Genomic DNA, 144,179 nt, shown 5'->3' with positions numbered 1-144,179 from the left:
AATGGAAATCAGGCAGTCCCTACCCTGGCAAACCAGTCCCTAGATTTTACACAGAACCTAATGTTTCCTTTCAATTGCCAGGACAACGTAAAGTATTAAGTTCGTTCCTTTTTCGAGTGCAATGCCCCATGAGTGTTTGTTTCATATAGGATGCCACCTACCCCTCAGATCCCCCCCTGACTCTTTCTTCCCTTACCTCCTTCTTGAAATTCCCAGCACCTCTTATTCCTTCCATGCTAATTTTTTAATAAATGTGAATGACATGAATTGAATTTGGAAAATATGCGGATCATTAGAAGTCACTGGGATTGCTACACAGCACACCTGGGAATTAATGGTTTTGAGCAGGGGTCAGGCCAAATCCGGTCCACCTGCTGTTTTTCTTTGTCTCATAAGCAAAGAATGTGTTTACACTTTTAAATGATTTTTTAAAATCAGAAGACTGACATTGCCTAATATGTGAGAATTATGTAAAATTCAAACATCAGTGTACATGACTACGGTTTATCGGAACACAGTCCTGTTCATGTATTTGCGGAGCGTCTAGGGCTTCTTTTCTGCAACAAGAGAGCTGAGAAGTTGCAACAGAGACCCCACGGCCTACAAAGCCTGAAATATTTACTGTCTTGCCCTTTACAGAACAGGTTTGCCAGTCACTCGTTTAGAGTTTCACCTTTATTTAACCCTCTGAGCTTTATATCTCTCAAAAACAAGGGAGTTAAGAACCTGTAGGATTCACGGAATTTAAAGTCGCAACTTGCTTCAGCCGCAGGGCTCTCTGGGGAAAAGCTGAGCTCTGCCTGCAGAAAGGTATTGTGACTAAGGAGATACAGGTCGTTGAGAGACATATTTTACCATCTGCAGATGGCTGGGAGTCAGCTAGAGAGGGGTAATAGGTATACTCTGAGGTCAGAATGTGCTTGCTCTGAAAATTTGAAGACACGATGGGTAGGAACATGTGTATCTCCTTATGGGATATGCATTTCCCTGAAAAAGTTGCACTTAAAAGAGTTACGCTTAAAATCTTTTGTTTTTCTTTTTTTTTTAGTAAATTGAATAATGTCCACACAGGAGAGAATCTATGTATTTAAATTCCCTTTTGTTCATATTATATACGGCATTATTTATCTCGGGTCACATAATAAATTATCGCAAACGTAGCAACTTAAAACAACGTGTATTTATGATGTCACTGTTTCCGCGATGGGAGTTCATGCATAGCTTAGCTGGATCCTCTGCTTCAGGCTCGCACAAGGCTGCCATCCAAGTGTTGGCTGAGGCTGTAGTGTAAACAAAAGGTTCAACTGGGGAAGGATCCACTTCCACGCACACATGGCTGCTGCAGAATTAGATTATTTGTGGCCTGTTGGACTTGGAGCCTCCGTTTCTTTTTTTTCCCCTGTCATCTTTAACTCTTTATTTAATTTAATTTTATTTTTTTATTGGAGTATAGTTGATTTACCATGTTGTGTTAGTTTCCGGTGTACAGAAAAGTGATTCAGTTATTTATCTATATAATGTATATATACCTCCTGTTTCAGATTCTTTGCCCTTATAGGTTATTAGAAAATATTGAGTAGAGTTCCCTGTGCTCTACAGCAGGTCCTTGTTGGTTGTCTATTTTATATAGAGTCCTGTGTGTCTGTTAATCCCAGCCTCCTGAATTGGAGCCTCAGTTTCTCACAGGCTATTGACCAGAGGCTGCAATCCCTTCCATGTCATGTGGGCCTTTCTGTAGAGCAGTTTACAACACAGCACTTTGCTTTATCAAAGCCAGCCACGGGGAGCATCTTCCAGCAAGACAGCTTATTATCTCATGAAACGTAATTATGGAAGTCATAACCCATCACCTTTTCCATGTTCTGCTAATTAGAAGCAGTCAAAGTTTTCACTCACATTCAAGGGGAGAGGAGGAGCCTGAGGGTGCAAGTACCAGGAAAGGGGATAATTGGGGGACGATCTTGCAAACTAGACACAACATAAAAGTATCCTTTTTTATTTCTGTGGATTAACCAGGGATGTCCTCAATGATGAGTACACAAATGTGGGACTTGTAAAGAAAGTCCAAAGAGAACTATTCATTTTTATTTTATTTATTTTCTTAAGATTTTTTTTTTTGGTGTGGACCATTTTTAAAGCCTTTATTGAAACTGGTTCAGTATTGCTTCCGTTTTATGTTTTGGTTTTTTAGTCCTGAGGCAAGTGGGATCTCAGTTCCCCGACCAGGGATCGAACCTGCACCCCCTGCACTGGAAGGTGAAGTCTCAACCACTGGACCACCAGGGAAGTCCCGAGAACTATTCATTTTTTGTTCTCCTTTGTTTGATTAAAATCTTTTTTTAATTTTTAATAATTAAAAATAAATACTTTTTTTTATAGTTTTAACTTTTCCCTGGCTGACTAATTCTGTTCTTTCATTCTCTCATTACCCCATCGTGCATCCTTCTATCCCAGCTTTCATGCTCACTGGCCAACACCAGCTGGTACATCTTGTTCCCTCACTAGAGCCTGAATTCCTTGAGGTCGGAGACTTCAGTTGGATTGTTGCAAACCTGCCTGACACAAAATAGACCCTCAATAAATATCTGCTGAGTGTGTAAATGAATGAACAAATAAAAGACTTTTCTGCTCACCTTTCCCCCTTTGATCCAACGCTTACTATAACACAGTAAGATGTAAAGATAATTTACTTTTATATTGCTTTTATAAATTCTTCATACAAACTCATATACATTTTCCCCCAAATAGTGCATCCTTAAAACCTAGAGCTTACAGAGGTTGCTCAGGGCCAGAATTTAAAACCAGTGTTTTCGATTTAAATTCCTCATTTTTTTCCCCTAGAGCTGCAACGTGATGTTTGACCTTGTCTTTGAAATGTTGACCAACTGACCTTGATTCCTAGGACCTTGATTCTAAGACATGTGCTCCCCTCTAAAGTGTGGTATAAAGGAGGGGGGGAACCAAGGGCATCTGGTCAAAAAGCTCTTTGATGGAGGTGGGAAGGATAGACGCACTTGTGTTTTATTATGATTAGGATCCAGAATGTTCTGAAATGTACTAAAAATAAATGTCTTTTTGCAGCCCCTTTGCTGGGGAAGGCTGATTTTTGAAAGAACTTGGGAGAGAATGTTTGGGTGAACTTGTATACCGTACCATAAATATTTTTGCTAAAATTATAGAATTGTCTGTTTCCTTTCAAATTGCATCAGGACCCAGGCAAGAGCGATGAGTTTTTAATGTGGAAATTTCATGTGCACGTTTCGGCTTCTTCCTTTTCTTCTTCAGCTTTGCCAAGTCTCACTTTATGTTTAGTAAAGATTGATTTATTGGTGCTTTTTTGGCCTACCTGCTGTGTTATGCAATTCCTCACTAAATTCAGAGACACGACCATCAGTTTGCAAACTTGTTTAGTTGCAGCCAAAAAGAGGTTTGTTTATCAGAATTCAAGCTGATTTATTTGCTGTGCTGAATGATTTTTGCATTGCCTAAAGCCCGATCCTTCTCTTTTCCTCCATTTCTTCTTTGAAATTAAAAAAATATATGTATATTAATGAGACACAGTGTGACTTATTCTGTTCCTCAGGGAATCGGAAAAGAGCTCTCTGATCTGCTGCTGTTTGGAAACTGGAAAATGATAGAAATTGTTACTTGGAATGGCCTGAGAGAGGAAGCCCTGGAAGCTGGATTTTTTTTCCCCAATAAGATGTCAGTAACTAGGCAGAAAAGGGGAACCCAACAGAACGATCTGTGAAAGTAAATACGCTCCTCTTCGGTAACTGTAAATAGCAGAGGAAGGTGTCGAGAGGCACTGATGCTTTTAAGTGGAAGGCGCTGTGACCAGGGTCACTGTGCCTGGCCTCTGCATTGGGGTTCACCCTCTGCGGACAGACTTCAGATGTGGTTTCAATCCCATTGAGTGTAATTGACATGAATGCTTGCTGGGTCAACGTCCCAATAATTTCTCCAGCAACTGCCTCTCTCTGGACGTTGCCAAGAATAGAATCCAGTTCAGCGCAGAGCGAGTTTGCTCCAAATTCTCATCAAACATAATTTCCACTTGTTTTCAAACTGATACATTTTGAAAGGAGCATCTCCTGTTCACTCTGGTTTCCTGAGATGACTGTTCAGCTGCACATGTCTTTGCTTTGCGTCAGCACAACTTGAGCTGTATTTATAATCCAGCGTATTAGCTCATGTTCAATAGCACATGTTGAGTGAGTGAGTCAGGAACCTCCTAATGTTGGTGGAAAAGGAATTTAAAGCTATTAACCCATGAACATTGGGTAAGGCGCCATTAGGGGTGGCTGTTATGGGCTGAATTGTGTCCCCCACCCCGCAAGTCCATATGCTGAAGTCCTACCCCTCAGTGCCTCTGAATGTGACTGTATTTGGTTGTAGGATCTTTAAAGACGTAATTAAAGTTCAATATGATCATTGCGGGGTGGGGCGGGTGGTATTCCAATGTGACTGGTGTCCTTATAAGAAGAAGGGATTAGGACATAGAAACCACAGACCAAGGGATCTGCAAGCCAAGAAGACAAACCTCAGAAGAAACCAACCCTGCTGATGCCTTGATCTCAGACCTCTAGCCTCCGGAATTGTGAGGAAGTGAATTTCTATTCTTTAAACCACCCAGTCTAGTGATTTGTTGTGGCAATACTAGCAAACTAACACGAGGCGTCAGCCTTCTAGCGAGGGTGCCCTTTTCAGGCAAAACGACTCTTTCTGGAATTCAAGTTAGACGCCATGTAGATGTGGCTTCATTTCTCCTGTTGCATGATTTATTTGTGCAAGTGACTTGTCATGTTAACCCACAGGCTTTCCCTTGACTTTCTGTTGTTTATCCTGGCGTTGGGCCTATATACTGACTTCTCCATGGGTGTAAGGAAGCATTTCACAGAAGATCTAGGGGACAACTTTCTTTGAAGAGATTATATTGATGAAAATAAGAATAATTGGGGTGTAAAACAACCATTGTTTTGGTACCTACGTGGATAGAGTTAAATCACATTACCTAAGAGCCCTTTAAAGATGGCTACTCGAGGGGCTTCCCTTCCCTGGTGGTGCAGTGATTAAGAATCCGCCTGCCAGTGCAGGGGACACGGGTTCCAGCTCTGGTCCAGGAAGATCCCACATGCTGCGGAGCCACTAAGCCCGTGCGCCACAACTACTGTGCCTGCGCTCTAGAGCCCGTGAGCCACAGCTACTGAAGCCCACGCGCCTAGAGCCGGTGCTCGGCAATAAGAGAAGCCACCGCGATGAGAAGTCCGCGCACGGCAACGAAGAGTAGCCCCTGCTCGCCGCATCTAGAGAAAGCTCGCCCGCAGCGACAAAGACCCATCGCAGCCAAAAATAAATAAATAAATAAAAATTTTAAAGATGGCTACTTGATATAGTAGAAACAGCATTAAACCAGAAGTAGATAGTGAAATTCCTTAAAGACTTTGAAGTGCTAGACAAGTGCAGTCTGATCTTTAGAATAACCTTGGGATGTAAGTGGGGCGCTGTAGTATCATTGCCATTTTTCAGATCAGGAGGCAAAGACTCAAAGAATTTAAGAGAGTTGTAAATTAAGTCTTCAAGCCTCAAACTCAGGTCTTCAGATTTGAAAGTCTATCCATTTTCTATCCCTCCACACTGACCCTGTAGATTTCTACATTCAATGAGGAAATGAAAAAAGGAATGTAGCATATGTCTTTTACATAGAAAATGGTCAGCAGTGTTAGATGAAACTGATGTTGTTACTGTAGGAAAAACCTCAAAAAGAAGCAAGATACGTGTGAAGGATTGATCAGTTTTAGTTCATATATTACTTAATGAGCGATCTTAATCAAATATGTCTTTTGTTAGACACTCTTGATAAAAATCATCGAAAATGCATTAGTCTATTTTATTAAAATGTACAATATGATATGCATAATTTGTATTTTATTATATTTATTAGTTATGATATAATTTCATTTTTAAATTTTCAGAGTAGGATAGACCATCATGGAAAAGTATGAGATGGTTTTATGAAGCTATTCTGACTTAGAGTTCTTCCTGAAATAAGCCATTTTGATTTAAGAAAATCAGCAAATACCCTGCAGGTACTTTGTAGTCAGTGAGATTTGGGGAGATTAAATTTTACGTTAACAGGAATATACTGAGAACTTATTTTGTGCCCGGCCCTATGTAGGCAACAGAAACCGTATAACGAAAGTAATACTTGAGGAAGTAGAATGTGGAGCAAGGAGAATATGTATGGGAGGAAGAGATAAGGAGAATTCATTACGAGGCCTTGTGTAACACGGGTTTGATAATATGATCATAATTAACATTTTATTGACGACGTAATTTTTTTTATGGACAGCACAGAGTTGAGTCACATTTAAAACTCGTTCTGACAATTTCTGTCTTTAATTGGTGTATTTAGATATTTATATTCAATGCAATTGTTGATATCCTCAGAATTAGGTCTACCATTTAAATTTTCGCTTGTTTGTTTTTTCCCTGTTTCCTTATCTCCTCTTGTTTGCTTTTTCTTATCTTCTATTAGCTTATTTGAACCATCCCCTTGTTTTGTATTCCTTTTTAATGCAGCTATTGAGATTTTGATTATGCCTTTTTGTAGAGTTATTTTAGTAATTATTCTTGGGAATTACAATATACATACTTAACTTTTGTCAGTCTACTTATAATCAAAATATTGCCACTTCACATTGAAAATAGAAACTTTACTCTTCTCTTTACTAAGTTCTTTTTATCCTCCACCCTTTGTGCTACAGTTGTCATATATTAACCCTCCCTATACTTGAAAAACCCCATCAGGTAGTGTTACAATTTTGCTTTCAACTGGTTTAAAGAATTCAAGAAGATAAAACGTGTTCATTATTTCTACCTAAATATTTGCTATTTCCTTTGCTCTTCCTTGGTTCTCCATGTTTCAAATTTCTGTCTGGTATCATTTCCCTTCTGTCTAAAAAATTTAATTTAGCAATTATTTTATTTCAGATCTGTTGGCAAAAAAATCTGTTCGTTAACCTTCACCTGAGAATGTCTTTGTTTTGCCTTCACTATTGAAGAATATTTTTACTAAATATGGATTCCTGGTTGACAATTATTTTCTTTCAGCATTTAAAAAATGTGATGCTATTTCTTTTTGATCTTTATGGTATCTGATGAGAAATCTGCAAGAATGTAATCATTATTCCCTATTGACAATGCATTGTTTCGCTCTAGATTCTTTCGGTATTTTGTTTTAGCCTTTAGTTTTCAGCAGCTGGATTATGATGGCTCTGGGTATAAGTTTCTTTAAATTTATTCTTTCGGAGAGTCACTCAGTTTCTTGAAGCCGCAAACATTCTTTTGCCAAATTGGGGAGTTTTCAGCTATTATATCTTCAAATAATATGTTGATAAGAAAAAAAACTATATACCGTAGACGTATTAGAAGTAGAATTCTCATTTGGCTTAAAAGAACCCCAGATTTCATTCTAAATCTATAACAACCTAGTTACAAAGTAGCACCGTGTTCTGGAGAGTCTGAAGATTTAGGAGTCAGATACCTCATTTAGTTGTATGTCCTTGGTCATGTTATTTCATTTCTCTGGGATTTATCTTACTCATTTGTAAATCCAGGGTGTTGGATTCGAACAGAATTCCCTAGTCTTTGGCTAATGGATTCCGAGTGGACTTATGTGTGGATTTCTATCAGTGAACTGCTGATATTACTGGGTATGTGAGTGTCTGTGACTATCAGTGGTTGATAACCACTAAAATGACTAAGCACCTTAACATCCATTACTATGTGAGTCTATCTAAGATGAAAAATAGATTATTTCACAAAGTCATCCAAAAACAAGAATCAGGGCAGAATATTATTGACAAAACTGCACCTAAGGAATAAGATTGTAGGAAAAGAACAAGCCAAGAGGGATGCAAAAAGGAAAAATATCCTGTGAAGGTTGTAAAATATCTTCTTCTGAGAATTCGTTTTGGTTTATTTAAGATGGTTTTGCAGAAAGATCCTGCAAAGCATGGTTTAGTTTGTAAGTGACTCAGCCACAGACAAGAGAATATTTCCACAGATACCTAATTTTTCTTTTTTTTGCTAATGAGTGAAGAGTAAGTAAAACTGTTGAAATGATCACATCTGCTAAATATTCTAGGTGCAAGCACAGAAAATAAGAGTGAATGTAATTGTGGGAGTTGTCAAGCAATCCACAGGAAGAGGACAACTAGATCAATGGCCCAAGAAGAGGGGGAGGGGGTTGGGGAAGGAATGGAGTGGGAGTTTGGAATTAGCAGATGCAAACTATTACACATAGGATGGATAAAGAACAAGGTCCTACTATGTAGCACAGGGAACTGTATAGTCTATATCCTGAGATAAGCCATAATGGAAAAGAATATGAAAAAGGATGTACATATGTGTATAACTGAGTCACTTTGCTGTACAGCAGAAATTAACACAACATTGTAATTCAACTATATGTCAATAAAATTAAAATACATGGGGTCAGAGATGTAGGCAGGAACTGGGTCAGGTAGGACTTTGTAAATTCAAGATTTTATTCCAATTCTCACTGGGGAACATCTGGACTATTTGAAGGCAAAAATTGAAATGATAAGATGTTGAAAAGCTCATGCTGACACTGTCGGAATACAAGTGGATTATATTTCTATTTCTATTCAATTTTCATTAATTGAGTACCTACTTTATGTCAGACATTGTGTTAGGGGCTTGCAATACAAAGATGAAGTAACAGTCTCAGAACCGAAGGGGCAAAGCAGATATATGATCACATAACTACAATTTAGGATGATAAGGACTTTTTAAAGCATGTAAATAATTATCCCCCCAAATAAATCCCTTCTTCAGTGATTTACGTGCGTGTCACCCATGTCCCTAACATGAGAATCTCCTTTACTTTAACAAATACTCCACGCCAGAACCTTGGTTGGGATTTGGTCGGGGTTGGGGGGGGGAGATTAAAAAAAAGGAAAAATGAAGGTCTCACATTCATTCACTCTTTTTTCTTCCCTCTGAAGTGTAAGCATGGAAGTTTAAGAATTCATTACTCTTTTCTGGAATAGTTGCATCAATAGTAGCAAGAGAAGCAGAAGTAGTAATAGTGACCGTAATAACATGGATCTCTTGTTCATTTGTATTGTACTGTGTAGTCCGTACAATGTTTTAGACGTATCTTTTATTTGTTACCCTTCTTGTTCTCAATACCTCGTGGTGGAATAATAAAAACTGACATTTTACCTTCTCTATTTCACTGCTGAAAAAACAAACAGTAAAAGGAGTTATGTCAGGGACTTTCAACCTTTTTAAATGACAACCCAAGGTAAGAATTGTCTTTTGCTTTTAACATGGTAAGCGCATTTATACCTACATATTGTATAGTACATCCAAAATAAAATTGCATGACACAAGACTTAACCTTATTATATACAAAGCACTCTCCTATTCTGTATGTATTCTATATTAACAATATTCTATTCCATTTTTTTAAATGCTGATCACAACCAAGTAAATTGATGGGTTGCACCCTACAGTTTGAAAAACGTTTAAGTGTTTGCTCAAAATCACACAGCTGATAAACTGAGGGTTTGGTGTTTAAACTCTGGTCTCTGCGCTCAGTTTAATGTTCTTTCCACATAACTAACATCTCTGGTCCTTCTTTTTGTCCGTTTCAATCCAACCCACTAACTTAATCTTCCGTAAGAGTCTTCAGTAAGAGAACTGGGTTTTGAAGTGGAATGGACCCCGTATTCTTCCCTGGTGTCCATACATCCCCAGCAGGTGTGTGAATGAGGTTCCTGGTGTCAGTGACCCTCCCTCATGAATTTCATGCCTTCTCTCAAATCTCCCTCATACCTACCCTATGCTTTATGTAAAACATGCTTTTGCCATTCCCCGAAGACACCAAACATGTCCTGACCTTGGACACATTATTTGTAATGTTCCTATTGCTGGAAATATCCCATCATCACAAACCATCAATCACCCTTAGACTAGTAATTATCTACCTCTTAGTCCTCTCTGTGAAGTGGAAATTACTTAGGTTTGAAGTTAGAATTAACATGAGTTTCAGAACATGAAATTACACTGGGACAATGGTATCAGGTAAGTGTGACTACCTAAACAAAGTAATTAAATGAGTTTTAGTTGATCAGAGTTGAAAAAAAAAAAAGAGGTAGTTTTCTCTTTAAATGCCTGGTTGTTCCAGAATGTGAAAAATAATAGTGAGTCGGGCATCCCTGGTGGCACAGTGGTTGAGAGTCCGCCTGCCGATGCAGGGGACGCGGGTTCGTGCCCTGGTCTGGGAGGATCCCACATGCTGCGGAGCGGCTGGGCCCGTGAGCCGTGACCGCTGGGCCTGCGCGTCCGGAGCCTGTGCTCCGCAACGGGAGAGGCCACAGCGGTGAGAGGCCCGCGTACTGCAAAAAAAAATAATAAAAAATAATAATAATAGTGAGAGACGAAGCATGAATGGATATGGGAAGTTGTAAAAGGTTTGCAGAAAAGGGATTTTTCTTTGCTTTGGTTTATAATACCTTCAAATACATGAGCCTGAAAAGAAGTAATAAAATGTGTTAAAATTTTGCCAAAATTGTCTCAAGTTAATTGGTTTATTTAAAAGGAAAAAAAAAAACTGGTGAATCATTTACTGCCAAGTATTATATTAAAGCAAAATTCGAACTGACTCAGTTAAGATGATAAATTATTCTTAGAGCTCTTACAAGGGGTTGTAATAAGTTTCTTTAAAATTGTCTGTGTAATCTGTCCAGGTAGCAAAGTTTCCATATCTTATCATATAATTGTCTGTGGTTTGTGTTCACTTTATCATACCTTTGATTATAAAAGAAAGAAAAAAGAAAAACCTTACTTGTGATAAAGTTCCTTACAATCATGTTTCCTCACTATGTTAATTTTAAAATAGTTTAATATCACTTTATTTGGATTAAATAGGTACCCAATGATTGTTTCTCAGGCATCCATCAGCCTATTGTAATCAAGTGTCAAAACCTTCTGTGTTACCACATTTAATTTTGTCTTCCCAAGATCAAGCCTTAAAATTGGGGGATAAAATCAGGACACACTAAAACTAAAGGATTTCTTAGAGGGCCCCTGGCAACTCACAGCGATCGATTCTTTCATCGTATAAAAAGAGAGATGCTAGAAGTAATTTTGATGGTTTCATATGTGCCATTAATTAGCTCAACTTTATTATAAAATCTGCATGGGAAAAACTGTCGGATCAGAAAGAATGTTCAGTCTTTTCTAGATTAAGTCAGTGTAGGTAAAATGTGATTATTATGGGTTTTTTTTTTCAGATATTGTACACTTTACGGAAAGCCCTAGAGATTTTGCAATGCTTTCTCTGTTCATAATATATTCTTATCCTCAAGGGAAATAGTGATTTCTCTCTATGAAATGGTTTGTACGAAATTCCAATAGAATTTTACTCCCACCCTTATAGTTTTGGTTACTATAATAAATTAACCACAGACTGTCATTCTTATTATCCAACGAGTCTCCATTTTCCTGTGACACTTACCTACAAAGCAAGCTATTGCAAGCTGATGGTGTTTCTACGACAAGCTACAGGCTGGAACTTGCGTCTTTAACACAGAAGAGTCTCCGAGTCCTGTGAAAAGATTATGTGAACTTTTGATCCGTCCAAGAACAGGCTCTGGGTACAGGATTCTAAGCTAACATTGCTTAGACAATTTCAGACTGCTTGAGCGAGCTGAGTCGGGGTTTCCAGGACTCTTTTGAGCCCAGAGGCAGACATACTTCATGAAAGCAGACCACTCACCCTCAACACCCAGCAGAACGTGAATATATTACATAGAACATAATGAACTACTACTATGGTTACTTGTTTTAACAAAATAACGCTAGCACTGTTTTGTTACTGTTCGGGGATACAGGAAGAGCTCTCTCCTCCGACTAAGTATCAATTTAGTAGGCTATGCACTTGAAAACTAAAATGAAACATTTTAAAGTGGTGTTAACATCTTCCTGTCTCTCAGAATTCAGAAACAATTACTTCTCCTGAGCAGGATAAGACTCTGTCCCCCTTTGTGCCAGGACGCAATTAGACAAATGAATTCTGCAGGACGCAATTAGACAAATGAATTCTGCAACCAAGATCTGCACGGGAGTGTCATGTTTGAGAATGACTCTCATTTAATCGGGAATGACAAGCCCAGTAGTAAGGAATAAGGATTGAATTTATGCGTGGAACCAATGCCTATAACATTCTTCCAAAGAACTTGAACCTGGGCTTGGCTCACAGGTAGTATTGGAGCCACTTCCTGGAAGATCAGGGACTTTACAAGAATTTGTAAACTTCAAGAAGAGAGAAATTCACCCAAATTCATAAATACTGTGAGTGAAATCTGGTGGAGGCTATGCCTTGGACTTGGCTTTCTAGCCTCAGGGCAGAAAAGTAAATGAGAGAGGCTTTTTTAAAGTCCAGTTGAGATTCTTTGTGACATTTCCAAACAGAAGTCAATTCTTTCGCAATACTGTTTACTCAGTGCTATAAGGTTCTAGTTTTTCCAGAGTAAATTCAAGGAGGATTATATGATTAGTGTACACTGTTGCCACAGGTCAAATGTCACAAGACCAACCTTTCTTGATCAGAAGAACAGGCTTTGAAAATTGTTTATGATCACAGGAGCTAAGTGGGCAATGGCGGGATGATAGGAAAATAATCCCAATAATCGAAAATAATCCAAAACTTCAAAATAGGGAGAAGAGATTACTGGCAGTTCTTTGAGCAAAGAGCTGGCCTTAAATTTCTGCTGTCTTCCTATTTTACAGTTTTACAAGGGGCAGAGGGGTAGATTTTTGTCCAGCAAAGATGGAAATGGTTTCTGACCAGTGAAACAGTAACACCAAAGGTATATTGCCCTGTGTAGTATTAGCCAATTTTGTATCTGATTCAGCAATTTTAATTTTCTTTTCTTAAATTTTATATATGTCTATATAGGCACAGGCACATGTGTGTCTGTGCTTTAAATTGGTCATAACATCCTGTTTATGTTATCCATTAGTTAATCATGAATAAATTCATTAATAATGAGTTGATGTTAAGTAAAATCTTTGATATGTGTTTGTATTTGGCCCTTGTTTGGTGAATGAGGAATGATTGCCTATCTACAGGATTAGCTCACTTTTTTTATACATGAGCTTGACTTTTTGTTGCCTATAGAATAAAAGCTTTATGACATTGATGAGGGGGTGAAGATAGTGTCGATTACTAATCACAGGAAACAAGTGCATACTAATTCAAATTCAATACAAATTGAAGATTTTTGTTTGTTTGTTTTTTAAAGAGAGTGGGTGTGTTGATTGACACGTTGGTTGACCAGGTTGAAAGAGCTAGTGAAGATCTGAAGACAAGAGTGAGAGAAGAAAATTGTTGTAGACATGTATAGAAGTAAGATAGGGTAAAAAGCTTTGGGATAAGATTTGAATGGGAGACTGAAATTGCATGGAAAAGGTATGCAGGAAAACTGATGTATAATATGCAAAAGGAATCATGAAGGGTGGTAATACTGAGAAAATGAAATTGCGGCAATCGGTTTGATGGTAGATTTTCTCCTGTAGCCCAAATACCACTCAAGTTGAAAAACAATAAAATGAAGTGTTGTTTCTTTGCACTGATAAACTGGAAAATTTTATAGGACCTCATGGGGCCAGAGGTCACACTGAATTTAAAGATCAGATGTAGTGAGAATGAGAGAATGCAAAGTTGAAGAGCTAGGAACTGAAATGTTAGTGTTGGATACCTTAGTATGGCAAATCTCGAGGTCATGCACAGGAGTGAGAAAGTTGCTGAAAGAGTAAAGTTAAAATTCTAAGTTATAAGGAAATGCAAAACAGCCATGTTGGATATGACATTTACATTGACATAGACATCATCTACTAAAGTTGGGTGGTGATTATAAGTCATCAGTGATATAAAAGCGAGTGACTTTATTAGTAAAGAAATTGATAAATATTCATAAGGGGTGGAGAGAAGTACAGATGAATAATTCAACCTATAAAAGAAAAGAGGGTTTTTTGTTTTGCTTTTGTTTGTTTGTTTCCAAAAATATGTAAGAATAGATTGAGAGTTGCAGAATAAGAGAAAACTTACCCTAACTTTGGTCCATGTCTGTCACATGTTGCATGAATGTTTAAAAACCAAGCACTGGATGGGACCCAATAAAAACCGGGGTTCACAAGAGACACCCAGGATTTAATTAGATTTGAAAAGAGCGTGGAGCAGCTTGTGAAGGAGTAGATATTATGAAGTAGTTTCTTTATAATGAAACAAGGGCTTTAGAGTTTAGGTGGTCCTACAAATTACATGGTTTAAATCTTTCTCTTCACTTGCCAGCCAGTGACAATTATTCTACCCCTGAGCCTTGTTTATCTATTCAAGAAAAAAAGGGATGATAATAACCTTCACTCCATGTTAAATGCTTAGCCAGTTCTTGACATGTAATTAGTCCTTCGGAATTGTTAGGTGGTATTTATATTCTGCAGAAGAGATCGGTAGTGGGCCAAGTAACCAGTGAGAAATGCAGAGCCAAGTTGGGGAAAGAACATAAAAGGGAATTGGTGGATGAAGTGTTCTGCATTGTGGGATGGAGGGATACTTTAAGAAACAGATAACATGGGCCAGAATTGAGCAATGCCAGGGAGAATGTGGTCAAGTGGGAGGTTGGAAGAAATATTTTGGAGACAGAAGCAATAGGACCCAGTAAATAGTTGCAGGTAGTTATGGGAGAGAGAGGGGATGAAGGAAGATATCCAGGCTGTGAGCCTCTGTGATTAGAATGGTGATTCCATTGACAAAAGTAAGAAATTTAAGAAGTTCAATCTGGGAAAGGGGTACGGAGATCCAGGGATTCCTTTTGTTTTAAATAGAGTGAGCTGGTGGATGTGGAGAACAAACGTATGGTTACCAGGGGGGAAGGGTGGGGGAGGGATAAATTGGGAGATTGGGATTGACATATACACACTACTACACATAAAACAGATAACTATGGGCTTCCCTGGTGGCGCAGTGGTTGAGAGTCCGCCTGCCGATGCGGTTCGTGTCCCGGTCCAGAGGACTCCACATGCCGGGAGCGGCTGGGCCCGTGAGCCATGGCCACTGAGCCTGCGCGTCCGGAGCCTGTGCTCCGCAGTGGGAGAGGCCACAACGGTGAGGGGCTGCGTACCGCAAAAAAAATATATTCCTGGTCCTGAACTAGACCTGCTGGTTTGGATGCTCTGGTGAAAAGCCCCTGAAATGTTATTTTTAACAAGCAGCCTAGGTGATTCTGAAGTGAACCAACCACCTGTCTAGGAAAATAATGGAAGTCATTAACTGGAGTAAATTGTCAAGACAGAGGGAGGGAGAAAGTAGGGGTGGGGATGGGGGTTAAGGGTCAAGATAAAGAACTTGGAGAAAACCTTCATTTATGCAATGAAAGGAGAAAAATATGCTAAAGACAATGTAAAAAAATATAAAAGAAAGCAATAAGGAAAGTGGAAGACAAAACACGAGAACATTTCAAGCACTTGTGGGTGGTCCACAGTGCCAAATATTTTACAGCAGTGCTTCTTAAACTTTAATGCACAAACGAATCACAAGAATTATCTTGTTAAACTATAGATTCTAATGCAGTAGGTCTGAAAGGAGACCAGAGCTTCTGCACTTCTATCAGGCACCCAGGTGGTGCTGATGCCAAAGACACACAGACCACACTTTAAGTAGCAGGACTTTAGAGAAATTGATACAGCTTAATAAAGAATGAGCCATTGGATTCTTTAACTAGGATGTCAATGGTGACTTTTAACAGAGAGGTTTTTAAGATGGTAAAGAAGAAAGCCAGCTGGCATGGATTTAAGGAGTGTGTGGGTAATAATGAAACAGAGGCATTTATTTTGGACTACATTTGAAAATTGAGGCTACAGAGAAGAGAAGCAAAAAGCAGACAAGGATAGCAGGGTTCTGAACTGGAAAATTATTTAATTTAAAGAACACGGTGGGCTGAGATAAAGTAGGACTTGCTGATAAAAAGTAAATAAAATATATGGGCTTCCCTGGTGGCACAGTGGTTGAGAGTCCGCCTGCCGATGCAGGGGACACGGGTTCGTGCCCCGGTCCGGGAAGATCCCGCATGCCGCGGAGCGGCTGGGCCCGTGAGCCATGGCCGCTGAACCTGCGCGTCCGGAGCCTTTGCTCCGCAACGGGAGAGGCCACAGTAGTGAGAGGCCCGCATACCGAAAAAAAAAAAAAAGTAAATAAAATATATTATACACTTACCATCTACTGCTTAGGAAGATATAGATCCAATATTACTTTCCTTAACGAACTAAAAAGTCAATCGATAGCACTGCCCCCGTATTAGGAAGACCTTAAAATATTTAACTATCTGTATCTTATTCCCATCTTACATATCATTGTTTTCCAGTATTTTATTTCCACACTGCTTTCTTTACTTATTAAATTAGTTGCTACTGTTTTTGTTGTTTTATGTGAACACTTGTCTAGATTTACCCACATGTTTACCCATATTATTTCTCACCATGCCTTCTTTTTTTTTTTCCTCAAGCAAAGAAAGCATAACAATACCAAATTTATTTCACACAGAATCATTGCAACATTCAGCATGCCTTCTTGATAATTAAATTCTTACCATGCGGGTGCAGTAAGTGTTGTTCTTCCTGAGTGGTCTTGCTACTCAAAATGTAATTGGATCAACAGCATGGGTGTCACTTGGGAGCTTAGTAGAAATGGAGACCCTCAGGACCCAGATGTAATGAAGCAGAATCTCTACAAGGTCCCTAGGTGACTTACAGGCACATTAAAGCTTGAGAAGTTCTAAATGGGACCTGCAATGCTACATTTCTGGCACCTTCCAGGTAATGCTCACGCTGCTGTTTCTGGTCCAAGACATACACTTTGCAGCAAAGTTTGAGGTTCATTTAGTATCATTTACTGGTAATAATCATAGGTTTTGATGTTTGAAAACGTCTTTATTTTTGCTCATCTTGGAGTTATTGTTGAGGATGACATGAAATTTGACATCGAGATTTATTTTTTCTTTCATTTGAGAGATAATCCTCTGTTTTCTCATTTTAATTGTTTCTTTTGGAGAAATTTTCTACTCGTATCATTTTCCTTCCTCTATAGGTAACCTGTTTTTTTCTCTCTCGATGTTTTAAAAATGTTCTCTTTGTCTTTCTGTAGTTTCTTTACTAATGATTTAATTGTAAAATTCTTTTTTCTTTGAAATACTGCTTCGAGTCTACTGTGATTCCAGAATCTAAGGGTTTGAGTCTTTAAAAATGTTAGAGTGTTCTTAGCTATTTTCTCTGTGAATGTTACCTACCCCACGTTTTCCCTATTCATTCCTCTGGAATGTTTTTAAAAACATTTGGTGGACCTTCTCCATTTTTCTTAACCTCTCTTTTTTATTTTATAGATTTTTGCTTGTCTGTATTGCATTCTGTATAATTTCTTGAGCTCTACCATCCAATTCATTAATTCTCTCTACAGCTGTGCTTTCTTTATCTTCTGTTTAACATCTACATTGAGTTTCATTCCAATGACTATATGACCGTATTTTCCACTGATATATCTCTTCCTAGTTTTCTTTCAATACCATAATATTTTGTTTCATATGTTTGGCTCCATCGTTTCTCTACTAAATCAATCCAAATGCATTATGGTTGCATCCAAAAATTCCTCTATCAAATATTTCTGGAAGTCTACTATGTTCTTTGTGCAGGATATTGCTTATGGTGGCTTGTTTCTCGAGTAGTACTTCTCAGACTTCAACACATACTTGAATCATCTGTGCCTCTTGTAAAATTACATGTTTCAATTCACTCAGTCTAGGGCAAGGCTTGAGGTTCTTCATTCCTAACAAGCTCCCAGGGATTCTGATGCTGTTCGGCCCCATGCCAGTCTCTGAGTAGCAAGTCCTAGGGTATTTTATTATTTTCCATTATTCACTTATGTTTGAGGGGGATTTATGTGGAGGAATTTTAGGTGAACTGGATTGAAAATCCCTCTGGAAATTGTTTTAATTTCTGTCGGGAACAGTAAGCTGGGACTATTTCATGTGTATGCATGTGTGCATGCTGAGTTCTTTCACTTGTGCTTTTCAGGATCTTTCAAGTGGTGTGACTTCGTATGCCAAATGTGCTTTAGGGCTAGATTGTTATGAGCTCTCAGAGGAGAGTTTTTCTCCCTCCCTTCCCCTCTAATCCAGAGCCAGAATAAGAAAGCCAACATTCTGTGTCATATCTCTTTGCTGGTGGGTGGACATTTTCTATTTTACTCCATCATTAAAGGTGTAATCCTTCAAAAATCTTGATTTTATGTGATGGTGTCAGGTCCAACTTCCCACCTAGTATGAGCCAAAGACTTTCTCTTCTCTTCCAGCTTATTCATTAAACTCAAGTCCTCACGACAGCCAAGCGGTAAGTGACAGCTCACTCTATGGTTCCAGCCTTCTCTTCATTTTTTAACCTCTTGGCGTGTTTCTTATATTTTATCTGGTATTTCTAGATGTTTCACATTGGAGTATATTTCAAGTTATCTAGTATACAGTGTTATTGGAGTATAAATCTGCTAAACATTTAGGAGGATTTCTAAACAAGATGGTTAGAGGGTTGTTTTTTTTTAATACCTAAAGTTAATAGTTAAAATCCTAAGAATCTGGAAGGTCTGAATTCTAAAAGACTTCCAAACAGGTGGAATTTTACTTTATTGAGAATTTTGTCAATTAACTCCACCATTATTACCCTGAATTTTTCCCTTTTTTACCATATGTGTTGGTGTCGTATAGACACAGCCTGAATCATCATGAGGGTTAGAAATGGGGTTTGAATCTATAAAAAGCTTAAAAAAATAAGATGTGATGCCATGGAGACCGATGGTTTTTTTTCTCTCTCTCCTGGGGAAAGATTCAGAACCAAAGTTTTAAGCACATGTAATTTCAGATGACTAAACCCAAGTACAGGTATGTCAACTGGGGGCATTTGCAAATGTGTCTGGCTCTGATAACTAAGACACTGTTGAAGAGATTATTCCACCAGTGCTTTATTCCCGTTTCTTGACAACGAACTGGCTAAGAACGTAGTAATGTAGACACTTTATCTCTCAGATTCTTTAATTCTTTACCTGGTTCTATAAAAAATAAAATAAAACACAATCTAAGCAGCCAAGTGCCCCTCCCCCCCCGAACTTGAACTATTTGGGGCAATCATGAGTGTATAATATGCTGATATCCAAGGACCATAGAAAAGAGAGAAGTGTGGACCCAAGTGGCTTAGAGTCTCGGGAGAATAAAAAGGCTCCAGAACTCCATCCCTCAGGTTGCTTCCAGAATATCTAGTGTTGTGCTCCAAAGAGGCTTTAGAACCCAAGGATGATTCAAGCAATCCTGGGTAAGAAAACAGCATAGAGAAGTATAGGAAGCTACTCTCTAGTAGGGAAAAATAATGGGAGGAGAGCCAAACTATGAGTGATAATCTTAACTGTAGCAAGCAGTAATATAGAGTCAAGGAATTGTGTATTCCAGGGATGAGCAGGTGGGAAACGAGATAATATAGAGAAGTCGTCCAATATGCAGGCTCTGGAGACAGTGGAACTAGCGTCAAATTCCACCTTTACCACTTACTAATGTAGGATCTTGCACCATTTATTTAACTTTGCTAAGCCTCAGTTTCCTCATCTATAAAAGCAAAGTACCAAACCTCACAAGGTTGTTGAAACCATCACGTTGAACCATAACGTAAAGTGCTTAGCATAGTAGCTGGCATCTGCTGTGTGCCCCCAAATAGTCAAGATGATGAAGATGATGATAATGGTGGTGGTGTTAGATTTAGCTAATAGGGTCTGGACCAGAAGGCTGAGGATCCAATAAAGCCTGTTCGTTTGATTGTTCATTCATCCACTTAATGATGCATCAGACATTCTGTACACACCAGATATCATTCTAGGTATCTGGAATTCCAGGCTGGAATGTTAAGCAGGGAACAAAGACTAATGCACAGACTGACCAAAGCTAAGAACATACTACAGGGCTTCCCTGGTGGCGCAGTGGTTGAGAGTCCGCCTGCCAATGCAGGGGACACGGGTTCGTGCCCCGGTCCGGGAGGATCCCACGTGCCGCAGAGTGGCTGGGCCCGTGAGCCATGGCCGCTGAGCCTGCGCGTCTGGAGCCTGTGCTCCGCAACGGGAGAGGCCACAACAGTGAGAGGCCCGTGTACCGCAAAAAAAGAAAAAAAAAAGAACATACTACAAATGAGAGGTTCCATAAACAACCACAGCTCATCACTGGCATAACCTACGTAATCCAACAACAATAAGACCACTTCTGGATGATACCGGGTGTTAAGACTGAATCCACTGATGTGTCTCCTCACCTGTCACTGCTCACTTGGCTGGTTATGAAGACAAAGCTGGCAGTGATGGTAGCCATATATGGCAATAAGAAGTATTACTGAAATGTGATAGACTATAGTTAATTCTGAATCACTCACTCTTCTGCCAGGAGCTTGACTCTTCCTAAGGGTTATTCTGGTTCAATAGAAGGTGCTCCAAAATGCCTTGGAGTCTGATGCTTATGTCTGAGTGTTGACTTGGCCACACCCTAGTTGTAGAAACCTTAGCATATGAATTCTCCTTTCTCATCTTCAGTTTCTTTTTTTTTAATGAAGTATAATTGGTTTATAATGTTTTGTTAGTTTCTGGTGTAGAGCGAAGTGACTCAGATACCTATATCATCTATATAGATATTCTTTCTCAGATTCTTTTCCATTATAGCTTATTACAAGATATTGAAAATAGTTCCCTGTGCTAAACAGTAGGACCTCATGGTTTATCTGTTTTATATATAGTAGTTTTTATGTGCTAATCATAAACTCCTAATTTATTCCTCCCCTGCCTTTCCCCTTTGGTAACCATGTTATGATGGTAACATTGTTTCCTATGTCTGTGAGTCTGTTTCTGCTTTGTAAATAAGTTCATTTAAATCATTTTTTAGATTCCACATACAAGTGATATCATATGATATTTGTCTTTCTCTGTCTGACTTACTTCACTTAGTTTCATAATCTCTAGGTCCATCCATGTTGCTGCAAATGGCATGATTTCATTCTTTTTTATGGCTGAGTAGTATTCCATGGTAGAAATATACCACATCTTCATTATCCATTCATCTGTCAATGGACATTTAGGTTGCTTCCATGTCTTGGCTATTGTAAATAGTGCTGCTGCTATGAACATTGGGGTACATACATTTTTTCAACTTAGAGTTTTCTCCAGATGTATGCCCAGAAGTGGGATTGCAGGATCATATGGTAGCTCTGTTTTTAGTTTTTTAAGGAACCTCCAAGCTGTTCTCCACAGTGGCTACACCAATTTACATCCTCACCAACAGTGTAGGAGGGTTTCCTTTTCTCCATACCCTCTCCAGCACTTATTATCTGTAGAAATTTTTTTTTTTTTTGTGGTACACGGGCCTCTCACTGCTGTGGCCTCTCCTGTTGCGGAGCACAGGCTCTGGACGTGCAGGCTCAGTGGCCATGGCCCATGGGCCCAGCCGCTCCGCAGCATGTGGGATCTTCCCGGACCGGGGCATGAACCCGTGTCCTCTGCATCGGCAGGCGGACTCTCAACCACTGCGCCACCAGGGAAGCCCTAGACTTTTTGATGATGGCCATTCTGACTGGTGTGACGTGATACCTCATTGTAGTTTTGATTTGCATTTCTCTAATAAGTAGTGATGTTGAGCATCTTTTCATGTACCTATTGGACATCTGGATGTCTTCTTTGGAGAAATGTCTATTTAGGTCTTCTGCTCATTTTTTGATTGGGTCATTTCCTCATCATATTCAGGATTGTAAAATTAACTAGCTAATGGGAAAGTACACCGTATAGTAGATAACAGTCGATGTGCTGAGCATTTCCAGAGCCTCTCTCTGCCATGTTTTGCCCAAACAATATGGACACACTGCATCAAAGGTCTCCCTTGCTTCTGAGGTTGGTTGAATTTGACTAACAGGAAGCACTGGGTGGCTGGGAGGAGAGTGATATCAGAGTATTTATCTCCTCCTACACCCCACATGACCTGTATTCATTTAACAAAGTTCATAACTACCATCAGAGGTCCTCTCGCCATATTTTGCTCTCTAACTACTGGTAGTTGCTACCTCCCCACATCCCTAAGGTAGCAGTCAGTAAGTCAGTTGGCTCATCTTATTTTCTGGTTTTTCCAGTTTTGGGTTTGTTTCTTTTTTAACTCATTCCAATTGTATCCAGAACACAAAGAGTTCCTTGCTGAGCAATGTGGTTTGACCACGAGGCCATCGCAGCCATGCACTAAGTGCTCGCCTGCATTGGTTCATCCATTTTTCGAGGCAAGGTAACTTCTGAGAATGGGAAACATTGGGGTTTTAAAATGTATTATCTGTTGTTGAATGTATTTCAGGAAAACACTCTGTGGCCACCGAAGGTTCAACATATTGGACCTAGAATTGAAGATTGCCTTTTCTGCACTAGTGGAAAACTAAAAGCATAAGGTGAAAAGATTAACCAGTTTCCTATGATGACAAGTTTTCATTTTTCAAGATCTGCTTTATGGAGTATTTCTTCCAAACATCGAATTCAAAACTCTTTGCCACCCAAAAAAAAAAAAATTTTTTTTCTGATATTTTTGTCAAAGATTCCAAGCCCTTAGCCTTTGTCTTTGCACTATTCCACAAATACACATTTTCATATCTTTTATTTAATTTGGTTTGGTTTGCAATATCATGGTTGCATGGCAAAGTGATTTGTAATTTCGGAGTCTTGAGTTTTAACATTGTTATTCCTACCAATGAACCCTCTATCCTGGGGGATATCATTTACCTTCTCTGTCTTTTAACATATTCATAAATAAAATGGGAATAGCGCTCTCTTCCTTTTTCAAAGAATTACTATCAGATAACCTAAGCTATCTTGTCGGTAAGTATTTTAAATAGAATAACTGCACAGTTTTCAAATAGTCTTGAATAAGCCTATGATGTTGAAATAAAATCCAATTAGATACACAGGTCACTTACAATAGGGATTATTGAGATTAGCATAATATCAGGAGAAAATAATGAGAAACACACATGTTCAGGTACATTAACGCCCATGGTTTTTTAAAAAATTTTTTTTTTTTTTTTTTTTTTTTTGGCTGCATTGGGTCTTCGTTGCTGCGGGCGGGCTTTCTCTAGTTACGGCGAGGGGGGTAGTGCACAGCCTTCTCATTGTAGTGCACAGCCTTCTCATTTATTGTAGTGCACAGCCTTCTCATTGCCATGGCTTCTCTTGTTGAGGAGCACAGGCTCTAGGCACAAGGGCTTCAGTAGTCATGGCACACGAACTCAGTAGTTGTGGCTTGCGGGCTCTAGAGCGCAGGCTCAGTAGTTGTGGCATGTGGGCTCAGTAGTTGTGGCTCGTGGGCTGTAGAGCACAGGCTCAGTAGTTGTAGCGCATGGGCTTAGTTGCTCCGGGGCATGTGGGATCTTCCCAGACCAGGGCTCGAACCCGTGTCCCCTGACTTGGCAGGCGGCTTCTTAACCACTGAGCCACCAGGGAAGCCCCAACGCCCGTGTTTTAATGATAGATATTTATGTGAGGCTACAAAACTGGACTAATGGATCCAAGTTCATACTGGTTTTCACCATCAAGAGTATGATTTCATGCAACAAGAGGAACACCATGTCCAAGGGGTTGGAAAAATACGTCTTTGTGTCAAAGTCCTAGATAACACATCAAAAATCTTAAGGACATTGTTCCTCTATTTGGAAATCCTTCCTGTCAAGTGATGCTGTCAGGCCACTTTCGCATGCTCAGCTGAGTCGGTGGTTTCACAGTGATCCGTGGCCCAGGCAGACAGCACATGAAATGTCTCCCATTCAGTGAGGGCTCCCAAGTCCTCTATAAAAATCTCTTGGTTTCTCAGCTCATGATCTTCTATTAAGAGATGAGAGTCATGCTATAGGCAAGATAGAATTTTGAACTGATAGTCACATGAGATGGTACATACAAAGGCCTTCACATCACACCTGGGACAAAGTTATTGTGATAATAATAATAATTAATTTTCTCATGTAAGTGCATCCTTTTCATAAAATATTGGGAAATAAAACTCATGGAAAGTATCATTTTTAATAGGACTAATATGATCCTCCCACTAGTATAATCCCTGTAATTATCCTTTAAAATCACTTAGATCAACCATGACTGTTTATGGTTTATTCCTCCGCAAAGAAGGAACACACCTTTAATACTGTTGTACTCTTATCTTTACACATTTTAAAACTCACATATTCAGCTTAGCTTCTCCAATGATAAACACAAGTCAGAAACACAAAGAGAATAAGTAGACAAAACACAGGAAGACGAAAACAAAAAAAGTCTGAAGAATAGGTAGACCTGGACCTAATGGGAGAAGATAAAATGAAACCAGATGGAGATTTTATACCTTTATTTTTGTTTCACTTAGTGGAGCAGACAGATAATCAAAAACATTTCCTCACTGTTACTTTTCTAATCTCCTCTGTCACCTTCCACCAAAATATTAGGCCAGACAGAGGCTCTCTGTGTTCCTCATCTTCTGTCATCTTCTGCTTTAGAGAAACGTATGTTTTTATGAACAAGCTCTGACATGATCACTGAAAGAAGCTGAGTAAATATTTTTAAGATAAGCCTGGAGATCTTACTGTCTCTAAATCATCAACGGACAAAAAGAGAGAGAGAGACAGGGAGAGGCAGTTTCCTATTCAAACATGCTGCTTAAGAGCTAATGGGAGTATTATTATGATTGATGGGCCAGAGTCTTTGTCTTCAGGAACACTTAATGGGGTAGGAACCGACCAATATTTACATTGGAGGTGAAGCCACGTTTTACTTCATCTGGGGTCAAATATTACCGAATGTGAAATACATTCTTCACACTGACACTGCCTTCCTTTCAGCCCAAACTGGGTGTCTGAGAATCCCCCCAAATCTCCATTTGTAATACTCCCAAGCTTCAAAGTTCAGTGACTAAGGAGAAGGATGGGGCTGCTTCAATTCTAGGGTGGGTGACTAATAAACTATAGGTGAGAAAAGCGTATAGTTCAAGTGCTGAAAAACTATAAATGCTGTACATGGGAGCAAGTACACAAGGCCTATTAAAGTAAAATGGTCTCCACATAGATCAAAACAGTGGGTCAAAGATGAAGACTTAGAGAAATAATAGCATAATAATTGCAATGCGGTTCTGTCATTAATGATTATGGCTGGAAAAAAAAAAAAGGATGTTATGTATACAACCCTTCCAGCTGATAAACGGAAGACGATTTTCGTATCCTAGTTGATATTCCAACATTGAGCACAGAGAAATTTCAGATCAGTGCATTCTTTTTCTTTCTGGTTTGTGACACTTGCATTTAAGTGAAGAGAACCAGGCAAATGTTTGAGATTAAACAGAAGGAGCATTCTAATGAGAGCTTTGGAAGGCTTCTCGAGGCCAAATCCATGCTTTCCGTTTGATAACCAATTGCCTTAAGTAAAAGAGAATGGAGGCCAGCTCGGGACCAATGATGCTATCAGGTTCACTCCAGGATTGAAGATTGGCACCAAAGTCTTGCCTGTGTTCCTCCCTGCTTCAAATTCCTCCACTCCCATTTGTCTTTAAATCTACTCCAATCAGGGTTTTGCCTTCACCACTCTGTCAAAACTGCTTTCATCATAATCATCACTGACCTGCTTCATAAACCACAGCCAATTATTCATCTGATAAAGTTAACCATTCCCTTCTCCTGTGCTTCCAGAACATTATATCCACCTAGATTTCCTCCTGTCTTCCTGGGATTTTCCAGTGTCTTTGCTTGTTCTTCTCATCTCCCCCGCCTCTAGATATAGGTGTGCTCAAGGGTCCCTTTGGGGGACTTCTTTTCCTTTCAGTCTACACTCACTCTCTCAGAAAAACTGACAATGCAGAAATTTATATCTCAGCCAAGATTTCTCCCCAGAAATCTAGACTCATACTTCCAGCTGCTTAAATGAAGTCTACTCTGGCACAGAGAGTAGAAATCTCAAACCAAGTCTGTCCCTTGTTGAACTTCCGATCTGCTGTCCAAAATCTTTCCTCCCTCAAATAATGACAAACTCCCCTGACTTTATTCTGCAGTGTCTAACCAGCTATGCAATCTACCCAGTGGTTTTTCATTCCAATATATTTTGCACTTCTAAAATTTCTGTTTCTTTTTTTATATAATTTCCATTTTGCTGGTGAAAGTCTAATTTTTTTCCTTTATTGTTTTCATATTTACTTTTAAATCCTTTAGCATGTTTATAATTGTTCTTTTAAAGCCTTTGTTTTCTAATTCCGTTATCTAATTTCTGAACGTATTTACATTTATTGGTTTTTCTCTTGGTCAGGGCCACATTGCCCTGCTTCTTTGCAGGTCTCCTTATTTTTATTATGATGTCTTCCTTGCTGTGACTTTCTTACTGTTTATTCTGTCTGATGCTTATCGAACTTCTTGGATTCATTTATATTTTTCAGCAAATTTGGAAAGAAGTTTACCACGAATGTATACTGGACATATAGATACTAAGTTCTTGAGTATTTGGATTTTGTTTCCTCGTTATTGAGTTTTGTTCTGGAAGGAGTTAATTTACTTTCATATCATTTTGATAATTTTAAGGTGTGTCTTTGGGCTTGCCTGGGAGTGTGTCTTGCTATGCCCTTCTAATGTGTGGACTCAAATCTACTGAATGTCCATGATGTTCAACAAAACCTCTTGACTCCAGTTGGTAGGAAACTAAAGGTTTCACAGCCCTGTTCAAGCTCTAATCATTGCTTACCTCAGCTCCACAGAAAGTTTTCCTTGCTCAGTAGTTGTTCTTAGCCCGGGCTCCTGGAGCATCAGCTCACACGTGTACAACTTAGGATTCTTCAAATACTCAACAGGATCCTAGGCAGATTTCAGGAGCTCCTTCCTGGCACAATTCTTTCCCACTACTTCTCTGCCCTACAAATTCCCGCTGGGCATCAGTAGCCCTGCACTCCATCTCTCTCTGCAACTTAGCCAGACCCCTGTTTTCTGATGGAGCATCTCCTTCCTGCACTGCGGTGCAGAAAAATGTCTCTAGACCGAAAGCTGGAGCACCCAAGGCTCTCACCTCATCCACCTCCTTCTCTCAGGCATCACAGAACTGCACCACATGACCCAACATCTAGAAACAGCCATTTCGTATATTTTGCTAGGTTTTATGGTTGTTTCTAGTGGGAGGATTAATGCAGTGCAGTCACTCCATCATGGCCAGAAGCTGGACTCTCTCCTTTGTTTTTTCATTCTCAGTTTCTGTTGTCAGTTTTCGAATTCCACCTTCTTCTTAAAAGTTCTTCAGGGTGTTACCTTTGGCCTTCTCATTTGATTCGTTCTCTAGGATGACCTCATCTGCTCTGTGGCTTCAATTATGAATATGCTAAGGACACCTTACATCTACATCTTCTTGCCAGGTTTCTCTTTCCTATGATTCTGAATATGATAGTCAATTGTCTATTGGACCTTACCAATCAGTATCTTCAAGTCAATGTCCAAAACTGAATTCGTCATCTCTCTCCACAATGGCCTTTCTTCCTGTTTTCCTTATTGCAATGATCAGAGTTACACCATCCACTGGACATGCAAACCAGAAATCGGGTTTATCCCAGCCTCCTACTTCTTTCTGAGTCCTCACACCTAGTCAGTTAACAAGCCCCACGCATTCTACTTCTTGAATATTTCTCAAAACCACATCCTTGTTTCCTTAAAAAATTAAAAATAGAACTACCATATGACCCAGCAATCTCACTCCTGGGCATATACCCAGAGAAAGCCATAATTCGAAAACATACATGCACCCCAATGTTCACTGCAGCACTATTTACAATAGCCAAGACATGAAAGCAACTTAGATGTCCATCAACAGAGGAATGGATAAAGAAGATGGGGTACATATATGCGAAGGAATATTACTCAGCCATAAAAAAGAACAAAATAATGCCATTTGCAGCAACATGGATGGACCTAGAAATTGTCATACTGAGTGAAGTAAGTCAGACACAGAAAGACAAATGTCGTATATCACTTATATGTGGAATCTAAAAAGAAGGGTACAAATGAATTTATTTACAAAACAGAAGTAGAGTCACAGATGTAGAAAACAAACTTATGGTTACCAGGGGATAAGTGGGAGGAGGGATAAATTGGGAGATTGGGATTGACATATACACACTACACTATATAAAATAGATAAGTAATAAGGACCTACGGTATAGCACAGGGAACTCTTCTCAATACTCTGTAATGGCTTGTATGGGAAAAGAATCTAAAAAAAAGTGGATATATGTATATGTATAATGGAATCACTTTGCTGTATACCTGAAACTAACACAACATTGGAAATCAACTCTACTCCAATAAAAATTCAAAACCCCCCCACCATCTTTCTCTCTATCCTCAGTACACTATGCAGATACTCCTAATTTCTCCCATACATCACTGCAGAATTCTCCTAAGAACTCTTATAGAGCATTTACTATATGCCAGGCACTATATTACTGTATAGGTAAGTACTATTATTATTACAGATGAAAAAAAAAAACTGGATCAAAGAGAGAATTTCTTCAAGGGTTGCACTGTTATTACTCGGAAGAGCTAGAATTTAGATCTAGGATTTAGATTCTATCCTCCAGAATCTTTGGTCTTAACCACGAGTCTATACTGCTTCTCAAACCGACTTTTTTACCTCTGTATCACAAATCTATAAGAAACTGACACTGACTTTTATTAAGTGTGGATTTGATCATTCCTGTCCTCTACTTAAAATCTTTCAGTATATTTTCATCTTCAAGGTAAAATCTAAACAGTAAATTCTCTGTGTACGCTATTCATCCAAGAACAAGAAAGTCCTCCCTTCCTATCCATTTTTCTTTGATATAGTTAAGCTCTTTTCATTATAAAATCACTGCTTACGTGTCCACTTTTGGGGAAATATTTCTTCACACCTTTTCTCTTACCCGTGTCTAGGTTTCAAACTCAGGCTTCGTGTTCCCTTAAGAGGTAAGTTTATTGATATCTTACTATTTATCTCACTATTTCAATCATCTGCTAGATCCTGAGCTGTCTCTTCTGCATTCTGTTCCCAATGTTAGCACATTGGGAACAGTATTTGACACATTCTAAGTGTCCATTAAATACTTGAATGAATGACTGAATGAATACAAAAATGTGTAAACCCAGGTGCATTCATCCTAACTCAAACCTCTACGAAGCCTTGATGTTACCACTAATTGAAGTGCTAGAAACAGTGAATAGAGATTCCTTTCCATGAGAACAATGAATCACCCTCAGATGAATTGCTTTTAGATTTCAAAATGCCAGCCTCTTGACCTTCGGGGTATTTGAATGGCATTATATCATTAATTCTTCACAGAGAAGCATTTGTAGTGACAGAATACTTAAGAGTAAACAATTAGGTCTTCTAGTAGCAAATCATCTTTAAAACTGAAGGAGGAGATGACAAATGGTCATGGTGATTTCTCCTCATATACAGAAAGGTTTGGGAAGCAACCACCAAAGTATTTCTAGTAACAGGTACATTGTCCATCTATATCTGTCTAAAAAATGCTAAAACCCTGGTGTACAGTTCTAAGTCATGGTCTGAAATCCAGCCTTAGATAAAATTTAAATCTGTATGGTTTACACAACTTACTATTTCCCCCGCCCCTACTTTTTCCTGGTTCTTTACCACTTTGACCCTGGAAGTATAGTATTTCCGTTCTGTGTCCATATCCACGTCATCTAGAAAAGCTCAGGAATTCATCTGGCCAAAGAATTTGTAAATTTAAAGTTTGTAATTTTTAAAAAAAAAGTGTTTCTCTAGGAGATGAAATAGGATTCAGGTCTGTAACTTCTATTTAGACATAATGTTCCTACAAGGGAAATTCAGCCAGTGGGGAACAAAAACATAAATTGTCCTCTGCTTACTTCTCCTCACACATTACTTTGTTTGTTTTGAACATGAGAGAATAAATATATGCGCTAGGAAATTGCCCTGATGAATCCTTTTTTTTTCCACAGTGATATCCATTCCCAACAATTTCTTACCGTTTATAACAATTTGTTATTGATACTAATCTTGGGATCTCCAGGCTGTGACACCAACTGTCTAGGGAAGGTAATTGGATTTGGTTTCTGAAATCCTGTAGTTCAGTGCGACGTATTGACAAAGCTGGTTTCTCCTGAAGATCGTGGTGATCTCTGCTCTATCTCCACTCACTAGTCATAAAGGAGTCTTTGCTAACATCTTGTCTCATGTCCTCTTCTATGCATTGGCTTTTGCTCTTGCCCATGGTTTTTGGACGTGTTGAAATATAAAATCAGAGAGAGCAAAGATCAACACTCACGAGAGAGGCTTCAAACAATTATTTCTGTGAAAAAAAAAAGAAAAAATGTTGGGCTGGTAGCAAATCGAGACAAATGGCTCTAAGTTCAATCAGCATCCGACACAGCATCCGTCTCTTTCTTTCTTTTTTTTTAGTTTATTTATTTATTTCTGGCAGCATTGGGTCTACATTGCTGCGCGCGGGCTTTCTCTAGCTGCAGTGAGCGGGGGCTCCTCTTCATTGGGGTGTGCGGGCTTCTCATTGCAGTGGCTTCTCTTGTTGTGGAGCACGGGCTCTAGGCACACGGGCTCAGTAGTTGTGGCACATGGGCTTAGTTGCTCCGCGGCATGTGGGATCTTCCAGGACCCGGGCTCGAACCCGTGTCCCCCGCATTGGCAGGCGGATTCTTAACCACTGCGCCACCAGGGAAGCCCAGCATCCATCTCTTTCTACATTTCTTAATGAAAGTCAAGTGGGAGATACAAAGTCATATTGCCGTGATTTCTCGTATAAGCTCGATTGAATCCAACCTTCCTGATAAGTCGTATCTTCTCTCTGTCTCTGGTGCTCACTCTGTCTGCTGTACACGCGCGCACACATGCACACACACACTAGGCACTGTCTCCTTCTCTTTCCTGCCACGGTATGCAGAGTTTCAGTGTTCGGCAGTGTGCTGGACGTTTGTACATTTCCCGCCTCTCTTAAGCATGTGTGTGATAATGAGATGATCACAGATATGAAACTTTAAACAATCATCACAAACCTTGTCCAGCCCTGTAGAACCAAGAGTGACCCTTTACTATCCCTCTGTGTTATGGTTCCATAAACACAACTTGTATTGATGGTAAAGATGTTATCGCTGCCTTTGGAGTAAAAATATGTTATGGCCTTTTGGGTTTATAGAGAGAACCTAAGGAGTCAATACAAGCGTGTGAAAATATGCTCTTGTTTCGGACACTGGCTAGGTAGTTATTCCACAAGATGAGTAGGTATGTCTCCTGTGATAGTTTGAGTATACTGATTACCTCAGAGAATATACTTACTAGCTTTAATAAAGAGACAGTGGTTATAGCAAAGGAATTTCACCCTTTATTGCCCTACTAAAGGGCTTCTCCTGGCACAGTGGAAGCTGGCTTCATCCGTAGCAAATTGCTCAGGACTGTCTCTTATCTGTTCCAAAGAGAAAGAATTGGCTCTCACCTACTTCCCTTTTTTTTTTCAGTGCATTCACATTTTATTTTCAGAGCTACTGTGAGCTATTCGGAGCTACTTTTGGTCAGCAATTCTAAAACCAAACAAATGCAAATTCCATAATTTATATGTACAATATTATAATGAATGGTGTGTGTGTATTTGTCAAATGCGGGAGTTTTTGCGCAGGATCAGATATGCCCCACGTATATATATATACACGTTTGGGGCTGAAATTCAGAAGACAAGAGTTCTAGTGGTGGCCCTGTTACTTTATTTGTGTGACTCTGAGAAAATTCCTTAAATTTCATTTAATGTGATGTCTTTTCTGTAAAGTGAAGGGGTTGGACTCCTACTTCCCTTCCAGTTCCCAAGTTCTTTCATACACAGCCCTTCAGAGTTTGTCAAAAGTTGTGATATGTTTATGGCACAGGTAAGGCCTGTATCATATAATCTAAACATAGACTGTCTTAAGTCAGACTCAGTTTTGTTGTATTAAATCCTTAAAAGCCAAGTTTATCGAGATTCACCTTCCTCTTTCTATTTGAACCCGTAATTATAGGATTCTAATGCTGTGGAGTCAACTTACTCCCAGCCCTCATTTTGGTCACAAGGTGTAACGTAATCCTCTCAAACTGTGGAGCACTAAAAATCACACGAAGCCTGAAAAATGCCAAAACAAACATGTTTTTAACAGATTCAGGGAAAGCAGAAAGAAAGTGGTGTTTTCCCCAGGAAACCGTCCGCACTCTCCGAAGCCAGTTACAGCAGCTTTGTTCGGGCCTGGCCTTCTGATGATCAAATGGAACCACTTGGCTCGAAGGAGAATTCTGAAGTCGCTGGAGAAGAGGCTGGGAGGAAGTTCTCCTTGCTGAGGTGGAGGCTACAGCAGTGCCGAGATTTCAATCATTTTCCCCTTCAGTCTCTTAAGGGATGTTTCCTAGTCCACGGGGCTGATTTATAGTCTGTTGTTTTAACAACCACACCTCTCCTCCCAAGGGTCAAGTGCCTGGTTGGAAGAGAACACCGACACAATTTATTTTATTCCGTGGTTCACTCCTGAGTCAAGCTGGTGAATGAGCTAGAAGTGGTTCGGTGCCTAAAGGTCCGTGAGTGTTTATATGTGGGATGTTATTCACACAGTGGACAGACTTCAGCCAGAAGGTCATTTTGCCTATGTTTGTGTGGGTATAGAGCATGTCACTTTCGTCTAGATATTTGCAGTACAGAAGTTTTAAAGAATTTATTTGGAAAATTATGGTGTAAGAAGACACACTTGAAAAGAAGTCTAAAGATAAAATATAATCATTAAAAATAGTCAACAGTGAACCCCTAGTTCTGCACGTGCCTTATTATTTTTTTTTTTTAAATAAATTTATTTATTTATTTTTGGCTGTGTTGGGTCTTCGTTGCTGCGCACAGGCTTTCTCTAGTTGCGGCGAGTGGGGGCTACTCTTTGTTGCGGTGCGAGGGCTTCTCACTGTGGTGGCTTCTCTTGTTGCAGGGCACGGGCTCTAGGCGGGCTTCGGTAGTTGTGGTTTGCAGGCTCTAGAGCGCAGGCTCAGTAGTTGTGGCACGCGGGTTTAGTTGCTCCACGGCATGTGGGATCTTCCCGGACCAGGGCTCGAACCCGTGTCCCCTGCACTGGCAGGTGGATTCTTAACCACTGCGCCACCAGGGAAGTCCCTGCACGTGCCTTATTTATTCCATGGGTAATTCAGAGCACATTTATAAATGCTCCTTTGCCTTCTGTCAGTTTCCCCGGTCACGGGAGGCCACTTCTCCCTTGTCTGCCTTTCCCACCCAGCCGCCCCTATCCCAATATACAGCTGGTACATGCTTAGTGAATGAAATTCATTTTAACATTAACATAAGTTGGAAGGGAAATCGAGTATCCAAAAATGTATGCTTTGCAGGCATAAACAACTTTTGAATTGTCTTCTGTTCGTCATTTTCTCCATCAATGCTCCTCTCCACTTATACAGGTAAATAAAAATCAGTGTAGATAAGGGTGTGTGTCTGTGCCAGTGTGCGCGTGAAGATGGATTACGCTGTTCAGGAGTTCAGTACTGGAAAAGTACACATTTAATACTAAGCATTTAAAACCATATATGAAGAAAGGACAGGGGAAATCACTCCTCCAAGGGAATTTTTCCTCTTTTCCCAACTGTTCCACATAAAAGGTGCCCCAGGGCTTCCCTGGTGGCGCAGTGGTTGAGAGTCCACCTGCAGATGCAGGGGACACCGGTTTGTGCCCCGGTCCGGGAAGATCCCACATGCCGCGGAGCGGCTGGGCCCGTGAGCCATGGCCGCTGAGCCTGCGTGTCCGGAGCCTGTGCTCCGCAACGGGAGAGGCCACAACAGTGAGAGGCCCGCGTACCACACACAAAAAAAAAAAGGTGCCCCAAAGATACTGTTGAATAAATGATTGAATGGGTGAATGATTATCCAAATGAATGATTGAATGAATGAATTCTGTAGCAGCTGATGACTATGTACCATCCAGAGTATGCCTACCTACAAGACTTTTGCTACAGAAACTAATACCCAGAAGTGAGATCCGTGAGACAAGTTTGTAGGCAACTTGATTTGTTCTTGCTGCTTAGGATATGGAAACGAAGCAAAGGAAACCAACCTATTTCTTATAATTAATTTTTATTGGAGTATAGTTGCTTTCCAATATTGCGTTAGTTTCTACTACACAGCAAAGTGAATCAGCTATACGTATACATATATCCCCTCTGTTCTGGAAGGAAACAAACCTATTAAGTTTCCTCCCATTAACTGAAGGGAGGAAGGTGATGAATTGTGAAGCTTTCTTCGAACACATGCAAAAATCTGATAGAAGTGGGAAATTGAAGAACACAGACTTACGCTAAAGACAATATACTTATTTCAATAGAGTTAAGTAACACGGCAAATCTAATTAAAACCCCAGCGCATGGAGCCTTAGGTTAAGAGACAAAGGTGAGTGTGCACACCAGACTCACCCGGAGTTTGTGTTTCCTCTGATTCTTCCATATCCCTATCAAGGCATCACTCAGCCCTGAGTTGAGCAACTGAACCACCTGAGAGCCTGCAGTGTCTAATCTTATAATTCGAGAACACTGATGGTGAAATTCTCAGAAAATATGTATTGACACTCTGATTGAGACATGATTTTGAGCTCAGCTGCCTGTGGTTCTGCTTTTGTTTTGTTTCGTTTTGTTTTCTTCTGCCTACTCCTCCGCAGTGTCAGCTATATAAATCAATACGCGTTGTACTTGCCAAATGGGAAGTTATCAAGAAAGAAGCTGGCCTTCCCGTTTGTTGCAGATTGCCCCATTCAGGATCAGCTAGCCCAGGCAGGATTTGTCCTGACTGGCTTGCAGAATTACCAGTATCCCTTTCCCGCCTGCATCCCTTAGTATTTCCACTACCAGGAAGGAAATAACCACACTCTTTGCAAAAGATTAAGATGCTCATTTTACTATGTAAAATATGTCTCAATGTCACAATCATTGTTGAAATAGAAGTATAAAATGAGAAGAATCATTTCCTCTTTGTTTCATGAGTTGAACTTTTGATGTTCTTGGCCAAGGAGGGGGAAGGGTTTGCAGAAAAAGAAAACGCCTTTCAAGGTAGGATATATATATATATATATATATATATATATATATATATATATATATATATATATATATATACACACACACACACAATTGATATTACTCAGCCATAAAAAAGAATGAAATAATGCCATTTGCCATTTGAGGCAACATGGATGGACCTAGAGATTATCATACTAAGTGAAGTAAACCAGACAGAGAAAGACAAATATATGATATCGCTTATATGTGGAATCTAAAAAAGAAATGATACAAATGAACTCATATACAAAAGAGAAATAGACCCACAGGCATAGAAAACAAACTTATGGTCACCAAAGGGGAAAGGGGGGCAGGGATAAATTAGGAGTTTGGGATTAACATATACACGCTGCTATATCTAAAATAGATAACCAACAAGGACCCACTGCATAGCACAGGGAACCATAGTCAATATTGTGTCATAGCCTATAATGGAAAAGAATCTGAAAAAGAATATATATATATAGGTATATAGTTTTATATACCTATATATATATATAAAACTGAGTCACTTTGCTGTACACCCAAAACTAACACAACATGGTAAATCAACTATACTTCCATAACAAAATACAAAGGATATAAAAAACAAAACATAAAATAAGCAAAAAGAAGAAAACTGCTTTTAGTAGAGGTTACTGGAGGCAGGCTTGTTTTACTTCAATTCTGTTTATTTTACTTTTCTCTCTTTTCGATTCTGGGAAGGAAATAAGCAATTGTTGTCTTAAAGATTAAATGTCATGATGTTTTAATGCCATTGGTTTCTGATAAATAACTTGTTGCTGAGGACGGAGGTTGCTGGAAGACTCTCCCAGAATCAATTCCATATAAGCCCAGAACTGGTTGAGCAGAGCCCCAGCCTTGATGTGGGTTGGATCATTTTTTTGTCTGAGGCTAAACTGCCTTCTTAGTTCCTTAAAAAAAAAAAGTACTGATTTAAGGAGACTGATGCTGTGTCATCACTCCTCAAGTGCTTAAAATAAATAGTTAAAATTCAGGCAGTGTGGTGAGGGGTACCTGTGCTGACATTGTATAAAAGAAGAAGCTGGATATAGCTTGTGTATTTGTATGAAAATGAGACCAAGGGGGCTCCAAAACTGAACCCAACTGAATTGCCCATAGCCCTGTTTGGATAACTAAATAATAGATGATTTCTGTTATTGCTTTTGTCACATACTTTATATTCCTAATACGTAGAGTATGTTTTGGAAGCTCCCTTTGGATGCAGGCAATAAAGAGCTCTTTATCTTGTTGCTGATTTTCAGATGCTACAATTTCAGGGAGAGGAAGAATGGTATGTCCAGGCATGGTGTATACGATGTATAAGACAGTATGGAAGATGAACTTCAGAATCACTCAAGGGAAATGAGCCTATTTTTCCACATTGATCCATGTATAATCACAGCTGACCTCCTCAAGTAATGCCATGATCAAGTGCTAATTTTGTAGTGAAATATGATGCCACCAACCTCAATGGCAGAATGGCCACAAAAAATAAACTAATCCCTGATTAAAGACTAACGTTAGGAGACAAATTCTTACCATCCAGCCTGGTCTAACTTTACCCAGTGGGGCTTTTGTAGAGGGATATAGGTGATTAAACTTTAAGCAGTTTGGAACTTTATACGAAAATAAGCAAAGACTGAGTGAAAGCATGTTAATGGCTCAAAATAAATTTTCTTCACATTTGAAAAAAACAAAGCACTATCTATAAACCTGTCTTAAGTGGCAGAGTTTTATGTGAGGAGGTGAATAATATAATTCCAGATCTTACATATTTATTCCCTGGCTTAAAAACATATGCATAAAAATCATTCATTATAATAAGCATATTAATTAAATATATATTAAATAATTAAATAATTATAGTTGCTTGATCAGATAGTCAGAAGAACAGACTGTTTCCTTTTCTTCCTGGAAAATTATGTGCCTTTATTCTTTGTGATTTTAAGAAATTGGAAAAAAAGTGTCAGATTCAATGTGAAACAGGTAGATGTACTCCAGTTGCATTGGGATTAGTTATCATTGGCTGCTACTGGTTTAAAAAATCCAGCCTTCAAAACCACTAGCAAGAGAGCAGCTCGTGTAATCTAATATAGATTTAGGGAAAAGTAGGAAACCAGTGGGTTTCAGAAATACAGGAGTCTAATGATTTTACCAAGGCTGAGCTTAAATTATATAAGATTGTCATCAGAGTCAATGCTAACAGAAATTCGAAAACCACTAGTTTAGTCCCATGAAATTTTTCTATGGTTGATTAAATGAGACCCAATTAGCAATTGAGGTTGTGTGTCATAGTTACAAATATATCTTGACTTGGCTTTATATATTGTATTGAATACTTGAGTTCTTGCTACGTTGTTCAGGTACATGAGTTCAGAAACGGCCAGAAGAGAGAGAGACAGAGAGAGGGAGAAAGAAACACACAATAGCCCCGCACACCGAGAATATTCACAGAGGGCATGTGATAACCAATGCTGGCTTAGGAAAGTGTTGATAAATGTGTGCCCTGTTTGGTGAACCACAGAAGAGAACAAACAATAACACTGTGTTACGTAAACTACAGTGACTTCAACAAGCAAGTCTGGACAATTCAGGGACAGGGTCCTCAGATTTGGGTCTTATTGAATAACTGTGATTGGCACTCAAGGATTCAGCGGGAATACTGCTACACGTTGTTGTGTGATACAAATGAACTTGTTTACAAAACAGAAACAGACTCACAGATGCAGAAAATAAACTAACAGTTATCAAAGGGGAAGGAGCGGGGGAGGGATAAAGTAGGAGTTTGGGATTAACATATACACACTATTATATATAAAATAGATAAGCAACAAGGACCTACTGTATAGCACAGGGCACTACAGTCAATCTCTTGTGATAACCTATAATGGAAAAGGATCTGAAAAAGAATATATGTGTGTGTGTGTGTGTGTGTGTGTGTGTGTGTGTGTGTGTGTATAGAATTGAATCACTTTGTTGTACATCTGAAACTAATGCAATATTGTAAATCAACTATACTTCAATTAAAAAAAAGAGTTACTGTGGATTGAATGAGATGCGTAAAGCTCTGAGCACTGTGCACTCAACGTGTAGCTATTATGATTCTTGCTCCCAAGATTCCTGGGATGGAATGTGGCTTGTTTAAAAAAAAAGAAGTGAGAGGAAAGGTCTAGTCCTGGGGAATGGAAAAAAATGAAATTTTAGTTCCTTATGACTCACTGACCACCAGGGAGCCATTTACAACTTATCTGTATGTTAGCAATGAGAAGTATGTCTGTCCTCTCCCCCCAGCAAATGGCTGTTAGGATAAGCTGATGCAAAAGGAAAAACTCTGTCCCTCTGGGTAGAGAGTTTTTACTCTATTTAAGATAAATCTGAGTAAGCACATCTGTTTAACAGTCTACTTTACCGTTTAAATGGCAGCTGTAAACATAAACACGTAGCCCCACATAAAAGCATTTACGTGTGGGCATTACCCTCATCATTTTTAACGTCATTCATATAATGTGTTAGGGGTTATCAGTACTGTCATTTACTGGCCAACCCAGGGGAAATCTGACTGACTTAGCTTAAGTTTATTTGGTGTTGTTATTCATCCTTCATTTATTTATTTACTTTTTGACTCTGCTTGGTTAAAAAATGTGAGTGATTACAACCAAGAAAAGTCCATGAGTTTGCGGGAATAGGTAAGCATTGGAATTATTTGCAAAGTGAGTACTGAGGGGACCAGCTGATTTAAAAAGGAGAGGCAGGCTTTTGAGCTGTCTCAAGGCCTGCATTTGCATAACAAGGCCTGCATTTGCATAACAAGGCCTGAGTTTTACACTCCTCTGGGTTTTTGTGGAAAGGGGGTACTGAAGTAATTTCTTATCCTTCACTCCCTTTCCCACCCCTGACTCTAAGCACTGTAAAATGACGCATGCGTTGTACAGATGATCGTGTCTTCCTGAGATTCCTGTTCTGAAGACAAGTGCCTCAGTCAAAGGCCTTTAGGGGAAATAGAAAGACTGAGATCAACAATGCAATTTTCTGTGAAACTTGAATATTCTTTGTGAATTGACGTCTTTTCAGGCCCAAAGCATTTCTATATCATCCATATAATTTTATTAGGAAAAAGAAGAGCTGGAGAAGATTTTCTCAGGAAATATCAAGACATCAGTATGAACGGAAAGAGTCTAAAGCAGAACGTATTCATGTAAGGATGTGGTGCATCACACCTACAGAGCATCTCCCCAGATACGATGAAACTCTTATTTGGGATGAAGATGAGTCCGCGCTGGTTTGGCAGTGGCCTCTATGCAGGAATCCATGCTAAATTCAATAAATCCTTCACAAAGTAATTACAGAAGACCCAGGCGATTTGATTTGCTGTTATCAATTTGGAACTTTGATCTCTATTTTTATGAAATGCTGTTCAATAACGTATTACCACAGTCATCCTTTCTACTCAAGCTGAGGGTTAAATATCTTCTAAAGGATATTTTAAAGGCAAGTAGAAAATCTATGATGGGAAATTACAAAGGTAGACACCTCTGTCATAGGAACTCGTGAACGGCACTGCCCTTAGATTTGGGTGAGATCAGCCAGCCCCTGTGCCAAGGTCCTACTTTAGAAGATGCCATTCTGTCCCTGGTCTGTATGTATCCCTCTCCATGGAGCAAGGAGTAAGGAAGAGGATAGGCTCCCTAGTAACTATGCTTCCCTTCTAGACTATATTCCGAGTATCCAGAACCATGGAATTTCCTACCCAAGACAGGCTTGGCCTGCTTCCAGACCAGTCCTCATGAGGTCATCCCCCAGACGTATAATCCTAGGTCCAAGGAGCAGAAGATGTTGGGGAGTGTGGAAGGATCTTAGACCTCCTAGGTGGGTATCTGCATACACACCCGGAAGCCCCTCCATGGCTCAGGTCAGAAGCAGGAGTAGTTAGAGATGGGGGTACAGGCTTTGGACCAGGTCCTGGGGACTGGTGTTTTCTCACTCTCAAATGCCAGTGAGAAACTCCAAAGATTCTGAAAATTCTAAATTCAAACTCAGCTCTCCAAGTCATAAAGCAGCTGTATTGGTCAAGAGAGTAGAATACAAAATGTCTTATTGAATGGTTTTTTAGCGCAGTTTATGATTTAAATAGTTAGACATATGGTACATGGCTCTTGATTTTAACTCTTACCCTGGATCCCACAAATGTTAGGAAACTGCCTTCTTCTTATCTGTATTTGTCTTTGATCCAAGGGAGTTGCTGGTGCATTCAGAGGGGTGCTAGACCAACCTGAAGGCTTAGAGGGGCTGGAATCGGCCAAATGCCCACATTTCACGAACACTAGTGGTCCCTATCTATATCTCCCAAATAAAATACAAGAGAAAGGATAGCTTGGCTTCTAGGTACTGGGGCAGCCATATTGTCTAGTCCTGTGTCTCCAATTCGGTGTCTATAGATAATAAGAATATCTATTGATGGTAGGGATACAAAACAAATTTACATATTCCCAATGGTATTTTTTCATCTCATTCCTGAAAACCAGAGATTGATTTTGTGTTAGTATAGCCTTCTCTCATCTAGCGCCAAAATTCACGAGCGCTAGCGTCTATCGCAGGTGGCTGAAAATGTCTTAAAGAATTTGGGGGATGTTTTCCCCGATTTTGAACATCATTTGTAAACATTTCAAAGTGCTCTTTATCTTTGAGGTTATTCATTAACATTCCTTTCTCCTATAAGAGTCCTGAAATCCGCATGTGTGATGATAATTATTCTCGATGTCACCTTATGAAATGAAGCAATGGAGTCCAGAGACATAACAGTACTGATGGATGGTTTCTCCACTGAGCACTACCCCTCATCTTCCTGTTTGCTCTGGCAGAGAACGATTTAACGGGCCAGCTCAATTCCCTGGGAGTGATTTTAGTTTGCAAGGGAAAGGAGTAGCCCGTGAACTTGCCTGCATGTCTATTAATATGTTCAAAACACAGGCTCTCCATCCTTGCTTTGTATCGCGTTGTCAATGCACAGTACACTCCAGACTGATGTCGTGCATGAGACACGTGACCTGCCCCGCTTTTGCACAGCCCCTTAGAACAGTCAGCGTTCATTTTGCAGCGTAAAGAACAGAATCGATACTAGCACTGGAAATAGTCCCGTCACGTTGCTTGCGCTGGATTGAGCAGATAATCTGGTTGTTGATGAAATCACAACTCATGCGTGTCCTGCCTCATCTAACTCCAAGATTCAATGACAGAGTGATGTAAGTAACTTGCCAGCAACAGAAATAATAACGCGAACACCTCAGGTTCATTTTTTGCCTCGTGGAACGAAATGTGAATTGTGTGCTTGTTGATTTGTCAGAAGTGGGATTATTCTCTTCTCCCTTGCCAAAGTTAAGAGAAGTTCTTATCTCGAGTCTTCTGTTTGCCCCCCAAAGACAGCTGAGTTTGGATAAATACAGGTTCTGCCAAAATTCAGTCCCATCTGTGAGATGAGTTGGAAAATTCTTAGAAGTCTTATTAAGGAGCATGATTGAAATACCTCAGGGCTTTTAAAAAAAACATAAGCAGAGTATAGATTAATGTATTCTACTCCTTTTCTGTCTCAATGAGACTAACTTTCAGCTCTATAAGGAAAGTATGTGCTTGTCTTCTGTGTCTGAAACTTTGTAAATATTTCAATAAATCATTTAATTTTCAGCCAAGTCAGTAGAAGCTGATCGTCTATACCAGGTGTTGGCAAACATTTTCCTTAAAGGGTCAGAGAGTGTTTTAGGTTTAGGGGGCCTCATATGTTCTCTGTCACAACGATCCTACTCTGTAATGGTAGCTCAAAAGCAGCCACGGATGGTATGTAAACAAATAAATATGGCAGTGTTTCCATAAAATGTTATTTACAAAAACAGGCTGTTTGGCCGGCAGACCATAGTTTACAGATCCGTGATCTATACATACATAAAATTGGAAGGATAAATACTTCGGGGTCCTTGGCAATCTCACCCTCATAAATTTGATCAAAAGTTTTTTAGAATAGTATCCTGAGATACAGATCATCATCAACAATGGCCACTTAAGAAAATTTCTCTTAAGGAAACAAACATGTTTTCCAATGGATTACATCTAAAATACATAGTCCATAAGGATATTTTTGGATAGTCTTTTTTTCTATCAAATGTTCATTCTAATGAATGTGTACCCAATTCTAGGCTCTGTGCTAAGAACTTTCCAAGCTTTGTGATAAAGCCAAGCAGAATACCGTGGAGTGGGTTTACTAGTGAAGGGTATACCCTGACAGCAGGAGGTGAGTGCCCCACTGCACATCTGTGATGGGTTTGACTCTTTTATCTCTTTCCAAAAGAACTCCATCTGAAAATGGACAAAGTCTCGTGCAAATAAAACGCCCTGTTTTATTACATCACTATATCTATCTATTTCATAACATAGTGCAAAGGAGAAGTTAAAGACAAAGTGAAATTTCCAGTCCAGATATTTACTGTCATAAAAAGAATCTTTTACTCAACTATTCATCCAAAAAGATGGAAGGAAGGAAGGAAGGAAGGAGGGAAGGGGGGTGTCGGGGGTGAGGGAGGAAGGAGGAAGAAGGAAGGAAGAAAGGAAGGAAGGAAGGAAGGGACGGAGGGAGGGTGGGGGAGGGAGGGGGAGGGGGAAGGAAGGAAGAAAGATGAAAAACCTATCAGCAAAATCTATCTTGTTGTAAATTTATTTCTTTCCTGGGTGTGTTTTTGGACATAAAAGTGTGTTTGGGGCGATAAAGAGGGTTTAGATAAGTAGCTCTTCATACATAAACCGTTTTTTTTAAAGTTGTATTACAAAAGAAAAAGTATCGGTGTAGTGGACTAGAGTTATTTGCGACCAAATGCCACAGTGGAACAACTTTTTCATATATGATATTAGTATCATCAGTGCCATGTGATTCATGGTAATGGGGTTATTACATGGAGCAACACAGGAGTGATACTGGTGTAAAGAAGATATTTTATTTAAAAAAAAACCACTGTGCAGTTCTGAGGTTAGAACACACTGTTCAAAAATATTGAGAAAGTAACTGAGCATACGTTATTCAAGGGTTTAATACATCAGAAGAACACTGCTAATTGCTGAAAGGTGAACTTAACTGAATAGGTAGAACAACTATAAAAATTTCCCTGTGAATCATATGTTTATTTAGAATAATTGTCATTTGAAATGACTTGTGAGCTCCAGGATTGAAGAGATCTGTGTGTCATTCCAAACTACATCTATTTGCTGAAGAAACACAAAGAGCTTTTCATATAGAAATTTGTTTTATCCCTGTTGAACTTGAAAGGGAGAACATCAATAGGAAATTCCATTTCCTTTCTTAGATACCTTCGAACGAATGGGCTTCCTTAGCTTTGGATAAAATAGCTTTGCTAAAGAAATTCTAGTTTGAGAATAATTGGAGGTCAAAGAACATTTGAGTGCTGTGTGCTTAAGAAATGGAGAAGCTCTGCAGTTTCAAAGGAAGTTTGATAATGAAGAAGGTTGGACAGGTAACAAGTTGGCAATGGCATTGGCTTCAAAGCAAGATCGTGAATCTGGGTGAATAATGCTGTCACTTCTGGAGCAAAACTTAAATCCGTGTAATTCAGAACAAGGGCGCTTATCACATTAAAAATGTTTTCGAATTATTTCTTATGTCTCTCAGGCTTTTTACATATAACTACATATCTTCCAAGTAAATATCTTCTAACATGAGAGAGAGATCCGTCTTTACCCAAAGGAATATTTTGATCTAACTCACCATGTCAAATCTCAACATGTCTTATAAATCTGAGAACTGTATCTCAGTTTAGGTTCTAACTTTAAAAAAAAATCAGTCCTTTATGTATATTGGGAACTCAGCTGTCATTCTTCATAATTTATAGGTTTTAATATATCCTCTAAAGTAAATTTGAACCTTACACAGGTAAAATATTTACTATGTTATTAGTCATTTACCATAATTAATGAATGAATTTATTTATGTCCTGTCAAGTCAATAGGAAAGTTTGGGAGCTGAGTAAGCTATTTTACCCTTTTGCAATTATTGAAATAACATTGCACTTTAAGTGTCTTCTTCATTGTGGAAATTTAGATGTGCTGAGAGAGAGAGAGAGAGTGCAGTGGCCAGGCCAAAGCTCTTTATTTTTTTCCTCAAATGGACTCTGAAATATCCACAAATACTCCTGTTCCTTTTCTCATCTGAACTTTAAAGATTGACCTTGCAGAGGTGGAGAATCAAAGACACCATCAGGAATCAAGGAAGAACGCGGAGGGTGTCTGGGTGATATACACACACTTAAAAGGAACATCTTACAATAGGACAAAATAAAAGAGCTTTCTTACAGGCATTTCTATTTTAAAATAATGCCTCACAGCACCATATGATGAAAGATCTTCAGAGCACATCATGTTAGTCATAATGGAAACTGCTTTAATTGAATGGCATGGAAAAAGGCCTGGGGGCTGCCAGGGAAGAGCCAGGGTAATCACATGCTATCAGAATGGCCTCACTGTCAACTTATCTAAAATCGAGGGCTCCCAGCCCACTTTAACTCTCATGAACTACCTTTGGAAACACATTCAGGAATTAGCATAAATCATCTTATGGAAATAAAAATGTGCCACCCATAAAAATAATCAAAGGGGTTTCTTATCATGTTTCTTTTAATAGTCAGCTCCTTGGGAGGGCAGGGGGGATTGAAAACAAATCCATGCAAAAGAAACACATACAAATTTATCTTGGAGAAGAGCTGCTACTGTAAAATAGTTCCAATAGACTGGTGAGATTTTTCAGAATTTTAAATTGTCAGTTGTCTGAGATTCAGGAGTTTAAATACTTTTCTTTCTTTTTTTTTTCTTTTTTACTTTTAATGATTAATTCGAATTATTCTTGTCCTATTTCTGCAGGTTCTGAGAACCTGTTTAGAAAGAACTTTGTCCTAACAATTGTGAGGAGCTACACATTCAAGCAATGATTTCCACTCGGAAATTTTATGCTCCAGTAAAAAAAAAAAGTATAGGAAATATACCATTTAATACACACACACACACACACACACACACACACACACACACAGCCACATCCATACACACCCTAGAACATAGACAAAAGAAAATACAGAGCATTCCAATAGATATTTTTGAAGAGAAGTATATTATGCCTGTTGAGAAGCTACTAGATCCTTGGGAAACTTGACATCACATAGCATTTATTACATTTATTATTTTAATAATGAAATGTCGCCACTTAGCGACTCATGTCGCCAGCAAACTCTTCTGAGAGCCCTTTACGTTGGGTCGTGAGGACGTTTAAAGCAGAGGCTTCGTCCCACAGAGTTGCTTCCCACCTCTGGTCCTCGGACTTCCTTATTTCAAATGAACAGAATGGAGGAGCATCAAAGATGGGCAGCTTGCTCTACATCATCACTGTGACAAGAAGGACTTGTAAAGAGGCAGCTCGGAAGACAAGCAAAGTTTCCCTGTATCAAGTCTGCAACAATGAGGGCATCTTCCAAAGTCGACCAATTTTTTTTTAAGTTCTTTTGTTTTAGATTAATTTTATATTGGAGTAGAGTTGATTTACAATGTTGTGTTAGTTTCTGCTGTACAGCAAAGTGATTCAATTATACACATACATATATCTGTCCTTTTCCAGATTCTTTTCCCATATAGGTCATTACAGAGTATTGAGTAGAGTTCCCTGTGCTATACCGTAGGTCCTTATTAGTTACCTATTCTATATATAGTAGTGTGTGTATGTTAATCCCAATCTCGCAATTTACACCTCCCTCCCTTCTCCCTTGGTAACTGTAAGTTTGTTTTCTACATCTGTGCAAAGTCTACTGATTTTTAAGCTGTGCTCCATGTACCAGGAGTGGGAAGCAGGCTCTGAAACGAGTGTGTGTGTGCGTGTGTGTGTGTGTGTGTGTGTGTGTATGGGGAGGGAGGATTCATGATAATTATGAAGAAATTTGAAGAAGTCTTCTAAAGTTACCAACCCAGAAATTGTGACCTTTGTGCTTTATTGGTCATAAAATATGAAACCAATGAAGTCTAACCCAACAATTCAACATCTGTTTAAATCCCACTGCATTCTTATTATCACAATGGCTTTCAGCATTTGCTGAAGAGATTACTAAATATTTATACAGATGATTCAAAGGCTAATTCAGTAATAGATGATTCACTACCATTCAGCATAGCAAAGTACTTATGAGTTTAGTCTCTAGAGTGAGATACTCCCCTGTAATGCAGTTTATCTCTACATTCAAGCTGATCACATGTGAGACATGGACTAACTTTTAATATCACGATTTCCCTATCTGTAAAGTGGGGATAACAAAAATAGCTAGTTCATGACATTATTGTAAGGATTAAATGTGATAATGCATGTAATATACTTGACAAAGATCAATACAGGTTAACCATTATTTTTTATGTTGTTTATAATACCAACATGATCATCCTTATTACCATTCAATGCAAACAACCAGTTTTATTCATATCTGACTGCAAATAAATCTCCTTATATTGAGATCTGGTTCCTTGAGTTTTCTTTCATTAATTCTAATTTAGCCCCTCATGGCAGGCGGAAAAAAGGAAAGAAAGAAAAGAAAGAAAGAAAGAAAAAGAAAGAAAGAAAGAAAGAAGGAAGGAAGGAGAAGGAAGGAAGAGAGAGAGAGAAAGGAAGCTAATTTTTACATGGTTAAATACAGTTATTATTCAATTGTCCCTAGTACAGCTTTTCTGTTTCGGCTCTGCTGCCAGCCAACCTTCAAACTTACATGCAGCAGGAGGGAGAAGGGAAGGCAGGGAGGGAGAAAGAGACAGAGAAGGGGAGACAGGAAGGGAGGGGTCGGGGGAGGGGAAAAGAGACCTATTCTATTATTCTGTTATCCTGGCTATATGCCCATATTCTTCAAATATTTTTAATTGGTATGATCTCTTCACTGTTCTGATCACTGTCTTCTGATGGTGCTACAATTTTTCTGCATCTCTTTAAGGGAAAGTTATCCTTTATAGAAACAATATTTCCAGGTGTTCTGAAGTGTTTAAAAATTAATTATAGAAGGTGGCAAGGGCCTAAAAGAGTAAATCATTGTAAACCCTAGTAAACCCATTGTAAACCCTAGTCATTGTTATCCTATCCATAGAAGTGGGTTTTTCCATCTATTTGTGTGTGTGAGTTTAATTCAAATTATTAAAATTATTTGCCATGAAAGTTTAATAAGAACTTATGCTAGCATTTTGTTTTCTGTTTGTTTGTTTGAGGGGAGGTTAGTGTTAGAGGTTAGAGCTCTCAAGATGGAAAGGCCTTGAAATGCATATGCAAATAAACAAATGGGTGGTGAGGATGAATCATGTGAATAAGTTGATTGACAGATTTGTGAATGTGTTTAAATTAAAGATGGATAGCAAAGTTCCTGTGTAATTTATTGGTTCAGTTCAGTGGTCAAGAACATTCCAAGAATGAAGTGGAGGAAGTTTAGAGAAACTTTAATTTTTGTTACTTAAGGTGACAATTTTTTTTCCATGTCAAATGTTGTTTTAATTTATTACAATACGGAACATTTGAGAGATATGAAATAGGCAGTATTAATCTATCAGATTCCCATGTACAAGAGAAATTATATGATGTAACACTTCCTGAGTTCTTTTGTACTCAATAATTATTGCTCAGTTAAAAAGCAAAGTTTAAAATGGTGTTTATAATATAATCTAATTTTGTTTAAAATTGTTATCAATAATAATATGATAAGTATATATGTGTATGTATTAAAAAGGAGAGGAGTATACCAAACTATTAGTTACAGTTGTCTTTGAAAAGATACTTATAGAAGCCTTTTTAATCTGCTTTCTGTAATGTTTGAAGAGTATGTAGTGAATGTATTGCTTTTGAAATGATTACTTTTCTAATTAGAAGAAAAATACAAAGCTAAAACATGACATGCATGATCAGTCTATTTGTAGAGCGATGATTCTTCTTTTCACCTAACGAATTATTCATCAAAGGAATAGTAGCCTAAAGGCTGAAATATATCATTACCTATACCTATGGTCCAAACATGTTACATAACCATTAGGCGATATATACTCACTACAGGTAGCTGACCATGAAGCGGTACCATTCCATCAGAAAAAAAAAAAACCTCAGAAGGTCGTGGGTTACGTGTAGCCTACACATTTCGGAACTTGTTCAACCATCTCAAAGCCAACTTGTCCAGGAAAGAAAAAGTCATGCTCAAGCCGTGGACTTTCAACTGCTGAGCTCTGTTCCAGGAAATATCCCGGGACAACCATAAGATGTAAGAACACCTAGTCTCCGAGCAACTCGGGCTCCAGTTAGCGTGTAGCTTCGTAAAGCGTAATGAGACCTGGCCATCTCCTCCCCTCGGGGAGACACTAGGTTCAGGTGGGAGCATGCTGTTCTGGGCTTTGCACTGTGTGAGTGAAGAGATCGCATGTGAGTCTGAGCGGCTGCCTGAATCAAGCACCGCAGTTCAAAGGAAACGTCTAGCTACTCCCCTCCATGGCTACATGGCTTCATGAACAACAAGGAGACTGATCCCCTACTAATGGCTTTGAAACGATTCCATCTGCCTGAAATCCTGCTGACACACGTGCCCTGTAGACAAGCATTCATCTGAAAGACACAGCATAGCCCTGGAGTCGGCAAGATCATCGACTCAGGAGCTGGACGGTCTAGGTTCAAATTCTGGCCTGTGTGTGACCTTGAGGAAGTTACTTAAACTCTGTTCATCTAAGTTTTCTCACCTGGTAAGTGGGAATAGTAATAGTACCTATGTCATCTGTTGCTAGGAAGATTCAATGAGTTAATATTTGTAAACACAAGAAAGCCTGGAACATAATAAGAATGGTATAGTGTTTGTTAAATTAAAAATTACCTATCATAACTGTTTCAGGGATAGCTCTGGACCCTGAGAATTGGATTCGTTCCTCAGTTTTGAAGAAGTGCTAGCTTAAAAATTCAGATAAATTTCTATAGGGGGACAAATAAGGGAACAATGAATTCTACTCAAGGAAAAAAGGAAAATCATTTCCGCAGAGACAGCACTGGGATTCCCGGCATGAGTGAGAGACTGTCTGATCTAGAAAAGTAAAGGTGGGGCTTTCCAGTCAGAACAATAAACATATACTAACACATACAAACAACATATACATGCAGAGACCTGTGAAAATATCCACTAGGCATAAAAAAAAACATAGAAAGCTTTGGAGCATAGGCAGAATGAAAGAGACTGAAGCTGTTGATGTGATGATCCCTTCAGTGATAACTGTGGAAATTCATTCTGTGAGCAGTCATCGAAGGCATTCTTAAGTAGAAGGCAGAAGCAGATTTGTGTTAAAGAAAAATAAACCTGGCAGCACAGGAAGGAAAATGGATTAGTTGGCGTGGGATGGGAGGTGGGAAAAACATGGCGGAAGTTGTTCAGGTGAGCTGTGAAAGTCTCTCCTAAGACAGAGACAGTGGGAGTGAATGAAGGGAAAAGTTTCTTGAGATAATCTGGAGGTGAGATTAATGACGTGGCATGACCGATGGGTGTTGAAATAGAGGGAAGAATCAAGGATAATACTCAATTTTCTGGTTTGGGCAGTTTGGAAAGGGAAGTTTCTACGGGGGAGCAGGACAGGAGGATGGAGGGAGGCAAGAACTGACTTCACTTCAGATGTGGATCTGGAGTTGTCTAGACAGTCTTATCTAGTTGTTGAAAAGGAGGGTAGAAAGGTCATTTTAAACTCAAGGAAAAGGTCAAATTAGGAAACACAGATTCAGGAGTCACCGTACATAGGGTTGACAGAAACCTTAAGGATGAATGAAATTAACCAGGGGAAATGGATAGAATGATAAGAGAGATGCAAGAACTTTGAGGAAAAATAACATTTAAGGAGACGGGCAAAAGAAGTGGCTAAAGAAAATGAAAAGAAAAGCTAGAGGTTGGCAGGAGAATCAGAATAAAGAAGGTTCCCGTTTGTTTATTTTTATTCACTCAATTCATTCATCCATCCCATAAATATTTATTGAGCACCTGTTATGTTCCACGTCATGGGACTCCACGGAGGGGAGATACCACGTCAGGGAAACAGACCAACTTCTTACTATCATGGGGCTTTAAATCTATTGCAGAAGATGATTTAAGACCATCACCAAAAAAAAAAAAAAAAAAAAAAGTCATGTGAGTACATGTGTATTTGCAAATTAAAATGTTTTCCTATGAAGGAACAATACCAGTCCTATGGAAACACAGGTTGGGGATCAGAGGAGGTTTCCTGAGGAAGTGGAGATTGGATTGAGATGTGACTAGTAGTCAACCAGGTCAGGTTGCTGGGGTGATGCTACGTGCCGGACAGGGTGGACAGTGTATGTGAACCTCTAGACTCTTTCTTATGACTGCAAAGATACGACAGAAAATGGGAAATAAGTATGGGATGTCCTTTACTTCTCATGCCCCCCTCCAGTTTCTGGGTTGTATGTAACTAGAGGTCTATATTGTAGTACATGACAGTACAGTCGATGCTAAGAAAAGGAAAATTCCTAATCAGATGGGTCATTACAAAGGACAGTGTCTAGGTTGTGTGCAGGTTATCCCCTCACCTCACAGAGTCAGTTCTGAAGGAAAGTCCTTGAAATCAGTATTCTTCGTTATAAAGCCCAGCACTGGAATCCTGCGTCTCTGGTTACTAACAGCCAAAGGGTAGCAGCCTTGCTTGGGGCAGCAACAGAGGCACTTATACGGAGTGGACACCAGGGTTCAGACTCCTGCCCAGTGTGGTGGCGGGAGATCACTGCCTCTGCCTGACGGCTTTGTCACACGGGTCTTCAGGAAGAGATAGCCATAGACTTTGCAAGCTGGGAGCACTTTGCACTCACGTGATGGTCAGGAGAAGCTTTCCAATAGATGTGCCCTTATGTGCCTCTTAAAATCAAGGTTCTTTTTCCATATCCCAAAGATTCTTTGTTTTGTAAGAGAAATGAATAAGGAAACTGCTCTTTGAAGTAGAATAAGTAGAAGTCCAAAATAGAGAATTAGAAAAATAAAATTAAGCAACCTGCTTTTTCAAGTGGAATAAATAAAAGTCTGGAGTACAGAATTAGAAAAATAAAATTACAGATGACATACAACATACACACGACAAAATTCCCGCTCCACAAACTCTAGCCCGGTAATCATTGCAAGCCCTCTATGGATTTTAGGCTCATCTTATCAATACCAGCCTTTGGAAAAAGTCTAAGGAGTCTTGTTTTGAAGAAGAATTCAAAGACTACAGAACAACAAACACTAAAGATCAAAAGTAACACAAATGAATACTATCTCAGTAAATGAAATGCTGAGTATGTAATTAACCCTGGCAGAGGTTGGCTAAATTCATCTCTACAAACCACCTCAATCCTTTTCTACAGACGCTCAGATTTTCTATTAAAGTAGCAATTTGCCTTCAAGGTCACGTTCATACTTTGAGGTACCACTCTTAAAAAACTGTTACCGTACAGTTGATGCAGGTGAATGGAAGCTAAAATTTTTGTGGTAAGCACGCTGTAGTTAGAACTAAAAATATTAATGTTCTACACATGAAACTTAGGTAATGTTATAAGTCAATGTTATCTCAATTAAAAATAAATTTTAAATAAAAGGCTGACTGTAGATTAACTAACACCCTTTTCACCAGACAAAAAACACGTTTCACTCAGTAGCTGCAGCTCTTTTCAAAATTTGTTCCATGTTTATAACTTCCCCTGGCTTTGCTCTATTACACTGTGCTATGTTTTTCTTCCTTGTTACAAGCCATATATTACTATGGGCTCTTGTTGGTTGACTAGCAGCCCCCACCTCTGACAAATAATTTGGTATGCTGATTACGAAATTAAGGGCTTCCGACAGAAAGTAGATGTTAATTGCATTTCACTGATGACATTCTAAGCCTTTGTATCCTTCTAATAATGTTAACTTGTTAGTTGTTACAAAGTACTGCAAATCCATAAAATTTCCATGCTGAACATAAAATGATTCATAGCTCCGTCACCCAGAGATGAGTACCGTAAACATTTTGGTATGGTTTTGAAAGAATTTCCTACGCACGCGCGCGCACACACACACACACACGCACACACACACTGTGTTTGATACTGTAATTATAGCACTAACTCAGATCTGTGTTCTCTTTTTCCTTATTTGAAAAACTGTGAGGACATTTGAATTGTGTTTATACACCAAACTCTAGAGTCTAAGACTAGTGAAATCCTCTAAATATAGTTGTTTTGTAAGAGGCAATGAAGAGAGCTAGACTAGGTACTGAATTGTAGCTCTGCCCTAGAAATCTTCTTGGAAGCCAGGCCCTATGGTTTTAAATAGTAAAAGAGGTCAAAGTACTAGATAAACTGCCGATACTGATGTTATCTAAGGAAGAACCATGACTTGGAAGACGGGGTATGAGTGCTGTACCTACACAGCCACATTTTGCAAAGTGAAAAATTCCTTGTTTTTTGTCTTAGCTGTGAAGACACAGTGTTTTCATTGTATGGGATTTATTACGAAAATCTAATTCAGTCAATCCAGTTTTCAATGTGTAGATGTGCTAACGTCTTATTCTATTAACTATTGAAGAACTTATTTAAAACACCGTCAGGATTTTAGTCCTTAGAACTTGAGATGCCCAGAGGATATAAAACATAAAAGTCAGTTAGAATGCAAACGTCACATGCCTGAGTAGGACAGCATGTTATGGAAATCAAGAGGAAAGTAACAGACTTTTAGAATGCACAGTACTGATATGCTGGTCATTTTAATCCACAGGATCTGCATCTGGTTTGGGTTGAGTAAGAAGGTTGAATGTGATGATTCTGTTTCAGAGTGAAAAACTCTTGACTCTAGAAAACAGCACTTTCTCTTTCTTTTATGTTCACATATTTACAGGTCACATAGGATGTCAACACGTTAATTTTTTATCTCAATAAATAGACGTTTGTGCTCAGAGTTCAAGGAGGGTCTGTTTGCTACCAAATTAGATACCATAATAATCACGATGACTTCTGTAGTTGATCAGTTACAGTATTTAAAATAGGGTACGTATGGCCAAAGGGAAAGAGTTGACACTGTAAAGTATGTTTGTTTACACAAACAGATAGTATCCTTATTTGACATCTCAGAAGTAAGTCATGGGAGTCACATTGTGGGGCCCAGAACACCAGCGGCATCCTGACAGGTGTGACTAGGATGACGCATGATGGTGCAGGTTAGAGGCGTCCTCTGTTACCCTTTGGTGGATATCCCAAGCTCTTCTGCAACTTCTTAGCATAGCTTCATTAAGTGCAACAAAAAGCATGCACAGGGTTTCTCCCACAGGAGACCCCTCCTTGGAAAATTCTGAATTAGAAACCGTTGCCTTTGTGCAACTGGGTTAGAAATTTCACAGTGAGTTTTATGTTTTCATAAACCTTCTTGTTTTTAGGAAGAGGAGAGCTGGACTTTCTTGCTACATTTTGGCACTTCCAGGCCGAGAGAGAATCTGGAAGTGGAAGTGAATGTGAAAGCCAGGGTAAGATAGAAAGAGCGCGACGAGGAAAATAGAACTTCTGGTCATTGACATAACTTCTTCCAGGGGACTAGGTGGATGCTTGAGAAAATTCTGATTTTATGTGATCTCAGGAACTCAATATCTGCCTTAAAATGTGAGTATTAAAATACTGTGATACCCATCAAATATCAACACCAAGAGTGACTGTAATGCAAACTGTGGACCTCGAGGGATTACAATGTGTCAATGTAGGTTCATCCCACCCTGATGGGGGATGTTTATAAAGGGGGAGGCTTTGCATGTGTGGGAAAGTTCTGTACCTACCTACCTCTCAATTTTGCTGTGAACTTAAAACTGCTCTAAAATAAATAAAGTTAAAAAAAAACCCAACAACGATGTTTCTAATGGAGAATTTGACTCTGATGAAGATATGCTCATATTAGATTGAAAGAAAATTCCTCTTCCAAGAAATAAAGCACTTATAAGGTAGATACAGCTAGAACTGCATGCAAACATTTTTTTTTTTTTTTTCGATGCGTGGGCCTCTCACTGTTGTGGCCTCTCCCGTTGCGGAGCACGGGCTCCGGATGCGCAGGCTCAGTGGCCATGGCTCACGGGCCCAGCCGCTCCGCGGCATGTGGGATCTTCTCGGACCGGGGCACGAACCCGCGTCCCCTGCATCGGCAGGCGGGCTCTCAACCACTGCGCCACCAGGGAAGCCCCCACGTGCAAGCATTTTTACTTGCATCGTTCACAAATAAAATAATGCTATGAAGATGCCTGTTAAAATACATACAATCTAAGGACACTCTTGACTATTGGAGTCTGCCGTCAAATTGGGCAACACACGAGCTACTCAATTGTTGCAACAGTTATTCTGACAACAAGCAAGAGTTTGATCCACATTAAAATTTCTCTCTTCCCCCTCCGAATTTATAACGAAAACCCCGAGGAAAGTACTTTCATAAAACTCTGCTCTTTTTTCTTTGATGTTGCAACTTTTGGCTGGCAAGAATCAGGAAATGGCCCTGACACTGCCGGGGAGAGAGAATACATCCATAATAACCAAACCCAAGAAAGCCATTTAAAAAGGCCTAAAAGTCCTTCACCTGGACAATACAGCTCTTAAGTAATATGTTCTCCAAACGGAGTTTTCACCAGTGTGTTGCCATCTTCCATTTTCTTAGGATATAATTTCCTTCAGGTCTGCATGAAGTAAGGGGAGACAAGTTGCCGCCAAAAATAAGAGTTTGTGTTTCTATAGCATCTGTTTTGGACAGTGTATATAAATAAGAAGAGGCCCCACCCCGGTACAGGACAAAGGAAAATACGTATCTTGTTCTGAAAATGCAACTACATGAAAAAAAAATGTGGGGATGGAGCCCAATATAAACACAATGTCAGAACAAAACAGAACCACCTACAAAAATCTTTCCTGAAAAAGCACCCATTCCTGAAGATGATGCATTGCACGAGGGCTCACACACAGATTTACTAGCTACCCAGAGTGGTCTTCTCACAAAGGCTTCTTTAAGGGAGAACCTTTAAGCCTTGAGGTTAAAAGAAAAAAAACAAACAGCAAGTTATGATTCTCAGATAACTGTTGCCATTCTAAATATTTAACAGAAGTTGGGTGTGGTGGGGACATGCAATTTGATCCCCAAGAGTTGCATCTTGGGTCCAGTGGATTGGAGAGTGATCTGAGAATCAACATTCAGGGACAGAGGAATGAATCCCTAAGCAGCTCCACTGTTAAGAAGCACATCAATCAGTCATTCTATGCCTTTACTTATGTTAACACTGAGACAGGCTGGGACCTGGGACCTGGGACCCTCTGCTGCAGGGCTTGCACCTGGACACATGTCTCCTTGAACAACAAAACACAAAGAAACTATGAGGGACTAAAAGTAACTGCGTGCATGTGCAGTTCGGGCAAATGATGGACAACAAGATACAAAAAGGCCAAAAAGACCAACTGCGACTTCTGAAGAGCTGGGAGCAACAGCAGGGTGCTGTGCAGGCACCCTGCACTCGACACCACCAAAGGGGTGGGCAGAACGCCTGAGCCACCACTCCCGCCCGACCCCCGGACACACCCCTTGCCTCACCCCATATTAGGAACCAGTTCGCCCCCCCTCGGGGGAACCTGTTACTTGTTCTCACTCCCCCACCTGCTGCAGCAGGGGCCCCAATAAAGCCTTGCCTGAATTTCTTCTCTGGTCTCTATAATCGATTTCTATTTATTAAAGAAGGCCAAGAACCCTGGTCGGTATCAACATCTTGAGATGGAATTCATTTTTGTTCTTCATACATATATATAATTTATTTATTATACAGACGTATATGTACGTTCACATGCGTGTGTGTGTATCGCAGTATTTTTAATGCATGTGGCTGCAAATTGGATGGGATACTTTTTCAACGGCAGGCTCCCCAGCACATTGCAGGAGTCGAGCATCCCTAGATCCCTGATGTTAAATATTAGACTTATCCTCCAGTCACAGTGAAATCCCAAAATACCCACACATATCCCCAAACACACCGTGGAGAGCGCTACTGCCCTGGTTGGGAATTACTTCGTGAACGGGCTGACAGGCGAGACAGGGATTATTCCCTCTTGAGGTTCCGGCAACCAGAGGCCAGCTTTGCTGAGTTCAGCACCGCACCTCAGCCAGGGGCTTTTTGCAGGGAGCCCCATCCACCACCAAGACCGAGCTTGGCAGGGAGACTTCTTCCAACTTCCCCACTTAGACTGTTTGCTTTCACCAGTGCCTGACGATCTACCCTCTTGGATTTGCTGACATTGATAAGTGAAAGGAAGCAAATGCAGGAAGTCAGAGGAAAAAAATCAACTTTGGATTTTGTTCAAACTGTAAAGAACAAACATATACTACACCTTCAGTCTACATAGATGACCCTTCATTTTCTGGTATTTCTTTTTAAGTTTAATGAATTATTTCAAACATTTTAGAAGTGTTAGAGTTTACTTTCTCTACCTTACCGTGTTCAAATACTCTAAGGTGGTTTAAAAAAGAAGTGGTTCCAAAGTACTTTGGGAAAGATAGACACAGAAAATATTAAATGAGGGTCCTGTCTAAAATGGGGAAATCAGATGCTTACAATGTATCAGACACTGTGGTAGATGTTTTGTAAATTCCTTTCGTTTATATCCTCACACCACGCGTGGTAGATACAGTTACCATCATTTTATACATGAGAAAACTGAGCCAAAGAAAGTTTAAGAAACTCTGAAAAGTACTAATAAGACATATCTCACTTTTAGAATGCATGAGTTTAAAAGTTAACGTGTTGTTTTTTGTTTTTTGTTTTTTTGCGGTACGCGGGCCTCTCACTGTTGTGGCCTCTCCCATTGCGGAGCACAGGCTCCGGACGCGTGGGCCCAGCCACTCCGTGGCATGTGGGATCCTCCCGGACCGGGCACGAACCCGTGTCCCCTGCATTGGCAGGCGGACTCCCAGCCACTGCGCCACGAGGGAAGCCCAAAAGTTAACGTGTTTCTAACTTTGACACCAATACAAATATTTTGACACCAATTAAAATGTAAATACATGTTCTTCACCTTCATCCTCATGGAATCCAAAGATAGCCCCTTTGTTGAAACTAAATGTATTTCCGTTATTTTCAATGAGTTGCTCAAAGAAGTGTGAAAGAGAAATGATATCTGTTGATCATCCCAGGACTTTTCAGGAGACCTAGACTATTCCTGTATGCCCTGAGAGTTAAAGATAGAACACAATGTACCCTTCTGGCCCAGCTGTAGATACACCCAGAATGTCACATGGCCTTGAGATGCTTGGTAGAAAACCAAAAAAGAAACAAAGGCTTCATCTATATGTGGCAAGGGTGTAACCCTGGAAACAAGGGTGTAACCCTGGAAACAAGGATGGGTAGGCACCTGCCACCTGCTTGCTACTCACTGCCCTTCTCCTTCCTTCCCTCCTTTCCTTTCTTCTTTCCTTCTTTCCATCTCCCAGGGAATATTTACTAAGTGCCTAATAAATGCCGGGCTTTGCGCTCATGTCCATCTGCCCCATCTCTCAGAGGCTTCTTACTCAGAACATTTTCTCACCTAATCTGTCCGCTCTCTGCTTTAGGAATACGTCCTTAGTTTTTTCTATTCTTCTTGTTCTGGCCCGACTATGAGGAATGCTCTGTCCCATGATCATTTTCGTCGTTGTCCTTTTTTTTTTTTTTTTTGCCACGGTTCTGGTTTGGAGAGCAACAGCTACAGAGCACCGTGCTGTTTTCCTTCCCAGCTCCAGCTTGCCTCCCTCAAGACATTTCTCTGGTTGGAATGTTAAATCTTGGAAGATGGTGGTGACTTATTACATCTACCCTCTGCCTATCTCCCTGATGCCCTGTGGCTGGAACTGGGGCCCTATGGAATTAGATGGTGGTGTGATTTTTTTCCTGGACCAGCTCATGCGCCTACATTTTGGTTTTCCAAGGAAAATGGTCTTTGGTTGGACCTTTGATTTGTTCACTTTTAAGGAAAACAATCAGCCACATGGCTTAAGGCCTGAAGATCTAGTTTCTCTGCATGGCCTTCTTCAGAATGATCCAACTTTCACTGTGCTTGGAAGACATTCATCAGGGTTCCAGCTGACCGCATCCTCCTGCCATTGAAGAAAAGATTGCTTCTCTCTTTTCTTTCCTTTTTCTTTGTTAATTTTGTTGTTTTGGCTGTATTTTGTGGAGGACTGCCAAATAAAAGTGCCTTTACTCAGTCGTCTTCCTTAGAGGTCCTGACCTAGGCAGATTAAATGGAATTTGTCAAGACACTTAAATGTCATGCAAGGTAACCGTTACTCAGCCTGCTGATACACAGGGAAATAAACTCAGATTTTTTTCCCCAGTAATTTCTAGATCAATACAGGTAGCTTATGAATTACTTTGAAGTTCTCAGCGTAAATTGTTTACTAATTATGGATCCTAAGTGACACTAAAGGAAGGTTTAGCAGGAACCTGAGGTCACTTCATTTAATCTGTAGACTTAAATCTCTTTTCCGTTCATGGAGGAAAGATTGGTGAGAACATGAGCGGAGCTTTTTCGTCTCAGATTGTCAGAGGGAAGAGCAGAGCAGAGGAAGCCGGGAAAGACACAGTCGAAAATGATACCTAGAGCTGATGTCAGTGTGTGTCTGTATGTGTGAATGCATAAAACGTGTGTGAAAAGTTGGGAAGCCTAAGTGGTAATTCCCGGGAGCAGTCAGACTAAAGTGATTTTCAAGTACTGACGGGCATCGGTTCCCAACTCAGCCCTTTGACATCTTTGACAAAGTCTGAACAGAAGCATTCTCTGGGTCAGAAAGACCACTGGAAACACTAGCCATAAATCTAAGATATTATTAATGGCATACTTTTTGTTTTTTGGCTGTGCTGGGTCTTCGTGTCTGTGCGAGGGCTTTCTCTAGTTGCGGCGAGCGGGGGCCACTCTTCATCGCGGTGCGCGGGCCTCTCACTGTTGCGGCCTCTCTTGTTGCGGAGCACAGGCTCCAGACGCACAGGCTCAGTAGTTGTGGCCCACAGGCCCAGTTGCTCCACGGCATGTGGGATCTTCCCAGACCGGGGCTCAAACCCGCGTCCCCTGCATTGGCAGGCGGATTCTCAACCACTGCGCCACCAGGGAAGCCCTAATGGCATACTTTTAATTGTATCTCTGTAAAATCATATCACTGCTGCTGAGTTTTAGAGGCTGAAGGTGACATTTTCTTTTTTTTTTAATTTTTATTGGAGTAGAGTTGATTTACAATGTTGTGTTAGTTTCAGGTGTACAGCAAAGTGAATTGGTTATACATAGAAACATATCCACTCTTTTTTAGATTCTTTTCCACGTAGGTTATTGCGGAGTATTGAGTAGAGCTCCCTGTGCTCCACTCCCCATTTATCCCTCACCCCCTCCTCCCCCGTAACCATAAGTTTGTTTTCTACATCTGTGAGTCTACTTCTGTTTTGTAAATAAGCCCATTTGTATGATTTTTTTTAGATTTCACATATAAGTGATGTCATATGGTGTTTGTCTTTCTCTGTCTGACTTACTTCACTCAGTATGATCATCTCTAGGTCCATCCATGTTGCTGCGAATGGCATTATTTTGTTCTTTTTTTATTATAGCTGAGGGACATTTTCTAAAAGATGTCCCAGATTAGGAAAACCAGAGGGAAGAAAGATTAAGACTGACTAGGTCTTACCTGGAAGAAAGGAGAATTTCTAAAGGTGTGTTCTCCTTTTAAGGGCCCTAAGGAATTAATCTGTTACCTGTAACTTTCTGGAAGGCCCTTCCAGAGCCTCAGGGAGCAGCTTATCTGCCTCTAAGTCCAAACGATTCAATAAAACATTCATTCAGCCATCTTAATCCCTTTACACACGGAGTGTCGATCCTTTCCATAGTTTTTCAAGAAACCATATTTTTCAGGGTTGGTTGGTTGGTTTGTTTTGTCATCCCACTCTTTATTCCTTATCTTCTTCAAACACAAAATTTTCAAACTTCACCTTCAAATGGGCCAGGGAAGCAGGACAAGTTCTAGAGAATTATGAGGTTGATGAAGCTTTTCTTTGTCTCTCTTACTTTTAAGCCACCCACCAGGATACCTTCTGCTGCAAAAGTATTTGCTGAGGATTACCAGAAACCTCTGGGAATATGAAGAATGCAGGTCGTACAGAAAAGTGGAAGCAGCAAGGAAGGGAATGATGCCTGGTAGCCAGGCCAAAATATCCAGGAGACAGATTCTCCATCGATGAGGACGTGTTGTAGCCTAGTAAGATGGAAGTTTCTCAGGGTCCTGAGTCAGCGAAGGGTTGATGTATCCATTGGAAAAATCATCCACACCAAGCATGGCACTGACCAGTTTGTCTGCCTGGAAATTGTTTCTTTCGTGGCATGTGGAAGCTGGTAGAAAAGAAGGAGATACCTTCTCCTATCCTTCCCCCTCCAGTGAAGGGTTCTCCATAAGCTTCTCCTATCCTTCCCCCTCCTGTGAAGGGCTTTCCATAACGTTAATCTTTCAACAGGTCTCACAGTGGATCACCCTGGTGTATGTTCATCTTCTTGGGTGAGTTTGACTTTTGGACACGGAGACAAGTACCTTCAAGACCTTAGGCACCGAATCCAGCCCAGTCAACAAGATTCATGGAACACCTGTGCTCCTGCAACTGGGAAAGCACTTTGACAAATCAACTAACAGAAAGGTCATGAGACATCGGTAGAATTTTCGTAACTAAACACAGTTCAGTTTCCTTAGATCATGCTTCCTCTTTGTGGCACAAAGTCAAATTGCGTGGTGAAAGCATGGTTGGAATACACAGTGTATGTGGATTCCAGAACTGCGTGATTCTCCGGAGCTGGAAGCACGAGGAAAGCCTGAGATGGAAGAAAATGTGCCTTGCATATAAGTCAGAAGGAATTAAACTGTCCATGCAGCCGTCTAACGAACCTGTCAAGATGCCAATTTCTGGCTGTCGTGTGCATCAGCTGTGCGCACTGATAGATTCCTGGCCTCCTCTGCTTCCATTCCTGCCATCAGAGAAGGGGCAGCAGCTTTGTCCACTGCAAACTAAGACTGTATAACAAGGCTAACAGAGCACCGTGGGTCAAGTTGCAGCAGGAGTGCTGGCAAATACATGGGAATGAGTCAACGCAGGATTAGAACAAAGAATGTAATTCATGGAACCATCTCAAATGTACATGTTGGGATGTGCTGAATCGTCCGGCTGGAGTGGCTATGTCGCAGCATGTGAAGGTGATTTACATAATTGTGAACTGGTGCCCACAGAACCAATGTGACTTGGAAATTTACAACCCTGAAATCACGGAAGATGTACACAGAGGCAGACACAACCTGCAGTACACAAAACCCATGACGGCCCTTGACTACTGTTAAATATTTAGTGAACTCCAATAGGACACAGCTAGGATGGGACTGGTGGCTCCTTGAACTACTGAAGGGCCAAGCCTGGGCCCCCTCCCACCTAAGAATGAAAAGGTTACATTGTTGCAAGTGAGTGTGGTAACCTGGATTCAGCTCAACTGGAAGAGTTTAGGAATGTGAACAGAAGCGTTACTCTGAATCTATCTGCCTTCCAGAAGCCTTCTGATGTGTCTACCTATAAATACCCTTCCCACCCTCAAAATCAATGTGTATTCTTTAACCTTCCAATCAGCCCTCTCTCCTGACTCCAGTTTCTTTTTTTTTCTTTTTAGAATTTTTTTTTTTTTGACGTGGACCATGTTTAAAATCTGGATTGAATTTGTTACAATATTGCTTCTGTTTTATGTTTTGGTTTTTTGGTTGCGAGGCATGTGGGATCTTCACTCCCTGACCAGGGATCGAACCCACGTCTCCTGCATCGGAAGGCGAAGTCTCAGTCACTGGACCGCCAGGGAAGTCTTCTGATTCCTCTGTTTCTTAATTCAGCCATGCCGAGACCAGCTTTGATGCTTCCAGCCACCTTCTCCTCCACCGTGATTTAAACAGTTGCCACGTCATGTACATCCCTTTTCTGAATCATCTCTGGAGACAATCCCTTCCTTTCCATTCTCAAGTCCAAGTACTTATGGCCTCTCACCTGAACTATTGAGCCATAGGCGCTTAATTAGTCTACAAAGCTCCATCTTCATCTCCTATCCCTCCAGTCACCTGTGTGCATTGGGCCCGTCATCTTCCTAAAAAGCCCATCATTTTAGCTTCTTAAAGAGCGACATCATTCCCTTATTCACAAGACTTCAGTGGTTGCTCACAACCTTCTATTTCAAGAAAAATCATTTAAAGTCCTTAAGCTACGTTCCAATCATATTCCTCGTTAATGTCACAGAGTAGCTACCCTCTAGACGAGGGCTCTCAACAGCAGCTCCACTGACATATTGGACTGAATACTTGCTCTTCGCGGGGGCCTGTCCTGTGCACTGTAGAATGTTTAGCAGCATATCTGTCTAGATGCTGATAGCACCCAGCCCCACAACTGTAGCAACCAAAAAGGCCTCTAGACATTGTCAAAAGTTCTGGGGTAGCAAAATTCCTGCCCTAGACAAGATGGGTGTCTTAAGGTTCTTAAGATATGCCTTAGGTCTCCCATGTTTATATGTGGGTTTGCAGTGGGTGCTCTGCTTGCAATGTCCTGCCTGCCACCTTTATCCCTTCAAACCATACCCATCATTTCAGGTTTATCTCCAAAGCTCCCCGGTACCATCGTCCTCTCTGTTTTAACCAGCCTTCCTGAATAGAAATATTTTCCTTTGCCTTTGGATCACCACAGCACTTGCTGTATATCCTAAACCATTTACCTTATTTTGACCATTTTCCTTCAACCTGACTGCTAAAAAAATTCACAGAAGCAAATTTGGGGCCCATTAGACAAACATATAAATATTAACGGCATGCCTTATATACGCTACTCTCTATTCTGTTTTAATTTTACTTCCCTTCTATTTCACCTCTAGCAAATCTATTGTATCTTTTTGTATGAATTTTTTACTGGTGTCTAAATACTAAAAGAAAAAAGTCTTCATGTAATTATCTCAAACTCACTGATGAATACAATAACGTGATGCTCTCTCTTTTATCAAATGTGATAGGAAATAAACCACAGCCTCTTTACAGAGAGAAAAAAACAAACAAACCAGAGTGAGCCGGACCCTCAGAACCATCTGCACCTTCCTCTTCCTTTTTACTTGAGGAACCTGGAATCTGGGAGGAGAAAATGGCTTTCCCGAGGTGGTAGATCAAGCCTGTTACAGTCAAGATAAGTTTCCAGGCTCCTGTTCGGAACTATTGTACTAGACCATTTGTTCCTCACATGGGTTCCACGGGTCAGTGTCTTGTGCACCACTTGGGAACTTATTAGTAATGCAAATTCTGGGGCCCCTCAAGCCTGCTACTTAGACATTCTGGGGTGAGGGCCTTCTCTCTATGCTTGTCTCGTGCAGGAAATCTCAAGCTCCAGTGCATCAGAATGACTCAGAGGACCCGCTTACATTCAGAGTGGTCCTTTACCACGGGCAATGTTGGGTGAGAGGTAAGCTGATACGGATTCGCAAGAGCAGACTGGGGAAGGCGGCTGTGTTCAGTATCAAGTGAACAACCTGACCTACTTCCTGGAATTTACAACTTAATGCAGATTCCTTTGTTGACGTAGTAAAAATCTTTACTCCACTTGAATCACCGTAGTGTCTGTTTCATCTTAATTTAGGAGCATAATGAGTTTGCATCACATTTAAAATAAAAACCCACTAAAATTCATTCAGCTCGGATTTTTATCATGTACTGTAGGGTGCAGAAATGCTAAGCATAGGCATATCTGGCTTAGCGGAAAAAAAATAGATGAAAATGCAAACAAGTTCTAGGCATTTTCAGAATGATTTGTTTAAATACAGTGCTTAAACATATAATGACATCCACTAAAATTAAGAAATAGAACATACATACAAAAGCCAATAGAAGAAGAAACAAAGACAAATACATTAATATATTAATGGACGGAGAAGAAAGAGAAGGGGCAAAGGAAAATAGAAAACGTGATTATTCATAATATAATAGTCATAGATGTTCTCCTCAACTTTGTTATAAAAATCAGACATGTAAAAATAATCAGACATAAAAAGAGAGAGAATAAAGGGTGAAAAATAAAGATATACTGGGTCAATACCAAAACAAAACAAAACCAAACCCTAAAACAGCATTACCACATTAATGTCTGACAAAAAATAAATAATTCAAGGCAAAAAGATAATTATTTTGTTTGATAAAGTTACAATTTGCCAATAAGATTTAACAACCATTACCGTGAGCAATATATCAGTATATCATAGTGATATATCACATAACAATATATCTTATATCAATATATTAATATATCATAACTTAATATATCTTTGAGATATACAGGAAGCAAGTGCCCTTAAAGACAAGTAGAAATGGACTATTCCACCATTATGGTAGAGATTTAAACAGACTTAGTTCAGTAGCCAAGAGATTAAACAGATAAAAAATATTTAAGGGTATTGAATATTTGAATTATATAATGATAACATATAGACTTATATGTTATCATTATATGTTATATAAACATATAGACTTTGTACCTAACAAAGGGCAAATATACTTTTATTTCAGTCATGGCATATTCCCAAGAAAATGGCCATTATGTTGTAAAGAAAATAATATATTATGTTTTCTGACCACAGTTCAATAAAATTATATATTAAAAACAAAAAAGAATGAGATAGGCTCCTTACACACACACACACACACACACACACACACACACACACACACACGAAAGCACACACAAAAAAACAAATATCCAGCTGGACATTTTTAAAGACTCTTTTTGATAACCTTTGGGTTATTACAAAGTACTCAGACACTTTTAATAAATAAATAAACATGAGAATGCGGCAGGTCCAAAAACTTACGGATTTTGGCAAAAGTGATACTCAGATGATATTTTATAGACTAATCATTATTATAAAACAAAGAAAACAAGAATAGGAAAAATGAACAACAAGTTCAACTCAAAAATCTTAATAAGACCTGAAAAAGAGGTATATTTTCATGGTAAAAAATATGAAAACTATAAACAGATTATAAAGAAAAAAACGAGAATCACCAACAATCCCATCATTATTATTATTTCCTTTCCTGTAGCCATAACACATATAGTAAATAATAAATAATTCAGGTCAAATGCCTCAAATTATGTGATGTTTGTACAGTTTCTGGGTTGAATTTCCCCTTTCATCTTACCAATGTCACAAGCAAGACTCCTTAAAAATGAGGCCCCTGGGCATCATCGTGAGTGCATTTAGTTTCATGCGCGTGTGTGTATGTGTTAGGGTGGGGTGATGGGCAAAAGGAACCTCCTCATAATTCTTTGTCAGGAATTTGGCTTTCTTTTTAAAAAAATTTGTCGAAAAGAAAATAGATGGTTCATTTTAGCACATTTTCCAGAAAGCTTTCGGTGACTTGAAAATTTGGTAAAGATTTGACCTGCAAAATGAAGTGATGAAGATGGTGAAGAAAAAAAATATACATATATCTGCAAGGAAGTGATAGCGAAGGAATCCTTCAGAGTCCAATGAGGGGAAATCAGTTTGGGCTCCAAGGTTAACAGAGGAGGTTTTCTTACACAACCAACTCTGATAGAAATATTACCAAACTTCTCTCAAAGAGCAACGCTGCTTTTGTTTGGCTAGAAGGTCCAGGAAGAGCCAACCTTTTGCACTTGGAAAGTCGTTGTGTTTTGGGGCAATAAAGCCATTTTGTTCAGCTGAAGGCATCTGGGGCACCTAATGCATTTCTTGTTCAGGCATTGACCCGACTAGGAGGTGTGCCAGGAGACTACACACTTCTCCCGGAATAAATGAGAATAAGGAACGACCAGTGTGTCCAAACAAGCTGTGAAATCCTATCCCTCTTGCGTCCTGAAAAGAGTCCAGTGCCCCAAGATAGAGGAAATCGATTCTGTAATCTGATAGGTTTGGCATTTTGCCAAGAATAACAACTTCCCTTCACGTAGCAGCAGGCTCCAGGTGCATAAGTGCCACCTTACAAACTCCAGTGCAAAAAAAATGAAAACCACCTTGGCATTGAATGCATATAATATAAGATGACAGGTAAAGGGATGGATTTTCTCAGCAAGAGTGGAAAAGAGTCTGCTTGCATTTCTCGCACAGACACTGTACTGGAGGTCTTCTGCTTTGATTGCCAAAGTCAGAGCACAAATATAGAAATATAAAATTAGATTACTGTAATTGTTGTTCTCATTTCCTTCATGCTACTGTAAGCTCTTTGTAAGCTCAATACCCATCATAGTTCTAGGTGCTTGATGCTTGGTGAACGTTTCCCAAATGCGACAAGCTCCCTTCTTTCTGGGTGCACTTAAATGTCTTGAATTTGGAGTCAAAACTATCTATATGAGACAATGAAAAGCTGCTACTACAAGTATAAAACTAATAGATGTATAGTACTTTATAATTTATGAAGCACTTTTACAAAAACTCTCTCCCTTTAAATCTCACAAAATTCTGTTTTTATTCTTATTTTCCAGTGAGCAAACTAAGGCTCAAAAGTCTTAAGTCCTTAGAAAGGCAACTTTTTGCAGCCGTTTCTCTGCAGAAGATGACTCAGGCTGCAAATCATATTTCACTAAGTGGGGTTAAATGCATCTTACACAGAAATAAAAAGAAACGGGAGAAATCAAATCTGTTACACAAAACTTATAGGTGGTTCCTTAAAGAATTTCTTAGAATGGCAAGTTTCTTTAAGGAAAATAAATACGTGAACAATATATATATATATGTTAACATACATGTGAAGTTCCTCAAACACAGCTTTAAGTATCTGCATGGCTCTGGGTTCAGATGCATTGTTTCTGGGGGGTTTTGCTGCTGATGTTGTTGATTTGTTTTCGTTTTTGTTTTCTCCACATCAACCTACAAGAACTCAACTCCTCTGTGCCACTGATATGGACGGAGTAATAACCTCCTCTGAGTGGTTGTTCCGTACATCTAGTTACAAAGGTCTGGAAATACTAGATTCATTAAAGTAAAAATTTCCAAGCTTAGGTAGGTATTCAAGGAAATTCTTCAGTTCCTTTTTTTCTTTCTTTCTCTTTTCTTTTTGTTTTTTTTGCAAGCATGTAGCTGGTTTTCATATGCATTTAAACAATACAGCTAGTCTAGTTTTACAAATGGCACTATCTGGACCAGCACATTTTTTTTTTTTTTACATAAAATAGGATCGTATTCTAGCTCACCAGACACACCTTGTACCTTTGCATTTTCCTTTTTAAGTAAATCCTACATTGCACAGAGCTTCATGCAAATCACGAGCAGGAAATAGCAACCTAAGCCCTTTTTATTTTATTTTATCTTTTATTTATTTATTTTTTTGCGGTACGCGGGCCTCTCACTGTTGTGGCCTCTCCCGTTGCGGAGCACAGGCTCCGGACGCGCAGGCTCAGCGGCCATGGCTCACGGGCCATGCCGCTCCGCGGCATGTGGGATCTTCCCGGACCGGGGCACGAACCCGTGTCCCCTGCATTGGCAGGCGGACTCTCAACCGCTGCGCCACCAGGGAAGCCCCCTAAGCCCTTTTTAAATCATGCCAATGTGCAGGTTCAGGACTGCCTTATTTCACTTAAGGATGGTGGGAAGAAGAGGTCACTTTTTCTTCTAGCCAACGTAATTCATCAGTCCATTAGAAGGTGTAAACTTCTAATGGGGGCAGACTCTTTACATCCTGACCCCTTTCTCCCAGGTGAGTATTGCAATAGGACCACTGCTGAGGTCTTTGCATCTCCGTCCCCCATCTCTCTGTTGTGAAACAGCTTGTTTATTGCAAGTAGCAACAGGATTTAAAAAAAAATTTTTTTTGTTGCCCTTCACTAATTGCTGTTTTGGCATTCTCCTATCCACTTCTTTTTATTATCCTAGAAAATGATCATACACCTATAGAATGTTTAAGACCGGTGAACGCCTGAAGGCAGAGCAATTTCAGTTGGTGCCAGTGAGCTTATTAGATGGTCCAATATGAGCAGACCCTGGAAGTGGACCTTGTTTTAGGAGACTCTACATTCATAGAACACGTGTAAGCCAGGACAAGGTAGAATTTCCCAAGCAAGGCTCACTGCCTTATCTTGGTAAATCTGTGCCTCGCTTCAATTAAACCTTACAGGAAGACTCCTGCTGGAAAAGTTCAAATGTTTCAGAATAGAAGGGAGAAGAGAGCTGTACACCAAGGCAAAAGTACATACTGTATTTATCATCCAACACAGCTCTTTATATAATTACATCCTGGTGCACGTTTTATTTTTGGTTCTTGAATAAAGTCACTCAGATTAAATTAAGGAGTATGCAGGAGAAGGTGCTTCGATGCTTCTTTCTGTTTCCATGGCAACCCTGGGGCATCTTCTTCAGCTGCCTCATTGACTGGATGTGCCCAAGTGATGCAGGCTGTAACTTTCAGCGGAGCCTGCAAAGGAAGGGAGGAGGCCTCTGACCACCAAGAGCTCATGGCAGGACTGAAGAAAACCTCGGCACGGAGGATCCACTTTCCTTAGTTTTGTTTTTTTTTTAATAAATTTATTTTCTATTTTTATTTTTTGGCTGTGCTGGGTCTTTGTTGCTGCGTGCGGGCTTTCTCTGGTTGCAGCGAGCGGGGGCTACTCTTCGTTGCGGTGCACGGGCTTCTCATGGCGGTGGCTTCTCTTGTTGCGGAGCATGGGCTCTAGGAGCGCGGGCTTCAGTAGTTGTGGCTCGCGGTCTCAGTAGTTGTGGCTCGTGGGCTCTAGAACGCAGGCTCAGTAGTTGTGGATCATGGGCTCTAGAGCGCAGGCCCAGTAGTTGTGGCGCACAGGCTTCGTTGCTCCGCGGCATGTGGAATCTTCCCGGACCAGAGCTCAAACCCGTGTCCCCTGCCTTGGCAGGCAGATTCTTAACCACTGTGCCACCAGGGAAGCCTCTCTCCTTAGTTTTTGTATGAATGGTTGTCATCTGAGGGTGCTTTGCCAAGTGTTGTCAGGGATGTGTCCACACTTGCCTTTGAAATGTCTCTATTGGTACATAATCTGTTTTCATGGGTCTAAGTGCCTAATGCAGCTGTTCATATATTTTAAAGGAAACTCCTAGATGCTATTTAGTGAAACATGCTCTCTTTGTCTGCAGGATCAAATAAAACGTTGCTTAACTGGGACTTTAAACATACAAGTGTTTTAGCAAAAATTTGAAAAACAAAAGCCAAATAGAACGACACAGTGTGAGATTTGATTCATTTGTTCGTTATACAGCAGGGAACCCAGATACTTGCCCAAAGGCGAGGATAATTTCACAGACCTAATCTAAGCAGTGTCTGGGGTCAGAGCGGTCATTTAGCAGGAAGAAGTAAAGGAACAGCATCTTAGGGGACAAAGTTTTTACAAAACTACCTCAAATGATTCCCAATAAGGTGTTGCAGAAATATTTGAATCCATGGTCACAACCCTGGAAAAATATTTAATCAAGTGAAGATCTCTGTGCAGTGCCTAATAAGTCATAAGTATTCAACAACTGGTACTTATAATTATACAGAGACATTTTGTATATAAAACTCAATTTTAAGACAAAATGAATATATAGTGGTACCACCCTTTTTCCAAACTGTGTCCTATTGAAGACAAAATCCATACAGAAAGTTTTGAGTAACCAGCACCATATAATAATTCCTCAATAAATTTTTGGTCAAATTGAACAGAATTTTCTAGAAGCCAAACCCATTAACAGAGTCAACCATTCAGAATGTAATTTCACACTTGAAATAAAAAAGATCTCTGAAAGTTAGTACCATCACCACAAAAACTCTATGCTCAAGCCAGGTCTTTTGTGTCTCACCTGTACCTTTCCGGCTATTATTAGTCATATAGTCTTTATAATGGATTATCTGATTTCCTCAAAACAGCAAAGAGAAGCAAAAACCTAAATGGGGTCTTCCCTGGTGGCGCAGTGGTTGGGAGTCTGCCTGACGATGCAGGGGACACGGGTTCGTGCCCCGGTCCGGGAGGATCCCACATGCCGCGGAGCGGCTGGGCCCATGAGCCATGGCCGCTGAGCCTGTGCGTCCGGAGCGTGTGCTCCGCAACGGGAGAGGCCGCAACAGTGAGAGGCCCGCGTACGGGGAAAAAAAAGAAAAGAAAAGAACCTAAATGGTGCTAAGGACAAAATAGTAGCTGATTGTTTAATGGACAGACTTCAAAGCACACCCCACCAGGAAGAGATGTACCTAGTAGCTTGAACCACATAAAGAAACGTTAAATAATACACACTATTTTTTGAATGAGGCAGAGAATTGTATAATATTTTAGCAAACCATTCCTCCAAAACAATGAATGCCCTCGAGGCAACAAACTTCAGTTATTCCAAGAGAACCACTTATGTGTAATTATCCATCATTATTATTCTTACTATTTAGTAACACGTGTGCTGAGTCTGGCTCACCTTTTCTCTCTTCACTTTCCCAACACTTGTACTCCTCTAGCCTCCAAAGCAGATGACTGACTTTTCCGGTTCTAGGACTGCCTGTCTTGCATCCTGGGGAAACCCTGTGTCCCAAACAGACCAGGACAGCTGGTCAACCTATTCCAGAGCCAGGTACTATGATAGTTTTATTCACCCATGCCTTGTAGGTATCACCTTATAATTATATAAAAATGTTTAAGTCATTATAACAAACCTCATATAGTGGCTCAAATCATCAGGTCACTAGGCTCCTTTGCTCACTCAAAATGCATAAAGCTAGGTTTCTCTTTTTATTTTGTTTCTTTTAATTGGGGAAAGCAAATCTGATTGATGTAGTCAGTGTTTCGAGCTTTAATACGGAAATTTCTAGAGAGAAACATGTTTTCTTCTTTGTGAGTATTAGCTAGAGGTTGTTGCTTAAAGAGGCTGGAGTTGGGAGGCCTTGCTTGGCTTTCACTGAAAAGGCCTAAGCAGAAAACCTCTGAAATTCTACCCTCACCCTTTCTTTTTGTACAATTTAATTTTCTTTTTTTTAAAGTAGAGGTGGGACTCATATAGCACTCAACCTGTTGCCTGGAGTTACCATCCTGTATCTTGTTTAATGGGACCGATCACCAAGCGGATCATGTTACACCTTTGGCAGCCCACAGCTGGAGGAAAGCAGAAGTGTGGGATGTGGTGGGGTGCCTGCCGTTTGGTTAGTAACAGAGCTTTGTGGTTTCACCTCGGGACAGACCTCAGCGATTCCTAGTTAACTGAAATTAATCTGAAGTTTGAAATTTACCTAAATCCCACCACTGATGCTTATTTGTAATTAATCTACCTTTGTGAGTTGTCCTCTCTCCTCAGGAACCAAAGGAGCAATTGTAGAGCAGGTTATGAAGGAGGTGGGTGCTCATGTCTAGTCTCCTATGTGGAGAAAAAGAATGCATTTTCATCACCAAGGAGAATAAAAACTGAGAAGCAGAGAGGCCTGAAACGAAATGATGAAACTTTTCCCAAGAATGCCTCCAAATGGAAAGCGTAGTATAATGATAAAAAGCTCAGCCCAGTGCTAAACGGCCTCCATTTATTTTAATTGAAATATAGGTGATTTACAATATTGTGTTAATTTCTGCTGTACAGCAAGGTGATTCAGTTACACACATATATACATTCTTTCTCATAGTCTTTTCCATTATGGTTTATCCCAGGAGCGTGAATACAGTTCCCTGTGCTTATACAGTAGGACCGTGTTGTTTATCCCTTCTACATATAGTAATAGTTTGCATCTGCTCACCCCAAACTCCCAATCCATCCCTCCCCCACCTCCCCACTTGGCAACCACAAGTCTGTTCTCTATGTCTGTGAGTCTGTTTGTGTTTCATAGTTAAGTTCATTTGTGTCATATTTTAGATTCCACATATAAACGATATCATATGGTATTTGTCTTTCTCTGTCTGACTTACTTCACTCAGTGTGATAATCTCTAGATCCATCCATGTTGCTGCAAACTAAATGGCCTCAGTTTAAGGCTCAGCTCTAGTACTTACTAGCTGTGTGTGCTTACACAAGATACTCAACCTCTCTGGGCCTCAGTGACCTCATTTCCTTTTTTTTTTTTTTTTTTTGGCCACACCACATGGCTTGTGGGATCTTAGTTTCCCAACCAGGGATCAAACCCGGGCCCTCTGCAGTGGTAGCACAGAGTCCTAACCCCTGGACTGCCAGGGAAGTCCCCTCATTTCTTAAATAGGGATAATAATCATGCAGAAGCCACAGGGTTGCTCTTAAGATTAAATTATTCAATACTCATAAAGAATGTAGAACCATCTTCAAAACATAGTAAGGGCTTTGTTTAAAGAAAAATATTTGTTAAAGGAAAAACATTAAGGAGCAACCCATATTTCAGGATGGGGATTTTCCTCAGTGTTTCCAATGGTGGAAAACAGTTAAGCTATTTGAAATTTGCCGGAGGAATTGACATTTTCTCTGAGACCACAGATCCTTGGTACCCTGAAACGCTCTATAGCTTAGTGGATTAAACTAAATTTAGAAGCACATAAAACCTGAATTTGAATACCCGCTCGATGATTTATTAGCTTTCAAATCCAGCCTCAGTTTCTTCCTGTATAACAGAGGTCAATAAATTACAGACCGTGTGCCAAATCTGGCCCTCCAGCCGTTTGTATACGTAAAGTTTTATTGACAGACAGCCGCACCATTTGCTGTTGTATTCTCCGTGGTTGATTTTGTAGTACCAGGGCAGAGCTGCATAGTTCTGACAAAGACTGTTCCACAAAGCCAGAAATATTTACTATCTGGCCTTTTAGGGAACATATTTGCCGACTCTGATCTATTACACGAGAATATAATAACCTGATTTGGTTTCGGGGGAATGAAATAATAGAAAGCCAGAACCCTACCCGGTTAGGCTCAATAACGAGTAACTTCCGTTGTTGACACAGAGACTCAAAATCTAAACCTTACACGTTTTGTTGGTTTTGTTTGCTTGTTTGTCGGTCTTTTCTATCTAGGCCATTCTGTCCAGAAACAAAATACAAGCTTGACTTCCTCTTACTTGGATTAGGGTAAGCTGCCCCCCACACCTGTTTCGGTGATCGGTTCCATTTATCCAAACTATCAGGGTTTATGCCCTCTTGTTTGGGAACCTTTGCTTTCTATCTCAGGGGTGCTACAGTAACCATACAGGGAGCCCACAGATTCTTGCACTGATTTGTTTCCAATTTTTAAGTTTTTATTTAGAAATAATAAAATAAGACATAATATATAAAAATATGTACAATCCATGGTTTGTGCAGTACATTAGGAAGACTTTAGATACAAAAAGACAGCAAACGGGAAAATAATAACTCTCACGATTGTCAAAGGCCGGGATGGTTCAATTCACCGCAGCCCCAGAGCTGAAACCCAACATAACTAGAAAAGGGATTCTAGTTGGGAGTGAGTGACTATGCAACACTTTTTTTTTTTCTTGTTTTTTTTAACCTTAACATTATTGGACACAGAGTGAAAAAACACTCACTCTGTTTCTCAGAACAAGCTTTTTACCTTTACTGAGTGGCATATCATCAAATATGAACCAACATTTGTTTTTTGTAAGAGTGACGTGATTTAGGGGACAGAACTCATTGAATAAACATCAAGGTTTGAGGTGGGAGTTGACAGGGAAGAAAGGAAATGAAGGGAAGAAATAATGCACTGATAGAATTGAAAAAAAAAAAGATAAAACAAACTTTCACCAGGAATTTGGAAATGGTTTCAGAGTTATGGGTGACATCCTTAAAATGTCTGATTCAAGTATACTCTTAGAGGGATAGAAAACTATTCCTTTCTCAATAATCAAAATAGAATTCACTTTGTCTACCTTTTCTTTAAAAATAAGATAACCAGGAATCTAGTCCCCCTCCCAAAAATATAATGCCCATCCAGATATGGGCAAAAATTCTTTAAAAGGGAATAATTCCTAAGTAAATTCAGTGGGGGTTTGCTTGTCACGGAGAAGCCAACACAGATCCCGGAACAGACCCCAGATATTCACAGTGAGTCTCTTCAACCTGCATTCTAATGACATGTGTGCACTAATTAAGGAAACCCAGTCAATGACAAATGTTTTGAAGGTAAAATGCAGCAAAAACAAAAACAAAAACCGTTGTGCATTACCTGTGTCTTGGCTCTTGACAAAAAGAAAAAAAAAATTGTCACTGTGAAAATACTAATAACTAGAAAAAGCTTTCAAATCAACAGTCCATGCTGAAATAAATAACAGAAGAACATAGCAATACGAACCTTATAAGGCTGGTAAATATTTGCTAAAACCATGCTAACCGGTAGCATATAGGTACCAGCTCTCAGAAATGGCTGCACTGAAATTATACTTTCTATGGCAACTTTTTTCCCTTTACAGACTTCTATTTACATTTGGCTTTAAATATGAAAATATCTGATAAACTTTATAAAATGTACACTTTAAAAACATAGCTTCTGCAAAATTTTCTTGAAAAAAAAAAACAAACCTGTGCACCAGAAATTTTAGATTTTTTTTTTCTCTTTTTCAGAAAGAAGTTGCAAGAGTTCCCTCCCTCATTCTTGCCCCCTACCCACCCCCTTTCAAATATCTCAAGTCTTTTTAAGTGGCAGAGCTGTGTGATGGGAAGGTGCCTTTTCTGTGGTCACCCCCATTCTCCACTGCATCATCATTTAATTTACAGACCACTGAATACTCTTTGGTTTGATTATTTTCCTTTGCAAAAATATCGAAATAGCAGCAGCTGAAACCGTCAGCATCCTGTCAATGGCCAAACATTTGCCGTTTACAGAAGAATGTAAATTCTGTATCCACGCAATCCCTCCACCTCTCTAAACAACTTCCCTAATCTGCCTTTAAGTTTGGACTTAAAATAACATCCACTTGCTTGATATCTCTAACTTGGTTTCAGTGAAAAGAACTCCACAGTGTTCAAACCCATCGACTCTGAAGGCTGAGAACAGCAGAGACTGTCCAATTATTGCAGGCACTGCATTCAGATATGGCTGTTCGAGAACCATAGACCATCACAGACAACAGTTTACAAAATACAGGATTCTAGAACAAGCTGTTTTTTAATGGCATACAGGGATAGAATACCGTAAGAGAGTTGATTTTGAGACGCCAATTAAAAAGAAAAGTCAGCAACCCCAGAATTCACAAATAAGGAACTTTAAACCAAAAGAGAGTTCCATTATGTTGAGCTAGAGCGGAAAACAAGACAAAACAAAATGTTTCTAGCAAGTCAGGCAGCCAGGCGGGAGAGGCTTCTGGAAAACAATGTGCCCTAAGGAGCCTGCTCTAGGGCTCCGCGGGCGAAGGGGTCAGCTTGGATTCAATCACGAGCGTGCATCCGTCGGGGGAAAGGACCCTTTTAGATCATTTTCTCCTTTACTTGTGAGTCTCTTAGAATTTTTATGGCTCTTGTTGACCCTACATTACTGAGACATTTTCAATTCCTACTCTGTACCATTAGAAAAAAAAAAAAAAAAAAAAAGCAATGTTCCCCTCCCTCCTGAATACTTGAGCTGATGAGCTACGTCAAAACGGCCCTTCGGCATCTTCCCACCTTCCCACTTTGGCATTCCCAGCCCCCTCGGATGCTGTAGGACTCAGTCCAGACAGCCCGATTGTAAGAGCCAGCCTAGAGGCCAGGCGTGGCATCTTTTGGAAGATGCAGTTAAGCTGGAGATGTACCAGCTGTCAGGGCAAGGAATTCAGCCACAGGGGTATAAACCTATTGATCTTTCAAGCTGGATGGCTCAGCGTCAAGGATGCCAGCTCATTTCAACCTAGGTCTTGTCTTCTGGAATAAATTTTGGAATGTGCAAAACATGGAAAAACCCAGAAAAAAAATCTAAGGGCACTGACATCACCGTCTCTCAACGTCGTATGCGTTCACCTGGCTAGCACCACCTCGAAGGAAAGAAAAGATGTTTATATCGTGTGCGTGTGAATTTTTCTTCCCCTGTCTTCTTCCTCCTATAACGTGAAAGTTACACGAAGGAACAGAGATGTAAAGCACGGCGCTTACTCGACTGTGTGTGTGATGTTCTGTTTTCTGAATAAGGTGCAAAAGGAGAGGGCAGTTCACGGTCTTGCTGAGGTTCAAAGTTATTGTCTCTTGATTTCAAGGCAGCCGTGGGGCTTTCTTTCCTTTTTAGTATAAGCTCCACTGTGCAAAAATGTGCATTATCTTTGGTATTTATTTCAGGTAGTCTAACTTAAAATTTGAGATCACCCATTAACATCATAGAGAAAAAAAAAAAACCAATAACGACAACCCAGAGGCTACCATTTGGCTAGTGTTACATAATGCCCTTATGTAACCGGAAGGAGATTGACAGAGAGAGACAGAGAGAGACAGAGAGAGAGAGAGAGAGAAATCAATTCTAGCAAACAGATTACTGGCCTCAAAAAATCAGGCTCTCGTTTTGGCCACTAACAGCCAAATACCTGCCACTTTGAAGCGCATACCATGAGCTCTCGAGAAAGTTCAACACTGACTTTTTAAATTACACACAAGAAAAACTACACTGCAACAGTACAACGTGTGTTCGTGTAGTTAGCAGCTTTTCAAAAGTTAAGGCAGAGTCTTGCCTTGAAAACATTTAAAAATGTGATGCCATTTAAAAACATTCTTGTTCCCTAAAGAGAAGCATTCTGGAGACGTCAAATACCCAACCAACCAAGGCTTGCCTGCAAGTTCAAGTTTGGTATGAAAACACAAGACAAGACATAAACGTCCCATAACTTATTCTACAACGTGTTATGTGCCATCGGGTCACGGGGGGCAGGCATGTTTAGTGCTTTAGGTTCATCTCTGAGCCTACAGTCTTTCTTTGAAAGCATCGTGCTAGCCTCAGTCCCTCGTGGTCACTTGTCTCAAACCACCTCTTCACCAGTACCGTCGTCTGCGTAACTGCTTTGGGCCTTTGACCAACAGACTGCGTTTCAAAGTAACTATTCCCGAGGAGGAATTAGTCATATCTCCGACTCTCGCCGTAAGGGCCTGGGCTCTAGGGGTACACTTGCCTGGTTGTGAAGGTCTATGTCAGGGGGTGTGTCCGTACTCGTGCTCTCTGGGACCCCGTTTTCACTGTCTTCTTCCTCTTTGCTTGTGAGGGCAACCTCATTTTCATAGCAAAAGGAATTAGCGCTGGAGAGGATGTATTTCTTCTCCGCTAAGTCCCTGGCGCTACAAAGGGGAGTGTTGGGTACTTCGTAAGTCTTGTGGAACCTCGAATAGTCTACTTTGTAGTAATGCTTCTCCTCGAAGAGGACGGGCTCGTAGCGGTGGCCCCAGAGGATTTCGTTGGCCAGGTACGAGCTCCGGCACTGCGTGGTCATGGCCGTGGCTTCCACCATGCCTTCGAGTATCACCACGATCTCAAAGTCCGCGTTGTCGATGTCCTGTTTGCTCAGATCGTATAAAGGGCTGTCCTCGTCTATCTCGTGGACGATGGTGATGGGGGACACCAGAAATATGCGGTCAATGCCGCTGTCAAAGCCGACGTTGATGTCTATTTGATCCAGGGGGATGTACTCCCCTTCGGAAGTAATCCTGGATTTGAGGAGCTGTGCTCGCACGTGAGCTTCCACCAGGTGGCTTTTCCGAAGGTTGCCCACCCGCCACATCAGACAGAGCTTGCCATCCCTCATGGCGATCACGGCGTTGTGGCTGAAGACCAGGGTCTCGTTTCTCTTCTTGGGCTTGGCCATCTTGGCCATGACCGCGCCAATGATAAAGGCGTCGATGATGCAGCCCACGATGGACTGGAAGACCACCATGAAAACAGCCACGGGGCACTCGTCTGTGACGCAGCGGAAGCCGTAGCCTATGGTGGTCTGCGTCTCGATGGAGAAGAGGAAAGCGGCCGTGAAGCTGTTGACCTCGGACACGCACGCTTTGCTCTCCTTGGATGCGTCCAGGTCCCCGTGGAGCAGCGCTATCAACCAAAACACGCAGCCGAAAAACAGCCAGGAGAGAACGAAAGCCAGGCAGAAGATAACCAACATCCACCGCCAGCGGATGTCCACACATGTGGTGAAGATGTCCGCCAGGTACCGCTGGCCCTTCTCGCCCACGTTGATGAACTGCACGTTGCAGTGGCCGTCCTTCTTCACAAAGCGGCTCCGGCACTGCTGTCGAGTGTGGACTTTACTCTTCCCGTTCCCAAAGCCATTGGCCACCGCCAGGGTGGCCAGCTTCATGCCGTCCTCCTCCGAAGAGACGATGCTGTAGCGGTTGGTGCGTACGCTGCCCATCACTTCTGCTGTGGACGCCAGCGCTTCTGCTTTGGAAAACAGTCTGAGTTTTTGCAAAACCCTTTGGAGAAACAGGTTTGAATGTTCAGTGAAGACCCACACACACAGAAAAGAAGGAGAGATGGGGGTCTCCAAGAGCCTTAAGGTTCTTTCTACCAAGGTCTCTCTCCTGGCGTGCAGAGTCACCTTAGTAACTCAGCTGACATCCAGAGAACAGGTCCTACCAAAAAAAAAGAGAGAGAGAGAGAGAGAGAGATCGTTCGTTACAAAAGAAGTCATGGAAAAATGAAGTCTACTCCCTAAGGCAACATTTCCTAGCCAGACACAGGGTCAGATATAGATAAATGTCCTCTATGTTGAATTACTGGGTTTTTCGTTTCCTTGTAGCCCCAGAGAAATAGACAGATAAGAAAATATTTTCTTATATTATTTAGAAGCATGAAGTCATTAAACACAGAAGAGTTAGTTGTTCGTGACAGTCTTTCAGCTGAAATCTCAGGTCTCCCTTCCCCTATTTTTTGCCAGCGATCTGGAATATTCTACTTTACAGAGCTACCTCTCTCCTCTTATTCTCTTCCTTCGCCTTCGCTACTTGCTGGGGTCCCAGGTGATTAGGCAGAAGAAAGACTTTCTAACTCCAAGGTTTGCCATGAAGCTTTAAGAACGCGGACATGTCGGGAGAGCATTTCGCATGAACGCAGAACGTTAATATTAATTGAACAGCAGGTGCATGTTGAGAGAATATGAGAGCCCTTGATGACAAGTTGAAATCCAAAAGCACCGACTATTTTGTTTAAAAGATAAAACTGAGCAGACAGCCCTTCTAATCATCTGAAAGGGATCCCAGTTTCTGGAGACTGTTTGGGCTTATTCCGTCACTTCACACACTGAAAGCAGCCACTAGGCAGAAACGCCTGATAACATCTCTGTTAGCGCAAGTGATTCTGACTTGAAGACACAGGTTTACTCTGGGGGATACAGAGAGATCCTGTTGCCTAGCAATGAGAGTCCTGAAAGTCTCTGGAGGTGGGATTGTCATGTGTGATGACAGGCTAGGAAGTAAGCACCTTTGTGCCCAAGGACCAGGTCTTTAGCGGATTGACATAAGGCTGGAACTCATTTCGTGGAAGTCCAAGTCTACGTTTTCCCAAACAGAGACGACTTTGCAGTAGTAAATCGTAAGGGTCCCTCAGCTGACTTTTCACTTCCAGTGCCGCTGCTTGCTCTCTGTTCCTATGGAAAACGCACTCACCTTTACTTAATGAGAACAAGTAGTAGTTTTCAGTTTTCTCCTCCTGCTCCATCTCTCCCCACCCCGGCCCAGGTGAAAACCACCCATTGACTTTCACTTCCAATTTTGCTCCAAAGAAACTCGTTTTTCCTGGACTCACAAAAGCCTAGGAGAAAGTCTAGGGTGTTTTGTTGACCAAATACAAATTTAAAAAATGAATATAGCACAGATCTGAGAAATAAAAGTGATGCTCGACTTCTCAAACCACCAAATCTCTCTCCTGTATTAAAGGGGTCAATGAGCAACAGATGGACAGGATCAGAAATCTGTCGAAGCCCTGATGACGAAGACTCCACTTTTTCTTTCTCCCCCCAAGCCACATTCAGATTAAGCACTTAACAGAACCACGTCCAGCCAACTGCAAACAAAGAGAGCAAATCATTGGTCTGTTTCGGGCACCCCCTTAAAGAGAGGCAAGGTGCACTGTCTTTGAAAATGTCTTGTTACAGTCTTTTCACTTCTCCCTTTTTATCCAAGTTATTATGCAAGAATGCGCCCCAACACATTTTTCCTGAGATTAGTCATCTGTGAAAATTGCAATGTGTGTTACATTTTCGCAGCTTTTGACACCTAAGTGATGCCTGATTTGAAAGTGCCTTCGAATTACTTTATAAAAAGAAGTTGCTGTGCCTTCCCAGCCTTCCACCTGCTTCAATGTTTTGTCTGCTTCCCCATGAAGTTTGTACTTGGACCAAAGAAACAAGACTCCTATTCCTCAGGGTTCTAGATCCTGGACACGGAAAGAGTTTTTTTAAACGGTGATTTCAGCTCCCTCGGCTCGTATGATGTTGCCAAGCATTTCTACACAAAAACAGAGATCACAACATGACGCTGAATGCAGGTGCATTTTCCAAGGAGGGGGGCGAGGGAGGCCTCATTTAAATAGTGCTTGTGTCCCTGAGCTCTGTGTGACTTCAGAATCTTAGAAGCTGACACCAAGAAATTCCCTTTTCATGATTCAAAACAATCCTTCCATCTGAGTTACCATTAGGGCCCATGAGGAGACAGTCTCAAATTTCTTCTGACTTATTTCTGCACTCTTTCCAGATTAAAGCATAACAACCATATGAAATCTAAAGACTGAATTACGACTTTCCAAAAATCTTGACCCCAGGACATTAGCTTGAATTCCACAAAACACACACTACCAGCTTCCTACGAATAGCTTTCCACATTTAGAATCTTGAAAAGAGCCTGTATCGAGCAACTATTATTGTCTTATTTCCATTGCTAATGACAGAATTTGTTCCATATGTGGAGCATCATTTAGAAATTCTACCATTTCTGCCTGGAAAGGGGGGAAAAAAGGATTTTTTTTGGCAAAATGGAAACTTTTGTCACTTCCAGCAGGTATGCTCCAAAACAGATTTATGTGTGTCTATGGGCGCACACACACGATGTGCATTCGGACTCTGGTGGAGCTGACGATTACCCTCGCACACCTGCCAACGTGTGAGAGGGTAATTGTCTTAATATTCCGCTCTGAAGAATGTCTTTCCTATCAACCTGCCCGCATGCCTGAGTGGCCGCAAGTGAGCAGAAAACTTCCTTGCCTGCCCTTCTCACACTGAAAATCACCGATTCATGAGCAGCTGGGAAAGTACTTTAATTAGGAATAGGGCTTTCGCGTACCTTCATTTTAGGGCTCTAGTCTTGATACGTTCTTAATTCAGAATAGATGAAAACATCAGGTGATTGGAGTCCTCGATGGGCACAACTCAGGAGAACTGATACTGGGTTGATGAACAATGTGTAAATTCCCCCGTTTTCAGCTAAAGTATTTAAGGGCCTGATATAAATGTAATAGACACAGATCATCATTTTTACCCAGGCTATCACCAATGAGGTAGAACGTATTCCTGGGAAACTGAGAGGTTACATGTGGTGTTCTTCATGTTAAGACTATTTATAGGCCGAGCCAAAATGAAGCATAAGCAACGGAAAAAAATAGTTCAGGGCTTCACTCTCAAGGTAGATGTTAAAGGAGAGAGAGCTGTGGACCCACATACACGGTCGAGGAGACAACACGGTGTAAAGGAATGCATCCAAAGCATTTTTACCATAAAGGAAATATTCCCAATATGGAGTATAAAAGAACAGAAACATGTAACCATGAAGAATAAATGAGAATAAGTGGGTCCCCTCATAGGGTCGTGGCGTGGAGCAAATAAGAGAGTTTCTAAGGAAGGAGAGGAAATAAGGATGGTAAAAGAAAGTGGCCTGGGATGAAAGAGAGGTCGGCTGAGTGTCTAGAGCAGCTATTCCCCTACGGACGCCATATAGACCGGCCTGAGTGTGCTCTGGGCACACCGTTGCTATTAGAGCTCTAGGCTAGCAAAGCAACCTCTCAGAGGCTCAGTAAACAGAAGGGAGGGGGAGGGGCGGTAAGGGAGGCGGGATACCCACTCGTCTACGTGAGCCCAATAACTTTGACACCCAACGATGCAGGTAGCCTCAGTCAACGTGTGCACAGGCTGAAAAATATACCTCTTTGGCCAACAAAAAATATACACTAAAAGGAAAAAAGCTTGAAACAGTCCGGTTGCTCAGGTAAAAACACGGTCAGTCTCCCATGCTACTCAAAAGTCATACAAGGACTCTACAGCTAACCGGGGATTCTACAACCAGAAAGTCTGAAGGAAGTAGAAATAGCGAGTGTGTGTGTGTGTGTGTGTGTGTGTGTGTGTGTGTGTGTGTGTGTGTGTGTGTGTGTGTGTGTGTGTGTGTGTGTGGTGTTTTAACGCCACATTCACAAGAGCTCGGAGCAAATATCCCTATGGAGAGCAATAATACAAAAGAAAGTGCTCGCAAATGGGGAGGGGGAGGGGCTGAAAGTAAAGTGACATGACCTTGACCCCATCTCTCACCCCTCCCACCATCCTTAAAGTAACATCTCTTACTCCTGAGCCTGGGGATTTTTCCGGATAATGCCAAATATAAATAAAACACTTGGCGCAGGGTTGGAAGCGAGCAGGAAAAAGCTAGCAAGTGTACAGGTAACATACAGCAGACACACAACAGCGGTTAGTGAGAGGAAATCTGACAGCCTACCGGTTATTGACGTGAAAAGAAAACAAGTGGTACAAAGCAATATGCACTCCTCGCATACCCAAAACACGTTTTCAAATAATGCCTTGTTTCCTAAAAGGTAAATTCTGAGTTTATGAAAATCCCCAGAATTCACAGGTATTCACAGTTACCATCCTACTGATAGGATTACCCAGACACAGACGATAAACTACCCGTTTCCTATCTCGATTTTTTTTCCAACTGTCATGATGACTCTATGTTATGATGCAATCTTTTGCAGAATCAAGTCGTTTGACCACTGTGCTTCCCTGAAACCACACTGTCTTCCAATTTCGGTGTTAATATTATTATTACAAAGAATAACAAGTTGCTCAGGGGAGAGTGACATAGGATGTGAAAGTTTTGCTGCCTTCCGGCTGAAATCCAACGCGAGCTCCCGCTCTCTTTCCCAGCAAAGCAACTTTGAGACGCTCGCTGGGTTTGGTACTCGAAGCTACACTTGAAGCAATGACAAAGGGGCGGGGGTGGGGGGGAAGACACCAAGGATCCAGATCTAGCGTTGCGTCCCCAGGTTTGCCAAAGTCTGAGACCAGTACTCTATACGCACCCGCTCCCCCCTTTTTTTCCCCTTAGAGCGAGAGCGAACAGAGGCTCCCTCGCCCTTGTCTCCAAACTCAGTATCTCGCTACAGCTGGTGCATTGGAAGTTATGAGCACAAACAGATGCTGCAGAGAAATCTGTTTCTATTGCTCAACTGTTCCAAGCATGTCTCAGTATTTTTAGCTCTGGGGGTGTTCTGGTGCGCGCACAAACTCTATAGGCATGGTCTGGGACTCCGGAGCGTGGGTGAGCGCTAAGGCAGAGTGACAGCTGGGCACCTCTGGGGCGGCGGGGCAGGGGAGGGTCGGGGACGGCAGCCCGAGTCCACTCCCCGGGCCGCACAGGCAACGAGAGGAAAGGAGGGAAGAAAACACACAGCAGCCCTTACCTGTTGCCGGCGCAGGAGCATGGGGACATGGCGTGGAAGTGGGGGGTTACAGAGGCATGTAAGATCCAGGAGTTTGTACAAGCGAGCGAGCCAGGGCGAACCAGCATTCCCAAGACCCAGCTTGCCGGCGCCGGGCGGGCTGCGCGCTGGCCGGGGCTCCAGGGCGCTCTGAGCTTTCCTGGGCTCTTTTGAGGCGTCGCGAGCCACCGGCCCGCCTGGCCCCGCCCCCGGCCGCGCCGGCCAATCGCAGCGCGCCTGGCCCCGGGGACCGCGCGGGGAGGGAGGATGCTGCGCCCGCGGCCGCGGGGCTGCCGCCGGGGAGAACCTGCCGCCGCTTCCTTCCCGTTCGGCCCCCGCCCCCCTCCACCGCGCCCCAGCCGCCGGTCCGGCCGCGCAAGGGAGGGGGAAGCTGCGGCCCGGCCCGGCCGGCAGCAGGTGGGAAGCTCCGTGGCCGGGCTCTTGCGGCTGCCTCGTGGCAGCCTGGCCCTTGGGCGAAGCTTCCAACCCCTTCGCCAGCCCTACACTTGCCCTCTTCTGTCGTCTGTGGCTGCGGGGCGGGGCGTGTGCCCCCAGAGGCTCGCGAGGTGCCAGGGTCCGGGAGAAGCGGTGGCAGCCGGGGAGGCTTGCATTTCAGCCTTTCATCCGGGGCGCGTCTTCTTCTCCCTTCACCCCCCTCCCACCCTCTGAATCCGCCCGCCCCCCACCCCCCACCCCCCCAGGACCAGCGGTGCGCTGAAGAGCCGCGAATTAAACGGGGAAAGGGACCGCGACCGGCTCGCAGAACCCAGCGGGATTCAGACGCGCGCCAGGGTTGCAGCTGCCTGGGAGAAGAAGCTATCCCTCCTCCCGGCTCTGGGTCAATTACTTACAAAGCGCCTAGACTGCTCGGAAGGGTGAACCGCTCGCTCGCTCTCGCAGGGCCCGCCCTCAATCTCTGTCTGCACCAGCGCCCGGCACGCTCTGCTGATCTAAAATCAGAGCAATTAAAGAGTAATGAACTCTCTGGAACGGCGACTCCTACAGACACTCAGCGCTGCCGCGCATCAGCGCCTCCCAGCCCTCCTTCCCAGCAGCCAGGCAAGAGCACGTCGACCCTTTCCAGAGACCCTTTCAGAAGCTCCGTCAGCTTCAGCGCGAACCGGGTGTGGACCCTGGAACGTTACAGATTAAACCGTGTGTGTGTGTGTGTGTGTGTGTGTGTGTGTGTGTGTGTCTGAGTACTTTGGTGTCATAACGCAGCTTTGCTCTTAAAGGATATTTAGGAGTCCCCAAGTTTGAAATCCGTGTGTGTGTGTGTGTGTGTGTTGAATGTGCATTTCCTCAAGCGATCAAATGTGTCTTCCGCGCAGTTTATTTAAACCTCTGAAAGGCCTCCTAGAGACGCCAAACTACTTCAACAAACTAGCTCGTATTCTGGGCGGCACAGCCCGGCTGGATTTGTGCGTATGGGAGAGTGAAACTGACACTTCAAGGAAAGGGTCTGCGCCTGGACCCACCTCCGAGCCTCATACCCGCACGCGGCCCCTAGGAGGTGCTGGTGAAATACGCTTGGGTTTTGCAGATCGCTCTTAATCCTGCCTTAGCAAGTGGGCCACTTTCCCTAGCACCGAGGAAGACGCTGAGATTCAAAGGGTCTGGAACAGGTTGCGCCCGCGGTGTGTCTCTGATAGCCAAGCGCATTGCTGTTTCATTCCATTTGCTGAGATAGTACAGTAGTCCGAGCCCTGGTACCAACTGTCTTGCCTTTTAAAGTCCTCTCCGTGGGAATAATGCTTCACACCAGGGAGGTCTAATTTAACCTGTGTTAAGCCGAGTGTTATTTATAGACCGTTTGGATCAACTCTGCAAAAGAGATGGATGTATAGAAAGCCAGGCTGTAGCCTAAAGCTAAAAGAGCCTGGAGACAGAGGGGCTGACTCTGCGTAACCAGAGCACAGAGGATGAGGTACAGCTCACTGCACTGCAATAAGCTTCCTCTGAAATGGGTTTCCTCATGGATTTCTTCTAAGGAACAGGCGGGAGAGGTCCAATTAATCCTTCAAAGCATATTAAACCTAAATGGAAAGAGGGAGAAATTCATCATCTATAGATGTTCTCTTCTCTACTATGATTCAATCTATGTATCTGTAGATGGCTAAGAATTTTCCAAACCACAGGAATTCGGAGAGGCAACACTCTTATTTCCAGGTAATGAGCTGTAGTTCAAAACCAGTCACCCAGAAAGGGGTGGCATTTCTCTGCAATTAGGATTGAAATTGTTCTACTTTAATTTAATTTAATTTAATTTACTCTAAGTAAACTGAATACACCCCAGGCCAGGAAAGTTTCATATGATAGGAAAAATCTTTAAAGAAATGAATGCACAGTTACAAGATTATGGTTGTTTGTATAAATTTGCTGATGGGAGGGGGGCAAATAAATATATGTATTTATCTGGGCAAAGGGGCGTCTTTCTCATCAGTGTCACTTTCACCTCCCATGTAATGCTATGCAGCAAGGCTTACTTGTTGCAGTAGAATATTAGAGAAAAGTTGATTATTTTAATAAGCAGCTTCCCAATCTGAATAGAATTTTCACCTAAATTATTTAGCTAAATAAGGAAACATGAAGGATTAAATTTTGTTAGTAACTGAAACTTTGTAAATTCAGGATAGCATTGATTAACTCTATTGCTTCATCTTATAAAGAAAAATATAAATTTGCATTTTAATTAATGAGAGAGACTTTTCACTACGTCCCTAGTAGGAAAATTCTAGTGTTCCAAAACATTCAGTGCTTGGGTAAATATACTTTTTTGGAGCGATGCGTGATACAGATTTCTCTAGTCAGAGTATATCTTTTTGGCTGAATCAGTCCTTATTTAGCAAAAAAGTCCCCATTAGTTTTGGACACCAGTGCAGCTGAGTGTTGGGATCCATTTGTGGATTAAATTTTTCCAAGGAAGTGACAATTATGCTCTTACTGATTCCCTCCATGGTAACCACCTATAATATTAAAGCCAAATATTAGTCACAGTCTAGATCTGCAGTCAGATTATGAATGGTCGTGTGACGCAGAAGGAGATTGTTTCACGAGGAACATAAATCTTTCCTTTGCATTTATGTAAAGATCACCAGCAATTAGATATACTTTCAGGTGTCTGTTAACCATCTATGCAGCCCAATTTCATAATGATAAAGATGAAAAACTCCTGTTATTTGCATCTACTAGGTAGTAAGAACCACTTACTAGTCTTTGCAGTAATAATTAATAATCATAAATAAGTAAACGTTATGTTGACTTGAAATGTAGACAGGATGAGTTTGCAGTCTGCTGCTATGAGGACAAGCCATCCACTAGGGTATTTTAAGCCACTGAATGTAATCTGTTGGGAAACGGCTTTGGCAATCTCACTTACTGCACTGGTAAGATTTCATCTCCATAATAAATTCAATAAAGAGTAGTAGCTACTTGTTGAGTAGCTACTTTGTACTTTAGCTGTGCGCTAGGTGAGATAAGAGAAGAGCCCTAAGAGGAACAGTTCCTTCTCTTTAAGAATTCACAATCTCTAACTGAGAAGACAGACAGTGCACAAGTGAAATGACTAAATGACAAGATAAGGCAGCCTCTGATTAAGTGCTAAAGTGGATTTGTGAAAAAAGGAAAATCTGGAGAATGAGGAGTGTAGAATGAAATGGATTAGAATGTATGGGGAAGTCTTTAGAATGGAAGACAACACGTGTGACATAATAGCTTGCATAGTTGTGTTAAGGATGCTAAGAGCATACCAGAAGACATGGTTGCCCCTCACTCAGATTTTGTCCATAATGGTATGCCCCCGGCTCTGACTATATGTGTGTAATTGTGTTTATAAATTATAAGCTGCTTCTAAGAATGGCATGTCCTTCCTGCATGCCACTGCCTGCACAGTTTCCTCTAAAGCAGTGGGATTTAGTCCACAAGGCTTATTTGCCATTTGTCACACACAGCGATGATGCCTAACTGATCTGGCAGACCTGGGAATGCAGCATATCACATAATGCAGTGGTCCCCAGCCTTTTCGGCACCAGGGACCAGTTTTGTGGAAGACAATTTTTCCACAGACTGTGGAGGGGAGGGGCGGATGTGCAGGCAGTAGTGCGAGCAATGGGGAGCGGCTGTAAATACAGACGACGCTTTGCTCACTCACCCACCGCTCACCTGCTACTGTGCAGTCCAGTTTCTAACAGGCCATGGACCAGTACCAGTCTGTGGCCAGGGGCTGGGGACCCCTGACATAATGGCTTTTCTCAATTGAAATTTGTTTGATTGGGAATTATTTTCCCTTATGTAATATATGCATCCTCAGACTCTAACTGGTTGCCCCTGTAGCACTCTGTACATAGTTCTAGTATAGCATATTTTGTTCCTCTCATGCTGTTACAGATATATTTTTCCCTGTATCTGTCTCCACCTACCAATGGGGAGCTTTTCAAAGTCTGCTGCCAGGTCTTTTTTTTTTTTTTAATCTTTATATCCTTATTGCCCTGCACATGGCCAAGTAAATAAATCAGGCTCAGTAAATGGCAGTTAAATGATGAAAAGAATGAAAGTAACAATATTTTTGAGTATAAAATGACTTTTGAATAATGACTCAGTAATAACTCATTATAATAAACATAAACTATTTCATTTTTACCTGCAATAGCGTGGGCCTATCAGGATACCATAAGAACAGTGTCTTCTACATTAAATGACCCCAGACTAGCTTATTTAAGCCTTTCTGCTTGTTTTTCCTTCTTCTCCATCAATGAGCCTTCACTTCTCATTTTTGCTTCTGCCAGCGTGCCTTGAATTTGCCAGGCTGTCACTGTGTTCTGCCTAATTTGTTGATTCTAATATGCACTGGGCTGAGAAATTATGTAACCAAGGTTGTTTAAAAATATATGCAAAGTAAAAGTAAATATGATGTAAAGGGCTTAAAGTGGATGCATATTTTTGAAATAGTATGAGCATATGCTAAATTTGGAGTTACCTTGTTTTGGTCAGTTTCCTTTTTGGATAAAAAAGCTGCAGGATATGGACTTATGACATCTATTTTAGCTTCTCAGAGCACTTAAATGCTTCAGACCTTGTATTTGCTGTGTTAGGAATAGTTGAGAAAGAGCTCTGGAAAAGTAAGATACCTGTGTGTTTGCAGATATGCACATGTTTATACGTTTCTGTACAAGAAAATCATACACTCATTTGTGAGAAATCATTTGAATGCTTACTCTGTCCATTAAATATATCTTTGTTTTCCATCAGATATGTTAAAACCAACAACAGTAAGTGGGATGTTTCTTTAAGAAGCTCACACTTCAGAGCAGCTGAGTTATTATCTAGTAAATTCTCTCTGTTTTGCTCTGGAGGCCTTTATTTATCTCATGTGGGTGAGACAATCACACTCTGAAAATGCCGTATTCATCTTAGGGCCAGACCCTCACATCACTGTCATTCTTAACACAATGATTGTGATGATCATTTCATTTGTGTCATCTGTGGCAGGTTAGCACTCTTAGGGGTAATATTCTACAGCTTCGGTTCATTCCCTTTCAACACAGATGGTGGTCCCTTTGACCTGATAGCCCTAAGATGCATGCAACTTGGCTTTTTCCAGAACTAACAATAACAACAACAAAACAAACAACTTTGCACGATCAATGCTCCTCACTGTTGCAGATATTTAAGGAAGGTGCCACAAGCTACAAAGAAAATGCAAAACATATTTTGAGTAATGTCAACAATACTGTAATGATACTTTTGAAAGAAAGTTTACATACATACCTGAATATCTAAGTTTGGGGGTATGGGCTTTAACAGTTTATGTGTGTGGGTTTCTAAGTGTAAAGTGTATTTAAGTCTTTTTTTTTAATTGTCAAACAATATATGCCCGTTGTGAGATACATACAAGATAAACATTACAAATATAGAAGAATGTAGGAACATACAGAAAATAAAATAAATTCATATTCCCACCATTATAAATACTTTGGTTATCTCTTTCCCTTTGTCCTATAGTTCTGTTTCTATTTTTATATCATTATTTTTCATAATTTTAAATCGTGTCATACTTTTTGAAAAATGAGTACCAAACTTTTTATATTTAAGCATTTGTCATGTAATCAAAAACCATTTGTAAGCATATATTTTATTTCCATAGCATGTATGAACCATACTGTAATTAATCATCACCTATTCTTATGCATTTATATTCTTTTATTTTATGCTCACAAGGATGTATTAACTGTCCTTGTAGATTAATGTTTATCTTCATCTCTGTTTCCTTAGAGTAGGTTTCCAAATATGGAATTACCAGGTCAAAGGGTATGATCTCTTTTTTTTTTTCCAGGTACTATCAGAATTTATTGAAAATCTAATCTAGGGTTTGTGAACTTGCATGGGAATAAATTACATCTTTATTTTCACTCATCTCTAACTGAAATGTGGCATGTTTTCCAATTGTAATGTAAGCAACAAGTCACAGTAATATTAGCATGACCTTGACTTTGTCACCAATAAAAATCATGGATTTTTCACATCATGCTGGAGTCGTTGTAGACATTTCAAAATATCTGTCAAGTTCAAAACTACTTCAAAATTATGGTACTTATAAGACCTGCTGCTAGATCTTGTTATTTAATGTATTACTAAAAGACGCATGTATATTACCATATTGCAGATTTAAAAAATATTCTAAAAGCTTTATTTTAATATAATCGGCCTCCCTTGCAATCTGACATATTTCATTTGATGCATTTAAAAATACTACTCTGAGAAGAGGTCTGTAGGTGTCACCAGTTTGCCAAAGGGGCTCATGTACAGAAATCCATGCTTGTCATGATGGTAGCAACTCCTCCTCAGAAGCCTCAAGGGCCAGAGCTCTGCCTGGAGCTCCCCTTTGCCAAGACAAATCTCTCGAGGGGCAAAAGAACCCTCACTTCAACTTTGAATTCTTGTCTTCTATTCACTCGGACTAAGCTGACACCAGTGAAGCTTTCCTTTCGACTGACAGTTTGTTTCTTTGTGTGTGTGTGGTTTTTTTCTTAATTTATTTTTTATACAACAGGTTCTTATTAGTTATGTATTTTATACATATTAGTGTATATGGGTATGATCTCTTACAACTTTTTTTTTAATTGCAGTTCTTTCAAATTATATCCAGTGCATTGATTTTCAAGGATGTTCTAAATTATGACCTTGACAATGGTGATAGCACTGCACAGTGGGGAGAATCTGGGCTTCCGGTCAGCCTGATATGATTTGCAACATTGATCTAGCTAGTTGTGAAAGATTGTTATAGAGATTAGAAATAATGTCCATGAAATCCCTGACCCACAGCAGCCACTTAGACCATGGTAGTTGTTTACGCTACTACCGCAGCTACTGTTACTAAGGATGATGAAAATGACAAGATGAGTGAATAACTTAGTTGGAAAAATAAAATATTTTATTTTTTTTAAATAAATTTATTTATTCATTTATTTATTTTTGGCTGCATTGGGTCTTCATTGCTGTGCACGGGCTTTCTCTAGTTGTGGCGAGCAGGGGCTACACTTTCTTGCGGTGCGCGGGCTTCTCATTGCGGTGGCTTCTCTTGTTGCGGAGCATGGGCTCTAGGCAGGAGGGCTCAGTAGTTGTGGCATGCGGGCTCAGTAGTTGTGGCTCATGGGCTCTAGAGCGCAGGCTCAGTAGTTGTGGCGCACGGGCTTAGTTGCTCCGTGGCATGTGGGATATTCCCGGACCAGGGCTCGAACCCGTGTCCCCTGTACTGGTAGGCGGATTCTTAACCACTGCGCCACCAGGGAGGTCCCAAGGTATTTTAAAGAGCCATTTTTACACAGTAAATCTTTAAATAACCTAGCAGTCTATGGCAGTGCCTGATTATGTGCTAAAATCATAAATGAAGAGGTAAGTAACTGAGGCATTCAGGAGCACATTATAGCTACAGCTGGACGTATAAACTGGTGTTAGATAAGGGAGGAAAGTCAAGTGAATTTTCCAGTTGATGGTCAGCATTTGTATAAATTCACAAGTAAAGGGATATTAGGATTGAACGGTAAATTTGGGCCAGATTTTAGACCCTTAGGACAAGCATGAGAAGCCGACACTTTAGACAGAGAGGGATCTACAGATGAGTGAGTAGGAAGATAAGAGATGGAAGCAGGACCGTTGCAACATTAATCTGACTGTCATTTCTTCCGCCATTGCCTCTGGCTGCAGCCTTACCATGTGATCTTTTGTTCTGTTTTGTTTTGCTTTTTATAGGATTTCCCAAGTCCCAATTTTAATTTATTAAGAAACAGAGATATAGAAATTACGTTCCAAGAGAGCTGCTCGTCTGAATGGAAGCTGCAGATAGGGGTTCTAAGCCTGCTGATTTCACATCCAGAGTTTCCTCCTCTACTCTCTGCAGAATTTAACATTTCATAGCCTCTCTGCTCAGACAAATCTAGAAATCCTAGAATAGGACTTATATTTTTCACAGACACTTAGTAATTCCCCCAAATTATTTTTACCCTGATTATAGTATATGAAGTTTGGCCTTTTACTCCTTACACAGAGCCTAATTCCCAATGTTTGGCTCACTTTTCATGCTGTGGGAGGATTTCTTCCATGTTAAAAATAAATTTGATCAGTGTCTAAGGATTTGATTGAAAATTTTCCTCCTTCATTGACCAGTTTCTGTACTGTAGGCATAGAACCTCAAATGATATTTAATTCCAGGCTTTTGATAAAGGTATGTTTTAGTATTCAAACCCCTCGTGTATAGTTGCAAATAAATAAAACATGTATCGCAACTATGCAAAAATAAAATGCTTGTATCCTACTATTGGCAATAACATGAATGACAAATGATAACAGAACAAATAACATTAATAGCATTATATGATTATTAAAAGAAAACCCAAGTTATGTCATACTCACCTTATAGGTGCTTAATATTTTAATGTACTGATTAGGACCAAATCCAGATATTTCTTCTCCTGCATGTGGATTTGAGCTACATCCAGCTATTTCAAATGTTACAGAAATTCAAATGAATTATCACTATTTTATAATTATCACTAACAAGCATTTTAGAAAATTGTTTCCATGGTTAGCAATAGAGAAACTCTGAATTTACAACACAGACTTAAATTCTGTTCCTAGTGTTTCAGCTTCAGATCTTCTTATCACTAAAGAAGATCTCATTTCAAAACTTGTATTTATACCAAAATCTATTCTTTTATAAGGTTTGCATAACTGAGTCACCAAGTTAGCCAGGCAGGAACTGACATTACAAGTAATGCTTTTTTGTAACCTGATTCTCATTTCCCTGCGTGTAAACTGAAATATGTGTAGACTGTACCTGTTAAGTCAACTTGGGAAAAAAAAATCAGGAGATTGAACCTCTCATGTGTGTTAACACGTGCTATAGTGCTTCCAAAAAAAAATCCTTGAAAAATAATGATATATTTCCCACTTGGGCAAAGGACAAATCCCAAAGCTATTGCTCTTAATGTCTATTATTTTTATATAAAAATGTAGTGCCTCCTCAGTACAGGCTTAAGTAAAGGAAGGAATGTAGTTAATAAATTAATTGGCAGAAAGCAAATTCAGAGTTTATCTAAACATTCAGACACACACACACACACACACACACACACACACACACACAGAGTTATATCTGTTGACATAATGATGACACGCCTAAAAACCTCCTAAGAGCTTGAAGACAGCTGAATTTTGACTTGTAGTTGCTTCAGTCTGACAGAAGAGCTGTAGTCAGCATTGAGACTACATTTCTCAGCAAATTGCTGTCATGATTCTGATTTTATGGTGTTCAGAGTTCAGTTGTATCTTACAATTTACAATTTTTAAAAAATCATCTACTCATCCGTTGCACCCCTATTTCTTATGTGTTAAAATACCAAAACTTCAAAGTAGATAGTAGCAACTCTCTCAATGTTTTTCGACAGTAGAATAACTATAAAGCTCTGAGGCTAAACAGCGTCAATATTTCCGTGCGACACTAGCCAAGTATATGTATCATAAGCAGTTTCCTGAGAAGAGCAGACAATAATGAAAAAGGTTATTTGTACTTTCTTGCAGAAGTTACCTGAACATCTGCCTGGTCAAAGCATCATGTAGCACAAGAGAGTTAGTCACCAATGCCATACCCACCGTTTCAAAACCCAAGCAGTATGATGGGAATTTATGCAAGGCTCTTTAATACCGGGCTCCAAATGCATCAGCGCTCTTCCTCAGTGAATTAAGCACAGAAATTAGTTTACCCCTTGCTATGTTCTTTCCTCATGCATTGGTCGTCTTCATTCATTTTTTTTCCTCCACGGTCTGTACATTATTTCAAATCCTACCCAAAAGGCAGGGGCTAGGACCCCAATCTAGCCGGTAATCAAGGCAGAGTGCTCAGCACTGTACGATTATCATAATTGAGTATTTGGTTCATCTCTAGAAATACAGTTCGGGATCGGTGGGATTCCAGCTCCACAGGACGCCTTGAAAAGCGTAACCTACAGAGCGACATGCTGGAGAAAGTACCCTGCACACTTGAGAATCTAAAACACCAACCCATATCCTGCAGGTGAGACAGTCCCGTCCGCAAACAATTCATTTTTAAAATTATTCCTCCGTTAGGGAAAGCATTCTTTGCGAATTGACTTACAGGCCAGGACATCAAACCAAAAAAGAAAGAAAAGACAAGAAAACAAGAAAGAACCCTAGGCCTTGACAGATGCTCTGTTCTTTCTCTCGTCTCCTGAACCCTCTTCCAAGTCTCCATCTGAAGGCAGCCTGACCTGCAGCCCGTTTCAAGCCACATAGGAACTGGAGGTCTTTCCTACAAAAGATTTCACCCCTAACTCCTTTGCAGACCCCCTCAGACCAAGAAAAAGTTTTCTCACAAGATTGATTTTGAGAATGTCTGAGTTCATGCTTGAAGCAAATTTCATAATTTCCTTTCTGTGAAAATACCAAGGTATTTATTTCTCTTACGTAATTTCCAGGGAGTCAGTTACATGACCTGACTTCTATTCTGTTGGTCCACTGAGGGACCTTACCGTCAAACAGTCACCCTTGGTGAGAACGTACCCAAGGACTGATCTATGACTGCAAAGGAACTTAACAATTCCTGGAAGGAAAAGGGTTAAGCGCCAGTAAAAACAGCATAAATTTACACATGACCTCGTGTGATTACACGTTTATTCTCTTCCTTGCAAGGGAGTAACAATGGCAACCCCCATAACTAATGCTTCTGGTCTAAAAACCTTCTCCCTAAAGGAACTGTTTTTACCCACGTTAGATGATCTCAACAGCCTTCTCGTTAGAAAGGATCTCTAGACAGAGAGATGGACTTGCTGGTGAGTTTTCTTTCCAAAGGATCTAACAGATTCATTACATCATGGGAAAATCATCTCCACTATTGGGCTGTAGGGAGTAGCCTCATGTGATTGGTTTGTGACCATTTGATTCTGACTGAAAGGTACTAGAATTACAACTGCTTTGCCCCAAACCTAACTTGCTAGGAAGGGAAATGGCTTGAGTAGCCAGAGGACTTGGCTTCAGAAAGAATTATGGGCAGATAAGCGTCACTGCAGTGGTTTAAGTTAAAAAAAACAATAAAAAAAACTGGCTCTGATAATACTGCTTTTCATCAAGCATCACGCTCTGCCTTCTTTCTGCAAAATATGGGAAGAGGATTGTCTAGTAGGGGAAAAGTGTTTGGGGAAATATAGAGGACCCCAGTTTGTTTTCCTTTATTGATGAGATCAAATGCTTCAAAGAGTGAATGAGACAGATGCCAGAGTCTGCCCTGTCTTCACCCTGCAGTGGAGGCTTCCCTAGATGAGCGAGCGCATTGCTGCAAATTGAGCTTTCGGTGAGGGGGGGGGGGATTTACTTAGACCAGTAGAAAGTGGGCAGAGCCGGAGTGGGGAGGTAGGGGCAGCCTCTCCCTCTCTCAACTCAGATCTCTTAACCGTCCACCAGCCCCCTTTCCTTTTCCCTTTTCCCTTTTTCCTCTAGGAATTTTCCATCAGCTGGAGAGCAAGGACATCGGTTGTCACAGTGATGAGAGAAGTTGCACTTTTGCCCTTGGCCATGGACGCATCTGGGGGCCTGTGTTCATGCAGCAGCGACTCAGGGGACACCCTGCCAATGCAGCCCTGTTCTCTTCCTCCCCTCCCCTCCTCCTTCCTTGCTGTCTGCACACAAATTCCTCCAGGAAAAACGCGACAGTGTTTTTCTGTAGATACCTAGATCTGCAGAGATCTAGAGCTGGTCTTGGGGACTTTTGAATACGATTGATTCTAAATAGTATTCAGTCTTAGAAGTCCTGATGAAGAACTGAATTAAAACGGAAAAAGTAGCAACCCAGGGAAAAATAAGGAAACATTCAGAGACAGAGATCCTTCATTGGAAGGTTTTTCTTTAAAAATCAGTTCTTCCAAAAATTCTTTGAGTGCAGGGATTACCCTGGCACCAGATATGGCCAACTCCTAAATGAGTTCTCCCAAGCATATCCTCCTTCTTTTTTTCATGAAAAACAATATAAGATTGACCTTTTTTATGGGAGATTATCTGCAGCAAGAAAATGACCCAGAGCAGAGATACACACTACTTGGTAGGGGAATATCTCTGTATTATAAGACCCATAGGAAATAAAGCCTTTCTGCGAAACCTGGGTTTTTCTAATATTTTCAATCTTAATATTATCCTTCCCATGGTCATAGAACAGGGGTCTGCAAACTACAGCCCCCAGGCCAGACCTGGCTCCTCATGTATACAGCCTGTGAGCTAAGAAAGTTTTTATGTTTTTAAATGGTAGGGAAAAAAAACAAAAGAAGAATACTTTGTGACAGTTGCATATTTTATAAAATTCAAATTCTGGATTTATAAGTAATGTTTTATTGGAACATAGTCATACTTATTTGCTTACATAATGTCTCTGATTGTTTTTCTGCTGTAATGCAGAGGTGAGAGGATAAGGCAGAGACCATATGTGGCCCACAAAACAGAAAATATTTACTAGTTGGCCCTTCACTGAGAAAGGTCTGCTGACTGTTGGACCAGGATGATGCTACGGAGTGTGAGACCAAGCTGAGCTGAAAGGATGGGAATGCTATATTCCTGATACTCTGATTCTAGCAGGCTGAATACATTGCATTGAAGGGGCTGTTTAACTGTTGAGGCCTCCTCGTTAAAGTGGTGATAGATGCTCGGAGATATATTTTCAGATTAACTATATAATGATTGTAAACTATGTATTCAACCACCACATATTTTCTGTTGAAACTCATTATCGTTGATATATTTTGATGAAATTCACTTCCATATTAAAATTAAGTGGCTTCCAAGTGGGTTCATAAAATAGAGTTAAGGTTACTATTAATATCAAGCCTTAAAATCAGTGAATGTCAAAACTGATTCCACAGAGACTGAGTACATTTGGACCTATTTTTCAACCTTTTATTTTCTTGATTTTGGTAAATTTAGAGCTAGATTGTTTCAAGCTTGCTGGTCTGTAAAGGGATCTGAGAGTCTGCGAAACCACCAGGTAATTATTTACCTTTGTGTTGCTTCAATTCAACCAGTCTTTAATTTGATCTCATCAGCTATCATTGTGTTGCACTTAATAGCGTGTATTGATTAAAAAACAACATCAAAATGACAAATAATTGAACAAATTGGATTATTTTGCAAATTCTGGTAAATTTCCTCTAGGAACTGAAGTACAAAGTCACCTAAAACTTATTCCTCCTAGACATTTCTAAGAATTCATAGAAGTTTGGTTTTCTCCCTGAGGCCCATTAAATGTGCCTATAAGTCTAATTTAATCCTATTCTATAAGAGTTAAATTCCCTTTAATATCAGAAGCTCAGATTAAAGATAGATATAGGGCTTTTGGACTTCTGCTCATTTGAAAGTTTTCTTTAAAAGGAAGAGAAAGTGCAGCCCATTCCATTATGAATTCCCCTGCCCCTGTTTTGTCATTGCACTATGAACAAGATGAAATGCTAAACCCACAGGCAGACTCTGAAAACCAGATTCTAACATGTGAAAGAAAAATCTTCCTCAAAATCTTGATTTTCAGCGAGGCTTGTTTCTGATAGGTTTGTCACGGGACATTGTTTTTTCCTTAAGAAAATTACATAGTAGCATCAATGGCTGTACTTCCAGAGAGAACAATTAGCCGTTCAGATTACGTGGCATAGGTGCATACCTTTTTCAGAGTTTGCCTCTAAGAGTCAATTAAAGAGAAACCTAACAGGGAGGGATCGAATAGGAAGATGATGGTATTTTAAATATAATATTTCATGAGGAATTCCACAAAGAAAATTCATCAAATATTAAAAAGAAATAAAGCCAGCTCATTCCATTGCAATGGAATTTTCAGAATCTACTCTAATGAAATGAAAATGATGATATGAATTACCTCAAACAATAGAGGATTCCCCCAAATCCATTAAATTTAATACCAAAATTTTTTATTTGAAAAAGGGAGTTGAGTGATCTTCGGGGTTAAATATTCATCAAAAATTCATGGACAAATTAATTGTCTTTTTTTACCCTGAAGAGGGAGTTGAACAAGGTTCTGTCTAGAGTTATTTTTCTGTGGTATCTGTGGCCACCCTAAAATGGCATAAACTGTACTTTATTTTATTGGCTCTCTCACCAATTTGATCTACTAGAAATAAAATTGTTATAGTCAATTTTGAAAACTCCTGCATGAATTTCAGTCCTCTGGCAGTCCTATCATTTAAATGATTATAATATAAACACAGTTCAATGAGCGTCATTACCTTGGTTCTCCATGCCTTGGGGGGTTTCGGTTCTATGACATTCAACATGGCTTGATTATCTTATTTCTTTTCTTTGTTTCTGCACCGTTACTTTAATCTGATGACCTCTGAAGGCTGACCTAAAGGTGTTGTTACTCCTATGACATTATTATGATCACCATCATTGTAGTTTTCAGTAAAGAAAATGCTAACTTAGAGACCACTGCCTTCTTTCTTCATCGCAAATAACTGTATGTGCATTTAAAAACAATAATGTTGTGGGCTTCCCTGGTGGCGCAGTGGTAGAGAGTCCGCCTGCCGATGCAGGGGACACGGGTTTGTGCCCCGGTCTGGGAAGATCCCACATGCCGCGGAGCGGCTGGGCCCGTGAGCCATGGCCGCTGAGCCTGCGCGTCCGGAGCCTGTGCTCCGCAGCGGGAGAGGCCACAACAGTGAGAGGCCCACGTACCGCGAAAAAAAAAAAAAAAAAACAATAGTGTTGTGTCTTTTCAACACAATGTTCTTACAGGAATATGGATTTCCTTCACAGAGGCTCCTGGAAAGACTAAACAGACTGGCAGCCATCCTTGCAAATAATCAGAACGCAAGAAGGTAGTGCCGTGGACATTTTCACGAGTGTTTCCTTTGTAAATAACCACACCAGCAAGTTTTTGGAGGCCTCCCTCGTTTACAGATTATGATCATGAACAAAAATCAATGATTTATTCTAGTGACCCGACAAAGCACTTTACGTAAACTAAATATGAACATGCCCCCTCATTCAAATACTGAATTTAAGTAGCCACAAAATAGCCATTAAAATAGCGTTTAGTTTACATCACAAATGGCTACTTTTCCATACTTCCAAGAATACACTTTGCACGTGCCCTTGAATCAGGACGGTCATGCGTGCCCTGATATAAACCCAAACACAGCTTTACAACTACTTCATTTATTAACAGAGACACCTGTTCTCAGATGTGACTCCGTCACTCTCTTTAGAACACTTTGCATGAAAAATGAACTTATTTAGTTTTTATGTTCTGATAAATTGATTGCAAATAACCCTATTAGATTTTAAGCTTCCTTAACTGTGTGTTCTAGAAGAGGGAATTTTAAAAGCATGAAAAATAAACTTAGAAGTCGAATTTAAAAAGACTTTTTTTCTAAAAGGATATCAAAGAATAGATCTCAAATGAAGGCAGCACCAACTTCATTAAGGACCCTCTCGCCTCCTGACTCCAAAAAAGTGGACATGGAAAAGGTCCATGGTGGAGGAGTCTATACAGCAAGGGTACATAGCTGGGTACATAGCTGGGTATGCAGTTGGCTTCAACTGAAAGGCCCAGTTTTGATATTATACACAAATGTGGAAGCAAAACATCAAATCTAAATGGAAAAACAATAAGTTAAACGATCGCGAGGACAAATAAATGTTTGAAAGTTTCTCAGTTGATTGCTGTTCAACCCCAGCATGGACCCAAAGTAGCCAGGTGGCCAGGGTTGCAGAACAATTTCAGTTTGAAACAGACTCATGGTTCTCCAGCTCATGCACGCAGCCCTCAGCCCCTTTCACTAGGCTTTGTTACTAACCAGACCCCTGGGCTAGGAGAGAGTCCCAACACACTTTACACAATTCCCTTCCACAGCTGGTTGTATTGTATGACCAAACAGAGAGAGAGAGAGAGAGAGAGAGAGAGAGAGATGGAGACCTGGCAGACTGCAAAGCGTCAGAGGTATCTTCTCTTTGGTATACTGATGTGGTAGTATGTCCTTCTTGAGCCAAAATGGTAATCCAGCTGCTAATTGCTAGATCGTCACAAGTCCTGTTTTAATAGCAGATCAGATTCGTCATCTCTGTTACTGAATCGTGTGAGTGCATGTGCCACTCACAAAAATAAAGCATGTTAATTTGGAAAGCTGGACTTTTTTAAACGGATAAATTCTTGGGAACTAAGCTTTACAATAAATGTTCTAGATGAAGAAAAACACACAGTCATCCTGGCTGATGTTACTTCATTTTTTTAAAACTTTTTATTATATATTGAAGTGTAGTCGATTAAGAATGTTGTGTTAGGGCTTCCCTGGTGGCGCAGTGGTTGAGAGTCCGCCTGCCGATGCAAGGGACGCGGGTTCGTGCCCCGGTCCGGGAAGATCCCACATGCCGTGGAGCGGCTGGGCCCGTGAGCCATGGCCGCTGAGCCTGCGCGTCTGGAGCCTGTGCTCCGCAACGACGGGAGAGGCCACAACAGTGAGAGGCCCGCGTACCGCAAAAAAAAAAAATTTTAATAAATAAATAAAAATAAAAAAAGAATGTTGTGTTACTTTCAGGTGTACAGCAAAGTGATTCAGTTATACAGACACATATATCTATTGTTTTTCAAATTCTTTTCGCATTTAGGTTGCTACATAATATTGAGCAGAGTTCCCTGTGCTATACAGTAGGTCCTTATTGATTATCTATTTTTCAAATTTATTTATTTATTTTGGCTGCACCAGGTCTTAGTTGTGGCACATGGGATCTTTAATTGTGGTGTGCGGGCTCTTAGTTGCGGCATCCTTAATTCAATCCCTAGTTCCCCGACCAGGGATTGAACCCGGGCCCCCTACACTGGGAGCGTGGAGTCTTACCCACTGGACTACCAGGGAAGTCCCTATCCATTTTAAATATAGCAGTGTGTGCACGTCAATCCCAAATTCCGTAACTATACCTCTGCCCCACCCTTCCCCCGGGTAACCATAAGTTCCTTCTCTAAGTCTGTGAGTCTGTTTCTGTTTTGCAAATAAGTTCACTTGTATCATTACTTCTTTTAAGATTCCGCATATAAGTGGTATCACTCGATATTTCTCTTTCTCTGTCTGACTTACTTCACTCAGTATGACAACCTCTATTACCATCCATGTTGCTGCAAATGGCATTATTTCATTATTTCTTTTTTACGGCTGAGTAATATTCCATTGTGTATATGTACCACATTAAATGTATGACCACAAACCTCAGAGGGGACTTTGGGACGGCTGGCAATCTTATTCTATTCCCCTAGTATATTCACACTCCTGGTCTCTGAGATGAGGGTCCGAACATTTTCTATCTCCACTCAAATCTCTAATACCTTTTACTCTCAGCTGATTCCCTTGCTTCTCATCACACTGGGGAAAAAAAAGGAAGCAGAGAGAAGATAATGTCTTCAACCATCAGTCCTCTCTACCCCACCTTGAAACCCACTTCTCCATCTCTACCTGGATATGTTGTTTTCCCTCCTGTACCTGTGGCTCTGATGTCACCCTCTCTTCACTTGTAGACGAGAGATGCCACACTCCTCACCTATGCAAAGACTCTACTTCTTTATCTCCTCTCTCCTACATCATCTATTTTTTCCTCTCTATGGGATCCTTCCCATCTGCTCATCAACATGCTCAACGACCTCCCACGAACACAAGAAAGAAAAATACAAAGAAAGAAAGAAGAAATGCAAAGCTTGCCTTGACTCTGTCTTTCCCTCCAGCTATGATGATTGCACTCAGCTTCTCCCTTGTCTATCAAAAGTTTTCTAAAGTTGTCCTTACTGTCTTACCCCTTGTTCTTCACTGAATCTCCTCGAGTCAGGCGTTTACTCCAGGCAGACACTCAAGTCCATGGTCAACTCTGTTCTCTCACACGTGGTGTCTAAGCAGCGTCCACAGTCAGTCATTTATTGGATCCCTTTCTTTACTTGGCTGTAAAGTAACCACTCTTCTCTGTCTTTTCTCAAATCTCATGGATGGCTCCTTCTCATCCTCCCTGAATGAGTTTCTTCTGTGTCTCTATCTCACCATGTTTCAGCATCCCTGGCTCTGGTACCCTATTCCCCAGCCTCCATTCAGTTCCTGGCAGAGCTCACGCAAGCCTATACCTTTAACTACAGATCTATGCTGAAAGCCTCCAAATGTCCATCCTCAGCCCTGACCTTCTCCCACACTCAAAACGCATGGATACACAACTTCCTACTGTTTGTTCCCACTGGAGTGTCAAATAGGCATCTGAAACACAAAACTGAACTCTCTCCATTTTGCTACTTCCCCAGATTCTCAAACTTGTTTCTGCTGTAGGGCCTTTGCACTGGTTTGGAATTCTATTTCTGCAGGTATCCACATGGGCTACTTTCTCTATTCCAGGTTTCTGAGAAAGTGTTATCTCAACTGAGAGGCTTTCCCTGACTGCCCTACCTAAAACGGCATCCGTCCTCTTTGCTGGGATACACCCCTTTACTTTTTTTACATAGCACCTAACTATGCCTGGCATTAAATGATGTATTTGTTTCTTTACTTTCGGTCTCTCCTACTAGACTGTAAGTTCCAAAAGGGCAAGATTATTTTTCTGGTTAGTTCATTATTGCCTTTACAATGTCTGTGAATGACCAGACACGAGGTAGACACAATATGTGAATACATGAATTAATGAATTTTAGAAAAATCAGGTGCTGTGACTGAAAACTTTTATCTCACTGACGGCAATAATCCTAGACCTGGAAAATAGATAGATAGATAGATAGATAGATGATAGATAGATAGATAGATAAGGAAGGAAGGAAGGTCAAAAAATAGAGTGATGGTTTGGAATGAGAATCATTGTTCATTGCCACAGCACTGGGAGAGTACATAGAGGTAGACGGTACGGATCAGGTGTGGGTTCCGCTTTTTAATTATGGGATGCTGGGCAAGAAGCTTTCTGATTCTCATCATTTCATTGATAAAGTGGTTACAAGAGGTACATGGGAGATTTCTGTGTTTTAAAATTCTATGAGATACATACCTAATTTATGGTGACATTATATTTCTAAGTGAGGCAGTACTGCAACATCTTATGATGACAGGGATTTGAATATTGAGAAGAGATCTTTGTTCAGACTCTAAAAATAGAGACAGTCTCCAAGCGCTGAACATTTCCTCTGCGCTATTGTCGGAAGTGCTTTTGCAGGCAACTCGTCATGTAATTGTCACAACTTTATGAGGTAAGAACTTTTAGGCCTATTCCACAGATAAGGAGCCTGAGTTGCAGGTGGAGTACCGTCTGCCCTCTGTATCCGAGGGTTCCTCGTCTGGGGATTCAACCCATCCGCGGGGTATGTGTGGGGATGTGGGACCCGCAGACGCTGAGAGCCAACTGTACTCTGCTATTTTATGTAAGGAACTTGAGCACCGGGGGATTTTGGTGTTCGCAGGACTCCTGGCACCAGTCCCCCTCGGATGCCAAGGGATGACTATAGTTTGCCCACAGGCACACTGCTAGTCATCCACAGAGCTAGGGTTCAAATCTAGAGCCGTTCACCTCCTAGATTTTGGTCGAGGTTAATTTTGAGAGTGTGACAAAGAGAGACACAGAAAGATGGGGAGATAAGATATAGGCAATGAGGACAGGAGAGATGGAGGAGTTCACAGACATAGACGCGAAGAAACAGAGGCCAAGCGAGGGATGAAGAGACTTAAGGCCCATACGAGCATGGTTGCGCATCTAGGGGAACGTATTACATTCTCTCATTCTCCACACACACACTATTTACAATGAGAGAACTGCTGGAACTTCTTTTTTTTTTTTCCTGATACTTTCATCCTTGATAAAAACTATATGCTTGATGAAACAAGCACTAATAATATAAAACAGTGGCCATTTCTGAATTGATTACAAAATATTAAGATATTATTTAGTTGCCAGCAGACAGTGCTATGTGGGAAGGTGGTTTGTCCTCTTTTTTTCTGTTCCTCACATCTGGATGCTGACATACGTGGAGCTCAGAAAGCAGGAAAAACCTTTAAATGAATATCAAAACTCTTTGAAATGCATAAAAATTATAAGACAATAATATACCTATTTACAAAGCAAATCTTCACTCATATTATTAAAATTGTGTTTATTAAACTGCTTCTATATATGCATATTGACATGATTATCCTCATACAGTATATTGGCCATTGGTCCCTAAATGCTGGCCGCTTTCTCATGCTATAATTAGATTGCTAAATTATTTATTAGGTTCTCAATGGAGATGACCCAGACTTCGATGCCTGTATTTGTAGATCGAGAGTGGCGGTCTTTTTTTTTTTTTTTTTTGCGATACGCGGGCCTCTCCCGTTGCGGAGCACAGGCTCCGGACGCGCAGGCTCAGCGGCCATGGCTCACGGGCCCAGCCGCTCCGCGGCACGTGGGATCTTCCCGGACCGGGGCACGAACCCGTGTCCCCTGCATCGGCAGGCGGACTCTCAACCACTGAGCCACCAGGGAAGCCCTGAGAGTGGCAGTCTTAATGACCTCGAACTTCATCTTCTAAATGTATAATCCATGTCTACGTAGCAGAGGGAAAATCTGCTACATGGACTTCATCCTTAGGCCGTTTCCATTTGTCACTTTTAAGCATATGCGAGTTTCGACTTGAATGGTGCCCATTATATTTTGTTTCTAGGATTTATTGGCAACATGCTTCCCAAGTTATTCTTCCAAATATCATCCCCTAGGAGTGAGGGCGGAAAATAAAAACTTAATGGATTTACTTCATGGAAAAAAACATGTGTTCTCTTGTGACCACAAGGTGGCACAATGGTGACCAAAAATACTCAACCTCCTAATAGAATTGCAATTACTGGAGGCTTTTACATAATTGCTGTTATTAATGCTGTTGTTATTATTATCATTATGATATTCCAAAAGACCAACACATCGCCCTAGCCTTTGGTGGAAAGAGAAAGTGTCTTTATTTATGTTTTTATCTTCTTCCTTCTGCCTGCAAAATCGTGAATATTTTGCTTCCTTCCATTCCCCAACCCCCAGAAGCCCCAAGCTACACAAGGAGGGGTGCAGATCCTTTATTTATTGTCCAAAGCTTTAAAATGACAGCTTAGATAATAGTAAGTTATTGTACGTTTCTGGAAAAGGATAAACAAAACTTTATATTGTTTGATGAATCTTTTGCTGCTCTCAAAGCGTTAGTCTTTCATGACTACTCTGATATTTATTCATAATGTAAGAATAAAAAAGCCATTTTGGAAACTTTGGTTCAGATTTGTTATTTGCAAATTGCTATTTCTCTCAGGTCCACACCAGATGTGATACTGGAAAGAAAACCCAGAATATTGCAAATGTGCTCTCCGTGTATCTTATGATTGTTTGGCATTGAGATTAGACCACCTCTCCTCAGGGCTCAGGGAACTCAGAGGTCACTGGGGTCTGGGAATCCAGGTGCTGCGATCGTAGTCAGTTACATACTTATCGGGAGGATATGAAACAGCAGCCACTTTTTCCTAAATGGAAATGAAACACAGGCTGGCCAGGTACAGTTGCCTAAGCCATTCACTGCACAAGTCACCAATCTGCAGATGCATCAGTTAATAATGACACAAAGGGCTACTAGCATCCTTGACTGAGCATTTCCCCCCAACTTCCACAGATTAAGCCTCCTGGCATTTCAACAATTTAATAGCATATTTGATGCCCTTTGTTCATTGGTCGTAAATTCAGTTGCCCTCATCAGAATCTTAGTGTTGTACTTTAGTGACTACGTTTTTTATGCCACTACTTGCTTCCGACCTCTGTAACTGCAAGAGCAGTATTTCATTTCTTATGAAATCAGACTTGCGTCATTTTTAAATGCCTTAAATTTTACCATTTAAAGTAGGTCCAATTTTTTAAAAGTACAGTAATATGAGATCTGAAAACTAATTTCAACAGATATTATTATTGTAAATGAACTATTGATTTATCATGAGAAGTATTCAGTGTACATCCCAGTTAGTTATACATTAAGGAAAGATTTGAAATGAAGCAGAAAATAACATGAAAGAGGAATTGTTCTGTTAAATTTAGATAGTCCAGTAATCATAAGAATAGGAAAGGTTGTAGTAAATTACATACGTTAATGAAAAAAGCACATACAAAAAACAAGAAACAAAAAAAAAGTCATGGGTAGAAGTAAAGTGAGGGGGAAGACAACACATTTTGTGGCTTCGAAGAATCACGAAAAAATATAAAGCAAACCAGGAGTGTTCAGAAACTGTGGACCAGAGAGGTGAGTAACTTCCCCAAATCCCATAGCTCGTTAGTGGCAGTGCTGGGACTAAAATCAATTACTCTTGGGAGTGGGAAGACAATACATTTAGAAGGTTGACCTCAGCCATCAACCTACACATCACAGTGAAAGCATGAATATTTAGAAAAAAATAATTTTGTGATCATAACTAAAGCATTCTAATGCTACAGCTAACAATGCTTTTGCTTTCAAATTCCTTTGAAACATGCTACTAGGACTGATAGATATAGAGGGAAACAGGAAATATTAGTTGATTGAGCAACTCCTAAGTGCCAGGGAGTTATGTGTATATCTTCACACACACACACACGTGCACACATATATATGGACTGTGAAGAGTATATCAGGATACGTGTGTGTATTATTATCTCCATTTATACTCAAGAAGAAACTGAGGCTCCGTGACAATTGGGAAATTGCCCAAGTTCACACAGCTGGCACAGAGCGCATCTGGAATCCGAGCCCACTTCCATCTGATCGAAAGTCCATGACCCCCCTACAAGAGGGTGTCACACATTAGAGAAAAAGACTTGTACTTCCTCATCCCAAATGACTTCAACACCTCTTGTCTGGCACCTGAAGCGAGGCAGCCAGTCTCCTGGGTGGTTCGCGTATTCCTGGGGCCACCAGCACATGACAGACCAAGTTTTTCCAAGTTCAAGTTGCGGCAGCTTATTTGGGTTGTAATGGATCGTTTTTGGATACTGAGATTGCTCCTCCCAGGACCCCTCTAATTTAGTATAATGTATGGTATTGTGACATAAAAGTTAAACACTTTTTGAAACAGCTTGAAGTTCATACCCAGCAGGTGGTTTACATGGAATGGGGGGTACACTGTATGATATGCAGTCTGGTTTCCCCTTGGTTTGGTACTATTCACTAAGTCTTCGGTGTATCTGAGTAGAGTAGTATTTTTATTCTCAAAGCACCATTTTACTAAATCCTGATGCCTCGCTTAATGGAGAAGAAGTTTGATTTACTTCATCCGAAGTGGTTTGGGTAAGATCGTATACAAATCATTTACATTTGGATGCCAATAATTTATCCTCCTTCTACCAAATGATTGCTCCTTTTACTTTTTTTTCCTTTAGCAGTAAGTCCAGATTAAAAGTTAAGGAATGTATAGGGCTTCCCTGGTGGCACAGTGGTTGAGAGTCCGCCTGCCAATGCAGGGGTTCGAGCCTTGGTCCGGGAGGATCCCACATGCCGCGGAGCGGCTAGGCCCGTGAGCCATGGCCGCTGAGCCTGTGCGTCCGGAGCCTGTGCTCTGCAACGGGAGAGGCCACAACAGCGAGAGGCCCGCGTACCGCAAAAAAAAAAAAAAAAAAAAAAAGTTAAGGAATGTATATTAATTGACAAAACGCTAAAAGAACCTAAGAATCTGCTGCTGGAGATAATAATAATAGCTCACAATTATTAGCATTCGTACTGTGCCAGCTACTGTTCTAAGCACTTTACAAACATTATCTCGCTTAATCCTTACAGCAACTGTAAGGTGGGTACGATGAGTTTCCTCTCCTCACAGCTGAGAAAACTGGGGCACAGAGAAGTTAAGAAAATTGCCCAAAGTCATGCGGGAAGAAAACAGAGAATCCAAACCTAGGCAGTCTGGTCCGTAAGCCTGCGCTCAATCTCAGCTTAAATCAGCAAGAAAAACTCTAGATAAGGAAAGTAGGAATCAGAAACTCCAGCTAAGTTGCTCCAGGTTGTACAACTACTAAAAAGAGCAAACGTTGTCAGCCCAGGTGTCTGGGTCTGTCTCAGGTTGGCCTCCTTTCCTTTTAGGGCTTGCCTCAAAACATGGAGCACATCCATTCACTGGAAGAAAACCCCCCACTGCTCACCGTGTGTCCTTACCCCTGAGGCTGGCCCTGCAGGAAGACTCAGTGCTCCTGCTTCCAAGGGGACAGGCTTGGTGGCTGGTCCACGCTCGGGGCTGTGCCCCACTGTGCGCTAGCATTGCCCTGGAAACGGGTGAGACTTTTAAAATTCAACCACTTTGTTTACATTCTAGAAAAGATTATCGGCATTCATCTTATCAGCTGTTTCCCACACTTTTTTCCCCCTTGCCCACATTCCAGCCTCTCTAAAAAAATCAATGGCCAACCAACAGTTCTGTTCAGGAGCACTTCTAGAAAATAACGGGCTTCTATTTAACAGAGGGTCTTCAAGGGGTCACTTTTCCCATTTGACGATTACAGAAGAAAACTGATCTCCGGCAGCACATCAGGACCAATTATCGCCTCTGGGGATCCCAGAGAGCCCCGGTCATTGGTCGTAGTGATTTCTTCCTCGGCTGCCTCTCCGAGGCCTTGTCTCATTGGGCAGATCATTTTTCCTCCTATGTAAAGTGGATTCTGACTAGATGCGCTGATGACCCCCAGTGTCTTAAGAATCTTTGCATCTGGAAGTGTCAGCGGCTGGCAGACGCGGCCTCTCCGCCTGAATCCGGCCCCGCGGCCAGCCTCCCTCCCCGGGCAAGCTGCTATCAGATAGAACCAACAGGCAGCACAAGGCATGATAAATAACTGATCTCCAACATGTGCTTCCAATTCAAATAAAGAGCCTTTAACCACAGTGTGCAGCGCACGTGACAGAAGTATTTTATGTGGAAATTTGAAGGTTTCTGATAACTTGCTGTAAAGAAGTTTTCACAGGGTCCAAACCTCTTGGGGCTTTTCTGTCTCAAGTTCACGTTACTTAGATAGTGATTAAGAAGGTTTTATAAGCCCAGTGGTAAATGACAAAACAGAGAAAAAGCATTCTTTGGCTATGTAATTTAGCAAGACTTAGTATCTGTTTGGGTTTTCATCCACCGGGCCTGCTGAAAACTGAAAATGATTAACCTGCCTCTCTCGGCGGCCTGTGGAGTCTCCAGCGTTTTCGTGGAGAACCTGACATCAGTGATGACCCAGCTCAGGTTACCTTCATTATCTAGTAAGCCTCTCGATCTCAGCCCAGTAGCTTTTTCTTGGGATGACAGACAGACTCGAGATCCAGTATTCTTTTCCTCTGTAGTACTTACAAAATAGAATCAATCAATGAGACCAAACAGCAGAAGGCAAGCGTTTATTTTAAACGTTCCCTGCTAGGTGCTCAGCAGCTCAGAGTCTACTGAACTTTGAAACGTTCAGCCATGTTGACCTAAGTCTCCAAACTCTGCACAAAAGCTCCCAAACCACAGGCCTGGATATTTCCCGAGGAAAGGAGCACAGGGTGACCTGATGAAGCAACAGGCTGCTTGCCCCTGGCCAAATCTCATGACCCAACCACACGGTCGTCAGAGGCTTGTGTGAAGTTGCTTTAGTAAACTAAGAGCCATGAAAGAGGAACTTGGGAATTCACTTGGACGTAAGGTTTTTCTTACTGAAGAAAAGCTCCAAAGCAATGCGGAGGAATCGCGGTGTCCAGGCAACAGTAGGCTTTTGCCTCTTCAGGAAAACGTCCCTGTAGGAGGCCTTGCTTGCTCTCTGCCCACAGATGGATTCAAACTGCGTCTGTTACTAGCTTTCATTTTTAAAGCCCTCCCACCCAAGACAGCCTTTGCAGAGAGTTTGCCAAGTGCCTCCCTGCTGCTTTGTCTGTGTTATTCCTCCTTGCATTCTGCGTGTGGTGCACAAGTTTCTTCTCCAGAGCACGGGTCATAGTGCTTTTAAAAGTGAAAGTTAGAGAGTGAGAGATTGGCTGCAGCAAACTTAGAAGTGGGGCAGGGCTTTGTGATTTAGAGAGTGCCAAGGGTGTAAAGGATGTTTCTAGAAGTCCGCAGGAAAAGCTTACCTTAAAAAAAAACAAAACAAAACAACTCAGGGGCTTATAGTGTCTTACAGCATATTCAGAATGGAAGAATCAATGCTTATAATGGATGGAACTAATAGAGTATTTTAAACTGAGTAGAATGAGCGCCCAATCATTTAAAGGAGGTGGTCCAGAGAATCTGCCTCACGTACCCTGGCCAACTCAGACAGAACGAAGTACGAATATTTAAAGTCAGGGTCTGGGTTCCTTGGTATATTATATATTCAGAGTCCACGTGGATGAATTCATGCAGTCTGATCTCGCCGGGGGTTCTTAAACACAGCCTCGGTAAAGTTCTGCTTTCCTGCCCAAGCTGTACGGTGCTTGCTGGCCTGAGTCTGCAGAGATTTCAGGTCACCATTAAAACACAGAATGTAATTCTGCAGGAGGGATGGAAGAAGGTTAAGGGCAGCCCGACAGCAGGCCTGGCCCGTTATCTTATCAAGGTCACTCGGCCCTCACTGTCTCAGAGGGATTTCCAGGCCTAAAGTAATTCTTTTGTATTTGTTTTACAATCATAGCGGTATTTCCTCAACTCTCCCAGAAAATACGTGGTTTCCACAGAGACCCGCTCCGTGAAATGGCATCTACAAGTTCAGGGTGGACGTAACTGGTACATCCTCTTTCTCCTTCCCAGCCTTTGTTTCCTGCTTAATTCCCTCTAGATCTCTGGCTCACTCTAGCAGTTTGGAATCGTATTTATCGTCACCCCTGCAGAAGTCTGGAGATGTGCAATCTAGGCTTGCGCTCTTTTTTTCTTTTTTTTTTGAGGTACGCGGGCCTCTCACTGTTGTGGCCTCTGCCGTTGCGGAGCACAGGCTCCGGACGCGCAGGCTCAGCGGCCATGGCTCACGGGCCCAGCCGCTCCGCGGCATGTGGGATCCTCCCGGACCGAGGCTCGAACCCCTGCATCGGCAGGTGGAGTCTCAACCGCAGCGCCACCAGGGAAGCCCTGCGCTCTTTCTTACTCGTCCAGTTTCCCTCGTCAGGAGCATCCCTGATTCTCACTCTTAAGAGAAGGGCTTCAGGAGCGCCAGCCACCACGTCTGAGGCCCAGGTGAGGAAGAGGACGAATGCATGAAGGTAAGAGGGCCTTTGACCACTAAGTCAGCCGCAGCCAAAGAGCCTTCTTAGAAGTCACATCCAGAGAGTTCTGCTGGCACCTTGTGGGTCAGAACTATGTCACAGAAGCATACCCTCCACTCCACCCTCGGCTGCAAGGGAGACTGGGAAACACAGTTGGAATTTTTTTTTTAACCTGGGCACTTTATTATCCCAGTTGGGAATGTGTCAGTCAGGATGAAGTTAAGAATGAGATATTTGATGACGTGGAAATTAAAAATATCCACCCCTTTGTCTTCTGTGTGGGGATTAAGTGTATCTGTGCAAAGCACCTAAGGGTACTTGATGAGCTGGTGGTCCATGGAAACAGCGTTTCCTTCTCTCTTCCTGTGTTCCCTCCTCCCAGGCTATAAAACACGGTGGAGCAGCGCCTTGATGCCACGATTTATTTTCTAATTGGGTCTACGGAATAATGTCTTTTTTAGGGGGAGACGAATGCCAGAAGAAAAAATATTCTCATCATCGACAGAGCACTTCCAACTAGAAATGCTATTTTGCAGGGAGGTTTCTAGCAATGCTTACAGGAGCACTTAATTATTCATTTGAATAGAGCTGTTCTGCAAGCTGTTAGAAACGAATAAAAAATGGTTTCTAATTCTGCCCACATCCTAACTCTATGAAACAGCAATCTCGGTTTGGGTGCCCTGTCCCCCCTGCTGACCACAGCCACAGAATTTCCACTAGCATAGGCACACATTTTTTGCACAATTTTAAGATCTTTATTATTATGTAACTCATTGGGGTGTCAAAGTGTGTTATCAATCTAAACAGAAAATGGGAGATAAATATGACATGGGGTTGCTGATTGTACATTCTATTCTGGGTAAGAGAATTTGATGGAAGAGGCACGAAGCCCGACAGAGTGTATTTACTGGACAGTGACACCTCTATCCGGATACTAACAGAGGAAGATCGCGAACGAGCAGAGTCCAGGAAGGAAAGTGAATGAAACTAGACGGGTGTGAAACATGCCAAAAAAGGGGGCAAGTTTGTTTGTTGTAGTGCTGGCTGTTTTCTGCTTGGTGGATTGTAATATTCTAATTTAGCTGAGTAATTGCTGCTCCAAAATCCGAATCTACAGGGCATGTGCAGTTTTAGAAACATGGGTTTTGCGTTCCTGAAACAAGACTGGAAGAAAGAAACGCGTTATTGAGCACTCTGATGTTAAGTTTCAGGACGATTTTGCAACCTGCGACCTGAACAGATCTCTTATCCATACAGCAACAGGAGTACGAGCTCTGCACCTGTGCATCATAAAATAACTATTGCTCACAGGCAAAAGAAAGGAGGAGGAAAGGGAAAGAAGGAAAGCAGCGAGGGAGGAAGGAAAAAGGAGAGAAAAGAAGGAAACAGAAGAAAAACTTTATATACCCATACATTTTACTTCTGTTGGTAATCTTGGACTCTGCGATTCAGTAAAATTTACTTGTGTGCTTTAATTTAAATGGGGAGAGAGAGAGAGAGATTTTCCAGAAAAAAGCAAAAACTGTGTGTGTGTATATATATATTTAAATAAAATAAACACGTGAAAACCTGTGGCATATACTTATTACCAGCTCAGCAAGAATGTAAAAAATAACACAGATAATTCGGAATATAGCTCGTAAGTCTTCAACTGATAAAGCTTAGAGTGAGTGCCTCTTCACTCGCAGGTGATTGGATTTGTGTTTAAAGTAATCATGATTAACATCTTTTAAGGTGGAAATAGAGTATACACAGTTATCTCCTGTCCTACAATTTAAGCAATTCTAAAGCACGTAGCTGACCCACTTCATAAGGTGCATTAAAATCACCTTAATTATATTCACAAAATCCTGCATTTAAATGATTGTTCCAAGTTCAATGGAAGCGTTTCTTAAAATTCACAATTCAAGTTATTTGTGTTTTCTAAAGTGACCCATACGGGAAACATACATAATTGCTTCTAGGCACAAATAAATACTTTTCCCCTCACAGCCTCCCCACCTCCTAACCCCACCGCAACTGCTAAAAAAACCCCAAAAAAACAGGGTTCCATCCCTTGTGTAGCCAGAGCTCCATCTTCCAGGACCCAGGAACACTTTTCTCTCAAAGAGTCTGAGGATGTTTACGGCTCTCCATTCCCTCACCCCATCTCTAGGGTCCCGATCCTTCTTCTTGTCCTTCCTCAAAGAAGGTGTGGGGAGGTGGACATAAGCAGTCCCCTTGTCACACACTTTACAAAGCTCCTGTTTGCCTTATTTCTGCGCTCCCCCACCCTGAGCCATTTGTTGGAGTCAAACAGAGCATTTAAGAGAGAAATACCTCTCCGAGTAATAACGCCAACTTTTCTTCTGCCTCACGGATGAGAGAAAAAGTAGCTTCTAGCACTGCTTGATCATTACCTGGCAAGTGGCAGGGGATTCACTGTCAGAACCGGGGGCATTGTTACTTCCTACGGCCACTGCCTCTGCCAGCTGATACCAAGACACTCTGCGGGGCAAACACAGGGACTGATTTCACAGTTAAACAGCTCGACGTTACAATCTACCAAACGCATCCCTTGCACATCTTGATTATATGATATAATGTCTTTATAGGTAACTCATACTACCGATTTGGATCCATTTAAAATTTTTATTATTCATGCTATTCTCCTTTCTACTTTCTATTATCCCAGTGTCCTACCTTTGTTCCCCATTATTGAATATTATACCTCCAACTGACAATACAAGTATACGGAATAACAAAAGGAGACGAAATTTAAATTAATCAATTAGGCCTCTTAATACCACCCCTAACACAAAATTTGCTAGCCAAAAAAAAAAAGTTAAACAGTTGGATATGATGTAATGCTTAGATATCTTTTATCAAGTTTAACCTGCTCTATTTATCTTCCTTCACCATCAAAGACAGCTATCACCTTCTTTAAAAGCTCTGTTGATAACTACTTGCCTTAAGGCGATTGGCTAGGGGGTAAAAACATTGACTGGGAGCCCTCGTACTTACAACTCAGGACTACATTTGGGATTCTACAGAGATCCTATTCAAAGTCAGGAGAGCTTTCTGATAAGGCGCTTCCTTACACTGATCCGTGCCAGAGGTGGTGGTCTCCTCTGGGTTTTCACAGCTGCTGACGATGGCAACGGCGCTAAATGACCTTCTTCTGACATTGGTGTCTGATGTGCCGGGTCCTTGGGCTGGCGGGCCTTTTCCCATGTTGTGGATCTGCTGGTCCTTCCAGTCCAGTTGCTTGGCGCTGCAAAAGGGAGCATAGACTTCCACGCTGCCCTCGAACTGTAAGCAGTTCACTTTGTAATACTTTCTCTTCACTTCCAAGACATCATTAAACCTATGGCCCCAGAGAATTTCTCGGGGAACGTAGGAACTCCTGGATTGGTGAGAAGTCCCGGTAGAGTCGCCAGTATAGATAAACGTCACCAAAATCTCGAAGTTATCTTTGGCCACGGCTTTTCGGTCAAGGGCATACAGAGGGCTCTCGTGGTCGATTTCATGAACGATCGTTACTGGTGTGACAAGGATGATCTGGTCATTGACTAACTTTAGGTCCTTAAATGCCATCGTCATCCGCCCGTCGCTGTCTTCCGTGTAGCGGAGAAGCTGGGCCCTGACCGTGCCTTCTACCACGTGGTTGGGGCGGAATTCACCGATGCGCCACATGAGGCAAAGTTTCCCGTCTCTCATGCCGATGAGGGCGAAGTAGCTGAACCGGATGGTCTGGGCTCTCTTCCTGGCGGTCGCCATTTTGGCCAAGGCAGCCCCAATGATGAAGGTGTTTATGATGCTGCTTAAGATGGACTGAAGGATCACCATGAGCACGGCCGCGGAACATTCCTCGGTGACACAGCGGGAACCGTACCCGATGGTGGTCTGGGTCTCCAGGGAGAATAGAAACGCCCCCGTGAAGGAATGCACGTTGTCCACACAAGGCGTGATGTCGGGATCGTTCAACAGGTCTCCGTGATGAAAGGCTATGAGCCAAAAGATAGAGCCAAATATCAACCAGGAGAGAATGTAAGACAACGAGAATATCACGAACATGTGACGCCACTTGGTGTCCACGAGGGTGGTGAAGATGTCCACCACGTAGCTGCCCCATTCTCCAAAAATGTGCTTGAAGTACACGTTACAGCTGCCGTCTTTATGCAGGAGACGCCGCCTGGCTCTTCGCTTCTCGGCTAGAACGTGCTCCTGGGGGTAGCCCGGGTATTTGGGGTCCACGTTCACGATCGGGTAGCTGCTGCCGTAGAAGCTCATGCTTTCTACTGCCCTTCGGGCATCCGGGTGGCTCCTGGGACGGCGACGGTTCTAGGGGCACTGACTGCTATTTGTGAGTTTTCACTTCAAACCTGAAAAACAGAAAATTCGACACACTTGCTTTTAATTTCCATCTCTAGAGCGATGTGCCCCACTGGAAGCAATCTGATGCCATCTGAAACAGCTAAGACTTGATTTGCGCGACAGAGGCATTAAGTATTGATTACTCAGTTCAGTTTAGAATTCAACTCAGTCATTACAGGAACAAAATATGCGATTAGAGAAAATAACATTTTTATACATGCATGAGGCTTCAGTAAACACTATGATTATCCCAAATGAGTCCTCACTACCTCTTCTGACCTGACATAAAAAAAAAAAAAATTGTCTTCATTTCGTAGACTCTTCTGGCCTGAGGGCATTTAGAAAACAAAATAATCTGTAACGTAAAAAGGCAAAATAGAACTCAGGTATTTGTCTGGCCGTCTTAGAGGCTTTCTAAGTCAGATGGTTTTCCTTAGAAAAAAGAGGCAGTTAAGGGTTTCTACATTCCTGTTACAATGTAACTTACATACAGGTTGTATCATAGACGGTCCCTCGCCTTCTGCACCTGTGGCCTCCTCTCTCTTCCACGGAGATTTTTCCTCCCTGTGTACTTTTCAGAACAGAACTGACAGGGATGCTATTTCAGATTCAATTCCTTTACCCTAGCTCCACCTTCGGTCTTGAGAGGAAAAAAATCTTTCTTAACCCCAGAGGAGTTAAAACCACTCCCAGGTAAGCTTTCAATAAAGTATAAGATTGCGTCTGCCTTTGTTTCAAAACATCCATCCTTTTTTCTTTTTTCTTTCTTTCTTTTCCTTTTTTCTTTTTTTTTTTGGACACTGGAAGCTTTTCTCTTTCCCTCTGAAAAGAAGCCGAAAATTTGCCAAGGTTGCTGCTAATCTTGCTTCCCTCTTAAAGGGAGAATGCTGCAATTGGACTCTTCTCACCAGCTCTTCACTGTATTGCTGACGGTTTCACAGCTATGACTGGGCACCATCATTTTCCTCCCTCCAAATCCATTCAGTCTTTAAAAGATCAACTTATATTGATACATACTCTTATTATTGCTTTTAGCATCCTTGATATAGACCAATAGTTTTCCAGCTCAAATCTCAAAGTAAGTTTTAAACATTCAATATTAAATGGTCCTTAGTTACTTTTCTGCCAAAAAAGGAGTCACTGGGGCCCAATGTTAACAGTTTAGTAATTACTAGAATATGTTTTCCACATCGTCTACCTGTGCCAGGTGCAGGAGGGGCGTGGAAGGGGGAGGCGAGGCTCTGGGTTAGAGGATCCTGCCACTCTGCAGCACAGAACATTCCGTGGCCGTAAATATTGTTCCGGACATGGAGACGCCCCTTGAAACCAACCAAGGCAATTAATCACCAAGTACTTATCCAGCACCTTCTCTGCTAGGAAAAGGGAGGAATGAGTTAATTTCCCTCCAGTCAACAGGAATCATTTTTCTGCTTCTCCAGGGATCGGGCCCTCTTTACACTAAACACTTTGTTTGGTGGACCACAGTGAGGATGGAAACTGGTTACAGCCAAAATGTCCTGTAAGGCGTGTCCGCGTTTCTCCCTGTCTGTCCGCCCGCCCTGGCCACTTCACCCAGCCGTCCCCCAGATCTGCTTTGAAGAGTTACAGCCTCTCTTTGGTCACCACTTCAGCCGTGTTTCCGGGAGACAATTGTATACTTTCAGGATGGGACCCAAGGCTGACAAGATGCTTATTGGAATGTTGAAGGTAAAATACTCCCACAAATTTTGCCCAGAATATATGTGATTCGTTGTAGGTTCCTGTCTGACTTGCCACTGAAGGACACTTTACAAACAAGAAGCTATTCAAGGTCGTCAGTTTCCACTCCCTCTCACATGATCATTCAAGGCATGAGAACGGGACAGTTATAATCAAAGGCCCACATGATTGCAAATTAAGAAGGAGATTTGGAGGTAGGGTTATTTTCTTGGTAAAGGCTTCCTTCTAACCCAGTTCCTTAAAGGGAACTGTACGCATCGTGGGAGTCTGAGAATGAGAAAGCACCATTCGATTCATAAATCAAGAGCTACTGTGTGACTCTGCTCTTTCCTGCTACCAAAAGAAAAAGGAAAGGTTTTTATTTGCAGTGGCGTTTGGTCAGCAACCCTGTGAATTCCGGGAGTGCCAACAACTGTTATAAACAAGCCATTTTTAATATACCTTCAACAGTATGCTAATTGGTGAATGAAACGTCACTTAATGCAAGCTACACGTGAGCAAATGTGAGTATGTAGAAAAATTACTTCTGAATAACGTAACAATTTCAGGGATCCAAGTTAACAGCTGTGAGAATTCTACCCCCAACCCATCACGTCCTCTGCAGTGGGTTATTATCACGATCATTCATTTCAACTTATCCAGAGAAAAGCTTTCAGATTCTGTTTGAATGCATACTTTTATTCATCTATCCTTTGATTCTCCCACCACGTAAATGATGCATTTCCAAAAAGACAACTGTTTTCAAGCTAAATGACAGATCATAACCAAACTAATCTTATTTAATAGTAACCATTTCTCAGCCGACACCATGAGCTAAGGAGTTTACAGCGGCCCTTTTGTCAAAATGGCTAGACAACATAGATGTTTATTTATTAATCTCTTCTTTCATATGCTGTGTTAACTTGAGCACTTTTCCAATTGTTTGCCATTAAGTAACAGAAGATAAGCTTACTGATTGACTGGACATTCTATATTTAACATTTGTTTTTCTCAGAATTGAGGCTGGGCTTTAAAATTGCCTTAATGCTTTCCTAATCATCTTGTCCCCATCGATTCCATGATGAAAAAGTATTTTCAGTGCTCCTACTTCTGTATTTCTTCTCACATGCTGTGTTCCCTGCTCTCCTGAAACTGATGGTGGCTATTTCATTGATTGCAAAATTCCTTTTTTTAAAAATAAAAATGGAAATATGATCACTGCATGATTACAAAATCATGGGATATAAAACTCAAAAGTAAATGCTAAATCTAAGGTCCCTCTTCTACACCAGTTTCAAACTATTTTGCCCGGCAACTAATGACAGAGGTAAGAAAGGACCTTTGTCATTACATGCAATTTCTTTGTCGTGACGTGGGGTCCTTTTACAAATGTGGCTTAGATTAAGAGGCAACGCACAGTGAGGATGGTGGCTCTTCCTGAGAACGCCATCCAAGTCCATTACAATTTGCAAAGGTACTCAGGAAAGCACTGCAGACACGTGTGAGAAAGTCAGAGGGGTGAGCACACCCAATCCTGGCAATGCCTTTTCTCAGACCTTTGCTCATGGTACTAAGTCAAGACATTAAAAACTGTTCCTTAATCTACTTTGGCTGGTGAGATCTGCTTTTAGTCCCCAGGTTTTTAGATCTTTGTATGAATTCAAGGAGAAACCTTTATGAATAGAGCACATTTCAAACGGGCTATAGAGACGACGGGGAATATTTTCAACAAAACAAAGGGGCAGCCTGTGTACCTGTCCCCTTTGCTCAATGCACAAAAGGGCCTCAGTCAGACTCAACAATTTGGAAGCAATTCCTCTGCTGTTTTGCCACGTCCTCTCAAATTCCGCCATTTACCAAGCAGGCCACTCTGCAGGTAGTTCTTCAAAGCTAAGCTCTCCATTAGCATGCTGAGGTATAACACAGTGGCTAAGACTTTACACTCCTGTGTCACTCTGATAATAAAATGTGAACTGTCCCTAGCATCTACTTAATATAAACACATGAACAGCAATAGTTATCATCTCTGTATAATTTGAGATGCTCCACAGATAAAGGTCTAAAATATCTTTGGTAAAATTCACTTTTTCATGCCCATGGCATTTGAGGTGAACAAGTACTTTCTTCAGCATGTAAATGAGTTTCATGAAGTCATCAGTAATCAAGTTACTTTCCTGGCAAAACTGTTAGATGAGATAAATTTTGATGGAAACGTGAGAGTTGACGGGGTAGAGAGTAGAAAGCGCGGCCTGAATTCTGCATGCGGGTCATTGTCTTTGAAGACCCCCTTGGTAGAGTCTGTGGTAAGGGAAGGGGGAAGGGGGCCACAGGGAGGTCCAGGGAGGTGTGATCAGACGACACTTGGGGTGGGCTCTGGTCGGTGAGGAGGAAAGAAAGAGGAGTTTGACGAGTTAGGGGAGAACCCAAACAAGTTATTTTGCTCAAAACCTGTCCCACAGCTTCTTGCCTTAGAATTGAGCCTGAACCTTATCTTGCCTGGAATCCTCATAAGACATTCAGACGCTCTTAGGTGGACCTCGACATTCAGCCACTGAACACCTGCTTCACCCAGTCCCTGCTGGACGCTGCCTGTCCTTTTCCGCACACTCCCTGATTTCAAACAGTCTCTCCTTTGTTGACAGGTCCACAGTATCTCACGTTTCCTTCTCAGCTGCTGTCAGCCCCCGGGCAGCCTGTGGCTTCACCTATAGCTTTTGTTCCCTCTCCGTTTCCTCCCTCCCAGCCCCACCCTCCATCCCTGGTCCAACTTCTCGGTGACCATGGATTTTACCTCTTCCCTGACATAACCTTGCAGTTTCTCCTTCTGAATCAATTTAGAAAGATTTGTGCCAGTTTATGGAATAGAGGGGTTTCATCATAGGAAAGGAACTTATAATATGTTATCAACCAACTGAAGTAGATGCTGGGAAGCAGCAGAAATCCAGCCTGACAATATTACTCGTAACTTTATCTGGAGATCCTTGTTGCAGCCCCATTTTCCGCTAAGTAATATGTATCACCTATGTAAATTCTGCCTCACCCCAGAGGATGCTGTGTTTTATAAAGAAGTAGAAGAAATTTGAAGTCTGGGATTCTGTTTCTCCATTTTCTGGATGTCAGGACAGTACCAAAATAATATGAGTTGTAATAGCCGGTTGTTCTGGTTTAGAAAGAGAATAACCTCATTATTAAGAAATAGCCTGAAATAAAATGTGTTTTTGGTACTGTAGAGAAATCATGCATGGGAGGTAGACTCCAGGTCCAGATCTGTCCTCTTCATCGCGAGTGGCTGATGTGCGTAACATTTCTCTGAACCTCAGTGTCTTTAAGGGTGACCTGGGGTTACCGAGGCTACTGAGTTATCGCGAGGTTTGAACGAGATAGGGCTGCAAGGCAGCCGTCTTGCACCGTGCTGGGCTCACAGCAGTTATTCAGTAATTATCTCCTGAATCTGGATCGCATGAGCACTGTTGCCCCTTCTGTAAAATACCAGAGCACATGCTTGAACTTTCTCAGAGAGCTTCCCAGTTGCATAACAGCAGGGCAGACAGCACGTGGTTCCCAATAAATACGGATGTCACCACTATTTCCTACCATTAAGCCACCTGGGCCACTTCTCTGTCCTTTCACCACTTCCCCCAAACCCCAGGGGCTTTTCTCTTTCACAACTGTTACCAAATGGAAAACCCCCTAGTCCTTGTTCTCAACACACACATACACTCTTAGGTGCACGATACATACACTTCCAGCTCACGTTAAGAATTTTTTTGCTGTTTAATCTGAGGAACCAACCTAAAGGAAACAAGAGTGACAAGCTCGGCAAAGTTAACAGGTTAAAGAAATTCACAAGGCGCTTATCGTACTTATTCTTTGTCTTAACTGGTATGTACCTGCTTTACTGAGACAGCTCTTAAGGTTTCTCTTGTTCTTATCTTGCAAATCAGCCTGCCCGTCCCTGTCTTGGTTGGACGTCAGCCCCCGTCGCTCAGAGTTTACCTTGAGCGGGACCCGGCTTCACGCAGAGGCTGGATATCATGAGATCTTAACATCTCTCTAAGAGACCACAGTTCAATTTCCCCTGGTTGTGTAAGGACAGCACTTCCCCAGTGGTCTCTAAAACCCTCCAGTGGAGAATTAGTGACTCTGACTGTTTTCATTCTTCTTCTTTCATTTTAAAAAAATTGAGCTTCTATATGTGCTAGAGCTACCCACCTTCAGGAATCAGTGAAGAGTCCCACCCTCGTGGGATCGGCATTTGAGAGTTGGGCATCAATAAATAAAAGGAGATCATCACCCAGACCGTGGCATAAACACCAAGGAGAAAAGCAAAATGAAGTACGAAGTCGGAGAGTGTCTGGAACCAGAGGCGATGGTACCATTTCACGAGGGCAATGGGAGAGAGCTGGGTCCGGGACCCGACATTGGAGCTGAGAGATGCTCTTCAATTCTCCTGGCTCTCGCTGTGGGTAAAAATGCTCTCAGCTCACGCCTTGCTGCCCTATTTTCGTTTGTTTGCGGCGCTCTCATTGTCAAGGCTCTCACTGTTGATAGGTGCCGTGTGGCTGCTGCATCCTTTGTGCTCAGCTAATCTTAAGGCCTGGTTCTCACAAGAACCTATCATTACAGGAACTCATCTGCATTTTATCACTGAATTCAAGCTTTCCTGATCAGTTAAGAACCTGGTTTTACCTGGTTTACCTAACAGCCTGCTAACCCATCTCTTGCCACTTTCATCCCGCGTGATATTTCTGAAATGTAAATATCCTTCTCCTGTTACCACGGGGCACAGTCCAAGTTACACAACATGGTCCTCCAGTAGCGCAGTTAAAAGGCAGGAAAATGGTGATCAAAGATTTGGATTCCAGTTACGGTTCTACCACATCTTAGTTGTATGATATCTGCATCTTAACAAATATCTTTAAGCCGCATTGTGTTTATTTAAAACATAAGGACAATAGCTGACTTATTTCAAAATGTTTTTGTAAGGAATGAATGGCATAATATAAAAGGCTACAATGGCTAGCACCTTGGAAGCTGTCCTTATAATCTTCCTTTAACCCTTAACTTGAACGAACGTTTCTCCTCTGTTTCTCGCAATAGCTTATAATCCTGGGTCCTTATGGAGTCTGGGAGAGATGGATGTCTGGATTACAATCTGAACAATGAGGACAAGTCTAAGAGGAAAGGGAAAACGAGGTTCCCAGGCAGAAGAACAGCATTTGCAGAGGCTCCGTGACTCAGAGATGAGTAGGGCGTGCTCTCCAAAGAACTGAATACGAGGCAGGGGGTGGAGTGGTGGTAGGGTCGGGGATTTGAAGCTGGAGAGAGAGAGAGAGACAGAGCATAAATGACCTACTAGGTAGAATTAAAGATTTGGGTCTTTCTTCCAAGAGCAGTGGAAGCAATTGAAGTGTCCTAACCAAGGGCACAGCATGACAAGGCTTGCATTTTTAAAAGATCACTCTGGCTGTGCCACGGAAAATTGGTTGGAGAAATTTCAAAGCAAACATGGGAAGGTAAGGCAGAAGCCACTTCTCACTACAGCCTTTCCCCACCCCACACCTGGACGAGGGTCACGGGAACTTGGACCGACCAATCAGAACTTCACAAACAAGACTTTGATTCCTGAGGACGTGACAGAAGCATGCTGAATCCTATGATTCCAGGCAACTACCAAGAGTCAAGAGGCCAGTGGTGTGATGGTGCACATCTCAGTCACCCAGAGAAAGACACAAGCCGTGGCTTCCAGGGAGACAGTTCCTGAGGTTAGATCTTCATTTGGCCTCTTGATTTTGCTCAGATCAGGGTCTTTCTCTTCATACTTCCCTTGATGCTGTAAGCTACCTGATATCTTTTCAATAATATTTTCTTCTGCTCGTATTAACAAGGGATCGCTTTTGTTTCTTGAAACAGAAAGCACTCAGTTTCAATTCAGTTTAATTTACGTTTTAAAAGCATCTCCTGTATGCAAGAGTGCTGGTCTCTCACTCTCCTTTACTCCCATTATGGACATGAGCAGCAAGTCCTGTGGGCTCACCTTCAAAGCAGATCTTAAAACTACTCACTTCTCATCATTGTCAAAACCACCATGTCTTTAATGGACCAGGTCTTCAATGGACCCACAGCAACAGCTTCCTACGAGATCCCCTCTTTCTGCCCTTACTGTACTTGGATCTACTCTTTTTAAAAATAAAATCAAAACATGTCACTCCTCTACTTAAAACCATCCAGTGTCTTCCCATTGCAATTAGAGTAATGTGCATAATCAGTGTTGTATACAGATTGTATATATCTGACCTCTGCCCATCTCTGAAAATTATCTCCCAGTCTTCTCACCATTCACTCTCTCTCCTTATCAAATCTCCCTTTTTCACTAACGCAGGGGGCAGAAAACTACAGTCCATGGGGCACGTCCAGCTCTTTGGTTGTTTTGTAAATAAACTTTGACTGAAACACATTCAGACCATTGCTTATTCGTGGCCTATGGCTACTTACTGCCACGTTTCCCCTGTAGACCCGGGTAGTTGCAACAGAGACCATGTGCTCCACAAGGCCGACAATATTTACTATCTGGTGTTCTACAGAAAAAGCTTGCTAAGCTCTACTCTAACAAGTAAGGGTGTTCCTGCCCCAGGGCCTTTGCACTTCCTTTTCTGCCTGTGTGGCTTCTTATCATCACTGATGTCTCATCTGTAAGGCCACCTTTCCAGAGAGGTCTTGTCTGATGAGGATATAAAGTAAAACTCGCCCCCATGCTGTTATTTTGTCTCGTTAATGTGATTTATTTATTTCAAAATGCTTACGTCTAACTGATGGATTTGTTTGTTTGTTGGCTGGGTTGCCCCACAGAATAGATTGTAAATTCCTTGAGAAAAGCTCTCCTCGTCCTATTTACCACTGTATCCCCAGCAGCTAGAGAGATAAGCAGCATGTGGACCCTCACTAATTAGACTTTGAAGGAGTGAACTAACAAATAATTGAATAAGACGAATTAAACAATGCAATATCCTCAAGGAGGTTTCAGTCCTAGCAAGAGAATCATCATTCCTAGATCCATAAAACCATCAACCCTGCCAGTTCTCCAAACACCAGCTCTCAACTGCTTCCATTTACCTTGCCTCTCCCCTGTCCTAGCTGCCAGTTCATACATAGTTTAAAAAAAAAAAAAAAACAGTCTTTCTGTCCACTTTTGCTTAGCGGCTTCCCTAGAACTGACAATTTTTAGCATGGTAACTATGTGTAACTATGCTGCAGAACTCTCTGGAAATCTGGAGTTGAAAAAATAAATGCCTGGCACTAAAAAGTGTTTAATAAAATTTGTTAAAATGATGATTGAATTATTAGAAATGTGGTTCTCCTAAGAGGAATGCATGTTATTATACTGCCATTTCAAAGATATAATATTACATTTTATATATATATATATATTTAATTTGAACTATTTCTGGAGGTGAGTTGGGTACATGTGGCAAAAGTCTATGAATTTGGTTCGGCTTCTGATCTAGCAATTCCGCGTGTAGAAATTTATCCTAAAGAAACGATCGTGAATGAGCAGAGAGACTTGGCTAATTTGTAGGGCTATTTGTAGTAGCAAGTTTTGGCTACGGCTTAGCCACCTAATAAATGTGGGATTGTTTCATAGGTAATGGTACAATCATATCATTACTCATCATATTTAATGTAGTCATTAAATGTGAGAGAGTAGAAGAATGCCAGAAAAAATAGAAAACATATTGTTTGGTGGAAAAAATGAAAGAGGACTATAAAACAGCTTGTACAATATAATTTTTTAAGTTTAAATACATTTAAACATGGAGAAAAGACAGAATGATAGAAACAAAATGTGAATTGTGGCCCTCTCTGGTATGATCGTTTTTTTTTTCCTCCCCCCTTTTCTTCTATTTGTCTATTTACAATTTCAAAAATTTTACAATGAACATGCATTACTTTTGCAAAGAAGAGAAAAACAGGTATTTTCAGCTGGTACTTTGAAGTGTACCGATTCCGAGGCTCCATCAAGGGGGAGCAGACCAATGGCTACCTAAAAGCATTTATTAGCGTGTTTAAAAGGCAGCTATAAATAGCCCAGAGAAGCAGACAGTCTTAGAGACATTTAAAGTCAGACACTGATGCTGTAATTTTTGCTGGAACAATCCACAGAAACAAATATAGTGACATTTAATTCATCTAAGTAAAACCAGATCTCATTTAAAACAAGGAAGTGGGGGAAGAGGGAGCTGGGTCAGAGCTGGCCGCTGGAGACCAATTGGAGAAATCATGAAAGCAGCTGGTCACAATTCAGGGCTACATAAAGCAGAGTTCAGATTCAACAAGCATCGAATGCGGTTCTTCTCCCTCAGTGCCCTCTCGTCTCCCTTCCCCATTCCAAAACCTATTAAACTGCTAATGCCTTTGCTTCTTGGCTTGGTATACCAAAGTCTGTTTTAAGAATCTTTCTTTTATCCTAATATTTGCAATCACTTTGGAAAGAAAATATTAAAAATTGTGCTATTTTGCAACTTAACTACTTTAAGGTCTATGTTGATGGACTTTTAAGACACAGGGAAACGATCTTTAGAAATGGATGCATTTGAAGAAGGCAATTAGATATTTATGATGTAGATTTGCCTAAAGAGCTGGCCCTAGCCAGTTCTTCATAATTCCTATTCATGAACTCCGAAACCTCATTCAGATATCCCTGCAAGCAGTAGAGTGTTTTTGGAAAGTGCAGTCTACTACAACCTGCTTCTGAGATCCTAGGGGAACACGTTTATACCTCCAGATCTTTGGATCCCACCCCAATCATTGTGATTTATTCCCCTGCCCAACTCCCCTGTTGATTCTCATATATCCTCAAGATGGAGATCCACCATGTTGAAGCTTCAAGAATGGAGAAGATGGGTTCTAACAGACATGAACTTGAGTTCAGAGGCTTGCTCGATCGCTAGTAAGACTGTGCCCCCTGCGTGTTCGTCTCTGAGCCTCTGCTTGCCCTTATGAAAAAAGGCAGGTCATAGGTTGCTAGGGCGAGTAAATGAGCTATGCTCCCAAAGCTCCTTCCACGGTCTTCGGTATTTAAGAAGTAGTTAAACTGCAGTGCTTGTAGCTGTGACTACAGTCGGTTCAAGTATAGATCCCAATGAGGAGACAGAAAGAGTGAGGGAGAGAGGTTGAGAGTTACCTACCATTTTTTTTTTTCCTCTAAGAATCATGAGGCTGGCAATTTCCAGACTTGTTTTAAAGTCCCTTCTAGCACCTAACTGCCCTGATATATCCTTCAAAGAGCCATGGCAGAGCTGCTGGAAGAACCACAGTATCACTAGGAATAGATCTTATTGTGTACTAGTCACCCACTTTGCCTTCTAAGTGCCAGGTTACCTACGACTGGCCTTGCATAGCTCCTGTGTACTTTGGTTTGGGAGCTCCTCGGGTTGAACTTAACTGTTCATTCCAGAGCAAACATATTTTATGGAAAGTGTAGAGGCTGTCATGTTTGACCTTCTCCAAGTTTGGTATGTATAGTATTCCAACAGAAAACCAAGTCCTATCTCTCTGTTGTTATTTTCCCATTTTGTGAGAACCGCCTGCAAACTGTCCTTTTGGCAATTACAGACAGTCTATTTATTGGTCTGTTCAATCTTCTGGGCATCTTTGATCTCACAGATGTAATTTGCTCATAGATCAGGAACTCCTGGGATAATGTCTACTACTCCTTTGACCTTTAAATGATTGAATTTCTGTTTTAAGCTGTCAAAATGAAAACCCAGGACGTCTTTATCGGGAAGGAAAATAAAGCGGCTGCTATTGGCTATTATCTCCATTCCCGTTTTCCCTCGTTGATACAGATAAATTGAGAAGGTCTTAAAATACAAGACAAATGATGTCCCTAGGAAGATCCAGATAGACAGCCTACCGATGCAATACTTTAAGCAGTGGGTTGCCTATCACATGAGATTAGCTTTCTATTAGACTGAGCCCTTTCAAGGGTACTTGGCAAAGAAGCCTCTTACTACAGATAACAGAAGATTTAGGTAGCTGACAGAAATTAGTGCATTAGATAGACTCTTGGATTTCCATGCATTTCATTTTCTATACCTTCCCCACTGCTTGTACTTCAGTTTCCACTAGAGTGCTAGAGAAGAAGAATAAATCACCCTACCTAAGTTGGAAGGTTACATGTCATTATCTGTGAATGCCTACACAGACAGAGGTGACCCAGGTTAGCAAGACTTCTCTTAAAAAGAGAAGTGGTTCTGTTCCCAGCATTTCTTAGGCTGGAATATTCATTGGGATGAACACTGGGGAGTTGAGTTTGAGGCAGACGGGGGCACTTTTCCCTTACCTCTCCTGCTAAGATGTTTAGATGTGCGCTGTAAGAGACTCTATCGTACCAATGCCTGTAATGAGCTGGAAAAGATCATGGAAACAGCCTCTGTGTATTCTTCAGTTCAATCGACTTTTAACTGTGCCTGAGGCATTGGGGGACTATTCCCGAGGACTATGAGGACAGTTACCGCCCCTGAGCTGCTCAGTCTTGCCAAGTACACCGCGTTCTGCTCTGTCAAGACAGGCCACTGAGAGTAGCGGCTTCTCCGGTGGAAGAATATCAAAGTGACATCACGCAGTAGACCCCGAAGAAAGGTAGCTGTTTGAGACTTTTCCCAGCATTTAAGGTGCAGAGGTACCTCCCCAGCATTCTGCTTTTGTGGTTAATTCTTGATTTTCTAGGCTAAGGAAGGAAAACGGTGGCATAGATAAGCCACAGAAGGAAAGAAGTGAGGAATCGATTTGCATTTGGCTTGGAGTAAATCACAGGCTCTGAAAAGAATGCCCCATTTCTGTCTGTGGCTGGCTTTTAAAATGACCTGAAGTCAAGCCATCAGACAGGCAGAATGTAATCAAGGGGAACACTCTGGGTAGTTGAGCAAAAGGCAGTTTAGGAATTTTCATTTTTAATTCCTTGGGCTAACTCATCCAGCAGATCAACTGCCTATGGAACTCTGAGTAGTGCTTGGCTTGAGCAAACAGATGTCCCACAGCCAAAGCAAAACTCATTCTTAGCCAGGAATGTACACAGCATAGCGACATGGAGAAAGATTTCCAATGTATTTTGAAAATTCAACAATTTTTAGCTACTTATTTGATTAAAAATCATTCATAACAATTGTAACTGTAGCCAGCATGGCCTCCTTTTATTTGAGGCTGGTTGGAGGAGGGCAGGTAGGGGAAGGTTTTCTCTGCTAATAAAATAACTTTTGGCTTCAACTTAATCAAAATGCCAGTGTGCACCCACGTAAGGTAGATAACATTTATGAAAAATTCATTCTATTGGTGAGCGCTGGCAGTCCTGCAGAAGTTTAATTATCTTAACAGAAAGAATATGCTATGAACGAAAACAGCTTTTTCCACGCATAGAGTTTAGGGCCAGGGGAAGAAATGTTGGCTTTTTAACTGAGAAATGTAAATATCATCGACAGCTTGAACTCCCAAATCTCATGCAAATTTCCTGTAGAGAGATTGGATGCCCTCATTGAAAAAAATTAGAAGCCAGTCCTCAAAGACAGATGTTCAAACGCTTGTGAATACACCCATGCCAGCTTCCACAACCACAGACGGTCAACAGAGGAGACACAACAGTACAAGGAGATACTTGTTCTGTTAATCATTCGGACTTCATTACATGACACCAAAATCTTGTGAACGTCACTCCCCAGCACCATCAACCAAGAGCTTCCGTTTGCTTCTTGGGTTCTCGGTCCATGGTTGCCTTGGCAATGGGAACACAACATCTACGCCTGTGTCATCAAGCAAAGCTGGGGTCCACCTCCTGTCCCCCGACCTCCATCCTTGTCATTTGAATCAAAGAACACTCTTCGTAATGAAGCAACACGTAAGGATTTTTGAGCTTATCCATCTGTAGGATGTATTCCCCGGCCGGCTCCTTTTGCCAAGGAGACTTTACTGTCAGTTCAACAGAGCAGCACTAATCAAAATCTCGATTATCTAAAAAGTGATGGCTCAGCGGCCAGAACGTACCTCCAAGTAGTTCAGAATGACGCGGCCCGGGAGGTCCAGCCCATAGGCGACCTGTGATGCTAATCAAGGCGTCTCTCTGTGCTCCCAGCCCACGCTGCTAGTGGCACCTGCCCCTCCGTCCAGCTGGGTCTCTTCTCTCAGTGCCTGAGTTCTGTGTCACTCTCCCCTAATTTTAGCAAAAAACCTGAAATGCTTGTTTTATTTTACCTTTTCTTTTTTTTGCTTTGCAAATTAACAAACTAAAACTTAGAGAAAAGAAGTTGTTCACTATCTATCACAGCGGTGGAAAGTGAAAGAACCAGGATTGCAGTCCAGGTCTCTACAACTAGATTCTAAACGGCGCATAAAAGTTCCTGTCGGGCTGCCCTGGCGGCGCAGCGGTTGGGAGTCTGCCTGCCGATGCAGGGGACGCGGGTTCGTGCCCCGGTCCGGGAGGATCCCACATGCCGCGGAGCGACTGGGCCCGTGAGCCATGGCCGCTGAGCCTGCGCGTCCGGAGCCTGTGCTCCGCAACGGGAGGGGCCCCAGCGGTGAGAGGCTTGCGTATCGCAAAAAAAAAAAAAAAAAGTTAATGTCATCCTCTTGGATGTACATATCTTTTGTAGAAAAGGCTTGAACCAGGTTTTCTAGAATGAAGGAGATTGTATGCTATTCCCTAACTTTAAATATGCAGGTTGTAGGAAAATATCTCAGCATCTGTGGTTGTTTTCAAGCTTTCCTGAGATACGTCTACCCACTCTACTGATAAGATCGGCCCATGATGTGCCCACCAGTACCCACAAGCCCCAGTGACTGTCAACCAGCAAAACCACTGGATTGAACCACTCAGAACCTAAAGAAGGTCAGCAAAGAAAGAGGCCAGAGGAAGCCCAGGCCTGGGGTGGGAGTGGGGTGATGCTATCAAAGAGAGCGAATTGGGCGATGCCTCTACACGGAGCCGAACGTTTCCAGTTGTGAGATTACGCGGCCCATGGGTGGGTGGCAGGGAAGGTCTGTTGCCTTTGGACGCCCTTTGGAATTAAGCCAAAGTGTTTGAATACAAAGGGAAAAACAACCCAGTGTGGATGATGTCACAGAGCATCCTGAGGAAAGCAGCAAAAGGATAAAGCTTCCTACTGCTTGGATCCAAAGAACACAGACTTATTTTGGCATTAATTTCTTCTGCAGCCAGAAGTGTGATTCTTATGGAAGGATTAGCCCTAATCGTAAACGGCCAGTACTGAGGAGGATGTGTGTGTGTGTGTGTGTGTGGTTCTTGACCAGTAAATCAGAGAACTAACCTTCCCAGCCCTCCTCCACATGTTTTAGGGAGTTTATGAATCCCTGTAACTAGGCAAAGGCCATTCTCCCTGAGGTTCATAGGACATTGGCGTGCTCTCCTCAAGGACACTAAAACCGTGATCAGAAATCTGCCAGGTCATACAAGAGCGGTGGTTAGTCAACCCAGAAAAATTCAGGGTAGAGAAGAGGGACCCAAAACTGAAAGGGCTTTAGGTCAGTGGCAGGCTAGTATCAGTAAAGTAAAGAGAGATTCATTTTACTGAATTTCTTAGGTGACAAAGGAGGGTCTGTCTGTCAGCTCAAGCCATAGAGGAAAGAATACCTATGCACGGTAAAGGTTTTAAAATTTTCTGTCCATTATGATGTTTTGACATCCTAAAAGGAAAAGAAAAACAAAGACATATTCTGGCTGGAGAGAGACTGCCCTCCTCAGGGCTAGCCAGTCACTTAGAGATAGAAAAAGACCCAGCCTGGGGCATGCTTTCGATACACAAACTAACTCATCCAGGGCCACATCTCCTCCAGGTGGCTGTACACCCAAGAAGGAAATATTCTTCTGCCCCCATCATCCCAGGGCCAGGCATCAAGCAACCAGGAACAACCCAGAGTTCTCCAGAATCATTCAAACTAGCCACAGCTAAGCTATTCATCCCACCCTGCTTTGAGTTTCTCACGCAAACCCCGATAGAAGCCAGCTGTGACTTGACCTCCCCTCTGCTGCTGTCTTCTGCCTCTGGACCACCCCGGTGTCTTTCCCACGTGGTCCTGTGCCACATCTCCCGTCTCAAGGACGTTTGAGGATAATACTCTGGATTTTTTTCTGAGCCTCGATGCTGTCTGCTGTCATGGCCACACCTGACTGACTATCTCATAAAAGAATATAGAGCAACCCAAGGTTGGGATGAGAAAACACACATTTCTATCTTCATTGCAAAAGAAACGCCCCAAGGGTGATGAACACATTGTCATTACAATTCAGCGTTTTTTAGCTGCAAGGGAGGGAGGGCCTTCTTCCGCTTTGGAGGGACACCTTGGAACACTGCAGCTGGAGGACCGCCGTATTCTGAGCCTCGCAGCCTCGGGAGATCATTGCTAAGGCTGACCCAGCAGCTGGCTGCGGAACATGGCTGGCTGTGCTCACGGCTTCTCGCTCTGCAGCCTGTGGGCCGGGGGAGCCCACTGGATCACCCCAATGGCTGGGAGCATGCATTTAGGGAGAATCCGGTAATGCCTTTCTAGGTGCCAAATCTGATGTGTGTGGACTGATAGGCAATAGAACGGCCAGACCCCTAAGGTCAAAGGCCAAGGATTTCGGGTTGCCCACTGGAGAGGGGTGCTGGCTGTGCCTTGGAAGCAGGTCCACCTATGATCGTGGAAGGAAGGGAATTCAGTTGAGCTGACAGAGGACAGCATGGGGAGAAAAGACTCCTAGGGCTTTTGTGAGTCAGTGTTACAGCCACGTAGTGAGAGGCCGAGGGCCGAGCAGGAAGGGGAAACACAGAGGTGGGGAGTTCAAGAGAGGGGAGTGGGGGCAGCAGGGAGACACCCGGGCAGGAGAGCGACCACATCAAAGAGGTGTGGCCAGAAAGAACTGAGCCTGTGTGTGGAGCTGGGCTGTAGGGTCATCGGGAATCCAGACACAGGGAGGATAATAAGGGCTGCATATACCCGTCAGCCTGAAAAGAAACATTTCTTAGGTGCCAGCACTTCACATCCATGAACTTGTTTAATCTTCTCCCAAATCCTGAGAACAAGGTATCAATATCATCACCATTTTAAGGGTGAAGAATTTTTTAAAATTTATTTTATTGGGGTGTAGCTGATTTACAATGTTGTGTTAGTTTCAGGTGTACAGCAAAGTCAATCAGTTGTACATATACACATACTCACTCTTTTTTAGATTCTTTTCCCATATAGGTCATTACAGAGTATTGAGTAGAGTTTCCTGTGCTGTACAGTAGGTCCTTATTAGTGATCTATTTTAAATATAGTAGTGTGTATACGGGAGGGATAAATTGAGAGATTGGGATATATATATATATATTCTTTTTTTATACTCTTTTCCATTATGGTTTATCACAAGATGTTGAATGTAGTTCCCTGTGCTACACAGTAGGACCTTGTTGTTTATCCATCCTCTATATAATAGTTTGCAAGGGATGAAGAATTAAAGCTTAACTAGTTTGGTAGATTTATCTGGGGTCACACAGATAGTAAAGAGTTGGGGGGAAAGGACTATAAGAAATTCATCTCCTCCCATAGCTAAAGTTTTAACCCTTAATGAGGAGAGGACCTGCTGGAAGCAGAATCCGTGCGTAGGTGGGTTTTTTTTGTTGTTGTTGTTAAGGACCTAGAATATCCAAAGCGAACTTGAGAAACTTGGAAGTCTTATGTTATGCTACATAATTTCAAGATGAACTGTAACATATGGTGATAAAATAATTACTTTACTGGCACAAAGATCAATAAATGGGTTAAATTAACAGAATAGAGAGCTAAGAAATTGATATATACTTATATGCCTATTTTATTTTTTTCGACAAACACATGAAAACAATCCAATGGGAGAAAAAATAGTCAACAAATGGTGTTGGAAAAACTTGATATCCCTAGAGAAAACGATATACCTAGTCCCCTACCCTACACTGAACACAAATATTAACTTGAGATCTATTACAGACTTAAATATAAACAGAAAAACTACACAGCTTTTAGAGAAAAATATAGGAGAAAATCTTTGTGAGCTGGGTGTAAGCAAAGGGTTCTTAGGACACAGGAATCAAAACCATGAAACACAAAACATGATAGTTAGATTTCCCCAAAACTAAATATTTCTCCTCATTAAAATTGGACCTGATCTCAGCCAAAAAAAAAAAAAAGAAAAGAAAAGAGGAACCCCAGTCACCAGGGGGGGCTGGGGCACGAGTTCAGAGCAGCAGGCACGGCAGGAGGAACCCCAGTCACCAGGGGGGCTGGGGCACGAGTTCAGAGCAGCAGTCGCGGCGGGAGGTTCCGCTGAGTCCTCTGGGATGTGTACTGGAGCCACCCAGGTGCCCCAGGGATTGACCCACCTCAGAACCGGCAGCAGAGGGGCGGGGCGTGCATGTGGGGAACAGTCCCCTAAGCCCTAGGTAGGGACTGGGAAAATTCACAGCAGGGAAATCTAGGCAGATGATTCCACTAAACGCGGATCAATGTCAAGCTCAGAAGGCCAGCGGAGAGGAGCAGTGTGCGGAGGGGGGCGGTGGCCACTGAGCTGAAAAAAATTTAACTTTCCCAGAAAATCAAGGCCAAGAGTCTTGAAAAACTAGTTTTTCATCCACACACAACTCCCCATGAAAGTAATAAAAGTTTGTGTAATTGGAGAGATTCCATATCTGAAGATAATGTTCAATTCTGGGTATTTTGCTTTTCGGGAGAAGTTACTATAATAGTGAAAACTAAGAACTGAAGGAGGAGATACTCAAGAAAGTATCCACTCGTGTATTCAAAACCCTACTGAGCACCAACGATAGTCCCCGAACTTGAACTAGATGTGCTGAGATAATGAAAACATGACCCTGCTCAAGGAGTTCACACCCAGACGTGCAGAGAGGGGACATCTAAATGTGTGCAGTAGAGAAAGGGACCCTGCTGGGTGATGCTACAGAGATGTGAACCAGGATCTGTGTATGGAGTTTACAGGGGAGTGGAGTTAATCTCTGTATGGAGAAGAATGTTTTTATTGTTAGTGTCTCTAACGATCTGGTGACGATGAAGACTATTGACTCAGAATCTGGAGGACCAGCTTGCAGGATATATAGAGAAGAATGTCCTGAATTTGTTAGGAGGTTGAGCTAAATAATTCTGAAGGCTTCTTTTTATACAAAGATTGAAAGGTTTTATGTTATTTTTCATTAACCACTAAATAGCATTTCCTCCAATTTTATGAAATGAACAATGGTGAAAGATTGTCCAAGAGGATTAAAAATAAAGTGTCAGAAAGACCTCATCTTCTCGTTAAAGCAAAAACACTTGGGTCTGCTTTTTAATTTTAATAATTGTGAGCCACATTTTCATGCTGAGAGAAAAGCTCACACTGACCCATGTTCTGGTATTATTTGTGCCTTTGTTCATTGCATCAACGTTGTATTTTAGTTGATCTGTTTTTATTTTCATTTTGTATTTCTGTGTATGTCCTAAATTAAAAGAAAAAAAAAATCTCGGGCAGCATCATGGATTTTCTTAAGAGAAAAATTAGGGAAAGCCCAGAATAATGGCTGACAGGGAAGTTTCCAAGGGCCAGAGATGCTTCCAGATCAGTTACTCTTGTGTTCCAGGCTGTCCCTGAAGCCCGCTGTGAGGTCAGACATACTATTCCTTGCAGGTGAGCCAAATTCAGGTTTTGATGGTCTGGGTCTCAGAAAGGTCTTATCAGGTTCTCTTCACAACCTGTTATTCCATTTATATTATTTACATAATGCAAACAAAATAGTACCTTAACCTACATCATTTATGTTTGATTTTTGGAGTCAGACTGATTTCTGTTGGAATCTCATGTCTACCACTTACCTATGTGAATTCCAACCAGTTATTTTACGTTTTTGATCCCCGTCCCTTTAAAAGGGTAATTAAGAGAAAGAAATCACATAGCATTATAAAATGGTAGATGTCCCATAAATGTCAGTAGTTTTCACCTGGACAAAACCAGGAACTTTGCCTTGGCTGACTTGAAGCAGCCATGGTGAACGTGATGGGGCAGATGTTCTGATTTTTTAAAAGATCAGAATGTGAAATGACTGATTTGTCTTTATTAGACCACGTACGCACAAAAGCACGCCCTCGGCCTGGACTCGCTTCTTGGCCCTCATCACCCTGATGCCAGCCCATCCCACATACCTTCCTGGACCTCGGCCGCATCGCTGGGGAGATTGGCCTCATCAGAGAGGCGAGGTCCAGGGATGGAATGTGGGTGTCTGGAAGCTGAAAGTGGAAGACTGCTGCTCAGAAAACCATGTCAGAAGCGGGTCAAATTCTAGAGAAGCCCATAGTATGTGATAAAAAAGCAGATCAGTGGTTTCTCGGGGCTAGAGGTGAGGGAAGAAGCTGACAGCAAAAGGGCATGAGGACCTTTCTGGTGTGATGGAAGTGATGTGTATCTTTATTGTGGTGTTGGTTACATGCCTTATACACTTGTCAAAGTCCATCAAACTGTACACTTAAAATGTTTGAGTTTTATTGTATGTAAACTATACCTTAATACAGCTAATAAGAAAGACAAAAAAAAAAAAAAAAGAAGAAGAAGAGGGTCAAGGCTGGTGTAAGTTGCCAGAGCTACCTCTGATATCATGAGTTTTCCGTCATCCTAATTGCAAAAGTGCAACGGACACGTATGTTCTCAAACCTGAGAACAAGATGTACGTTCCCTGGAGTCGAGCCATTTGAGATATTACTTTAAGCTTAGCTATTAACCGACGATCACCGTCTGTATCGGCGTTTCCCTCCTCTCTAAAATGGAGCTAATAAGAATTGTCTCCATTGAGTGTGTGCTCACTGTGTGCCAGGTACCACATCGAGGGAGATTAAATCGAAGGAGATTAAATGATATCTAAGAGAGCGAGATTATGAAAGGCTTTTGAAAAGACGGCAGAGAGAAGCTAAGTCACTTGGGAAGGTCACGCTGGTGTAAGCAGCCCATGTGAACTCCAGCTTCAGGATTACGGGCTTTCAGAACCTCTAGGGATGTTCCCCTAGCTCCCTGGGAATTCTCCAAATGATTTCAAGGCTCATGGGAAGTTAAAGAAGGAGGGGGAAGGGCTTTTAAAAAGAAAAGCTTAAATAAATATGGTATTTGCTGCGTTTCTGGTATATACTTTTCTTGTCTATTTTGTTAATGACTTTTTAAAATTATGAATAAGCTTCCAATTTTATTTAATGAGCTTTCTGCATCTACTGGATACATCATACTGAGAAGATCACTTTTTTCCTTGAATGTGTTCATATATTACCTGTATCGATAGATTTTTCTAATGTATATTATCCTTACATTCTTGGGTAGACGTAACCACTGGCAGATTTAATTTGCAATTTCTAAAGTTTCTTTTATTATATAGCAAAATTTAAATTGGCCTATAATCTTAATGTTTTGTGTTTAATCTTTGTTTGTTTTAGGCATTACAATTAAACTAGCCTTGTAAACTGCAAAAAAAAAAAAAAAAAGAAAAAAGCTTAAAGAGTTTCGTAAATAAGACATATTTATGGTTAAACCCACGGCCCTGCAACTATGCAATGTTGGAATTTCCAGGTAGACAAGTTGGATTATCTCAACTTCTGCTCCTTTCACCAGAGAAATGAACTCTCAAGCCATGGGGTGTTAACCGATGTTAATGACTCCCTGGCAACGCCCCAGATTGCAAACCAAAAGACAGTGAGTAGAAGAAAAACATTAAAAGTTAAAAAGCCCAGTGCTTTTCCACCTAATCAGACGTCAAAGCCTGAGGAGCTCACTATTTACTGAAGTTACCTTTTAGCAGTTTTTCTTTTCTAATGCGTCTTCACAGTATTTCTGTCTATATTTTTAGTTGTCAAGACGTCATTAATGACAGGTCAATGACAGCACTTCTTATCACACAGTTTCAGATCTTCAGTGCCACTTTGTTGCCACTTTGGAACAGTGGAAGAGTGACAAAGACACACAAAAGGAGGGTTTGATGAATGACTATTTCCACAGGAAATTAAAGACTCATCCTTTTCCACATTGCCCCACGGCATCAATAAGTCACGTTCGGTTGGATAAGTCATCATGCTTTTAAGTCTGTCTCTCTGTTTCTAATGGTTACTTCCCTGATCTATAAAAGGCACTTGCATTCTTAATCTGTTCGATTCAGCACTCCCCAGAGATTATATGAAGGAAAGAAAGACTATTCCCAGCCATAGACCGTACAGCAATCAATCACACTATGTAGCCCAAGGAAGCATCATAAGGGTCCTACTAGCAGGCATACGCCCAAAAAAGATCGAGCAAGAGAGCAATGCTTTCAGGCTTGGATCACTCAGTAACCCACTAGATGGTCTCACCTTAGTTACGGATGATGAAGTTCAGCTCAGACCCCCGTGTCCTTTGCGTCGTGTAAGAGCACGGCAACTGGACGTCCAGGGCTCCTTTCTCTCTGCTCCTCCGAGCTCGCTCTCAAGCTGTCAGCACCCACCGCCATGGAGATGAGAAAACCCACGGGAGAATCTCGCTCTTCTTTGCCTTTCCGGACACATTCACCACATACAAAGGCCGCTGAGATCTCCGCTTGCCTCTAGAGAATCAACACTTTCTTTAACTTGTTCCCATGCCTACCCGTAGGAGATAGTCTTGCCAGTGGTGGCTTCCAGAAAACAAGAATCAAGAAGAAAGAGCCTCCCTTCCTGCCCATCTATACCTTTGTGTTTTGAACTTATTCAACAAGGCCCTCCCCAAATCACAACATGGCCGAAAGTTGCCCCTAAACTTCTCACCGTCCCAGAGGCTGGATTTTTTTTCTCACTAACACCTCCAGGACTTGAACAACTTCTTCCAAGTGTGTTCTTCTTAAGTGTAGGTGCCCTAGACTGTCACTGTAAAGATTTTTCTCTGCAAACACACCCTGTCTATGTAATCGTACACCTAAGGCGAACAGTATTTCATTTGGATTCCAAGGAAATGTGTGCCCCTTGAAGACCACTGACAAGCCCAGTAGTGGTTTCAAGGACAACGTTTAGATATTTTTCTGAGAAGCCCATTTTATTTTCTGGCTTGTCTGTTCTAAGTTTGGGATATGGGAGAGAATAAGTCTCTTACTCGATATCCACTTTTCACCTATTGGGAAGTCTTATAATTTGGAATGAACTGGTCATGAAAATGTGGACATTTCTAAGAAATTGATTGGATGCTGGTACCAATTACTAAGATGATGAAACCAGGAGAGAAGGAATTTTGGAGTGGGGAACTCAGTGGTTGAGGTTTTATTGTGGTTAACTGGATGAGCCAGTGAAGGAGACTGAAAAGGAGAATTTCTTCAAGTAGAGAGAAAACCACGAGATGTGGCAGGAGGTGAAGAAAAGATGGCAAGAAAAAGGGAGTGATCCTCTGTGTCGGAGATTAAGGAGAGGTCAAGATGAGGACTAAGAACTAACTGTTGGATGTGGCCACGTGACGTCACCGGCGGCTTGACGAGAGATGTTTCAGTAGAGTCCTGGAGACAAATGCCTGATTAGATCAGGAACAAGTGGGAACAGGGTGAGAGGAAGTGGAGAAAACATGTATCCCCTTTGTAAGGAGTCCTGCTGTCAAATGGAGTAGAAAAATGGGCTGATGGATGGGAAGGAATATGGGGCTCAAGGGGGGTTTATTTCTCAGGGAGGCAGTTTTTTGTTTTGCTTTAATATGAGGGATGTACGGTTTGTCACGGAAGATTTTGCCAACTTCTTAATTTTATTTTTTTTTTGCGGTACGCGGGCCTCTCACTGTTGTGGCCTCTCCCGTTGCGGAGCAACAGGCTCCGGACGCGCAGGCTCAGCGGCCATGGCTCACGGGCCCAGCCGCTCCACGGCATGTGGGATCTTCCCAGACCGGGGCACGAACCCACGCCCCCTGCATCGGTAGGCGGACTCTCAACCACTGTGCCACCAGGGAAGCCCTTCTTAACTTTTAAATTAAGTAAATGTCCTACAAGGATTCTTGTGTGTCGTTTTTATTAAAAATAAGTACTTCTTTTGGGAGACTTGAAGAAGGTGTCCTGTTTGGTCTCCTGGTTTCATTACAAAATCATGAGGAGAGCGTAGAATACTTGTATTGGACCAACAGCTGTGTCTGCTTTGTGCATGTTATGTTACCAACCACCAATTTAACTAACTGGGTGAAAAGCGAATAATCAACTTTCTAAAAATCATTTTCTCTCCCATTTTTTTCCTACATTATGCAAAATATTTGGCTTAATTTCATCGTAAATAAAACATTGTTTCTATACTTGTGTAGAACAACATAAACTATAGAAAATATAAAACCCATACTAATAACTTCTCAGTACATTAAAATAATCCTAACTTTAATCTACAAATTAATCATAGCCTACTCCTAAACTACTTGTTCACCTATAACATTGTCTGGTGTACAGTTTATGCTTAATAGTTATTTCTTGAAAAAAAAAAGAATGAATGAATGAATGAGTGAATAACAAGTACTATAGAAATCTGCTATTATCACCATTTTCCTTAAGAGTTATATTCGTTTTCAGACTACGTTATGAATCTGAGTTCTTTCTAAACCATTCAGATTTGTGAGAAGAGCAAATAAAATATGAGACATATCAGTTGAGAATCTACTTAATGACAGACTGATATGTTAATGAGAGACCCGTTAATAGGTGTAGTCGCATATGCACAGAGTTTTCTACAGCTTTTATAGTACAGTTGAGGAGGGGCATACATTGTCCTCAACAGAATCACTTTAAATGCACAGGATACCCTAGACCTGGGATGTTCAGCCTTGGTATTTGGGGCCAGATAATTCTTCTTTTTGGATGTTCTGGGCTTATAGGGTGTTTAGCAACAACCCTAAACTCCTCCCACGAGATGCCACATGACCCCAACCCCCATACTGACAGCCAGCAATGTGTCCAGACACTGTCAAATGTCCCCTGGGTGACAAAATCAGCCCTGGTTGAGAACTGCTCTCCTAGCCTCAAAGAACCAGGTAGATGAGTTTTACTCTCGGTTAGTGGAATCCATAATAGAATATGGATTCACAAAATACGTAAATATGATTTCTTTCCTAAAACACAATAAAGGTGGATTCTTGAAGGAGAAGATACATATGTAAAATGTGTATAAAAGGATGCAGTGTTTGGAACTCGATGTTAACACAGCTCTGTGCTTAGGAAAATATCCATTCATAAGAAGGCTGGACTTCAGGAAAATAGGTGGGGAGAAAGCACATTTCCATTGAGGCATTAAGTGTCCGCATTGGTTTTTCAGAGAATCGCGTTAAGATGGGTTCAATTTCTTATCTTTAAAGTGCGAGGCAACATAGTGATTACGAACTGCGGTGGGAGACACTCTGCTGATTAGAAGCCTGACTCTCGCGGTGCCTCAGTAAACAAATGATAATAAGAACACCTATTCGGTATAGCTCTCAGCAGAAGCAATAAATGAATATTCGTAAAGCACTTATAAAAGCATCAGACAATAATATTTGCCCTTTCAATGCCGTTAAATAACAGTCTGATGGGAGAACACAAAGAGACACACATGTGGGCTGGAGGATGATTTCTGGGTGGTGAAAAGTCAAACGAAAAATGGAAAACACTGGAAGATCTTACATGGCTGAAGGAACGGGCAAAGTGTCAGGTAAGAGTAAAAGTGTGTAAAATGGAAGGCATCGCGCTTAGGGAAAAACTATATGACTATTCTTATGGTGATCTATAAGATAATCAAACTGGCTAATTTAATAGAGTAATTTGAAATAGAAAAAAAAGTTAGACCTTTCTATGGTACATTGTAGACACTAGGTAATGGACAGAATTGTTTATGTTAACATAATTTTCCATACTCAAGGGGAAATTCTAAGTTGTTTGGTGTAGCCTTAGCCCCTGCTGAAACCGTGCCTTTGGATAGACCCAAACAAACTTCAGAGGAGCCACTATTGCTGGCCGGAGGGCTTCCTGTTATTCCAACTGCCCGGTGACCATAGGCGACAGAGGAAGTATCTGAAGTTCTCACTCGAAACAGGGCCTCTCCCGCCACTTACGAAAGTCTCTCCCGCTACCTATGTTCCTAAGCTGTGGGAAACTTACTTATTTTCCTCTCTTTGGCCAAACTGTGCCAAAGTGGAGTGGACAATCTTAATAGATGTCCAAATGTGGACTCAGAAATCAATCAGTGGTCAATTGGTTAGTGTGGGCTTCCTCTCAAATGAGCGATCATTGTTCCATTTTAAAGCTTATCAAAAAGGCATCATAAACATTTCTGCTTGGATCATTATTTTCTGAACTGGAATGAATCACTTCTCCGGCTGGTGGTTGTACCATCTACCGAATACACGCATTACTGAGCAAAGACCCTGTGAGAATCGCCGCAGTGGCCGTGTCTGTCACCTCAAAGGCTCAGAAGGGCACGAGCACAGCGAGACGTCCTTGCCTGAGCCCTGGTATGACAGCCCCTCAAGGTGGCCCTCGGTCTCTGCTGGGACATTTTCATTGACAGGGACCTCAGTGACCCTCACGTGTTCTGTTCCTATTTTATGATGACTCAACTCTCTCAATGAGGAAGTCCTTCCTTAAACTCAGATAAAAATGTCTTCCGTAGCTCTCACAGGATTTTCCTGTCCCCCTGCTGTCCCTCTGCAAAACAAGTCACGTCTTACTTCCAACAGCCAGTTCTTCAGACAAAAGAAGACCAGAATCTCCTAGTTACTTCTTACCTTCCAAGTCCCGGGCTTCACTTCCTCCAGGGAAAACCCACCAAAGCCTCCTAGTTCCTGATCTGCAGAGTGACGAGTTAACTTGTCACTTTGAAGGGTGCAGAGTGCTGGGACAAATGCTAAAACGATGAGTCACCGAGACAGCAGGTGTCAAACCAGGGCTGCTGGGACGCTTAGCTTATTCATAAGCAGTTGCGTGCTAGCAAATTTTCATCACGGGTTCTCTGAGGGAAAAAAGGACTGATTGCAGAGTTTGCCAATTTCTTTTTTTTTCTTAATTTTTAATTAGAGTATAGTTGATTTACAATGTCATGTTAGTTTCTAGTGTGCAGCAAAGTGATTCAGTTATACATATACATATATCCACTCTTTTTCAGATCCTTTTCCCACATAGGTTATTACAGAATATTGAGTAGAGTTTCCTGTGCTATGCAGTAGGTCCTCATTAGCTATCTATTTTATTTCTAGTGGTGTGTACATGTCAATCCCAAACTCCTAATTTATCCCCCCCCACTTTTGCCTTTGGTATCCATAAGTTTGTTTTCTACATCTGTGACTCTATTTCTGTTTTGTAAAGAGTTTGCCAATTTCTATGGTATAAACTGAAACCCTGGCTGATGTCCAGGCGCTGATGGGCTGTACCAGAACGTGGAGGTGGTAAGGGGTGAACAGCTGGCTCCTGGGAGCTGACACAAGTCTGCTCCAGCACACCCCTGGGTCACAAACCATGTTTTAGGATTTGCTCAATATCCTGATTATTCTTCTCTGATTCTCCCTTTTAAAATGCGACATATCTTAATTCACAGTTATTGAGGTGTTGTTTGACCAGCCCAGAATCTGTCCAGATTCCACTCAAAATTCCAACTCAAAGATCCAATTTCATCAGAATTCAACTTCGCAACTACTGGGAATGAGAGGAGGGAGGTGAAGAAAGACAAAGTCACCGAAAGGGCCTCTAGCTTCTAACATTTAGGTCAGGAAAAAGAAAGCTGGTCTTTAGTGTCTGTACTGGAAAGAAAATTGAGCAAAGCTGATATACGTTAAACTATATATATATATATATATATTTATATATATATCACTAAGCAATTCTTATATACCACGAAGTCTTAATTAAAGTTGTCATTTTTTTAATGGAACGAAAAAGAAACTGGCTTCAAAACGGCTGGCTTGTTAAGAGGGACAGTGCAAAAAATGATTTAAAGTTTTAAACGTTTCCCTGTGATTCAGTAAGCCTTTGTGAAGTCCTTCTCGTGCATTAAGGAAACTCTATTAAAATTCAACTTAAAACTCTGCAAATGAATACACTTCTTTTCATGGGTAGCCTTCTTCACTCTTGGATAGACTCTACTTTCTTCAAAGCCACGGGTATGCTTGTGATCGTTCTTTAGGGAATCCACGCTGCAGTTGTTACTTGTGAGTCATTTTTCCCCAACAGTGTAATTTACACCCTTCTACTCATACTGAATGCAACTGGTGGAGACAAACCATGTTAGCGCCCAATAGGGGTTACAAGAAAAATTAAAGTGTTTATTTGGCTTGAAGGCGGGATCTAGGATGGGGCAAAGTATGAGAGAGCTGGAGTGGTGAGAGCCACATCTGGTAAGTCAGGTTCAAGAATTCCAGTTATTCTCAGGCAGGATTAAAGGGCTTTGATCAGGGAAGTAGGACAATCTGATTAGAATTTAAGAGCATGTGTTCTGGCAGCGGTGGTGAGAATGGATTGGCCAGACAACTAATA

General features: G+C 41.3%; 2 protein-coding genes across 7 annotated transcripts; both read right to left on the bottom strand.

Annotated features, from left to right (window-relative positions):
• Positions 1–32,310: 32,310 nt before the first annotated feature.
• Positions 32,311–84,893, bottom strand: KCNJ2 (potassium inwardly rectifying channel subfamily J member 2). Of its 4 annotated transcripts, none has more exons than XR_007473446.1 (3): positions 83,925–84,084; positions 70,800–78,835; positions 32,311–32,655 (listed from the first exon to the last, which is right to left on the bottom strand). XR_007473446.1 is itself a non-coding variant. In XM_049701900.1 (2 exons), the coding sequence occupies exon 2, from the start codon at positions 78,613–78,615 to the stop codon at positions 77,332–77,334; it is 1,284 nt and encodes a 427-aa protein (XP_049557857.1). In that variant the 5' UTR covers positions 78,616–78,835; positions 84,794–84,893; the 3' UTR covers positions 69,697–77,331. The 4 variants fall into 4 exon arrangements, 2 of the variants coding, with proteins under 2 accessions (XP_049557857.1, XP_004275471.1); XR_007473447.1 differs by having other exon boundaries at positions 71,644–78,835; XM_049701900.1 differs by lacking the exons at positions 32,311–32,655; positions 83,925–84,084 and adding an exon at positions 84,794–84,893 and having other exon boundaries at positions 69,697–78,835.
• A 27,590-nt stretch (positions 84,894–112,483) lies between these two features.
• KCNJ16 (potassium inwardly rectifying channel subfamily J member 16) lies at positions 112,484–142,646 on the bottom strand. 3 transcript variants are annotated; one of them, XM_033438396.2, is made up of 3 exons: positions 138,070–142,410; positions 114,723–116,006; positions 112,484–114,129 (listed from the first exon to the last, which is right to left on the bottom strand). In XM_033438396.2, coding segments are annotated over exons 2-3 (1,194 nt in total). In that variant the 5' UTR covers positions 115,915–116,006; positions 138,070–142,410; the 3' UTR covers positions 112,484–114,127. The 3 variants fall into 3 exon arrangements, with proteins under 3 accessions (XP_033294287.1, XP_004275470.1, XP_033294285.1); XM_004275422.4 differs by lacking the exon at positions 138,070–142,410 and adding an exon at positions 142,439–142,646 and having other exon boundaries at positions 112,484–116,006; XM_033438394.2 differs by having other exon boundaries at positions 112,484–116,006; positions 138,070–142,409.
• Between the last annotated feature and the right edge of the window lie 1,533 nt (positions 142,647–144,179).

Source organism: Orcinus orca, chromosome 19 (genome assembly GCF_937001465.1).
Source record: "Orcinus orca chromosome 19, mOrcOrc1.1, whole genome shotgun sequence".
Classification (NCBI taxonomy): domain Eukaryota; kingdom Metazoa; phylum Chordata; class Mammalia; order Artiodactyla; family Delphinidae; genus Orcinus; species Orcinus orca.
This window is presented reverse-complemented; position numbering and strand designations above follow the sequence as displayed.

Coding starts and splice junctions, on each gene's coding strand:
- KCNJ2 (XM_049701900.1), bottom strand. CDS start 78,615: ATGGGCAGCGTACGCACCAACCGCTACAGCATCGTCTCTTCGGAGGAG.
- KCNJ16 (XM_004275422.4), bottom strand. CDS start 115,914: ATGAGCTTCTACGGCAGCAGCTACCCGATCGTGAACGTGGACCCCAAA.